This window comes from Ceratotherium simum, chromosome 3, assembly GCF_057802395.1.
Source record: "Ceratotherium simum simum isolate JZ-2026a chromosome 3, ASM5780239v1, whole genome shotgun sequence".
Classification (NCBI taxonomy): Eukaryota; Metazoa; Chordata; class Mammalia; order Perissodactyla; family Rhinocerotidae; genus Ceratotherium; species Ceratotherium simum.
The window spans coordinates 647892-792070 of NC_141902.1; the positions used below are offsets into that span (position 1 = coordinate 647892).

Here is a 144179-nt window from a genome sequence, read left to right on the forward strand (position 1 = left end):
CCCCCAACCCACTGGTTTCCTCACGTGCGCTGCAGATCAGTACTCAGCTGAGACAGAGGACTCCTGCAGGTCTCCAACCCGCCCCCCACGCCGCCCTGTGAACTCAGGAACCTCTGCCTCCCTCAAATCTCCACTCTGCCTTCTCAGCTCAGGGAGACCACTGGGGTCTGGGTGGTTCCTCCTCCCCTGCTGTGGCCTGGAAACCCTCTCCAGGCAGTAAGCGGGGCAATGACAGGCTCATTTTGTGTGTGTCTCTCCTCTAGGGGCTTACTCTACTGCACTGCCTGTTGTTGCATGTCTAAAAGCACTTTTTATACATAGTTTTCTCTTGTTTTTAGTTGTTTAAGATGAGAGGGTAAAATTGGCCCCTATTACTCCATCATGGTTAAACTATTTCATTTGCGATTTTGATTGGAAATGATGGGAAAAATTGACATTTACATTGTTGAGTCTTTCCTTTTAGGAATAAGGTGTATTAATTCCTTTTGGCCATCTTTAATTTCTCCAGTGGATTTTACAGTTGTCCACATTCATATTGATGTTGCATTTAAAGGCCCCAACCCAGACTCCTTAACTGCCTTCTTGTAGCATCTTACTTGTACCTTGTAGCCATTCAGGATAGCGACTAAAGAAGACCCTGAGGCTTCTGCTTCAGGGAGTAGCTCCCAGACCTATCTCCCCCTCCTGCCTCTGTAGGTCAGGAGAAGAGGGTCTGTGCCCGACCTTAGGGTGGGCCTCACTCCAGCTGGCTCTTCATGATGGCAGAGCCGGGTTGAGCGTCTCTGGACAGGGCCTGAGGTGTGGACGAGAAGCACCCTTCATGGAAGCCCAAGGTAGGAACTGGCTCAGAGCAGCTTCATTCTGGCTTGGCTTGCCTGAGCCTTTCTCCACTTTTATTTATAGTTGGGCGTGGATGTGCTCTGAGAAGTAAAACCTGCAGATTGAACTATTGGCCTATTGGGGTGCTATCATCTCTAGCTGGTTGTGGAGTCACTCCATCTACCTTATTTACACTCTGGGCCTCTTCTTTGATAGATAGTTACTAATGCACAAAGACATGTCATCTCTAATAATATCCTGGGATAAACAGGCATTCATGGGCTAGTTAGGAAAGTTGAGGATGTGCTCTAAATATCGAACAACCAGTTTAGAAGCAAACTTGGAACATAACTCCTTCCTACGTTGGAAACTGTCTGTTCTCATGAAATTCTTCTCTTGCCTTAATGACAGTAGTAAAAGAGACCCTAACTGACTGCAGTTGACACCAGATGGGTAAATGCCTGTCCTACGTGGAGGGCTGGTTAATTGTAGCTGGCCATGTGTACAGCCCTCCGAGTAACCTCCTGAGAGTACAACTCCCTCTCCTGCAATGGCTCAGAGCATCTGAGCAGGATTTCTCAGAGGCCAGGCTCCTCCATCACCACAAAATACATGTCTCAAGAATCAGAGGGCTGGGTGGAACTCAGCTTACTTACATTATACCTCTGTGTGGGGATCCACTTGCGTAAAGCATCAGAGGAATGATGAAGCAAATAAAACAGTGACAGGGAGATTCTTAAATATTTTACTGTACTCAAGTAACCCTACCCTCCTACTGAGCCAGTCACATGCACATGACACCCAGGTCTCTAGAACATGGGTGTATTCAGACTTTCTCACTTGAACATTGGTCCACTCTCTGATAGCTATATTGGCAAAAAGAGAACAATATCGCTCTCACAAAACACAATATACCTGGACACTCTGGAGACCCAACCCATCCTAAGAGTGGATCATGCTAATTCAGGAGCAGATAACCTGGTTGGTCTATATTGCTTGGACTCACCTATAGACCAGTGGGTTGCAACCCTGATGCACATCAGCACCACCTGCAGAACTCTTAGTAGTGCCGGGCCCAGCCTGGACCAAATGAATCAGCAGCTCTGGTCTGGGCCCAGGCATGGCTTTTAAAGTTCTCTAAGTCATTCTAATGTGCGGCCAGTGTTGAGAACCACTGCAATAGACTAGAGTGGTTGCGGCCGTTGTGGCAATTTTCAAAGTATTCATGCAGAGTAGATTTAATTCATAATATAAAGCAGTAATTAACTCTTTAGTCCTCCCAAGAATATTGCCAAGTATGGCAAAATTGCCTGTTTCTCCAGTATTTAGCTTAGGAGGTGACAGCCGTGTGTGTGTGTGTGTGTGTGTGTGTGTGTGTGAATAGTCCTGTTGTTTTGCTTCCTGCATAGCTTTGGAATCTTTTCCTTTTCCTCCCTGCTGCACACCCTTACTGCAGGTCCTCATGATCTTTCCAGGCTGACTGCTCCCTCCCCACTTTCTAGCACTGCTCCCATTCTTTCTCTCAAACTCCAAACACGTCTCCTTCTCACAACTCCCTCCAATGGCTCCCTGCTGTCCAGAAGAAAGCTCCGTGTCCTCATCTGGGCACCCAAAGCCTCTCATGACCAGGCTGGAGACTCATTACTCAAGCCAAAAGGTCCCTTCCCGAGCATGGTTGTCTCAGCTTTTAAGCCTTTGCCTGGACGGCTTGCACCTCACTCCATCCCACCAGAAGTCCCAATTCAAGGCTCTTCTTCCCAGTAAAATCTTCTCTGATCTTCCCACCTCCACTCCCACCCACTAGGTCTTCACTGCCTGTGAAGCAATACCTGCATAAGCCTTGTATGTGTCTGGCAGGTAGTGGGTGCTCAAAAAAAAAAAAAAAATAGTGCATGAACCAATTCCTTTTATCACCGTATCAATATTGTGAGTCTGTCTTCCCTATTAGATTCTGAGCTTTCTCTAAGGGCAGTGGTAACGGTGCATGTCGTAGAGAAAGCAAAGCTTTTGGGGACAGGTTTGGGTTTAAAACTCTGCACTATCACTGACTAGCTGTAGGGTCTTGGGCAAGTCAAACTGTTTCCTCAGCTGTGAAGTGAGGGTGACAGGTCCTTGGAGGGCTGTGAGGATTAGACATGGTATGAGTAAGATCAGACGTAGAGTCGTGACCAGATATTTTCTTCCCTTCCCTCCAATTTACTTACAATTTACCAAATGCTCTGCAAACTCATGAGTAACACTCCACCAGAAAGCTTTTGTTTGGATTGCATGCTTCCAAATGACCGAATGGCTCAATTCTTTAAAAGTTAAATGTTTGTTAGAAGATTTGAAAATCCTCCTCTCCCCTTCAAGTCATCAAGGGCATATTATACCTATTACCTTATTTCATCCCCAACAGTCCTCTGAATTATTATTCCTGTTCTATAGCCAAAAAACTTGGAGCAAGGAGAAGGTAATGGATTTTCTTCGGGAGGAGAGCTAGGGGTCTTCAGAATCCTGTCTGTTGACTCTAGCTCTGGGCTCCCTCCTTTACGGCACACTGGCCTCATATTCAGTGTGCTTTTAAATGCAACTACTTATTTTTTTGAAATTAAAACCAACACTCCAATAATAGAATGTTTTCAGGGCAAAAAGTAAAGCAGTTAATTTAAAAAATGAAAAATATTATGTTTTAAGAAGCAGAGCCCTTTCAGCCCCACAATTTGGGATGAACAGTGGCCGACCACCACCTCCTCTCAAGAGCCTCGGTTCCTTCATCTCTAACTTGAGGATAATAAGAGTACCTGCCTTATGGGAATTCAGTCATGGCAGCATAACGACATTTCCATCAATGAGGGACCACATATATGACGGTGGTCCCATAAGATTATAATTGAGGGGGCCGGCCCAGTGGTCCAAGCGGTTAAGTGCGCGCGCACTCCCCTGTGGTGGCCCAGGGTTCGCCGGTTCGGATCCTGGGTGCGCACCGACGCACCGCTTGGCAAGCCATGCTGTGGCGGCGTCCCATATAAAGTGGAGGAAGATGGGCATGGATGTTAGCCCAGGGCCAGTCTTCCTCAGCAAAAAGAAGAGGATTGGCAGATGTTAGCTCAGGGCCGATCTTCCACACACACACACAAAGATTATAATTGAGCCGAAAGATTCCTGTCACCTAGTGACATCACAGCCATCGTGACACATTACTCACCATGTTTTTGGTGATGCTGGTGTAACAAACCTGCCGCTCTACCAGTCGTATAGAAGTACAGCACATACAGTTAGGTCTAGTACATAATACTTAATGATAAACAACTACATTACTGGCTTATGTATTTACTATACACACTTTTATCATTATTTTAGAGTGCACTCTTTCTACTTATAAAAAAGTTCACTGTAAAACAGTATGCCATGTTACACTGGCAGCAGCTTTATACATCTCATGTTCACCTTGTCTCTTGATTGCATCATTTCTCTTTTCCTTGATTTAATCTCGTGTTGTTTTGTTCGTCATGGCCCCTAAGCACACAAAATCCACTGCTAACATTGCCAGTAAGAGGCCACATTGAGTCATTGACCTGGAAATGAAATTAAAAGTCATTGAGGACTGCAAAGTTGGAAAATCAGTGATGATTATTGCTCGCCAGTCAGGCAGGTCCCGTTCCACCATAGCTACGATCTCGAAGAACAAGAAGAGTGATGGAAGTTGTTAAAAGATCTGCTTCACTTAAAGCAACAAGACTAACAAAAATTTGAGAAGAGCCTATTTCAGACATGGAGAAACTTGTAATGAACTGAAGACCCAGCAGCACATCCCTCTCAGCACCATGATGATCATCACCAAAGCAAAAAGTTTGCAATGTTGAAAGAAAAGACTGGACCAACGACAATGTTGAATTTCCTGCCAGCTCTGGGTGGTTTAAACAACTCAAGAATCATTGTTGATTACATCATGTGAAAGTGAGTGGCGAGTCTGCGAGTGCTGATGTGAAGGCAGCTGAAGAATCTTTGGAAACTCTAGATAAGCTGATTATAGAGGTAAATTACTTGCCAGAGCAAACATTCAATATGGATCAAAGCTCCCTGTTCTGGAAACAGATGCCTGAAAAGACTTTCATCCATAAGGAGGCTAATCAACGCCAGATTTCAAGGGTTTTAACGACAACAGTCTTGCTTAGGATCAATGTTGAAATTGAAACCCTTTATGACCTGGCACAGTGAGAACCCCAGGGCCTTCAAGCATATCAGTGAGCACACACTGCCAGTGTACTACAGGAGCAATAAGAAGACATGGACGACCCAGGTCCTCTTCCAAGATGCCCTCCTGAATTGCTGTGCCTGTGAAATGGAAAAGTACTGCTTGGAGAATAACATACCTTTCAAGATTTGGTCATTGTTGATGATGCTCTTGGACATTCTCCTTTTATTGGTGATCTCCACCCCAATATCAAAGCAGTATTTCTCCCTCTAAATGCCACCTCTTTGATCCAACCAGTGGATCAAGGAGTTATAGCAGCTATTAAGACCTACTACCTGAGGAGCACTTGTGACCAGGCTATTGCTGCAACTGAGGAAGACCCTGAGAAGACACTGATGCAGTGCTGGAAGGATTACATCTATGACTGCATCAAGAACCTTGCTTGGGCTCGGGTGATATCATCAAGAAGTATATGAATGGCATCTGAGAGAAGACACTCAAGAGGTTCGCCCATGACTTCAAAGGATTCACCAAGGAGGAAAAGTTGCAAAAATCACCAAGGCTGTGGTTGAGGTGCCAGACAACTTTAACCTGGGTGTGGCTGAGGATGACACCGAGGAGCTCCTAGACACGATCCCTGAGGAACTCACTACTGAGTTGTGGGAACTGGAACAGGAATGCCTGGCTGAAGAACAGGCAGAGAAGAAGGAATTGCAGAAGAAAAAGAATCCCCAAGAAAATTCACAGTAAAAATTCAGTGAACAACATTCACAGTGAAGGGTTTAGCAGAAGCTTTTGCAGACCTCAACAAGCTCCCTAAAAAGTTTGAAAACATGGACCCCCAACACCGAAAGGTTTTCATTAATAGACAGGAATGTTCATGGTACATTATCTGCTTACAAGCAAAGCTATGAGGAAGAAAAGAAACAAACCAAGCAAACCACCATGGACATATTTCTGAAAAAGTGACACGTCCTCAAGAAGAGCCTCAGGCAGGTCCTTCAGGAGGCATTCCAGAAGGCATTGTTATCCTAGGAGATGACAGCTCCATGAGTGTTATTATCCTGGAAGACCTTCCAGTGGGACAGGATGTGGAAGTGGGAGACAGTGACACTGACGATCCTGACGCTGTGTAGGCTTAGGCTGATGTGTGTTTGTCTTAGTTTTTTAACAAAAAAGTTTAAAAAGTAAAAAAAAGCTTATAGAATAAAGATTTAAAGAAAATATTTTTGTACAGTTGTACAATGTTTTAACCTAAGTGTTATTACGAGTCAAAAAGTTAAAAAGAATCAAAAAATTTATAGTCAAAAAGTTACAGTAAGCTAAATTTATTATTGAAGAAAAATATTTTTTATAAATTTAGTGTAGCCTAAGTGTGCAGTGTGTATAAAGTCTACAGCAGTGTACAGTGAGGTCCTAGGCCTTCACATTCACTCCCCACTCACTCACTGACTCACCCAGAGCAGGTTCGTCCTGCAGGCTCCATTCATGCTAAGTGCCCCATACAGGTGTGCCATTCTTTATCTTTTATACCATATTTTTACTGTACCTTTTCTATGTTTAGATATGCAAATACTTACCACTGTGTTATAACTGCCTACAGTATGCAGTACAGTAACATGGTGTACGGGTTTGTAGCCCGGGAGCAATAGGCTACACCATACAGCTCAGGTGTGTAGTAGGGTGTCCCATTTAGGTTAGTCTAAGTACACTCTACGATGTTCACACAATGACAAGATCACCTAACAATGCATTACTGTAGGAGGATTAAGTGAACTGACACATGAACTTCTCACGGGTGGGGAGCGGGGTTCGGCACACAGCAGGGCTCAGCTCAGCTCTTACCATCAACACCACGGGGGCTGTTTTGTGCAGAATTCCATCACCCTGGACCTTTCATGTGCTCTATTATAGGAAAGAAAAACACAGAAAATATCCACTCTTTAATGCTTCTTGCTTCATTGAGGACTCTAATAATAAAAAAAAGGCACTTCCAAGACAAATTAAAAGTAACTTTATTTACTGCTAATCTTACCATGAAATGCCTATAAGAATAATTACAAAATAATGCAGTTTTTTTACACTTTTGGTATCATCCTGACATGATGATCCTTTCACAGAAAGGACTATTTACAGTTTACGTAAATATAAAGCTCATTGGTGCAAATACAAACGAAGACGTGTGGAGGCAATATATCCCACATCGGTCTGCTGAGTAGCAATGGATGTTAACAAATGCAGAATAAATAACAGCTTTACACTTTTCTTTTCCTTTTTTATTTTTTTAAAACCATTTCCAAATACAAAAATGTAGACATTCAAAATGGATTTTCATATACATATATATAATTCTGCTGCAGTGGATCAAAAAGCAAAAATGTCTTTAGCATGTTTCATTTTTGAAAACCCACAAGACTATTTATAAATCCACTTACAAAGAGGGTGTGCCAAACCACACCAACGAGGGCAGAACCGGGAGCCCTGACTCCGGAGGGAACAGAGAAAACGAAGCACAGAGCACTACCTATTCAATTAAACACGTTTTTCCTCGATGTTCGCAGGAATACTAAGAGCTGAGAAAACGCACCACACATCATGATCCAGGCTCTTTAGAGTCAAACTCACCAGGACTTGTCTCTCCAGCATCGATAAGAAACGGTGGATTATTTAATGACTTATCAATAAAAGTCATTAGATGATCCTTTCATACAGAGACAGCCACTTCTATACATTCTGATATCTGAAACTTTGGTTCTTTTAAAACATCTGATAAAAGCAAAATAATTTCATGACTCTGGAACTCCACAGACTTTTTTTGCCTTTTGAAGTGTCAGTTAAACTACTGTGACGAGGCTTGTGTTGACACAGCCCTGTCACATCCACGTGGGGACACGAGGGGCAGCAGAGGTGGAGCGTGTTCACATTCTCCATGTGTTTGTAATACTGACTCTCACCCACGGTAACACTGCAAGTCCACTGTACCCTAAATCTATTTCTTTGTTACCTGAAAACTTAATTTTGTACAAAAATATGACTGTTTCTTTAGAAAATAATATATAATTTTTTTTAATAAAACCTGGTAGATAGAAAAAATGGTATATCAAAGTATGGTAAACAAATGTAAAATACTTAGTCATTAAAAACATCTCGTAGAAAGACCTTGTGCTAAATGAAGCACTCTCCCCAAGTGCGCGGCCCCACTGCTCTCAGTGAGGGTCAAGTGCCTCTCCTGACTTGGTTTCACTATGTACCCTAACAGCAGTAGCAGAAACCATCTTAAAAACGGCCCTTTCTCCAACACTAACATTTTCCGTACACTTCTACTTCAACATTAACAAGAGACACCCTCTAGATCAGTGGTTTTCAACTCTGTTGCATATTGGCTCCATCTGGAGAACTTGAAAAGAAAAGGCAATTCCACCTGGGTCTCACCACAAGAGGCTGATTTAACTCATCTGGGATGCGATCCACAAATTGTTATTTTTTTAAAACCTCCCCAAATAATTCTGTTATGCAACCAGGGTTGAGAATCACGGCAAAAGACACATGAGAAAACAGTTATTCTTAACTCTATACATCAACTGATTGTCTGCGGGTACTATTCATTCAGTGACACATCCTCCATATTAAACAACAAAAACCATGTAGACAAGACAGTCACGGAAACTAAAATAAAAAGTTATTAGTAAGCTTTAAACACATATAAACACACACAGCCTCATGTGTTTATATATGTATAACATATATGTATAGTTAGGGTATTTTGGTTAAGCAGAAACTAGTATTACCATAACTTGTTCTTGATTAAAAAAGAAACACCACCAAGCACAAACATGTTCTAAGACATTTCCACAGCTGTAACAGAAACTGGTTTTGGAAACCCCACAAAATGTGTTATGACATGAACACAACTGATCTGTGACTTGGATGAGGAACTCAGCCGAGCCCTAGAGCTTTCTGGAAGAGCAGGAGGACAGGGCACTGACCAGGCGTGAAGGAGTCACAAGGCATCGTAGCGAGTGCAGTCTCTGGTTATTGCTTAATTCACGTCTTCTTGACCCGGGGCCACGCCTCTGCTATGTACACGTCTTTGGCTTGCTAGAACCATATGATTGTGACGGCTTCGTGAGTGTTCACTCTGGGACAGCCCCAGTGGGCAGTAATGGCTACACACTAGGCAATGGTCTCCCCACTAAAAGAAGAGACTCGTCTTGCCTCTCCCTCAAAACATGAGCATTCTTGAGGGAGTGAAAAAATAATTTACCAGCAAATATCTAACAACATCTTTCACGTGATAAAAAATGTGATGTTACATGTAATTGAACTAAAAAACAAAACAATGATCGAACACACCACAGCTCAATATTCTGAAGGCTTGGTAACCAGCAAAGGCATCTCCTTTCAAAGGACCACGAACTTCCCGGGCACTTGTCTTGTTGTACATTCTCCGTAGTTCCCTTACCTCTGTGTGACACTTAAAGTGCGATTGTCCCAAAGCTTTTATTTCCGTCTCAAATATAAAGAAAAAGAAAGAGCAATGTTTGGGGTGAAGAAAATATGGCACAATAATAAGTCAAGAAGGAGCACATGGCTTTCACCACCTCTAGCAAACAGCAGGCCGCCCGTATAGCTGCATGTAGACACACTTTATACAACAAACTCTGGAACTTCATCGTGAGTGAGATCCAGAGAAAAGTATTTGCTGGTTCTTTTGACCGGAAAAGCATCTTGGATGTTGACACACTGCTGAGCCAAGCAGCCGCTGCAGTAGAGGCCTTCCTCGTCCAGTCCATGGCCACACCCAAAGGTGTAACTCTGAGCCGTGTCTTGACACAGACCTGCAAGGTGCAGGAAGTCTTTCTGGTTAAGTCTGATGTCATCAAGGCTCAAGCTGTGTCGATCGCTGGAGGTCTTTGGTTTTCGACATATAGTCTGCAAAATAAGAGAAGGGTGAAACAACTTTAAAGAATATAGACTAAAGGGAAAGCAATCTTCTCCCTGCAAAGAGAGAGGCTGCAAAATCATAAAAGGCTAAGGAGTCCCTGTATGTTAGGAAGTGGTTTCCAATCCAAGGTTTCTGGGCCCGAGGCCTGTGGGGAAATAGCAGCAGCAGCAGCAGCAGTGAACGCTCATGGAGCCTGCACTACCTGCTGGCCCTGATCTACACCAGCTACACGCACGCACGCACGCACTCCTCCCAGAGCCCCAGGATACGGGTGCTGCTCTTCCCCCATTCTACGGATGAGGAACCCACGGCACACAGGAGGAAACGCAACAAGAATCCAACGTCTGCTGCATCTCAGAAATCAAGCAACTGCCTTAAAATAAGGCTGAATGGGTCAAGATGCCGTCTCTCTGTCTTTTCACTAGGATATGGCAATTCAGTGTGACAACACTCTCACACTGAAGGCTGTTATTATTTGAATAAGAAATGGGAAAATAGACCAATTATTAAGAAACACAGCTTGAAGAACTAGTTTTTAAAAGCCAGAATCTTGGTGTAGAAAAATAATACAAAGTGTTTCTGGTGCAGAAAAGGTTGGGAGGCAAGCCCCAGAACAAGGAGGCAGCTCCTGAACCTGCAGGGGTCATGTTCTGCCACACGCTTCACACGCCAGGAAGCACGCTCGGAACTCACCATCCCAAGAGGTGGCACAGGCTGAAAACAGAACAAGTCGGCAAACGGTTCAAAAACTACATGGAGGGAAGACACTCCATGGTTATTTAGAGAAAGGGGGCATCCTCTCTCTCACTTCTTGCTGCTCAACACCACAAAGGCCTTGTCAAGACAAAGTTTCACTCAGCTGGGGGCAAAACTGACAGAAGAAGAGATCAAGGCCTGAGCATGACAATGTTTCACTAGGGTGTCACACCCGAACACAGCGTTTCACCGGGCTGTCACACCCGAGCAAAGCGTTTCACCGGGCTATCACATCCCAACACTCCCTGAAGACGACGACCCCCTCCCCAGGTGCTGAGGCGATTTCACACGTGGAATTCATTCGGTCATCACCACAAATCCTCCAGGATGCGCACAGATGCTCTCCCCATTTTGCAGGTGTGGAGTCTGCACCCCCGCTGTGCCTACAACATGCATGTACACTAAGAGCTGACACTGAGTGCAGAGCTGGTGTGCAGGCAGTGTGGCCCTGGAGCTCGTTGTCCTAATCCTCACACTAAACACAGTGCTCTGAGAAATTACTCACTGGAATTTTCAGAAAGATACTAATAAGATGTCATGTTCACACTATGGCTGCTTAAACGGAGGTAAAAGAAAGAAGGGAGACACACAGGGGATAAAAAACAAAAAGGACAAAAAGACCGAGAGGCAGTGCTCAGAGAACAGAGGGACCCTGAGTCGTGGGTGACGTCTGAACACTGCAGCCATGAGAGTCGGAGTATTGAGACTCACCTGTATCTTTGACATTTTTATTGTCTAACCAGTGATCACAGGTCATCAGATGCTCTAGCTGAGCAATCTAATGCAACAGTCAGAGTGGGAACACTTCTCCATCACACACCTGACAAAACTCTGCTCCCAGTTGCTGAGGTCAATCAACACACACAGTTAACCTGAAGCCTGAGGCCAGAGGCTTCCCACCCACATAAAGTACGCAACAAAAGACATCATTTACCCAAATAAAGATCAACACAAAGACAAGCAGAACTAGTAAATAAAACGGAAATAAATTCAGAATAAAACTGGAATGTTATCTCTAGTAAGAATCATCTCCTTAGGGCTTTTAATTTTCACTTGTTTGTATAAATATAAACGTTAAGTTCCTATTCCTATTTAACACTGTTTACAACTCCAGTTCCTGATTTAAATTTTTTAGGTCCTTCCGTACCTGTGGAAGAGAATCAGTACTCTGGCCACGAAGTTTGACAACCGTTTCCGAGGAGCTGGAGGTGGAAGAACCGACTTCTTTTACGATCAACCCTGAAGTGAAACAGAAAGGAAAATGAAGCCTGCCCACGGTTCACACCTCACGCCCCGTCTGACACACCAGGACAGAGGGGCACACGTCACCCGTCACTGTGGAGCTCACTGTGACTCGGCTGCAACACTCGCTCTCGCCTGATGATGAAGAGGCAGCAGGGAGATAAACGTGGGGTCAGGGAGTAGGAGTTAGAAACTGAATTTTCCAAAGTAAGCGTCTAAAGTGATGATGTCGGTAATGAAGACAAGGACCGCGGGTATGAGCAGTCTCCTTCCTCTCTCCCGGAGCCTCCCCACTCCCACATCACACCAACTTCGAGTTCACCCTACAGAACAGAGACGCTCCTCCTGGGTCTGTTCCACCCGGACGTGCAGCGGGTAAGCATGGGGCCCCGGCCGCTGGAGTCCCCAGGACTGGGCTGCAGCCGGGCCCAGACAAGGAATTAGCTCATGTCCCGGCCAGTGGCTTCGCCTCCCTGTGGATCAGCGTCCTCCTCTCAGAACACAGGGCTGACAGCAGTGCCTATCCAACAGAGCTTTAACAATGATGAAGGCACAGAGGCACGGGAAGGGCTCAGCGCAGGGTTGCAGACAGGGCACACAGTTCACGAAGCTCTTCCTGGCTGACGGGGACCCTGGGGCACATACCTCCTGGGCAGACCGCACTAGTAAGAGACCAAAATGGGAGGCGACAGTGAAGATTCAGTTATGGATCTCCGAGGTCAATGGAGCCCCTAACCATGCAGCACTCGTATTTTGGAAGCAGGATTCCAGGGCTGACGCCTCCCTATGTGACTGTGGCAGGGGAGTAAAGCTCTCCGAAAGTGTGTTTCAGAAGGTAAAACTGCCAATAAGAACTGGAGAGATGGAGGGGAAGGCCACTAACGTTCTCCTTCCAACAGATGAGGGGAGATCCTTAAGGCCAAACAGCTCCTTAAGTCAAGTACCTTCCCACCTTATGAAGAGCCTTAAGTAAGGGGACTTTATCCAGCCACTGCTGGTGTGCTGTCCCTCAGCTCTTCCAGTCTCTCTGTGATGCAGTGTCTACCAGACTGCCTGATGACCAGTGCAGTCGAGACGTGACATAGGAAGACGTTCCTGTTGTTACGTGCAGACAGTTTAAAAACTCAGGCAGTACTCACGTTTTGGGGGTTGGTACAAACTGCTTTAGTAAAGAGTCCCTCTCTAGAAAGATTCTTATCTTCCAAAAAGCATTAAACTCTTGAACAAATCTTCACAGGAAAATGAGGACTGGTGCATGTCTGGCACTTGGTAAGCTTCCTTCTGGATTTCCTGGTAAATGTACTTTTGGCTGCCAGGCCTGTAAATAATCTGCTCCAGAACACAGACCCAGCCCTAGAAGAGTCAGCACCACGCCTGGTGCTCAGACATGGAACCAGTCCTACCAAACTCCCACAAGAAGGGAGGGGAGGACAAGCAGTGTGCATCACCACTACTCAATCTGATTCTCAATCAGTAAACTCAATATAACGCTGTCCATGCACCTATAACGTGCAAATAATTGTCAATGCATAGCTAATATACACTGGAATGTATTTATAAGGAAAAAATTCAATATAATACAGAAAATGGCACAAAAGGGCCGAGTTTGGCCAAGAGCTCTAAGCACGTGGAGAGCAGCCAGCGCGCGGGGTCTACTGGCCAGGCGGAGTGAGTCTGCAGCTGCCGGCAGGCCTGCTCCTGGAGAGGCTCTGGAGGCCACACTTCTGTTGATCAGCAACGGGAGCTCCGCCATGACAGGCTCCTGGTGCTCTTGCAGACTGAGGGCCAGGGTGATGGGGACTGTGCGCTGGCCCCTGCTCGGCACACAGGGAGGCTCACTGTCAGAGACTGCGGGTCTTGACAGAGCAATGGCAGGCTACCCCAGGTGTAGCAGGGTCTTTCCCTCAAAGCTCCAAGTGGCAGAACAAGCAGCAGCTAGGCCATTTCCACAGTGCTGGTTGCTAAGGCACACTTTTCTCCAGAACAGAGACTAATGCATGACATGTGACAAACGCAGTTAGAAGTGACTGAGGTTTGAAAACAAACCAATACTGCTGCTATTGTTTTTAAGATAACATCTTTCATTTGATAGAAATATACATTATGTATTATATTATATAAACTATATGACCCTATAATAGGGTTGCAGGGAATGCACGTTTTCTGGAAGAATTCATCAAATATGGAACTTACGAGTGTCTCTTTATGTCAACTTTTTTGGACACTTTTTCCTCAGACTCCTGTACCCAATATGATACAGTCAGGAGAAAACAAACCAAGCCAGAGGCCAGACTTCTGTTTCTATCCACCCACAGAGCATCTGCCCTCTCTAATCCGCAGGTTTTCTCATGTGTCAAAAGGAGGAGGCCAGTCTGAAGGGTCTCCAAGAACCCTTCCAGATGTATTACATGATTCTCTGATGATCATTTAAGGTAGCAAAAAAAAGAGACAAAGCCTTATTACACAGCTTTGTCCAAGCGTGGGGCAGAGGATGCTCATGCCCAATCCTGGAGCTTCTCCACCTTCCCCTGCTCCCACAGACGGCACTCGTCTTGTGCTTCATAACACTGACTTGGAAAGGCTCGTCTTCTAGTCCTGGCTCTGATCCAGAGCTCCCGCCGCCCTTTCTATGTCTGAGGCACCTGCTTCTTGGTCCAGGAAAACCTACTTCCTAAGGAGAAGAGCTTCCCACAAGAGCTCACCGGAGTGTCCATTCAGCTGCCGTGACAGGAGCATGTCCTCCGTGATATAGATGCACATGTCTGGGCTGACTTCCAGGGACTCTTCATTCATCCGCTCCAGGTCCCTGGGGTCATCAACCAACATCTCTATTTCTGACACAGAAGAAGGAAAAGACATTGAGTGACATGAAGGGACGTGGCCACCATAATTCACAGCCAAACTTTGAGGAGGCAATGTAATTACTTATGTTTAAAAACAAATTTGCTAATGAGAGTCTACAATGGGAAACTCTAGGGACAATTCTCAACTAGATGCTATGTGCTCTCTTTTTCACAGGACTGCTGTGTTATCTACGTGTCTGCTAATGGCATGATTTGATTGTAGATTACTCTTTACTCCTTAAGAAAGAAGAAAAGCTGTGCTATCATGCTGTGGCGACAAAGGGCAGACAGACTGAGGGGCCGTCAACAGCAGACCGCTGACACAGGTAGAACAACTGGTCCTGAGCTCCCGTTTCCCACAGCTGCCCACTCTCAGGGCATCTGGTGACTCAAACTGAGAGCCATAGGAATTCCTCAGTAACCACACATACGTTATGCAGTTTTCCTTAATGGGGTCAGTATCTTTTCCCCAAACCTGAACGCTAGAGCAATGATCTGAGACAGAAAAGTAATAAAAAAGATGCACACAAATGCTAAGTTTGGCTGATATAGGCTCTAGGTCTCGTCTTATCTCCTTAAGACAGTTAGGTAGGGCCGGCTCCGTGGCTTAGCGGTTAAGTGCGCGCGCTCTGATGCTGGCGGCCCGGGTTCGGATCCCGGGCACGCCCCAAGGCACCACTTCTCCGTCCAACCCGAGGCCGAGTCCCACGTACAGCAACTAGAAGGATGCGAACCTATGACATACAACTATCTACTGGGGCTTTGGGGGGGAAAAAATGAATAAATAAAATCTTTAAAAAAAAAAAAAAAGACAGGTAGCCAGGTGCAATACTCACTAACTAATCAAACGGCCTACGCTCAAATCCTCCTTTTTTGCAGAAGCCTGAGACATTTCTGTCAATATCACTGCATCCACTCTTTTGTCCTAACCAATGCCTACATAATCAGGGAATCAGAAATACAGACGTGAGGACTGCAGGACCAGCCTCTTCTCTGCTTCATATAAACCAACTAGGACTTAGAATCCACAAATCCATCCTGTGGCCACAAAGGATCATGACTAGAGGGAGACTGTTCACAAACACAAGCAATTCCACCAAGCCATTGGGGAAGACGGCAGGACACCTCTCCTTCTCTATACTACTCCTTAGTTGCTCTCCAGACATCAATTCCACAGAACCAATATTTGACAAAAAAAACCCAGTACAGAAACAGAAGAGAGCAGTGACGACGGGTCAGGGTTAGCTCTGGGGGTCTGGGGGAGGTTACCGTCATCCTGCAAATCCTCTTCCAGGCGGTCCTTGCCGCCACTCTCCACTCCTGAGGTGTGGGAGCTGCCATGGCTGGTCATCGAACTGCAGGTTTTCAGCTTGCGGTGGATGGCGCTGCCAGAGTAGCTGTCCTCCGGTCCTGTGTCCCGGGGCTTGGTGTCGGCCTCGATGCCCGAAGTGTGGGAGCTGCTGTGGCTGGTGGTGGAGTGACGCGACAGGCGCTTGTGCTTCATGCTGCCAGCGCTGCTCCCGCTGGCCCGGGACCGCTTCTCCAGCTGGTCCATGTCGAGGTCCAGGTTGTCGCTGATGTACGATTCCCGGTACTGCTTCTTCTCTGTGTGGTGATGAACACAGCTCGTCATTACATCAACCAAGACAGAAGGGAGGGCTGCTTAGGTTACCTGAGTCATCAGGCCAAGAACAAGTGCAGTTTCACACCCAGAACCTAGTGACTAGGAAGTGCTGATAATTCTCATAGGAGCTCAACTTCAGAAGCCTGCAGCGGGGATGAGAACCAGGACAACAGACTCGAGGGGAGTATCGTTTCAAAGCTTCAAACACTAATGACAGTGCTACTCAAAGTATCTGCAAGCTGTTAGTGGTCCACAATGAAATAAGTGCAGCAGCTGAGAATACACATTGAGAAACTCTTAGAGCAACCTGACATTGCCACGACAGCCACTAATATAACTCTGTATTTTGCAAAAGTACCTGTCCACAGTGGATTAGGAATTTTAAAAAATCTGGTCCTTCCCCACAGACAATCTCAGAAGCACTGCTATAGAAGACTGTTTAATAAATACACTTAGGCTAGTTGCCATTCATTTTATTTGTTAATTTGTTCAATCTGGTCCATTGTTAGCTTAGCTCTAACTGCTGAATACCATTTAAAATAAAACTATTCTTCCTAGAATTTCTTTCAAAAAGTTCTAAAATTTGGGTTTTCATTAATGAAGATTGTTTTTCTCCATTTAGGCTGAATGAGTGAGGCTTTATCATCTATTTAGAAAACAAGTTTGAAATCACTACTGGTTTGATGATTTATACCCATGTGGCCTCTGATAGGTGAAACTGTTCTTCGATTTAACATGTCAGTGCTGGTCTTTAATGCAGTCAAAGACACAATATTGCAAAGTCCCTCTTATCAAATGCTAAACTAACCATTACATAAAGGCAGAGTCACAACTAAGCTGCAGGTGTACAACTGACACAAAAATATTATTTTTGTGTTTCAGGTCAGAAATTTAAAACAGAAATAGTTTAGCTTCCTTATATTTTTAATACTTATGAGAAATAACACATTAGAACAACGTTAAGAGTGCAGGGCTGGCTTGGTGGTATAGTGGTTAAGTTCACACACTCTGCTTAGGTAACCTGGGGCTCGCGGGTTTGGATCTCGGGTGCAGATCTACACACCGCTCATCAGGCTATGCTGTGGCGGCATCCCATATATAAAATAGAGGAAGACTGGCACAGTACGTTAGCTCAGGGACAATCTTCCTCAAGCAAAAAGAGAAAGATTGGCAACAAATGTTAGCTCAGGGCCAGTCTTCCTCACCAAAAAAAAAAAAAAAAAAAGAAGAGTGCAGTTCGTGAATGTTAAATTGATATTATTTCAGAAACTGCTAACTAGCAGACTAATTGGGTTCTCATGGGCCTGTTAATAGATGTAATTGTCTTGTTTCTTGATTAAGTGAAAATACTTGCACTCCTCATGTCTGAATCCACCTCTGAAGTATAATCACCATAGGCTCCCCAGAGAGGTAATGAGCATCAGCAGAAAGAGAGATGCTCTCCAGGATGCAAAGCAGAAAAAATGCTGGAGAAGGCCGTGTGTACATTTCTGGGCTCCAGCCCATTCAGGAAAATTCTAAGGAATCGGGCTGAAACACAAAGGTGGTTGTGTGTACCCACACAGAAGGCAGATCAGACAGGACATCAGAGCCAAGCACATACATCGCTGCAACGAAAGTGACCCATCTCCTAGGGCTGCCCCAGGTTCTAACAATTCCTATCTTCTGAAGGCAAAAGGGGTTGAGATGAAGATGGAGAGCTAACGGGGTTTGCAAAATTCTCAATTTCTGTTCACTGTCGTATCATAATAATAGCCATGCAGCCCTTGAAAGGGTAGAAAGAGAAAAAAGTAAAAAAAAGTGCTACAGGGTGTTGGAGTGCTAAGACGATTGGGAAATGTGGGTCTAATAATTCAAAAGCTTTTCTGCCTCTTTACAAATAGCCCTTTCACTCCCAACTTCTGAACAGCTTTGGAGCCAATTTTAGTTATGCTGTATTCACTGGTCCTCTTCCTAGAGGACGAGCACGTGCGGCCTGCTCTCTCCCTGACAGGAGCCTAGTGTCAGTGTGCCGGCGCAGCCGTGGTGCTCCACGTGACTGCTTCTGTTCCCTTATGGTGCTGGATCACTTAGATCCTCTGCAAACATCTAAGAAGCTTCGTACCACTCAGATTCAAACTGAGAGAAACATTTAAGTAATTCTGAAATTTACTCTAAGAAATGCACAATGCAACCTCTCATCCCCAGTAATCACTGGTGTCAACAGCGTAGATGATGGATACACTGGTGTTCTTTTGACTCCCTCTGTTGTAAAAGCCCGGAGGCCACAAAGTTTCTCAGACGTTATTCTGGAATATAACACAGTCAACGTGACCTCCTGATGCACGACTTAAGAATAAGCTCCAGCCACTGAACAGAGTTGCGTTAAAAAAGTTTTTAATGACACAGGCATTTTATCCCCTCTCTTTTAAACTCTACGGAAGCATTCTCGTGGTCATTTTCTACCATAACACGCTGAAACAGTGTTTCAGATAGGGTGATTCTAAATGAAATTTAATTAAGAAAAATATAGACTCTTTTTGTGCTGTTTTTTCACTAAAGTAATGTTGAGAAAAGGGCTTTCTGGTTAAAATGATGCAGCCCTTGAGTGTGGGTGAGATAAATGGACTCAGGCCCAGGGAAGCCCAGAGTCAGTTTCAGGCTTTCTTCAGACCTGGAGGAATCTCTAAGTAGAAGAAACTAAGTATGCAGAAAAAAAACCAAAGCTGTCCCCCTACACTTTCCACATAAAAGATCTAATTTACACCCCATCTCTCCTTCCCTGCCCCCACTCACATAAGCCCCAAATGCACTGGGACCATACCTGATAACAGACAGAGCCCAGCAATCTGGAGAACTCAAAACTCTGCGTGATTTTACCTGAGAGCCTATAAGGAGGCTCACTAACTCCCTCAGGTTCTAGAGGGCTCCCTTAAGGTCATCTAAACAAGAATTCACTAAAATGCTGCTGGCAGAGAGCTTACGGAATCAGTGAACGTCTTGAGGTGCCAAGCTGGCCATTTAGGAATGAGGCTGACTTGGCGAATGATGGGCTCTGCACCTGACTACGTCACCATCCTTACAAGTCTCCTCAGCACTTCTGCCCCGTCTGAATTTCTCTTAATATGCACGTCAGCCTCAGAGAGAAATGTGCTACAGCGACGAGTCATCCTGGGGAAACACTGGCGGTCGGTCAGGCAGCAGAGGAAGCCGATACCCCTGACAGTGACACCAACTCTCTCCGAAGCAGACGAAGTTTGGTGGCAGAGCGTGGGAAAGGATTCATGCTCTCTTTGCTGCTTAAATTACAATGGCATCTCCATACTGGGCCTCATTTAGATTTAGACCGCTTTTGAGAGAAACCAATCAGATGTGCAAACCTCTATAAGGTTTTTCATTTGTGAAGAGAGGACAGGTATTGTCCTTTTTCGGTAGGAAAGGTGAGGTCTGAGAGGTCAAAATTTGTTTCAGACACAGACCTAAGATATGAATCTGCATCCTAATGTTCATGCAAATATCCCAAAAAGAATCTAATAGAATTACCAAGAATTACCACAATGTGAATTTGCAAAACAAATTGAAGACATTAAAAAATAAACAAATATGCAAAGTAGCATTTCTGGGGATAAGAAGTTGGGGTGTTTTAAATGGAGAATCCACAGGGTGCCGCCACTCAAGAGAAGGGTAGATAATGCTGTCAAGCTGAAGCCTGCATGGGAGCCCCTCGCCCTGCCCTCCTCCTTCCTCACAGTGACTTGCCCCCCTTTTCAGGGCCCAGGACTCTGCAGCCCCAAACGTCCTGCTCTGTTCTGTGTCTCAGCAAAGCTCCCACAGAACTGGCTGACAAAATCTTGACATGAATATTCCCTCTCCTCTGTCATTCTTGCTGAGCCAGACTTGGGGGCCCCTCAGCAGTCAATGAGAGAGGCTGTGGCACTTCTGTGACCCGCCTTCACTGCCACTCTAACCTACGGAGTAACGGCTGGAAGGAATCGGCATCCAGCGGACAGCAGCACCAAGGTGGACCCGCGCATGTACAGGGCTCAGAGGAGACAAGCCTGGGCCTGCACCTTCATGTGGTGGCTTTTTGCCAAGGATGTTCAAGCCAAGCGTGGGGAGGGGCGTTAAAGGACAAGAGTAACCTCGGGTGTGGCAGACAGTGACAGGGCAGGTGGGCTCGCGGCTGGCCCTTGCCTTCCGGGATGGAGCTGAGAAGGAAACAGGAGCGCTGCTCTGAATCTGGACAGGCCCAGCCCCAGATCCCACTCTTCAGGAGACTAGTGCCGGGTCGTGGCAGCTGCAGAGCGAGGGGCCAAAGATGGCAAAGGTGCCCAAGACCCCGCCATACCTTCGCTTTCCTCCAGCTTCCGGATGTGGCGCAGGACAGGCTGCAGATTCATGTAGAGGCGGTGGCTGTTGCTCAGGAGTTGCAGGAGGTGTCTGGAGCGCATGGGGCAGCCTGTGTAGTAGATGAGCTTCCTGGCGGAGGGCAAGCCATCTGGCAAAATCTCAAATTTCTTACCCTGTGGAGGGAAAGTGTGAATCAGATTCAGGAAGAAAATCTCTGATTTGCCAAGGTTCTCTCCATTATCCATTTAGTAAGGAAAACTACGGATTCAGAAATACATGCATACACCCCTGTGTTCATTGCAGCGTTATTCACAATAGCCAAGACTTGGAAGCAACCTAAGTGCCCATCAAGGAACGAATGGATAAAGAAGCTGTGGTATATGTACACAATGGAATACTACTCAGCCATAAGAAACGATGAAATCCAGCCATTTGTGACAACATGGATGGACACTGAGGGTATAATGCAAAGTGAAATAAGTCAGAGGGAGAAGGTCAAACACCGTATGATTTCCTTCATTAAGTAGTAGATAATAACAACAATAAACAAACACATAGGGACAGAGATTGGATTGGTGGTTACCAGAGGGGAAGGGGGGAGGGAGGAGGGTGAAAGGGATAATTCAGTACATGTGTGTGGTGATGGGTTGTAATTAGTATTTTGGTGGTGAACATGATGTAATCTATGCAGAAATAGAAGTACAATGATGTACACCTGAAATTTTTACAATGTCATAAACCAATGTTACTGCAATAAACAAAAAATTAAAAAAAAAAAAAGACATGCATAAAGCTCCAATCAAAATTCTCTGAGGAATAAATTACTGTTCTCCTTTTCAAAAATGTCACAGAACAGAGGATTACCAAACATTCAGGGAAGCGTCTAGCCAGAGTCTTTTGGTTCTATCTTTGGTTTATCTGGCTGGGTAGGCCATTCACATCAAGGAGAAGAGAAGGACCCATCGTGAAAGCACCCTCCCACCACTCCCACTGAGCAACAAGACGACAGATTCCAGAAGAGGAAGGCACTCAAACATTTGTGGAACACTTACAACGTACCAACCACTGCGCTAGGCACTGAGAGAATGGCAGTGAATAGAACAGACAAGGACCCTATCTTCACAGAGCCACATTCTGGTGGGAGAGATGGTAAACAAACACATAAAATAATTATAGTTTATGATAAATTCTGGGAAGGAAGCAAATAAGGAGTTGTGATAGTGAACAATACAGGATATCTATTTAGGATTTAAGAAGATGGAAAACTTCTCTGGCTGGACAAAAGAGGGAGCTGGGAGCTGGAGGGATAGTGGAGGGATGAGACAGGAAGGAGAAGGAAGAAATACGAGGAGTATAAGTCTCTCCCTATGAGGAGAGATGTAAGGACTCTCAGGCATTAAGTCTGGGCTCATTAACGTCAAGTTCTAAGTTGAGGGTGAGTTCAGCAAAGTTCCTCAGTTATGGGGTATTATGAACTCCTTTAACTTTCCTAATAATGAATAAGGCAGCAGGACTACAAAAGGGAATATTCCAGACACAATGATTGTCAGCAAAGGGGAAGGTAAAGCAGAGGGAGGCATATTCTAACTACACACTCAAGTCAGTGCAGAGCAACAGGGGTCATGTGACTCCGACAGGGGCAGGATTTTTCACCTCTGGACTTTCCATTTTAAAGGAACTCAATGCTAGAACGGTAACAACTGACACTTAGTGAGCAATCAGCACGTATTAACTCATTTAATGGTCACCACAATTGAACATTAAAATCAGGGTCAATTATCCTTGATTTGGAATAGACACTGAAGCACAGAGAAGTTAAGGGACTTGCCCAAGGTCACACAACCAGGCAGGGCTGGGCTGGCTGCAAGAAGGATCACCTGGGAAGTCTGTCAACATAGATTCCTGTCCTCCACACCTACTTAATCAAAAATCTCCTGAGGGAGGAGGAGGAGGAGGCCCAGAAATCTGTATTTTAAACAAGCTCCTCAGATAAGCCTGATGCATAACTGGAGTCAGGGACCACTGAGTCTAGGACCCTTAGAAAGTTCCCTTTCATAAATGTATTTGATTACTACTTAATCTGGGACATGAAAGGGGCAAGTGGTGTAATAATTTGCTCATTTTCAAACAGCTCAGATCCTTTCACAAAAAGCCTGAAGGAGAGAGCCAGCGAGGAGGCAGCAGGCCAGGCCCCACGGAACGCAAGAGTAAAGTGAGATCAGACTGAACCGTGCCCAAGCACTTCAAGTCCTGTAGAGTCAGAAACAGGTCTCTGACTCACGAGGCAGTGGGAGGCAGTGCCCAAGTGTTGCTTGGCAATACCGCCCTTTGTCCACATGGACACCTTCCTGACGGGAGAGAAGCCCATGGGGACAGAGCCTCATCTTCCTCCTTTCTTTGTGTATTTTTCCAATAATTTCTGAACAAAGCAAAATTCAGGGTTTTAATGACCACTAGATATTCACATTATTAACTGTAATTCTTTGAACCCTACCAAAAAACGGATAAAGCGGGCAAAGTAGAGAAACAGCTGGGAAAAATAAAACATTTGCTCTGACAAAAGGAAGTGTACCATTCTCAGTATTCTAAAAATAAAAGTATTTTTCCTGTTAAGCACTGTAGACCTTTCTTTATAATGACGAGTTTCAGAGTCAGATATGAATAGAAACATCTTTTCATATTACTCTTGATTCTTCGCTCAGAAGAAGCAACTTCCAAAGGAACTGGCCGACCCCACACTAAGAGCCATCTACCCTCTGATTACGGCTTTCTGCTTTCCCACCCCTCAGCCGCACGCTTTTTAACACAACTGCATTTGATGAACTCATCTGTGCTTTCCCACCACATTTCTTCTACAACTAGAATAACGAGGGTCATGAGGTGGGAAGCAGACACACAAACCAAACTTAGTCATTTCTCATGCTGTAAGAGTCTTTGATTTTAGGTTCACTACTGAGTGCCAAGGAGTACAGCACAGGCGTAAGAATGTAAGAGAGCTACTAATTATCTTCATCTTCAATTTTTAAAAAATATCTTTTGTGCCTGGGACAATATTGTTTAAAAAACAAAGAAACAACAGTCCACAAAAACAAACAACCGAGTAATTTATTTTAAACTTACCACAAACACCAACTTTCCAACATTTGTCCAGGGGAAATCGTAAAGTAATTGTTTCTCTTCATCTACATTCTGTGGAAAGAGTTATAATGCACAGTTACTGAGGTAATGGACAGACACTATAAAATGGTCTTACATCTCTCCCAGAAAACGGAAATACAGTAATTAAAATCTAAGAGAGGTCCCCAACTCTCCCTGGAGACGGGCAGACAGTAACTAAAGATGAGTGGCACAATTCTGCAGCTCTGGTTCCTGAGGGGCTGCACTAAGTGGTCTTTTCCCAGCAACCTATTCCCTTCTGGCCTGTCCCTAAATTTAAATAGAGAGTCCAACAGACTCAGGCGTTGCAGAGATGAGATAAGGCACGCTTTCATAAGCGGACATTCTGCCTATATCCAGAGATGAGATAAGGCACGCTGACTCGCACAAGCCGACATTCTGCCTGTATCTGAGATAAGACGTCCTTATTTTCCCCTAAGTCTCACAGAAAGAGGCATTCTCTCTCCCCTGCTGACGCTGTAGGGTAACACCATCCCACTCGCAAAAGGTGACAGTTACTACTTCTTCATGGGACAAGCTGCATCAGCAAAGTGTAACAGAAATTAAAACACCTGGTCAGGCACTGTATTAAAATCTCAGTTTTCTTCCCACAATTATAAACGCACCAGACGATGAAAGAAAATATTTAAAATCAACGACACACAAAGAAAAATGTCTGGATATTAGCAGTCTGTTAGTGATGACCCTGGGCCCATCTTTGGCTCGCCGCTTTCTGTTCTAGAGGACTTATTACTGCCAAGGGTCAGACCGCACCCCTTCATCTATCCCACATCACCCACAACTGTGCTCGACAACCAGGAAGTGACCACCAGTCAATGGCCGGAAACGGACCAGTGAACCTACCGCAGGACCACACAGGCAGGCACAGTGTCAATGTCAGACACAGTGGACATCGTCTGACACTTACTTCTCATTTACTAACCTGAAAAATCTGGATTCCACGCATGGTCAATCCAAGGGTCAGAGAGGCTTCCATTTCCCTTTTATCCTGTAGGAATAAAATTAGAATATATTTTTATTCTACAGTTGACAGTTCAGCACCAAAGAAACAGAAAGAGAAATTTCAGGATTGGAAAGTTTTTGACTTAAAATAACTTTGCTCATCTTATCTTTCTGCATCTCTAGTTTTTTACAAAGTTTAAGAACACCATGAGTGCATATTAAATCAATAATGGTAAATTCTACTTTTTAAATCTCTGAGATTTCAAAGCATTGGTGTTTTTACTATATTACATACATTTTCATATCTGACAATATTCTAAATACTTATGTTATTGAGAACTCCAGTAAACAACTATTTTTGCTGCTTTTGCATTACTTTTTTACCTTCCATCTTATGCTTAACCTTTTCTCAAATGCTAGAATCTTGAATCTAATGTCATAGTTATATTCTGAGATGCAACAGACTTTATATGTTTCAAACTAGGTAAATCCCCCAGCTCTGAAGCCAAAATTAGAGGTAAGCCTAAATATTTATGGCTGTCTCATGAGGACAGACAATAAAGCTGTAAAAGCTCTATATTCAGTTAGTTTGGAAAGAAAATATTTATTTTTAAGCAGTTCAATTATCACTTGCCAATGTGATATACATTCTATTAGCTAAACAATAAATAATAGAAAATAAACTATGAGTATAAAGGAAAAAGTTCTACAATTAAGAATTACTCTGAAATTTGGCTACATCTTTTAAATGCTCATCTGTAATAAGTGGATATAAGCTATGAAGTTCAAAACAGAAGATAAATAAGATTACTAAGTCACAAATATTTTCATTATGAGATTTCTCAACAAAAACAATAAATGAATATGTACAGATCTTTATTACGTTTAGTACTAGGTTTTCTGATGAACATGGGAAGAAACATTTTTAGAAAATGCACCCTCACCTGCAGAGTAAATAAGGGAGAGAGCCTACTTTCACTATTTGGGCCGTTCTAGCCAACTAACATACTTTTACATCAAGACAGTAATTTCTCTTTCAGAGCTGTTCTGATTGCTTCCTGAAATGAGACTGTGCTCATAAAAATGCTGGTCGTGCATGTATGAGGTGTCTGTTACTGGGAAAGCGGTGCAGAGGGTTTTTTCCAGAATATTTCCTATCCTCTGTTCACCTTACTTCCATTTTATAAGCAGGTCTTAAATGAAGCAGCTTTAATGGCTCCCACTAGATTTCTCCAAACTCTGCCCATGAGGTAATATCTACTTCCCCACTTCATTCAGCTACATTATTAATTATCTTGTTTTAGGCAGACAAGAGAATCATTTTCTGTGCCATAGAGATGTAGATTACTTTAAGCAAATTTGAAAGATTAATTTTTATACAAAAGATAAATTGGGGAAATCTACTTCACCAAAGAATTCTTGAGAGGATTCTTTAAAATACTAAACTTCCCTAGCCAATAAGGAGCAATTACTATTTATGTAGCACTCACTAATGTGCCAGGCCCTCCACCTGTTTATTATAGATTCATTATCTCATAGAATCTTCCTAACATTGTGAAATGTTCAATCATTCCCACGTAATAGATGGCCCAGGATTATTCTGCCTAGGATCCCAGTAATAGCAAGTGGTCAGAGAGGGTTTCTAATTCATATATAATTCCAAAGCCACAGTTTTTCCAATCTGTCATTCATACTTCTAATACATTTTAAAATACAGATTGTCAAAAATGTCATTTATTTGCATTTTCTCATATAAACTGAAGTGTCACATATGAAATCTCTTAAGGGGAAAAAAATAATTCAGTCCTTCAGGAATTGAGCCAAAGAGATCTTATGGAACTCAATCATGCTTTTCAAGGATGACAGGGCTTTAACAATGCCTCTCTTGGGGATGGAAGAGAGGAAAAAACACCATCCTCTGGTCCCTTATTGAGTTTTCTGAGCCAGCCAGAAGATCACTCAGCAATACATCCCACCTCCAGTCCAGAGTCCAATGGTCTAGTTGTACCAACCTCACCACAACGGTGGGGCAGAGACACCAAGCACAGAGACAATGATAATGGTAATAGTAGCTGAACATCAGGCTAAGGTGGCATGGCTTTCTCATCCATTTGTTCCTTTAGTCTTCAACAATCCTCAGAGGTAGGCAGGTCACCATCCCCATTTAACCACAGGGAAACTAAAGCACAGAGAGGTTAAGTAACTTGCCTAAGGTCACAGAGTAAGAGGTTGACTCCATCCTATCTGGCAAGAGTTCTTGCCAAAGAAGTGACACTTGTGAAACAGGGAGAGGCATGGAGAGGTGGAGGGGAAGAGAAGATGACAAATAGTGTGAGAGATTAGCCTGGCCCCAGCTATTATTTGGGAGTGTGACCTCTGACCCAGGATGGGAAAATGAGGCTAGAGAGACACAGGACACAAAAGAGGGTCACAAAGTTCAGAGAGCGAGGGGAGCGTGAGGTTCCTGGTTTAAGCACAGGAAGACCTGGGTTGAATTCCGGCTCTGCCACTTACTAGTTTTGTAGTCTTTGCTCGGTTTCCTCTTCTGTAAAATGAAGATTACAGTTCCTATCTTACAGACTTGTGAGAATTTTAAAAAAAAGGATAAATATAAAGTGTGCCCTGTCAACACAGCACTCAACAAACACTGGCTGTTGTGTGACATTCTTGTGATTAATGGATACAATGCAGGCATGGCTTCACTTTGAGAAATATTAAAAATTACTGATCAAACGTTACTGCCCAAGGCAGAAATGCAGATTTCGGAACGCGAAAAATAAGTATTTTGTAATCACTGAAAAGGCAGATTCACAACTTGCAGCCACTTGTTATCTAATATTAGAACCATTAAAAAAGACTCCCCCTGGCTCTGGCCCCAGGAAAAGCATCGCTGACCCCAAGACTGACCCACGACAACAAACAGCAGTTCACGTGAAACTCCTAAAAAAGCCCGCTAAAAAGCGAAACGACAACTGTAAATAAAAGCTGCTTCTGATTGAAGAGGCATTCTTTTCTCCGCAGCTGCAGACTCCCTACAGTTTTGTACCTTATACAGTCTGTAGTAATGAACGGCCACGTCGTCCAGTCGGACGGCCTCTTTGATGTATTTAAGATGAGCCTCGGAAGCTGTCAGTGCAAACTGATCTTTGTGCATGTTTGGGATGTGCTTCAGGATGTAGTCTTTCCCTCTCTTGGCAAGAACCTGTCGGAATAAACGGGTGTGCAATGAGACACTTGCTGGAGGGGTGTAAGGACCACTTTCACCCCCAAAATGGTTCAAGGGTCATGTAAACTGGCTAATTTCCCTAGGAAAGTCCAGCTTCTATTCTGTTTTCACCATCTGTTGTTAGGCTGAATCAGCTCATGCTAGAAGCTACAAAGTCAATTTAGCTGTAGGACTGCGTATCTAAGAAGAAAAGTCACAAGAAATGGGAAAAAATGTTCTCTTGGCTTTAAACTCACCAAGAAAAAAACCATGCAAACTTGCAAAATTTGTTACACATCATGTTTATACTTGCAAACTTATTGGTACCATGAATACATCTGTCAGCACATCTTCAGGTTCTAGAAACTACTTCACTCCTCTAAAATTACAGCCACAGAGCGGGAGTTCCTAAAAGTTACTGCAAAGAAGGTGGGGAGCTGGGAAGAATCCTCTGAAACATGTTTGGTTTTGTGTAAGAGGCGACAGGAGCACTCTGACCGTTTCTGAGGAAATGTCACCCAGATGTTCCCCGCACTGCACCGTGGCTCAGATTCTCACGGGCAGCAGCCTGCACTTTCAGAAGTCAATGGCACACAGCTTCCAGCAGCTGCAGGCTAGGCGAGGTGTCCACTACTTACAGTCTCCACTGATGTCACAAGGACTACAAAATACAGACAGAATTACGCTAAGGGAGCAAAAAGTAGTGTTTAAAATCATCAGTTTTAAAAGTTAGAGAATTTTTAGTTCTAAAATGTTTTTGTAAATATTGACATTTTGTTTCTTCCTATTAAATTAAACATAATAAATTACTGACCAATTATGAAGTTTTGCTGAGAACTCAAGTTACAGATCTTTCTTTCTAGACCACTTTTATACGGAGACCATCTAAGTCAGTATTTGTCAACCTTTTTCAGGTGAAAGAACACAGAGAAAATGGTATTTGTAAGGGCACTGAAGTACATGGATTTGGAGACCCCAAGGGTTGAGGAAACTGGTATTCGACACTTGGGATGCCAGGGCACACGGACCGGGAAGCTCTGATTTAAATGACCGAGATTCAGGGAGTCTCTGATGACAACTAGGGAATGTCAACAAAGCTAATTTTGGTCCAACAGACGGTGACACGTACAAGGTAGACACCTTTTGTGCTTTCTCTTCAACAATGGAAGCACTGTCAGTCAACAAACACTTGTATTGAGTACCTCAATGCGAAGTGCTCAAGAAACAGAAAGGGGGGCCGGCCCAGTGGCACAAGCAGTTGAGTGCGCGCGCTCGGCTGCAGTGGCCCAGGGTTCACTGGTTCGGGTCCCAGGCATGCACTGACGCACCGCTTGTCAAGCCATGCTGTGGCGGTGTTCCATATAAAGTGGAGGAAGATGGGCACGGATGTTAGCCCAGGGCTGGTCTTCCTCAGCAAAAAGAGGAGGATTGGCATGGATGTTAGCTCAGTGCTGGTCCTCCTCACAAAAAAAAAAAAACAAAAAAAGAAACAGAAAAGGTTAAAAGTCTATGCCTGTCCTTTGGTTTACTGGGGGCAAAAGATAAATAGACCCCTTGAAATTAAGATGTAAAATACTGATGTCCAGGGTCTTATTGAGCCCAGTGGAGGGGCACTGGGCAGCTGGACAATCTGCCCAGAGGGAACACGGCTGAGCTGAGTCCTGGAGGATGAACGGGAGTTAGCCAGGTGGACAGAGACAGGGGCTTCACTGGCTACAGGAGCTGCAGCAAGGAAGGCCAGAAGTGTGAACAGCATAAGACTGAGGCGACACAGAAAGTGCTGGACGCTCTGGTGCACAAAAGTCAAGGTGCAGGACAGCCAGGAAGGAAGTGGAGAGCTGGCAGGGACCACATCATCCAAGTTCCCCAGTCATGTCGGGAGCCTGGGCCTCCCTCTGCAGGTGCCAGGGGAGTCCCCGAAGGTTCAGATCAGAAGCAGAATCAAGTGGTCTGCGTGCTGTGGGGCAGAGGTTGCAGCAGGGACAAGCCTCCACAGCAGCAGTGAGTGCTGACGAGAGCTGGGACTGGAGACGGAGGGAGCCATGACTGGGACGCAACAAACATTTAGGAGGTTAACAAGAAGAACATAAGAGAATCGTGCCTCTTCCGCTGGGTGATGCATCATCAAAATCAAGTGTTTATGTCAGAAGCTGTTCTGGCTGGAGGGAGCAGGGAGAAAAAGGGTGACAAGCGGAGTTCTGTGGGGCACTCAAGTTTCTGGGTGACGGTGGACGGCAGCACCACTCGCTGAGATCGGATCACAGAGGCAGGGATACAAAGAACCGAGGTGGGAAGAAGTTTGATTTGGGACATTCTGAGCTCGAGGTACCTCTGGTAAACAGCTATCTCATGGACACGGGGCAGAGCAACAGACGTGGGAGTTGCCAGCACAGAGGTGGTTGTTAAAAGCACTCATTTGAATGAGATCTCCCAGGACGTGAGTGGTTCGATGTCAGATGCAGCCGAGAAATACAGGAAAAGAAGTGAAAAGTATCCACTGGACTTGGCAATTTAAAGGTCGCTGGTGACCTCAGGGATAGCACCACGAGTGGACTGGTGGGGAAAGCAGGCAGACGGAAGTGGGCTGAGGAGTCTGTGTGGGAAGTGAAGAGGCTAAAAAATCAAACAGATGTTACTTTTTCAAGAAGCTTTACTGAGAAGGGAAGGCGAGAGTGGCAGCTCCTCTCTCCCCTCCTCCTTTCTTTCCTGAGAGTGGAGAGGTGCGAACCAAACATGTTCTGTATGTTCTGACTGTAAAGAGTGAGTTTGAATAGAAGCTAAAGAGAAGTCAGAGCAGAGACCTGGAGGAAGGAGGGAGACCGACGTGGACAGGGCGGGCTGGAGAAAGCATGGCTGGGACAGTCTGTGCTGGAACAACCTAGTGCTCTTGTTCCAGTCAGGCTGCTTCCTCTCCCGGAGTGAAGGCAGTCGGAGCAGGGAGTTTACTTGTTTGTTCTCTCAGCACAGGAAAAGCTGTGAATGATCTCACCTTTTCGAGAGTAATGTTCTTCTCCTTTCAAAGGGGAAAAATGCTGCTGGAATTAAGAGTAGATAAGCAGGTCGAGGCCACGTACATGCCAAAAGAAGGCTGGCAAATTCCAAGTCCCACCACACTTTAAAGAGAACAATCCTCTTCCCCGTTAACTACAAGCAGATCAAGAACATCAAGAGATTGTGTGTACCATGGTCTCAAGTGTTATCATGAAGGATTTTACCGGCCATAAAACATCTGGGTTCTCATTTCTTGAAGCAACACGAGTAGCAGCACAATGAACCAAAAATGTGCTAAACAAAACACTTTAGAATCTGAAAATAGTGCCTACCCAAGATGGGAAGTAAGCCTCTGGCTCAAAGTATTTTCCATAGTGTTTATTCCTTTTGAAGTTCCCAAGATCAGCCTGCAGGGCAAAGGCTGCCAGCAGGAAGTAGGCCTCCTCCCGGAGCACACACTGAGAATGAAGAACTTGTTTTCTCAGGTGCCAGTAATAGTAGTATCTTGCTGCTCTGTCACTGGGAAAATAAAAGAAAACAGAACTCACATTCTGACGGAACAATCCAATGGCATGTAAACAGAACCCAAACCCTGCTATCCATCTGGTGACAAGGGCTCTTCCGTTCTGCTCCCTCCTCCCTCCCTCTTGCCCCACTCCCCACTCATTGAAAAGGGGCAGGTCCCAGGGAGCCGGAACTCCACGTCAGGCTCCCCAGACTGCAAAAATAACATTTCCTAAGGCCTATAACATCTGGTTCATTCCGAGAATGGAAAAAGGTCTGCATGGTTCACTCCAATACGTAAATATTGCATTGAACAAGTATCAGAAGAGAAGCCTCGGCATTTGTTGTCTCTATTAAAATAACTTTGCTACAATGCTGCTGCGCACATGACGTAAATAAGGACAAATCTGAGGGGACAATCCTAGTTTTTATGTTTTGCTGTTCTTTTTGTTTCATTTTTCAGCTGAGCACATTACAAGTACTCTTAAGGCCCTTCCAAAAATGTTTGTTTATATGCCCCTCTAGAAAAAACCTCCTTAACTATAAATAGTGGGGGTTTTTTCCCTCTCAGAATGAATGAACTGAAAGCTTTCCTTAAATCTTCTTTTTTCATTAATTTATGGGTGTGTTTTTATAGACACATGACTATCATGATACACCTCACAAATGGAAATACCAGTAGTGTGCTCATTGCAATCTGCTGAGGTCAGAAATAAATATAGTCCCCATTAAATACGCTGGGTAAGAAGTGCTGACTGAGAAAAACATGGTCCACCTCCAAAAAGTGTCACAGGCAAATAGGAGGCCTTTGTGATCAAAGTAAAAATGCAGGAAAAAATGTGTGTGTGTGTGTGTGTGTGTGTGTGTTCAACGAGCTTATCTGCTCCCTATTATTTTCGGTTGAATGTTGACCTGGGATTCATAGCTCGTTAGCTGATGGTGATAAAAACATACGAGTTTATTTTACTCAGGTCATGTCTAAGTATGAAGAGCTAAAATACAGCATTTGTGTAATTTTTCCCCTTGGGAGAGAGTACTTTTCAGAGCGCTTTGTTTATAATGCTGACCACACAGTGTTTGAACTAGTTCATCCCTGGGGAAAAGGGCAGAATTACAGGATGAATTAAACATTCATTACCCCCAGGGGGTTAATTAGTGGCTAAATAATATATTTTCCTTCTTTCCAGTGCATTCCATACTTAGTAGGTCAATTGAGTAAAAATTTTACATAAACTGAGAATAATTTTAAAAGTTTCTCAGCCTTTTAAAAAATTCTTTATGGACTATATTTTTTACCTTTCAATTTGCATACGGCAATGATATAAATATTAAGAGTGAATCTCACATATAACTCACTAGCCAGATATATGTCTCTTGGGGTTTCTCAAAATTTAAAAATAAATAACTAAAACAGAGTTCACATTTCTACTGCTTTCTATCAGCCCACAAAATCCCCTCTGAAAGTCTTCCAGCACTGAACCCTCCTGTACAAATGATGAACTGAGCTTCTGAAATGACGACTTCTGAGTCTGTATCATGGGCATAGCATTATTCCTGCACCCACCTCCAGGAAAAGAATCAATTTCTTGCCCTTGCCAAACTGCGTCTAAGGTTCTCACAGGACAGCTCCACTGGGCGTAATCTTAGCTTTATAGCTACTGCCAAGAACAGAAGCAAGACCACAAAGCTGACAAGAAAACCAGGCGATAGCAACACCCAGGCGTTTGACAGAAGAAAGTTCTTGCTCCTGCTAGCCCACCACCAGAAAGCAGCACGCTCCTGTAACCTAGTTCTCCACTCTTCACAAAGGTGCTAGTTCCCACATGACAGAAGTATCTTTTTGGTGACTGATTTGTTATTGAAAACATGGAGAACAGAAAATGTGAGCCAGCAATACTGTTAATATTTTCATCGACATTCCAACATTATCATTCATTCATTTATTCATTCATTCAACAAATATTTATTGAGTGCCCCTGTACCTCAGTTTTAGGGACTGAGGATACATGAGTGTGCAAATAGATTTTTTTAAAAATCCCTGCTCTTGGGGCCAGCCCGGTGGCGCAAGCGGTTAAGTGCGCGCACTCTGCTGCAGCAGCCCAGGGTTCGCCGGTTCGGATCCCGGGTGTGCACCGACGCACTGCTTGGCAAGCCATGCTGTGGTGGCGTCCCATATAAAGTAGAGGAAGATGGGCATGGATGTTAGCCCAGGGCCAGTCCTCCTCAGCACAAAAAGAGGAAGATTGGCTGATGTTATTAGCACAGGGCTGATCTCCTCACAAAAAAAAAAAATCCCTGCTCTTAGGGAATTTACATTCTAGTAGGTGGAAGAAATAAGCACTTTATCTGGAGCACCAGAAGACGAGCGCTGTGAGGACACAGGGCAGACTCTCCCGTCCTCGTACCTGATCAGCCGGCCATTTTCCACGTAGTACTGCACGCGGAAGTGGATGATCATGGGGGGCCCAAAGTGGTCAATGCCCTAACACAAAGAAACACATAAAAATTAAGCTATGTTTAGTTATTTCAAAAATGGGTTTCAAAAGCAACAAGATACCACTTTTTAAACACTGAGAGGTTTTTCCTACTTCTAATGAATGGGGGCTTGCCGTGGGTAGACAGTGGAAGCATCTGGATACCAGGTTCAGGCAAAACCAGGAAGTTCTAAAGCATCATCCCTGTATCTGATATCATGCCCTGTGATGCCAATGATGACACACGGGGAGATAACAATAAACGCCAGTGGACACTTCTCGCTGCCCCAGCTCCCCTCTTGCTCTGTCCCCTGTTCCCCTGTGGTGACCATCTGCTCCTCATTCCAACGTTCTCTTGTTCCTCTGACATTCCACACACCAAATTCTAATATGCTGTTTGTTTATTTAGACATTCATGTCCCTTACTTTGTAGTTGGCTTTGAAGTATCTTCCAGTTTATTCCAAGAATTCTTAAATACAAATTGGAGGATCTAGGATTAGACACTGAGGATTTACTCCTGGCTTACTAGGGTGATGCTGGAAACACTAGGTAAATTCCCCGTGAATGCTACATGTAAATGGAATTGATGTTTACTAAATAAAGGACCAGTACAACAAAGTAACAAAGTATCATATGTAAGTATAGTAAAAGTAGATTTAAAAATTACTAATAACTTCTAGAATGTAAGTTTTGGCAACTAACATACGCACAGAAGAGGAACAAATACTTTTTCCACACTTTTCACTTCAAAGCATTACCCTAAGATTACTAAAAAGTTATCATCCAACATTATTTTAGCAGATATCTAAAATCTATTGTTATATGCTATATGCTATAAGCTATTAATACTTCATTAATGTGACATTTTAGAACTTATAATTCATTTTCCTTGCCCATTCTCCACTGTATAAAGTATTAAGATATTTTTCTAATGCATAATAGCTGAAATAAACCCTTTAAAAAATCAAAATTTTCCTCACAAATGTAATCTCACCCAAGTGACTTCATATTGGCGTACCTTGCTGGCTTCTTTCTTCCATTCTTTTGGACAATACTTATAAAGCTTTTGTGACAATTCCATATACACATGTTCATTATCTGCACATTTAAAAAAAGGAGACAAGATGACAGAGGATAGATTTTTTAAAAGAATATACGAAGGAACAGGTTTTTTAAAAAAGCCCCAAGATTTGTGAATGTACTCTGCGTTCACATACTACCAGGAAAGCTCAACAAGATACTGAAAGATAAAAGGTTCTGTGGGCTAGACATCAGATTCTTTATGAATTATTTTGCTTTTGTAATACAGAACACATGCTATTAAAAATATGTAATAATTAGAAAAAATATTAGTCTCCAACTCCTGCTTTTACTTAGTTTCTAGGGTCATTATAACTCATAGTTTAACTTCCAACACTGTGCGCATTACTTGGTCTTAGAAAAACATGCTTTTGTTTAGCTCAGAGGACTCTTCTCATAGGTGCAAAATAATGAAATAGGGCAGAAACACCATCCGACCTGCTATGTAAGCAGTTAGAAAACATTCATGATAACAGCCCACTTCCAGAGGAGTGGGACCCATGCTTTCTGAAAAACAGTCTGTAAGACGATTCCTTCTCTGTGTTCGCACATAAAACACAGCATGACAAAATGACACTCCATGACTTGTACTGCCTGCGAGACTGATCTTGTGGGAAGAAGAGGAGAATCTTATGCAAAGCAAGAATGAATGCCAAAATATTTCTTCAAGGGAATGATGCTCTTAAGATGAAAATAAGACTGCTAAAAGCCCAGTAAAAATGATCTAAACATGTGAAAACAAGCTAGTAAAAAATAAAAACATTTTCAGATTTCCCAAAGAGAATCTTTTAGAGGACAGAGATATTTCACAAGAAAAGCCTTCAGCTTTCCTATCTTGTACAAAGTTTTAAATCTTTTTTTGAAAAGCGTCTTCCCCTCTTTTTCTCTAAGCATCACCAAGGGGGCATGCTCCTGGAAAGCTCTGCATGAAGGGTATTCACTCTAGAAGGAAGTGTGTCTCTCTGACTACTAAGGATGACACACGTGACCACACTGTCACTCCTTACTGAATGCAAGGGTTCCAATGAGACAGCACCATAGAGAACAGGAAGGGAGAAGCTACTCTTCACCTGTAAATAGCATATTAAGTCAACCAATTATAAGAAAGGGATAAGGAAGAGGTCCCAGAGACAGAAAAGAGGATGCTACTTAAATCCACTTAGATCAACTAAAACTATCTCCCATCTCTCATGCTACCGATTAAACATGAAATGGACGAGATCAGACAGCCTTCCTGTTCAATCTGATTTGTGTTTGGCTTGAGTTCCTGCCTGAAGAAGCAACAAAACGAACAGAACTGAGACTGTTCACCATAATAACACACATATATTTTTAAATGATCACAATGTCTCTACCATCTGGCAGTCTGACAGAGCTCTATACTTTAAGAATTCTCAAGCACATGTCAATCCTGCAAAGCAGGTGGAGCAGTCATTTCCATGTGACATGTGGGAAAACTGAAACTGAGAGAAGTCAACCACACGCGTAAGGCCACACAGCCAGCTGGCAGCGGAGCTGGAACTGGAACCAGATCATCTGATCCCTGTCCCAACGCTCCTTCACCACACCGCAATCTCGCTTTCACAAAGGACATCTCAAAAACGCTTATTCTGAAACCTAAGGAAGCTGTGAACTGGTTTTATTAGGCTGACTTGTTGAACAACAAACATCAACAGTCTGGCCGTAGGTGTGTATAAAGAATTAACTCTGAGTATAGAATAAAAGTGAAGTTATTTAGAATCCATAGGACATCTTATTTCTCCCTTCCTTGAAAGAATGACTGAGGTTTGTACTAAGACAAGGATGGAGCTGAGCCATTTGTTTCATTGCTTTAACAACCACAGGAAGGGGGTGGCTGCATGGTGTAGCGGTTAAGTGCACGCGCTCCGCTGCTGGCGGTCCGGGTTCGGATCCTGGGTGTGCACCGTCAAGCCGGGCGCGCACTGATGCACCGCTTGTCAAGCCATGCTGTGGCGGCGTCCCATATAAAGTGAAGGAAGATGGGCACGGATGTTAGCTCAGGGCCAGTCTTCCTGAGCAAACAGAGGAGGATTGGCATGAATGTTAACTCAGGGCTGATTTTCCTCACCAAAAAAAACAACCACAGGAAGAACGGAGGAGCGAGTCATTGATTCGTGGGTTCATGATGTGTTACCACTCTACGCTCACTGGCCTGTGCTAGAAAGACAACTGGAAACAGCTCACATTTTGGAGAAGGGTCTTGTTTATTAGGTGATCGTGATATGCTTTCCAACCTAGTAGATCTAAGCATTTTATGGTACTAACCAGATTCTCAAGATACCATAAGCCTTAAATTTAAACCAATTCCAGTAGTAGAAAATAATCTATATCTAAGTAGAAAACATAAAAACACTTCACAGAAAAAGTCTCCTTGAAAAACTGAGCAAAGATAGAAAAGGTTTTTGGCATCTGGAAGACTAAATTAGAGAAACTGAAAACCATGATTTGAAAGAAGAAAGCTCATAAGGAACAGCTGCAGGTAAACCTGGGCCCTCAGCTCCAACTCAGGTGTCGTGGGAGCGCCTACATGAAGCCCTTGTCTTGAAAACCTTCTCCACAGAGACGCAAAAGAAATGCATCCACACCTCCAAGTCACATGTCCTGACTGCAAGGAGAAAGGGCACGGAGGGAAAAACAGAAAATGAGAGTAAATTGACAGGTCCCTTTGTTATACTATATGGCCAATAGCAAGAGGATTTGAATGGAGGAAAGGCAGTGTTATTACGTCTAAATGTCATTTAATGTTTAAAATTTTAAAACAAATTAAATTACAAAAACACCCAAGATAATTTCCTAGCAGCTCCAGCTGCTCCCTGAGTGCAAGAAAACAAAAATCAAGCTTGGTTCATTAACACATAAAAGAGCAAACACATAAAATCCAGACTCCTACAGAGGAAGCTTTCTTTTTTTTGTGAGGATGATCATCCCTGAACTAATACCCAATGCCAATCCTCCTCTTTTTGCTGAGGAAGATGGGCCCTGGGCTAACAACCGTCCCCATCTTTAGAGGAAGCTATTTTTAAGTTCAAACTATAATAAATACATGACCTAAAATTCTAAATCTTATAAGAAATACACAACAGTTAAGTTTAAAAAATGAATACTAGACTAAAAATGATGATTGATTTATGAGTATTTTGACAATCACAATTGTATAACAATATGCCCAATTTAAGTTACGGCTATAAAACGTCATTTCCTCAGGGATAGTTAGCTAAATCCATCAGAGGTGGGACTAAGACTTACTTTGTATAACACTGAGTCCAAAGAGGTGACAGTCCTTTAGCCTGAGCAGGTCACACACCTGGACCAGCAACTGGTGACACAGAATTTTAACCTGCAGGGAAAAAACGCTCACAACTTGAGATAACAATCCAAGCCTACACAATGAACCACAACCAGGCAATCTAATGCAGATAAACACCCTCCTTGAAAGGACCAGCTTACAACAGCAAAACAACTGCTGGGTCATGGAAATCACTTTAACCTGTGGCTGTGTTTCTGTAACGATTATCACGATACAAATGTTTACAACATGGTAATACAGTCCCAATGCAATCTTGTATAAAACTCATAAATCTTGTAATACATGGACAAGGCCACACTCTAAAACCATGACGCATGATAAATGAATATTGCAGAAGGAACCTACAGTACGAATAGCCTACCCAGGTTACCAAGAGTATTAATTTGGCAAGTATCCTTATAAGGAAAGTTTTCCTCTTGATATACTCATATACTGCTCAATGAGAGAATACCTAGCTTTTATTTATCTTAATCACTTTTATTGTCTCATATCTTTTAAGTACTAAACCAGGTTCCTTTTCTGAATCCTAGTATAATTCAAACATAATAAAACCATATTAATTTGGAACACTGGGGATAAGTTATCCTGAAAAATTACATGTGGAATGATAAAAGAGTCTTCAAAGAATACAGTTTTTATGCCTTCTGAAATGTTTAAGGAAGTGTTTTGGGGAACAGTAATTCTGCTGAGTCTGCTTTGTTGAATTTAGAATCACTAAAGCTCATTAGTTGGGACTGACTTCAAGAGACCATACAAGTCAATTTCTTCATTTTATAGAAGTGGAAAATAAAACCCAGAAAGCTTAAAGTCATGTAGCTAGTAGTGGCAAAGGCAGCAACACACAACTTTGCTCATTTGTGTATTATTTTTATATGTGTACATTAAAACAAGTGCAACACGACAGTGTATCACGTTAGCTGTATATATTATGTGTGGCATTTCCCCTCATTTGTACTATTAACTTGCAAATTCTTTCTTCAATGATAATGATGCCAACTACAATTTTAATTATTATAAATTCTAAATTAGTTAACTCTGAATTAATGACTTTTTATCATACCTTTTTTTTGTGTGTGTGAGGAAGATCAGCCCTGAGCTAACATCTATGCCAATCCTCCTCCTTTTTTTTCCCTTTTTTCTCCCCAAAGCCCCAGTAGATAGTTGTATGTCACAGTCGCACGTTCTTCTAGTTGCTGTATGTGGGATGCCGCCTCAGCATGGCTGGACAAGCGGTGCGTCGGTATGCGCCCGGGATCTGAACCTGGGCCGCCAGTAGCGGAGCGCGCACACTTAACCGCTAAGCCATGGGGCCGGCCCTATCATACCTTAATATGTAACTAAGATTTGAAAAATAAAAACATGCTGAGATCCCTTGATAACTGAAAGCAAAACAATTCAGAATGGTGATAATGATACTGGAATAAGAACAACAGGTTTACTGCTCTTTTTCACATTCATATGGCAACTAATCTGAAGCACTGTATCCACTGGGAAGTGCAAAAGGCATTGACGTGAGGCCACAGCAGCACAATTCCACTGCTCAGAAGCACCAGGAAGCAGGGACAGTGTCTTTTTGTGTGTGTGTGTGTGTGAGCAGGACCAGCCCTGAGCTAACATCTGATGCCAATCCTCCCCTTTTTTCCTTGAGGAAGGTTGGCCCTGAGCTAACATCCGTGCCCATCTTCCTCTACTTTATATGGGACGCCACCACAGCATGGCTTAACAAGCGATGCGTCCATGCGCGCCCGGGATCCCAACCTGCGAACCCCGGGCTGCCGCAGCCGAGTCAGCACACTTAACCGCTTGCACCACCAGGCTGGCCCCGACAGTGTCTTATTTTATATCCAGGACATACAGTAGGCACTCAGTAAATGTTTGATGAATAAAAGCCAGGAGTCTGTGTCCCCCGTGGGCTCCTAATTTTCGTTCTGTTCCATGACTACTGACCCCCTGAGCAGATCATTCTATAAATGTGCCATTCAAGAATTTAGGGAAAACGTATCAATGCAAACCCATCAACACCGCTGGGAGAATACATCTGTCAGTAGAAAATCATCATCTTTATGCATTAAAAAGACTTTGAATTTTGAGTTTTATATTACCATAATTCCACTTTACAAATAAGCTTAAATAAACAGATTGATAAAGAAAAAAGTATCAAATGTTATATAAAATTGAACTATAACACTACAAATTTGAGACTTAAAATGTCCTACAGTCTAGGATACCTTTAAGCCTTAGTTTTGACTGTAGTATTTAAAAATGTCACATATAAAGCACTCAGGATAAAATGTGATAAAAAGTTAACAGAAAAATTCCAAACCACAAATGGTATATAAAATAAACTATGTTGTAACTTTGGGTAACTGTTGGTCAAATAATGCTGTACATTTCCTCCATACATCCCATATAATTATTATTGTTCTACTAGTTTAAATCAAGTATTTGGAGCCTACTGATAAAGCTCTTTAACAACTATCAAGTAAGCACAATGTCCTTGTTTAAAACTGTAATCAAGTAAGGCTGTGGCCCTGAAGTCTTACCTGCTGTGAAAACAAGCTTGAGTTTTTTATATTTGCAAATTATGAGTTTTTAAGGCTACATTTTAGCTGACTGTGAAATATTTCAAGTTCTTTAATCTTTAGGAGCAATGGGATCTTTAAAAAGTGCTATAGAATATGAGATATTAAGAAATAAGAATTAAGGCATTATCTAAAAATATACTCTATATGGAACTTTTTAATAAAAATAGCATTTGACCCTAAATGTCAATGGTTTGTTAATGAGCAAGAATATTTAATATGCTCCAGAAAAAAAGAATTGTTCACTCTCATCTTAGTGCAGAAGTAAAGCTCTTGGCCATAATTGATATCACTCAAAAATGTTGTGGCTCTTACATTTACCATGATTTTATTTCCAAAATTTTCCAAGTTTCCATATTTAATATTTATTTGACGATTAAAATAATTTAAAACAGCCCCTTTAGTTCAATGCACAAGAATTCAGAATGACCAAAACATTAAATCTACCCCACATGCAGAAAGATAAAATTCTTTCAACTATACTTTTCAGGGAACAAACTTTCTTTGTTTAAAACATATTTAGAAATGATGAAAAAATGAGACCATTGATGAAAATCTTTTGCCCAGTTAATTTATTATACTTATACTACACCTCTACAAACATCAACTGCTATTTTCTGAATACACACACAACACTTTCTAGAAAAAGACCTTTGGCAGCCTTGAACTGGTTTTCCCGCAGGGAGGCGCCTCTACTCACCCCTTACCACTCCTCTGTCTATCAGCATGCTAGGAAGGGGTCTAAGTATGGCAGGGGAGGCCACGTGTCCTGGAATAACAGGCCCACCCCTTCAGGCCCTCCATCTGAGTCTCATTAATAGAGAGCCCTAATGAAATGCGCAAAGAGCTCAAAGAAGTGAAAACAAGTGCTACTCTACTGTGTGCTCATGCACTGAGCAATCCCCGGGCCGCACTGCAATGAGCACTTCATGCATGTTCTATCTTTAAATCCTTGCAACGTCCCCGTGGGGACTAAGACTAGCTCCACTTTATAGATGAGGACACTGAAGCAAAAAACAAACTCGCCCAAGGCTGCAGAGTGAGTTGGGAAGAAGGGATCTCCACCTCGGTCCCTGTGACTCTAAAGCAGTCCTGAATCATGATATACGGCTTTGCAATCCACGACCACAGTGCTGACCATCCTGCAGGGATTATTATGTTAATTTGCAAAAGAAAGGAATTGAAGAAGCATAAAATTACTCTCTAAAGAATTAAAATAATAGTAGCAGCTACTATCTATGTGTCAGGAATTACGCTATGTGCTAACCCTGAATTCTCACAACCACCCACAGCATAGGGATTATTCCCATTTTATAGGCGAAGATGCTGACGCTGAAGGAGTTTAATGAACTTTCCAAAAGTCACTCAAGACATGGGATCTGAACTCAGGTCTGTGTTTTAAGCACATTCATGTCTTCTCCCTACCAGACTGCCCCTCAATTATTCTTCATAAAGGGAAGGCAGAAAGGGAGCTAATATAAACTGAGTGCCTACTATGTGCTGGATCCTGAGCAAGCTGCTTTGACAAGCGAGGAAGGTGACTGAGTTTATTCAACCTGTCCAAAGGTCACAAAACTAGTAAGTTGTGGAGTCAAAATATGAATGATCTTATAACATTTCTCAACAATAATGATGATTATATTACTATTAACAACGACCAACACTTGCCATGGCTGGAACACTGACACAATGCCAAAAACACAATCCAGTCAACAGAGTTTTGTTGAGTGAAATAAACTAGGTGGTGCTGGTAGACAGGTCTTTGCCTGTCTGGCTTAAGATTTTAAAGTATCGATAGCACCTGTTAACCAGCCCAGGTGGTCTAATGGTCAAGATCCGGTGCTCTCACCGTGTGGCCCGGGTTCGCTTCCGTGTCAGGGACCCACACTACCTGTCTCTTGGTTGTCACACTGTGGCGGCTGTACATTGCTGTGATGCTGAAAGCTATGCCACCAGGATTTCAAATACCAGCAGGGTCACCCATGGTGGACAGGTTTCCAGACTAAGACTAGGTAGAAAGACCTAGCATCCCACTTCTGAAAAAACTGGCCATGATACAGCACCAGAAGGTGGAAGGTGAAAAGATGGGGCAGGGGTCAACTCTGCTGTACACAGGGTCACCAGGAGTCGGAATCGACCTGACGGCATGAAGAAAAACAGTACCTGTTTAGGGGACCCTGTTAAATACAAATTCCTATGTCCTACCCTTGACTTACTACATCAGCATCTCCAAGGAGTGAAGCCCAGTCGTTTGAATGTTTAACAGGCTCCCCAAATAATTCTGATGTACATTCAAGTTTTAAAACCACTATCTATAAGAACAATGGATTGGGTATCTTCCAGTCTGTTCTCCATAATTATCTTCCTCAGCTAAGATCTTAGTACAAATTAATTTCTTAGAAAATTATAGTCAGCTCTTAGCATTCCTCATGATGTCCGAGTAGTTTTTCTTCCACTCACCTGTGGTCAGTAAGGTTTTGTTCCATGTCCTATATGTGTGCACAGACACATGAATACACGCATACATATTCCACCAGATGAAAAGACAGAAATGGAACTGAGAGGTTTCTGAAGTACTTATGCTATATGATTATGTATATTTTTAAAATTTAGTGGACATATTTTTGTGACTGCATAAAAGAACTCAAAGGGCAGAATCACATATATAAGTTAAATTTTAATATATTTTGTCAGTGCCCACACTGAAAAAGAGAGATATGTTACCAATTTTTATTAGGTTTTAAAAACCAAATACTGCAAAAATAATAGTCTATCACTTCACACATGCAAAGACAACTTCAGGTGCCCTGAGTAGGAAGGTAGCTAATCCACAGATATTCTGCCCAGATGATAAGGTTCATTGAATAGGCAGGCTTGATGCTCAATCCCTATGAGCAAAAACGAGGTTATATTAGTAAATCAAGAAACTAGGGTTATGGTCAGAATAAAATCAAAATAATTATGATAACAAGCAGAACTTTTTCTTATCTAAACATTTTTTTATTGAGGTAACATTGGTTTACAACATTAGAGAGATTTCAGGTGTACATCATTATAATTTGCGTTCCGTATTCCCTGCACCATGTTCACCAGCAAGAGTCTAGTTTCCATCTGTCACCGTCACGTGTGCCCCTTTACCCTTTCGCCCTGCCCCACCCGTTGCCCCTCTGCTAACCACCAGTCTGGTCTCTGCATCCATGTGTGTGTTCGTTGTTTTATCTCCCACATATGAGTGATGGAGCCATTTAAATGTCATATATACTCAGTATAACATATCGAAATACTCTTTTATACAGCAACTGAGTTAAAAATATAGTAGCACATAGCAAAGAAAACTAATTCAAGGCAAGCACTAATGGAATTTTTCCCTTAATTCCAACAGAATACAGTAAGTGAAAGAAAGACTATGAAAGTTGATCATAGGGAGAGGGCATGGTCCTGACCACCATAACATAACATGGTGTGGCAGTCTCCCCCAAAGTGAAGCATGCACACCTCACGACTCACAAGTCCACTGTTGGGTACAAGCCCAGAAATGGATACAAATGTGCACACACATGAAATGTTCGTAACAGTTTTATTCATAACAGCCCCAAACTTAAAATAACCCAATATCCATCAACCATAGTTGATAAAGATATTGGGCATATTCATATGATGGAATATTATACAACAATGAAAAAGAATTACTGTTGCATGCAATAGCATGGATGAATTTCGCAGGTGAAACATTGAGTGAAAGAAGCCAGATACAAAGGAGAACACACCACAAACTTTAGACCTGCATAGACTACTTAAACACCCCAATTCTGCCACATTATTAAGTCTCATTCTGTAATGATTTCACCCTTAAACCAAGTCATAATTTGAATATGGTCACTGCTGGAAACACAAGTAGTTAAACGTTTCTAAAGTGGGATCTACTCACATTGATGATGATGTTCAGAGATTCATCATTGGGAAGGAAAATGCACACACTCCGGCGGTCTTGCATGACTCTGTTGTTGTGGAAGCTCAGTTTGTTCATGGTGTTGTGGGCTCTCCAGTGGTCAGGGCTGGGCTCGGAGTCCTCGGCAAGTCTTCCAGTTCCAAGCACGCCAAAGCCAAACTCTGCTCCTCATCACATGCCCTACTGGAGAAGCATGATGTTCCGCTACGTCGGCTTCATTGCTGTAAAACAGTCCAGAAGAAGACAGTGAATAAAGGCGGTGAGCTTGGGAGGAGAGAGATGGGGAGATGAGCAGCACAACCACTCCTGCTGGCACAGGGACAGCACGTCTCAAAGCTACGACTGCCTAGTTGAACACATGAGAACTCACTGAAATTTTTCTGTTTGTGCCCACTATCAACTGTTTTAAAACTGTGATTCACAGTCATGAAGTAAACATAAAGCCATGAGTGCCTCACAGCTTCAAGGCAGCACTATGCATGCAGGGCTTACAAAAGCAAAGGCCTGCCTTGGAGGGGTTTCCAGTCTCACAGTGAGACAACAAAGGGTCCTGAAAAGAAACAAACAAAATGACAAAAGAGCAACAACAAGAAAATTGTCAACCTCTCTCTTTTTTTATTTCCATTACAATCAAACTCAAATAAATGTCTTGGCTCTTACACTCCATTCCTTCTTCCCCCACTGTGGTCTGCCTTACACTGCCTTCCCTTCCCCAACATGGCTCTGCTAAAAGCAGCCAGTGCTCTCCAGACCACCAGGAGGACCCACAGGAGTCCCTGGAACTGACCTCCCCACGACACTAACCAAGGACGTGGGGCCCTCCTTACAACTTTTCTCTCCCAGAGTTTTTACGGTGCTGCTCTCTCTCCTGATTCTCTAACCTGACAATGCAAACTTAATTTTTGTACTTGTTACTTCACCAACCAATTAATACATACAAATAATAAGACTATGTATGCAAAACCATGTTTGTATACAAAAGGGCTGTGAATTTTGGATACCTCTCATACCTAATCAGTTTATTAAACAGATTAATTTTATTTAACTTCCCTCAGATTTTCCAGGTATACTATTTTGTTTGCAAGCCATAAAGATTTTATTTCCAATTTTCAATAATCACACCTTTAAATATGTTTCACGTCTCATTGCATTGGCAAGAACTTGCAAAATAATTTTAAAACAATGGTGGATATTCCCCACTTTTAAAGTGTGTCTAATGTTTCATATATTATTGCTATTATAACACTATTCAACCAACACATGTTAAGACTAGTTGCCTCTCAAACCAACAGTAATGATTTATATTGTTCCTTTCCAGCTATATTTGTAGGATACGTAGGAATTTCCAGGAATACGGAACTGTTTTACCAGAGAGTTTAACTATGCAGTTTTAATTACAAAGCAAAGCTATTATCAGTGCTCACATACATCAAAGCACAAATGAGGTAGGATCTTGGCCTATTTGCTTCAGGTTAAATGTCCATCTGTTATCAGCAGGAGGATGGGAGAGAACACATTCTTAGACAGCACCATGAGTAAATATAAACTAGTACTTCTTTTTAAAGTATAAATAAAATACCATCCACAAGGGAGCTACTCACACTAAGAAAAAACAAACAGTAATCCTATATACAGTATTTCCTTATTAGGAAGGTACCGAAAGGTCCCTTAGGAGTATTCTACTAGGACAGTAGCAATTGTTTCCCATTAGGTTGCAGCCAGCACGTCACCCGATAGGGTCACTGGAGGTCAGGGTTGCTGTTCTCTTCAGGATGGGATGGTTAGCCCACGTGTTCTAGGACCACAAACTAACTGCACCCCAAATCCAACCGCCATCTGGAAAATGCACACTTTCAGTTCAACAGTTCCAAAGCAGCAACTGGAGGGCCAGTGGGTTGTATAAGAATCAGCCGGGTACTTGTAATAAACACAGACTCCTGAGCACAGGGACATTTCTGCTCACTTGAATCTCCAGGATCAGGGTCCAGGAATCTTAACCTTTCAAAAAAGCTCCCCAGGTGTTTCTGACACACAGTCACGCACGGAAACCACACTTCAGTTAACAGCAGGAAGGTGCCGAGCAGAGGGCTGGACAGAATACCTCCATAGAATACGTCGGGAACACATCTTGAGGTATAGGACTGGGGACAAGCAACAGATGTGCAAGATACGACATCATCACTACAACTGAAAAAAACGTCCTCAATGTTTTCAAAGGTATAAATTCCTAAAACAGGTCAAATTTGTGTACTCAGAACATCTTCCTGAAAAATGTTACTAGGTGATCCAGGGATAAATAAGTTGGGGAAGCAGGGTATCCTATATATACCCTCTCTGAGAAATTCAAAAAGTGTTGAAGGCTCTGAGAAGTCCTGTAGGCAATTTCTTAAATTTGTTTAATATTTCTCAAACTCGGGCAGAGAATACTCCCGCCCCCAAGATATATCTATTAAGGTCCTATAGAATAATATTCTTAGGCATACCATCTGAGAAATACAGTTCTAAAACAATTTCCTTGTCAAATATTATATTTCATGGCAGTTTTTCCCCTAGGTATTGATATATTCCAACACTCAGGCCTCCTCTCTGCTGTTAAAACCTTTTCAAGAAGAAATTATAAACTATGATTAAATCCATCTTATTTAAATTCAAACCCTGATATTAATCCCAGTATAATTCTTCTTATTTAAATCTACACTTCAAATTGAGTTACTCCTATAATTTTCCATTTCTAATTAAACTAATTAAAGGGGGTATTTCTACTGACCTATTTTCTAGAATTTAAAAAATAAAATATGGAAAAAATACTTTCTAAGGTTTGGGATGGATGTTTCCAGAGCTTCATTAAAATAATTTTCTAAAATTTCATTTGAGCTCAATTTTTATGTATTTATGATTCAAATAATGCAGCAAAAAAAGACTGCAAGAGGATTATTGAAGAAAATTTAAGAAAAGCAGAGTCTTTAAGAAGCAGTAGGGGATGGCAAACTAGAAAAGCCCTGAAAGAGAGACAGGATTAAGTTTGTACTTTGTACAATGTACCGCGGCTGCATTAAAGTTGGTTAAAAGGTTCCACAGAAATAGCAAAATACCCATCTCTCTACTATGCTTCAGATTACAATTTAATCTTAAATCGGGCAGTCCTGGGGAGAAGTGGACAAAATGTACACCAATTTGAATTGGAGAAATCAGCCTCTGAACCACTGGCTACTTATTCTGTGTCCTAAGGTAAGTCCCACTCCGCCCCAGGAGGGCACATTTCCTGCTCCAGGGCAGCCCTCTTCGGTCCAAGGACCTTAGGACAGACCAACTAGGAAAAACAAACCGTGTTGCAGTATCCTATTTCCCAGGCAACAACAAAACAGCTTTCATAGTGATCAAACCCCATCCTGCCTCTTTTATTAATACCCCACTTACAAACCAAGTATGTTAAGCTATAAGATTCCCTCACTTAAATTTTAAACCCACATTATTGTAAATTCCTTATTTCCCAATAAGCCCCATTGGTTACAAAGTTACATTTCTTTTAAGATTCAGGAAGCTACCACCTGTGGACATTCAATACTGATTTCTATTTTTTAGAAATTATCGAAAATAATCTTTAAAACTGGGTCACCTCGGAATAAAAGCATAGACTTTAGTTCATTATAAGTATCAGTACTGGTTCATCAGTTGTGAGAAATGTACCACAGTCATATAAGACATTAACAACAGGGGAGAGTGGGCACACGTGGGGCATATGGGAACTCTCTGTACCATCTTTGAAACTCTTGTATTTCTAAAAGTATTCTAAAATAAAAAAGTTTATTAAAAAAAAAAAAAAAAACTAGGTCAACAGAAATTTCCGACCCACATAATATAGCCTCACTTTGGAGGATTCTCAATTCTGAGATTGTCACACTAAAAAAACTGAAAAGATGGTAATGTGATTAAGAAGATTACTCTAAGGCAAACCTGGTTAGTAGGCATATTTCAACAGTCAATAAGGTACCTTTATTACCTCACAAAAACAAGGCAAAAAATTATCTTGGAAAACGGGACTACAGAGTGCTATCTTCGAATTGAACCATCACACATTTATGAAGCTCAAGTTATACACAGAGCACTGTAGTATTTATCTGCTGAAAGCAGAATACAAAAGCAATAGAAGATGTGCCCCTACACCCATGAGGTCACGATCCAGTTAGGGACACACCAATGCCAAGAAGCTTAAGACGACGACCTTGTTCCTGCTTCCCAAGAGCACAGTGCTCCAGCGGGCAATGCCCAGGGGAAGATGTAACAGATGGCAGCACCAAGGCTATGAATGCTGTGGCTAGGATCACTGTGGAATAAAGAATATATAGTCTTTCAATGCATGGTGCCCTAAAAGGGATCAAAATGCCTTGGGTACAATCAGTTGGGGTTTTCTTGTTCATTTATCAAACATCTACTACGTGCCAAAAGCTGTTGTAGATGCAGAGTATACAGCACTGGACAAAGCAAAATTCTGCTCTAATGGAGACAGATAATGCATATATAATGTAGACGCTGATATGAGCTATAACTACAAATAAACCCAGATTACGTGAGAAAGGTGATGGAGATAAGGTGGTAGTGTGGATGTTATTTCATATATGGTATCAGAGGAAGCATCTCTGATAAGCTAATATTTGAGCAGATACACGAATTAAGAGAGGGATGTCATTTCCATCCATCTCAGGGAAGAGTTTTTCAAATAGAGGGAAAGTAAATGGCAAGGCTCACCTACTGTTCAGAAAAGGTAAAACAAAAGCACTAATTACAGCTAACATTTACTACATACTTACTATGTACCAGGTGCTGTTAAGTACTTATGGAATATTAAAGAAAACTGTAAACTCTTTGCCATGCTTCCCATTAAGAGGTGGGATCTATTTCCCACCCCCTTGAATCTGGGCTGGCCCTGAGACCAACAGGCTCAGTCAGAAGTTCTGCTCATGGATACCTCATTTGTACAAACACTCTTTGGCTGCTATTTCAAAGCACCATCTCTTCCCTAACACTTAGTTCAGTAGCCTGTGGTTGTTACTGTTCCTGTCTATCTCCTCTACTCAGGCAGGGTCACTAGCTACACATACATATATTTTTTAATCTCCAGTGGCAGGTATATAGGATATGCTCATTAAATGTTGATTGTTTGGCTTACCACTCACGTCCTTGGACAAGGAAGATTCTAGAGCAGGGTTTCTTAACCTCGGCACTATTGACATTATGGGCCAAATATCCTTTGCAGTGGGGGGCCGTCCTGTGCACCACAGGATATTCAGCAGCATCCCTGGCCTCTACCTACCAGATGTCAGGAGTAGCTCCCTACCTCCCAGGTGTGACAACCCAAAACATCTCCAGACACTACCAAATGTCCCCCCAGGGCAAAATCACCCACTGTTGAGAACCAATGCTCGACAGGTTTCCTTGGAGTCACAGGCTACTTTTTAATCACCCAGTTGTTTTTTAAGTAATAGTACAACTCTTACTTAACACACATTTTCCAACTAAAGGTCAGCAATTGCGTTCCAAACTCAGAAATCTTGCTTGAACCTTTAAATCAAGTTTTTTCAACCTCTTGAAAGTCTAACGGCCTCTGGCTTCAGAACAGCTTTGGAGCTAGCCCTGATGGCCTAGCACTTTAAAGTCTGGCACACTCCGCTTCGGCAGCCCAGGTTCGGTTCCCAGGTGTGGAACCACACTACTCGTCTGTTAGTAGCCATGCTGTGGAGGCAGCTCACATAGAAGACTTACAACTATGTACTGGGGCTTTGGGGAGGGGGGAAAAAAATAGCTTTGAAGTCCAGCCTTCTTGAAACTTAAATTTTTAATGCAACGTATTACCAAACTTCTCATATAACAATACATCCATTTTTATCAGGCACTTGCTCCTGGAGGGTCCTATATTTTGATTCTAGTACCTGGAAATATAGAATCTGACCTGGAAACTGACACCTGATTTTCAATTTCTCTGTATGCTCTATATTATGAGGATTTTTTCCCTGAAGTAAGGGTAATTTTTCTCATTCGAAGAACAGGTAAATTGAACACTTGCTACTTCATGGCCTGTTTCGCAGTTACAAAAACAGTAATTGACATCTGTCAACTATCTGGAGCTAACCCCTCTGGAAAGAACATCAGACTCGGCTGCTGTCTCTTTCCCATCCTCCAACCACTGCTCCAGCAGATCAACGAGGGACTGTTGGAAGCTTGATATCACTTCCCAGATGGCTGGACCCCAGGTGTTGAGAGACAATATGGATAGAACACTAAGAAGATAGACTTAACCTCCCCAATCAAACTTGCGTCCTAATCTGGATTCTACAAATACTAGCTTCTAATCTGACCTCTGAGCCCGATTCTTCATCTGTTAAAATCTGTAACATTGGCCTCCCAGGATTATTGGAAAGATTAGATGATATAATGGTTAAAGCACTCGATATCATGTTGTTGAGGGGATGTTCATTAAATAACAGCGAGTCATGAATGAGAAGGCACATCTACAACTGATCTACAACTGATCAACAAGAATCCCTATCACCTAGAGATCTACAATTTAGAGCCAGATGCAGCAACTGTGCTAAACTTTGGGAGGTCTACTTAGGCCTAGGGGAGTTAAGTAAATGGGACAGTTGCATTATATTAGGTGATGACTCCTCTGAAATCTTATGTATTAAAAAAGAGAAAGCACATATAAGTGCAAAGGTTCAAAGTGTGCTGGCTGACCAAAGGATGGAATGCAGAGAACATCTCTTTTCATCTGTTTGGCACCATCTTTCCACTGGGGAGTACCCCCCTCCCATCCCAGATGTTTCCAGTAGGGCCATCAATAACAGTGTGTTTTCTTCTCTGGAATGGTGGAAGATGATGTAGGGTAGTGACCCAGGGCTGGCCAAACAGTATACACCATTCTCGAGTCACAGTAATTGGTCTAAATGGTGAACGTTACATGTAACGCAAGCAAACCCAGAATTCCTCCATGAAATTTGTTATACAAATGCTGGGATGGACAGGGCTGCTTCTGTCTTTGGATTGCTATTTGTGAGAAGGATATGAGCCTGGAGTTGCTGGCAATCATCTTTACATGATAAAAACTTTCCTGAAGAAGGAAGCCACCACAGAGGGAAGCAAAGCTCAGAGAGAATCCTGTGGGGCCGGCCCCGTGGCTTAGCGGTTAAGTGCGCGTGCTCTGCTACTGGCGGCCCAGGGTTCGGATCCTGGGCGCGCACCGACCCACCGTTTGTCCGGCCATGCTGAGGTGGCGTCCCACATACAGCAACTAGAAGGATGTGCAACTATGACATACAACTATCTACTGGGGCTTTGAAGAGAAAAAGGGAAAAAAAAGGAGGAGGATTGGCAATAGATGTTAGCTCAGGGCTGGTCTTCCTCAGCAGAAAGAGGAGGATTGGCATGGATGTCAGCTCAGGGCTGATCTTCCTCAAAAAAAAAAAGAAAGAATCCTGATGACATCATTTGAAATACTGCATCTAGCTGTGTCTGAAGCCAGAAACCATGCCTAGGAATTCCCACACAGTAAGCCAATAAACTATCTTTTCTCTTAAGCTAATACTGCCACTTTAAAACTGAATAAGTCCTCTCTAGTACAGCCCATCAAAACAAGAAACTGATTTACTGTCTGGTGTACTCATTCATTAATTCACTGAGTGTCTACTATCACTGGCTACCAACACCAATATTTACTTGAAAAAAAATTGCTCTAAGTTTTAAGGTTTCTCTCTATTATAAAACAAAATAGAATATTCACTATGACTAATATTCATCAGCAGCAGAGAAGACCTGGAAGATGGAAAAAAAAAAAATGTGAGGCACTGGCAAAGACAATACAAAGAAAGAAAATTACAGGCCAATATCGCTGATGAACATAGATGCAAAAATCCTCAACAAAATATTGGCAAACCGAATACAGCAATACATTAAAAAGATCATACACCATGATCAAGTGGGATTTATACCAGGGACGCAGGGATGGTTCAACATCCGCAAATCAATCAATGTGATACATCAGATCAACAAAACAAAGAAGAAAAACCACATGGTCATATCAATAGACGCAGAGAAGGCATTTGACAACATACAACATCCATTTATGATAAAAACTCTCAACAAAATGGGAATAGAAGGAAAGTACCTCAACATAATAAAGGCTATTTATGACAAACCCACAGCCAACATCAGACTCAATGGGGAAAGACTGAAAGCCATTCCTCTGAGAGCAGGAACGAGGCAGGGCTGCCCACTCTCACCACTCCTGTTCAACATAGTACTGGAGGTTTTGGCCAGAGAAATTAGGCAAGAAAAAGGAATAAAAGGAATCCAAATAGGTAACAAAGAAGTGAAACTCTCACTATTTGCAGATGACATGATTTTATATATGGAAAACCCTAAAGAATCCGTTGGAAAACTATTAGAAATAATCAACAACTACAGCAAAGTTGCAGGGTACAAAATCAATCTACAAAAATCGGTTGCATTTCTGTATGCTAATAATGAACTAACAGAAAGAGAGCTCAAAAAGATAATACCATTTACAAATGCATCAAAAAGAATAAATCTTACCAAGGAGGTGAATGACCTATACAACGAGAACTACAAGACATTATTGAAAGAAATCGATGATGACGTAAAGAAATGGAAAGATATCCCATGCACGTGGATTGGAAGAATAAACATAGTTAAGATGTCTATATTACCTAAAGCAATCTACAGATTCAATGCAATCCCAATCAGAATCCCAATGACATTCTTCAAAGAAATAGAAAAAAGAATACTAAAATTTATATGGGGCAACAAAAGACCCCGAATAGCTAAAGCAATCCTAAGAAAAAAGAACAAAGCAGGAGGCATCACAATCCCTGACTTCAAAACATACTACAAAGCAATAGTAATCAAAACAGCATGGTACTGGTACAAAAACAGACACGCAGATCAGTGGAACAGAATTGAAAGCCCAGAAATAAAACCACACATATACGGACAGCTAATTTTTGACAAAGGTGCTAGGAACATACAATGGAGAAAGGAAAGTCTCTTCAATAAATGGTGTTGGGTAAACTGGACAGCCACATGCAAAAGAATGAAAGTGGACCATCTGCTATCGCCATTCACAAAAATTAACTCAAAATGGATCAAAGACCTGAAGGAGAGACCTGAAACTATAAAACTCATAGAAGAAAATATAGGCAACACACTATTTGACATTGGTCATAAAGGAATCTTTTCGGATGACATGCCTACACAAACTAGGGAAACTAAAGAAAAAATAAACAAGTGAGACTTTATCAGATTAAAGAGCTTCTATAAGACAAACGAAACCAGAATCAAGATGAACAGACAACCCACCAGCTGGGAGAGAATATTTGCAAAACATACATCTGACAAGGGGTTGATCTCCATAATATATAAAGAACTCACACAACTAAACAACAAAAAAACAAACAACCCAATCAAAAAATGGGCAGAGGAAATGAACAGACACTTCTCCAAAGAAGATATACAGATGGCCAATAGGCACATGAAAAGATGTTCAACATCACTAATCATCAGGGAAATGCAAATCAAAACAACATTAAGATATCACCTCACGCCCGTCAGAATGGCTATAATCACCAAGACAAAAAACAACAAGTGTTGGAGAGGATGTGGAGAAACAGGAACCCTCATACACAGCTGGTGGGAATGCAAACTGGTGCAGCCTCTACGGAAAACGGTATGGAGATTCCTCAAAGAATTAGAAATAGAGATGCCCTCTGTCCCAGCCATCTCACTACTGGGAATCTATCCAACAAACCTGAAATCAACAATCTAAAGAGGCTTATGCACCCCTATGTTCATTGCAGCATTATTCACGATAGCCAAGAAGTGGAAGCAACCTAAGTTTCCCTCCACTGATGACTGGATTAAGAAAATGTGGTATATATATACAATGGAATACTACTCAGCCATAAAAAAAAGACAAAATCGTCCCACTTACAACAACATGGATGGGCCTGGAGCATATTATGTTAAGTGAAATAAGCCAGAAAGAGAAAGACAAACACTGTATGATCTCACTCATATGTGGAATATAAACCAACACATGGACAGAGAAAACTGTACTGTGGTTACCAGGGGCAAGGGGGGTGAGGGGTGGGCACAAGGGGTGAAGAGAGTCATATATATGGTGATGGACAAACAAAAATGTACAACCCAAAATTCCACAATGTTAAAAACTATTAAAACATCAATTAAAAACAAAAATGTGAGTCACTGGAAAGTTTAGGTGGTTGAGTTGCTGTTAGGACACTACCACTCTCTAGGAGCATCACAAGAGCAAGTGGTTTATGGGAATAACGCATAAATTCACTGAAGGCCAGCAAAGTATACAGCACAACTAATTCCTAACAGTAATTTTGAGCAAAAAAAGAACACCTCATCTTGAATACTAATCTGTGAGTGAAAAGTCCTATCTTATTAAAGACTACAATGTGGTTTTACAGAATTGTGCTAAATGTGCTTTTATTGTATTATCCATTTGTAATAAATTACAGTAGCTGCAAAAAAATGCTTCTTCTGCAAGCAAAATAACTAGAAAGCATGGTTGATATACAATTTGGGCACTGGTCAGTTTATGTTATAGTTGTAGAAATTTTGGTAAAAATAGCTTAGTTTGGGGCCTATTTTATAAATTTGGTAAGAGGAAATTAAACTAATTACCAAATGCAATCTAATATAGACTATAACCTGACTTGAACACTATTACACTATACGACTATAAGTGGCTGTGTATGTCACTTAAAATGCACTTATTGTAATATGTAGTTATTGTATGTAATATACGTATATATTTTAAATATGTAAATATATGTATTTATATATATGTATGTAAATATATGCATGTGTAAAAATGTACATATAATACAGTAACTACACTTGAAAAGTAGTTATTGAATCAATGGAAAGGTTAAGTTTGGAAGGAGGGAACACAGTGACAGGGTTCAGAGCCTGGACTGGAGCCAGACTTCCTAGACTGGATTCCAGCTCTGACACTCGCCACCTGGGTGCCCCTGGGCAAGTCTCTTTACTTCTTTGTGTCCGTTTTTCTCATCTATGGAATGGGATTGGTATGAAGATTATTAAATGCATTACTCATTTACTACCAAGTAACATTATTGTCTTCATATCATGGAAAGCCAGTGGAAGAAATGTTTTTTGGTAATATTTGGTGGTTATTATCTATTCTGTCATGAATCATATTTTGAGTTCTAAAAGAAATGGTATTTTTCTCCTATTAGCAACTAATGTATTCTTTCATTTCTGTATTTAACCAATGAGATTTGCGATACCTTCAGACTGAGAATGAAAAAGAACCTTCCCATTAAAGTGGACTTGAATTGGTGCCAAGTAATGCTGATCATCCTCTAAGGAATAAAATCCTGTGGCTAATCCTTGGCGATAGAGAAGGGAGAATATAAGAAAGACAGGCCAAGGAGCTTTATCTTGCAACAAAGAGAAAAATTAGTGAAATCACTGTACCCACAAGCTGTGGTTAGCACTGTGAATCACTGCAATCAATATGACTTTGTCCGCAGGAAGAATCATAAAGATGTTCATATCTTTTGACCCAATAATCCAACTTCTGGGGAATGTGTAAGAAGGAAATAATTCAACTAAAACATACCATAGTTTTGAACAAAAGTACTCACTGAACCATTATCCATCAGAGTAAAAACAGGAAAAAAAATCTCAATAGTCTAACAACTGGAATGAATTAGTAAATTACAGTATATCAAAAATAACATCAATAATAAAAAACACCATTTATTGAGCACATTCCCCCCAAATCACAAATACCTACTATAGCCAAAAATGACCATTTCACTATATGTTTTTAGAATAGAACTAGCAGAAATTTAAAAAGCCCCTAAATCAAAGAAGTAATTTTAAAAAGTATAGAAAAGAAACTATAGAAAAAGAAAAGAAAGAAAAAGATCCCAAGCATTCTGTCAGTCAATGAACAAGCATAAGCCGACCGAATTTAAGGCCTCCGGCACCTTGTTAAAGTAGACCATTTTTTGTCTTTCATGTTATTTCTAGATTCTGGTCCTTAGGGAGCTTATGATCTCTTTGAAGAGTCAAAACTGACACAGTGAAACAACAGGAAGTAATACGACTGTATGCTAAATTAAATGCTAAACTGTGTGGTACGAGGAACGCTGTGTATCTGAGAGAAGGCTGAGAACTGAGGGGAGTGCAGCATTCAGGGAAGACTGCATGGAGAGGGGAGGATACGCCTTGGATGCTGGATGCAGTGGGAGAAGAATCACAAGGGTAGAGAGGGTCACAGATCAGGGCCCCCTAGAGGGGGAGCCAGGAGAGGGGCCTGGGCCTGGACAAGTGTCCATGTTGCCACCCCACGGTGCAAACTCAAAGCATGGAGACATGAGAAATCAGGCTTGGGGAGACATGAGAAATCAGGCTTGGAGTGCTCCCCTGAACGCTGAGGTCTTCTGACACCTAGTCTTTCCAATTTTCCCCTTCTTTGGCATTATTTTCTGCTCTGACCACACTCACTTTATTCACTAGATTACAGAGGCAAAGCAAAGGGTGATATAATAGCAGTGCTTGGGGAAATGAAACCACTTTCTTTTACCCTTGAGATTAAAAACATATTTCTATAAAGCACGATTCTAGTATACTCTCTAAACAGAACAGTAATAAGCATAACTCTGTTAACAATTACAATAGCTTCTATCCTGGAGTTCATGAAAGAAGTAATGGGAATCTTTAGAGTTATTTTAAATATTTCTAAAAGCTGATAAAATTGGCATATTTACCCACGATAATATCTCAAGGGAAATTAAAGATCATTCACTTAAGTAACTTTAATATCATTTTTAAGTTCTTATTTTGATAGCACATTTAGTTTTATATGCCAGATTTAAAAAATGAAAACAGGTGACCTACTTTGATAGACAGTCTTTCCAAACACAAGGCCCAAGGAAGGCGAGGGAGAGGAAGATAACAAAAGTGGTCCCTAATGGTTGGAAGGTTGGGATAGATTCAGTTGCTACATATACATTTAAAAATAACCTTAGTAAGAAAAAATCTTTCCTTCTCTCTAGTCCATCATTCTAGCGGCTCTCTCCTCTACCGTACCTCCTCACTGTGTTCTCACCTGGATTTGTAAAGTCTGTCTCGTCTCGTTCTTTAACTCTGCCACCCCACAATGCTGCCAGGACGACCTCATGATACTGTACTCGGACCTTGTATATCACACCCCAGCTCGCATCCTTCAGTGCCACAGCACTTGCCCAGGATGACACCAAAATGCTGAGGCACAGCAATCTTTCCCCATCGGGTCCCTCATCCTCAGTGTGACATTCTCCAACTCACCTTCTACACTGCTGCAAGTGCTTCCTCATGGCTCCCTGAAAGGTCCTGCTCTCATATCTCTATGCTCGGGACCACGCTGTGTCCTCTGCCTACAATATCCTCCCTTGCATATCATCCTGCCACCCACCTCCAAAAGAACAAAAACAAAGTATCTTCTTCTCCCTGGAAAACCGAAGACACTGTCTATGAGGCATGCCTACACGTAGGCAGGTGGCGGAGGGGCGCTCCTCCCTGCACTCTTGTCACCTGTCCTTGTTGGTGAGTCTGTCTCCCCACGAGGACTGGAATCTCCTCAAGGACAGGATCTGCCAGCATCTCTAGGTCTCTAATGCCTGGGATGGTACCGGGTCTCTAACAGGCACCCAGCAAGGCATGTTGAATAAATTATTTAGAAATTCACCAGAAATGTGAATAAATTCCCTAGCAATTAAGATTAAAATTACTTTAAGAAGAACTCTCTCACCCCTACTGCAGCAATGGGAGTCAGTATTGGTCACAGCTTATTGAATATTTTCTGCATGTTAGTTACAAGGGAAAAGTGAACATTTTTTTCTTGTTTTTAAATTTAGTGGATAAATGTAATGGGAGAACACTATTCTCCAACACTGTCAATAAAACACAGTTTTACTGACACAGGAGGAAGGTCTCGGGGTGTATCAGGTTAAACCAGCTTGTGTGAAAGCACAGAAGATACCTTGGTTGGGATGCGGTAAACTGCAAGTACCAAAAATATCCAACTCAAACTTGGACTCCGGAGCCAGACTGTCGGGTTTGGCTCTCAGTCAGCTTTTACTAGCTGTACAACCCTGGACAAGGCCCTTCACCACTCTACATCTCAGCTTCCCCATCTGTAAAATGGAAATAATAACAGTATCCTCTTTACGGGGTGTTGTAAGGCATATGGTTTGCACTATATAAGTGTCAACTATTAGTAAACTAGTTAAATGATACAGGGGGAATTTATAAAAACCAAAGTAACCTGAAGCCTAGAAGTAGAATGGTGAGCTTATGGGTGGTTTGATATGGTAGCTCGCGATGTCACCGAGGACCCAGCTTCGTCCTGCTGCCTTGCAATCACTCTCCTTCAAGGCTGGCACCTTTCAGAGTGCCCACATCAACCAGAACATGGAGGCAAACAAGAGCACTGACACTCACCCTGACTGGATGTCTTAGGTCCCATGCTGCCCTGCACTGGGCAGGGGTATAGAATAGTTACACCAGCTAAGCCCCACAGGGCCCATCTCAAGAGCTAGAGCTAGAGGTGGGATTCACTTCCCCTGAAGTACATGGACATCCAAAAACCCGGGTCCCTTTCAGAAGCTGGGAGAGAGGGGAGATGCAAGATAGGCAGCCCACAAGAAGAGCAGAGGCAATGGTAAAACTCATGAATTTTAAACCACGGAAACTTTATTTCTTCACAGCCATCTGTATTCAAAAGTCATATCAGGTTTAGCAACCAGGGACAAAAATTCCTTTCAACCAAGATGAATTTCTAGCATGATACTGCCAATAAAAAGTGCTGTTCTCAGGGAAAATCCTCCAACTTAGAAGCATCTGCTTCTAATTTCCACAATGAAATTTTCATTCCTTCATTTATGGGACTTGCACTCAATTCCCTCTGACACAGGAACTGCAGGGTTCCAGATAATGATTTTGCTGTGAAATTCTCATTATCTGGTAGTAATATATGGAATCTTAACATTAACTTTACTTATTTTTCCCCTGAAAAGCTTTTTTCCAAAGAGAGTATAAAGCCTTTAAAAAAGATTGAATTGAGCATTTGGAAAGCTGCTAGATTTCTTTTAACACTGCAAAAGGATTTTCCATGTCATTAAATGGTTCTTAACAACAGCAGCGAAATACATGTACAAACTAGAAAGGTAAAAGTCCATCAACAACAGAATAAAATATGGTACATTAAAACAATTCAACGGTAAACATTAACGAATCACAGCTACCATTTAACAAGTATGACTCTCAAAAACACTACTGAGCAAAAAAAGCCAGTTTCAGAAGAATATATACAGTATGCTTCTTTGCTATGAAGAGAAGTTCAGAAACAGGCAACTCAACAATGATTTGCCCAGGAATACACACGTATGTGGTAGGACTGGACCGAAGGTACTGGAAGTATGAACCTCCAAACTGTCATGGTGGAGCTGAGGGGGAGTCGGGGGTGGGGGCAACCTTAGAAAGGACAGGGGCTACAAAGGAGCTAGAGAAATGTTCTTTTTCTTAAGCTTGGTAGTACAATGGTTTTCTTTTATTACTATTATTGTTTAAAATGTACGTGGACATTATAAACACTCTTCTTTGTGTGTATTTCACAATCTAAAAAGTAAAACAAATCAGAAGTATTGATGCTGAAAATGCTGTGAATAACCACATACTGGCAATTAAGTTTCAAAAAGACACATAAGGTAGGACCAGCACAGAATTCTGTTACAACAGCCGGCTACTTTTAACACAGGATGAATCCATCGAGGATCCTGTGCAAAGACTAACTACCACAAACTAAAATAATCCTTATAAAAGATTATGTTGCCTACTACACAATTGTTTCCACAACCCTCAAACTGAAAAAAGCCTTAGATATTTTGGTGCTGTTAATGAATTCTTATAGGAGATTCTACAATTTAGTGGCATGTGTATGTATTAATATCTATCTACTACTAAAAGGAAAAATAATGTAATAGAATACAATCAAATGAAAATGTCACCACTGTATCAGATCTTAGAGAGGATCTGGTTCAACCCCTTATTTTTACAGGTGAAGAACCTGACACTCTGAGAGAATGACCTGACCTGCCAAGTTGATTCCAGTTAATTTTGGGCACCCATGTGCTTTTCCTTCCAGGATTTTTCTTCTCTAAATTCTATTTAAAAACTTCCACGGGTAGGAAACAATTTAGTTTAATTTAGTCTCCTTTCAGAAATTTCATGTTTTATATGTTTAAATAGAAAGTTAAGAAACATGCTAAAATGATTTACTAAAGTAAACATACCCAAATGCTAATAAAACCTGCCCTCCACCCAGAGAGTTGTAGAATTATATGTAAAAAAGTTTATGAAGCCAGAAAAAGACTTTGAGATGCTAGGAATCTAATTTTTACCTTTATATTCATAAACTATGGGCTGAAATTATTTTGTTAAATAGACACACCCAAGCAAGTAGCATCTGGTATGGGACACACCCTCACACTCACACACATACCATGCGTGTGCCAAATGTGCCACACACACAGCCTGGTGTGAGTGAGCTCACTTCCAGGCACTCTCCACAGCGAGAGAAGGTCGAGAGCACAGTCCACAGACCTCAAGGTAAAGATTCCTCTGCACATTCTAACAAGGCCTCCTATTGCTACAAAAGTCCTTATTTAACACCCCTTTGTGGGTTTTGCTGTGAATATATAACTGGGAGACAAAGACGTCACATAAACTTATAAAGACATCTGAAAATAACAGTTAAAGTCAGAGAAAATGTTGTATACCTGAAACTAACATAATATTGTACTTCAACTATACTTCAATAAAGTAAAAAGTCAGAGAAAAATAATGATTATTTTAATCATTTACAGTTTTAAAAGCCCTTAAAAGGACAAAAAATATTTATTTTATATATGGCCTCTTTATTGTAGCTTCACAAAATATTTACTATTATTATTGTCATGTAAGGATTTATCTCCAACACATTAAGACACTTATTCCTAACAAAGTCTTCATTAACCAGAGACCAACAGTTCAGACTTTAAGAACAACCCCCATACCCCTGTTCCTCTGGGACATCATCAAATCATTAGCCAATCTACTCTAAGGAGACGGAGGTGACTTGTGTTATTCTGGAGAAACATGAATCCAAGTCTGCTAAGGTGGCTGTGTGGAACATCATGGGAGCCAGGGTTGCCTCCCTTTTCTCAGGGGAATCTTCAGGCAGAAGCTGGCTCTCTTCTATCTGTCATCCAGTGTTTAATTCCCTTAGCTTACTTCTGGAAGATTACTACCATGAATTTGCCAGTTCCACCAAGTGTGAAATCTCATTTTCAAGTGGAACTTACCTATGGAGTAACAAGCTATTTCCCATATACCAATTCACAGGCCTTATTTCTGGAACTCTTCTCAACTGGGGTTTTGAAATAAGATACAAACCAAGGTCAACTCAATTATTACCCATATATTCCAAAGAGAATAGGAATAAAGGCCACTTACCAGTGAACCTCTGGGCTCCCTAGTGTGTGAAGTCAACAAAATTCAAGAGTGAGTCACTGGACAGCCCAGTCAAGTCGCCTCCATTTGACCTACCTGTTCACTGGAGTTTTTTCTGGTTCTGTGATGTGCATCCCCCCGTATACTCAATGAGTATACTCAAAACAGAGCATTCCTTCTTATAGTAATCACCCTCTAATGCTTTGAGAGAGACTTAAAGTCTGCTTTTTAAAGGGTGTGGAGGAAGGAAATCAGAATTACACCTTACCTTATACTAAACAAGGTTAATCCTCTGTGAAAAATGAAACCACAGCTCAACTTTGAAGGTTAGAGTTAAAAACAAACAACAAACCAATCAAACCAACAAAAAACAGAAACCACTCTACCTCTGCTCAGCACTGCCTTTTTATATATGGCTCTAATCATGCTGGGAAGGCAACCAGTTCTGAGGCTGACCTATAGACTTTTACCTGGAGAAACCAGAGGAGCAGCCTATTCCAAGTTTAGCCATCCCTCACAGCAGGACCACTGCCCAACACAAGTGGTGCATCATTGCCACCTTACTCCCTTAATCCTACCAAGAAAAGGCTATATATTGCCAACAGTTGCCTTAGAATCACATCATCTCAGATCCAGAGGCAAAACTATTCAAGTGTTCAAAAAGTACTCATTGAGAGAGGAGTGCCTATTTTCCTCCATGACCTTCAGATTTGGAAGAGTGGATTAAGAAGAAAACAGGGTGTTGGTCCTAGTCATGGGCTTTCTAGGGAAACCTGGCTAGAATTCTTTTTCAGATAATATTTGGAAAGTTTTAAGTTATCTACCGGCTTTTCATCTTTAATACAGGTCTCACTAACCAGGAGATAAAATCCTGAAATTCCCCCTAAAGAGTCTTTTAAAAACATCTTCCAATTGAATTAATCTGTCTAGAATTTGGAAATTTTTTGCTTTAAGAGTATAAAAAAGTCATGAAAGTTTATAAAAAATCTATAGCTAATATTACACTTAATGGTGAAAGACTGAATGGTTTCCCCTAATATTTATCAAGGCAGAGATGTCTGCTCTCACTCCTCATATTCAAAGTTGGAGGACTCAGTATCTGATTTTCAAACTTACTATAAAGCTACACACAGTAATCAAAACAGTATAACATCGGCCTAAAGACAGATTATAGGTCAACAGAACAGAAATGCAGCTGTACATAAAAAAGTCATTTGACAAAGGTGCCAAGGTAATTCAGTGAGGGAATGAGCTTTCAACAAATGGTGTGGAACAATCAGATATCCATATGGAAAAAACTGACCTCAATTCTAATATAAAAATTAACTTGAAATGAATTATGGAAGCAAAGGTAAAGCTAAAACTATAAAACTTATAGAAAACTTCTAGTAGAAGATCTTTGTGACCTTGGATTTCTAAGAGCACAGAAAACACTAAACATTGGAAAAAAAGATAAATTGGACTTCTTTAAAATTAAAAATTCTGCTCTTTGAAAGTCACTTAAAAATGACAATGCAATTTTCAGGTTGAGAAAAATATTTATCTGATTAAAGACTTAAATCCCAAATACATAAATAGCTTTTCAAACTAAGAGAAGACAACTCTCTCAAAAAGATGGCCAAGGGGCCGGCCCGGTGGTATAGTGGTTAAGTGCACACACTCCGCTTAGGTAGCCCCGGGGTTCACAGGTTTGGATCCTGGGTGTGCACCGATGCACTGTTTGTCAAGCCATGCTGTGACAGCATCCCATATAAAGCAGAGGAAGATGGTCACGGATGTTACCCAGGGCCAGTCTTCCTCAGCAACAAGAGGAGGACTGGCATCGGATGTTAGCTCAGGACTAATCTTCCTCACACACACAAAAAACAAAAAACAACAATGGCCAAAAGATTTAAACAGTCACTTCACCGAAAAAGATATACAAATGGCAAATAAGCACTTGAAATGATGTTCAACATTATTAGCCAGTAGGAAAATGCAAATAAAAGCTATAGTGAGATACCACTGTGCACCCACTACAATGATTAAAATTAAAAAGACTGATAATACCAAGTGCTGGTGAGAATCTGGAGCAACTAGAACTCTCAGACACTGCTGGTTGGAATATTAAAGGGTACAGCCACTATGGAAAACAATTTGACAGTTTTTTATAAAGCCAGACATTCATTTACCATACAACTCAGATACTTCAGTTCATAGGTATTTGCTCAAGAGAAATGAAAAGATGTCCACCAAAGACTTACACATGAATGTTCATAGTAACTTCATTCATTATAGCTCTACACTGGAAACAACCCAAATATCCACTAATAACAGGTGACAACTGATACGACCCAACAATAAAAAGAAACTAATGATAGACGCAACAAAACGCAAGAATCTGAAAAGCACTATGCTAAGCAAGAAACAAAGGCCTGAGCCCTATGATTCGATTTATGTGAAATTCTAGCAAAGGCAAGACTACAGATCAGTGGTTGTCAGGGACAGGGTGAGGGCAGGAGGGAGGGGGACGTGGGGTAGAAAGGGCTGTAGAAAACTTCCTGGTGTGACAAATGTTCTGTGTCTTGGGTATGATACCAGTTACATGACTCTAAACATCTGTCAAATTTTAAGTAGATTATCTCATGAAAAAGCTGATTTTTTAAAAAATTTTAATGACTCTACATGTTCATTAGAGTGTCTTATGTGTTAAGGGATACTCCATTACCTCAAACTCTTTGCCACATGATGCAGGGTATAAACAAGTGATAGAACATCAGCTAAACTGGCTAAATCCACAACTTTGAGAAAGTTTACACCAGACCTTAGAATTAAAATGAGGGAAGTCATGGTGATCTGGAAATAGACTATAATTTTGAAGGTTAGTAAGAAAAACAAAAGTTGGCCTTTTATGTTTACCAAAGGTATCAACTAGCAAGAATTCTGAGGAGATAAAAGAAAACTTCTTGTTAAACAATTGCATAGCAGAGTTTAAATAGGTAGTACTTCACTCACTACCACTCACAGTGGTATAACTGTTCATTTGTCTGTCTCCCCTCATCAACCAGGCTCTAATTTCTAGAAGGTGGGTCCACGCCTTGTTCATCATTGAATTTCCAGTAAAATGCTTGGCACATAAATGACTGTTGAATGAAAGAACCAAGTGCAGATGTTCTCATGCTAAATTTACTTTCATCTGCAAAGTCCACATGTAAGTAAAATGTCCTACGGAAAGGCCTATGGTAGACATGCTTCTGTAAAATACTAGCACTGGGGCTGGCCCAGTGGTGTAGTGGTTAAGTTCGTGCACTCTGCTCTGGGGGCCCCGGGTTCGCAGGTTCAAATCCCCAGGGCAGACCGACGCACCACTCATCAAGCCATGCTGTGGTGGCATCCCACATACAAAATAGGGGAAGATGGGCACAGATGTTAGCTCAGAGCCAATCTTGCTCAGCAAAAAAACAAAAACAAAAAGAACACTAGCACTATTTCCTTCAAGTTGCACAGCCTTCTTTACTCCAATTTAAAGATTACAAAGTTCTAAAGAGAAATCAAGCAGCTGTTTAATGTCTCACCTTTAAATGTATAATGTGCAATCATTTCAAAACACCTTTCACTTCCCTTTACAAACCTACTCTACAAATGAACAGAGATTTTCTCAAGTAACAGCTGCTCTGAACAGGACTGATAGTGTGAAATTTTATGTACATCTTGCTTTCTTCAGACAAAGGCCAATGATCTGGAATTTTGTGCCAAGTTAAATGCATTATCACGGGAAGCAGAATATATTTGAAAACATCACCCTATCTGCTTCAGACTGACACAATTCTCTATCGCATAATCAATGTAAGCTAATTAAGGAACACAGGTTGATTTAGTATCTGGCAGAAACTAAAACTGACTTTAAAAAGTATTAAAAAAAAAAAAAAGAAACCAAAACGTTGCATCATATTTTGCAAATACTCTGGAAAAGTTTGATCAACACAGTGACTGTGACTGGTGGCAAGAAAAATAGCACAGGCCTCAGAGTTAGAAGAGTATATGCTGTGGTTTTGTCACCAACTATCAGTTAGAGGTGTCTAATCATACAAGTCATTTACCTCCTTGTCGTAAAACAGAGAGACCATTACTCTGAGGATCAAATAAAGTAACTAAAGTAAATATTCCTTCTAAAACTACAAAATGTCATATAAATTATGATGATGCTAGAAAATTTAGTGGAAGGAAATAAATGCTCACATTCCTTTAATTTTTAAGAAAGAGATAATATATATGAATCATGGTTTTTAATCTGATGAATACTATGCATTCGTGCCCTACAAATATGTGTGCATGCACACACACAACATCTGTGTTTAGTTTTAGGGTTGCAGAGTCTCCCTTTCATGGCGTGCAGTCTAGGGTAAGCAACCCTGCCGCAGGCTGGCGCATGCGCACTAACAATTTCTCCCCTCCTCTCTCTCCCGCTGACACCTGTCAGCAGTAAATGACCATCCAGACAACTGTGATAAGAACCTTGAGGTGTGTTATACAGGTATCACATTGACAAGGCACTTTCAAATACATTATTTCATCTGAGTAGTATCTTCCATTCTCTAACAATACTGTAAGATCCATGACCTCACTCACATGTCAGATATAATTCAACTTCTGACTTGTGATTTATTATAATACCAAACTCTAAGGACAGTTAGAAATTCTTAATCATGCTGCATGGCTATATTTCAATCTACATTTAGGCAGACAAATCTCATTAATTAAGATGCATATATATTTATGCAAACCTATTTTATTTTACATTTTTTAGCATCTCAGACAACTGAGAGAACCCCATTTGGAATTATTCTTATGATTACAGACAATTATTCTCATAATCAAACATTTTAAAAAATATATATGATTTTTTTAAATTACCATAGGAACCTAATCAATGACATCTTGATTTGTTTCTTTAAGGAAAATGTTCTATTTTATAGCTACATTCTATTGGTAATCTTCAAAATTCAATCTTTATTTATAGTTTTTGAAAATTAAAATGAAATTTATGTTTTACAATGCTACATTAAATCTAACTATAAGACTGCTATGAAAGTTATATTTTACTTATATATCAGATTTGGAAGATACATACATGAGTTTTCATAAACACAGTTTTTAGTTTGTTTTATGGGTCAAACTGCTCCCTGGCTTGTGGAGGGTTTAAATTCATAAAGGTAATAGCAAAGTACCTTTATTCATATGCTCAGGGGGAAAAACACACACACACAACTTTGAGTAAAATAAACTAAGGAGGAGTAGAATTCTCTATACATGATTTTAGTTAATTCTTTACTATTAGCATTTTCGTCCGACTACAGAACATACCATACACCGAGATCTTTTTTCCTGCAATAATAGAGAACACACAGGTGGTCAGATGAAGCAGGAACAGAAAACAGGAGGGCTGAAGAAGTCAGGGGAAGCTAAAACTCATATCTTCAAGGAGGTCAAGGCAACAGCAGAGATGATGGGTGGCATAGCAATATACAAGTTTTATTTAGAAATAACCCCAACTTTTTGGTCTTTTTTTGCCCCTCATCAGAAAGAAAGGTAAGACCAATAGAAACTCTTTTATAAGAAAACGTGTTGTCCATGATCATCTCATTCCTAGGCCACAGGGCCGAGTGTTATCAGCTCAAAAGGTCAGAAGTCAAGACCACTTCCTCATGGACAACCTGATCACAAGAGTGGACACCACCACTTGCCAAGCCAAGGAGACGAAACCGCAGCCTGGGTGAAACTGGCGTTTCCAAAGGAAAAAGCGTGTGCCTTGGTCAACCCCAGGCAAGCAAAGGAAACATGCACTGTACCTGCATTATGCTCACATGGCACGAGGAACAAGAAACCCTGTTCTTAGGCAGCCTGGGAAGAAACCCCAAACTAAGGCATGTCATAAGCGAGACATTGCCTTCTTGCAATGAGAAATCACAGATCATTTCTAATGCTGCATTCTAATGTTAATTATTAAAACCCAATCTTTACTTATGGTCTTTTGAAAGTTTAAGGAACAAAATTTGTATTTTTCATAGCCTTTTGAAAATTTAAGCAACAAAATGTATATTTTTCAATGCCAAGATTAAATGTGAATACATATCACTGTTATGGAAAGAGTTATATTTTATTTGTATGTCAGACTTGGAAAATAGGCATATGGGTTTTCATAAACACATTTCTGTTACTTTTTTTATGGGTCAAATGCCTCCTTGACTTGCTGAAGCTTTAAATCTAGATGACAGTTCCCTCACCTTATAAGGATCTGAAAGAATGAAGCTGTAATACCGTTGGGCTTAAGTCAGGAGCCCTTTTTTTCTAGGAGCTATGGCAGAATTCAAAGGAGGTAGAAACGTAGTATCTTGTCTGCCCTCAAACAGCTTCCTGCCTACCTGGAAGATGTAACTAACCACCTAACACAGACAATAACATCACACCAGGGGAAGATACACAAGCAGGAGTCACCACCACAACACACCTGATCAGGGCTCCAGCACTAGAAAAAGGAATTCAGCTGACCACTAACCACCTACCCAAGACCCAAACAAAACTTCATATCTTTCCAATCCCCTTGGCAATTGAGAATATATTTCAAAGTCTCCTCAACAGAAAATAGATTATACATTAAAAATGGATTAATTTAGATGCTATATACTGATTAGAAATTCCCCGAAAACTTATTGGTCAAAAACACAAATCTAGATCAAGAATCCATAAGCCAATCATTAAAGAAAATTTGTTTTATGTTATAAATTAGATAACTTCCATTAGCTTTCCCTGCTAGGTTTTATGCTACAACTGAAATTCATGAAGATTTCTCCTTCTGTTTCTTAGACACCAGTAAAAGCAAATATTTTAGTAAATTACAAATCATCAGTTCAACCTCCTTTTTGCAGATATAAAATGAATGTGAGCTCAGTTAATGAATATCTGATGTTAAAAAAATTATTTTAAAAAGATTTATTTGGAATTCATTTTAAATTCTACATGACACTTGACATTTCTTAAAAACTATTCTCTGATCTGATTTCCTTAAATTCCCTTAAGGTCACATTTAAAATTTGGGGTTTATTTGAACTAAAACTTCCTTAAATATGTTAAATTTTCTGAATCTCTTTCTATAATTACAAGTAACATGAGTTTCTCAACAGAGATTTCAGAAATGGCACCATCACAGCTGACCTCTTTCTCACTGTGACACCAAGCCATGCAAAAAATTAACTTTACCACTATATTTAGATGGGTTTAGTTAAGTATAGAATTCTATTTTCTTTGGGAAAAAATACTTAAAGCATTTCTGATTGTTGTGATAAAATATATGCAACCACACAAAATTCCACTCTATTTTTTGGCTCACATATGTCATTAACTTCACTGTTGAGGTTTTTTATGACACCATATTACTTCACTCCCAGATCAGGCTGATAAAACATTAATATTTTTCAGCCATGGGCTTGGAAGTATTGAATAAAGGTACTATCCATTACTCTTGAGGGAATAAATCAGTTTATTTTTTTATAATATCCTATCTTGAAAACCATAAGAAAAGTCCTTACTACACTTTTTTTTTTTTGAGGAAGATTGGCCCTGCACTAAAATCTGTTGCCAAATTTCCTCTTTTTTTCCTTTTTTCTTTCCAAAGCCCCAGTACATAGTTGTGTATCAGAGTTGTAGAGCTGTAGCTCTTCTATGTGGGACGCCGCCTCAGCACGGCTTGATGAGCGGTGAGTAGGTCCGCACCAAGGATCCAAACCGGTGAATGCCAGGCCGCCGAAGTGGAGTGTGCAGACTTAACCACTACGCCACCAGGCCAGCCCCTACAAACACTGTTCAGATAATTAGTTTCATAAAATAAAAGTTGTTTTGCAAGATAGCTTTATTTGAAATTTCTAGCCCAATTTCCCGTCTTGTCTTTACTTATTTACACAGTTCAACTTAGATACCAAAAAAAACACAATAAACTCTAGAGCTATAAATTATAATTCTTTATCATCAATGCAATGATTACAGCCAGTGGTAAATTCTTTGGAAGAGTTTTTTTTTTTTTAAACCTTATTTTATTACAGAAATTACCTCTATTTGCTTCTAAGGTTAAATTTTTACATTCAGAATATTTTACAAACTGCTATGGAATTATGAGAACGTCAACGAGTCTGGAATCCAGTCGTGTTACACTCCCCACTACAGTCCCCACCACAGACCAGAGTGCTCTGTTTTAAGGTCTCAGAGCATCTCTACTTCTTAGCAATACTTATCGAAATTGAACAAACCATATACTCCATTATTTAATATCTGCCTTTCCAGCTAAAAGGTAAAAGTTTCAGGAGAGCAGGGACATCATGCCTGTCAAGTTCACACGGTCTCCAGGGCCTTCTGCATGGCATACACACTATTTGTCAAATGAATGAAAAAATAAGACATTTAAAACAGTATTAGCCATTAGAAAGAAGCAAACTAAAACAATGAAATGGTATGTAGTAATGACCTATTTATATGGAAACTTCATTTACATAACAGAATCAGAGAATTGGCAATAAATGAGGTGCTTAGTGAATTAATACTCAGATTACATAAATGCTACTACGAAGCTACAAAGGAATGGACAGTAAATTAAGACAGCCCTCTTTAAGGAAGTAGATTTTATACAAGACTTTGATATTTTCTAATTATTCTACAGCATCATTATAAATCATAGATTACCATCCACTGGAAGCTGAATCTAAATGATAGTTAACTTAGTAAATCTAAAATTTGCTAGGCACTAGTAAATTATAAGATATGCTTGTTGCTCTCAAGAAACTTCCAATACAGTTGGGGAGCTAGAAAACATAAAAAGATGACTATACAAAGCAGCATGTGCCAGGTTCCAGTGAAGTGATACAGGCAATGTGCAGCTCAGCTTGGTGGAAGAAGAGGAGGAACCACGACCCAGACTAAGTGTGTCTATGTTTGAAGGGACAATGAGAACTATTTGGCTAGACTTAAGGAACTCTGAGATGACACTGGAAAATAAGTATCTACAACTCAAGGACAGCCAACTCCCGTGCCCAGAGGGGCAGGTAACAAGGGAGTGAGGCCTGCAGGATGGAAAACGCCAATGGCCACTCAGTCTCAAAGTTGGGGGCAAGAGGATCTCAGCTGGGGGTTACAGGGGACTGCAGAGCGCATATCCCATATAAAAGGGGAAGCTATGTTGCTCCAAAAGATTATTGCCACACCTTCCAGTTTTTCAAAAGAAAGTACAAAGTTCAATTTTTTTTAATGTAAAATTTCTCTATTTTTAAATGCTGACAAATAAATGTTCAATATGTGAAAAAACAAAACATGTCTGCAGCCAATCTTGCTGGTGGGCCACAGGCTTGCTGGTCTGGGTTGGCATGCTGAATTCCATGCTAAGAGATCTGGACTTCATCCTGCAGTCACTGACTTCAGAGACTTAACATTTATTTCAAGCTTTGCTTAGCTTTATACCTCTGCACACTCCAGCGTTTACCATGTACAACACTCAGCACTGCCAAATTATTTCACATTGGCCCTGTGTGAGCATTTCTCTGTTACAAGTCAATTATGTTCATTTAACCACTGCAGAGTGACTTAGAAGTTTTAGCTGAAAAAAGTCACACTGATACTAATAAAACAGTGTTGATATAGCAGTACCTAAGAGAATGCTTACATGATGTGTATATATCACAACCCACCAGAAACACACTTATAATCACTGAAGCTCCATGTCTCAAAAAACATGCTCCATAATCTACTGCAAGTGAAAAGTCTTTGCCCTTTCCAGCATTTTCCCATAATTAGTAACTTTCTAAAGACTATTACTATACTTTATTACCAAACCCTCAAACACATGTAATAAAGTTTTAATTCTATCAATCACTGCAAGCTTTTAACTATCTAAAAACAATATTTACGTATTAAAGGCCTATGCGTTAGCATTTTAATAAGCATAGGGAAAGAAAAGATAATTAGTATCAGAGACTTGTTGATTAGTTTTGATGATAGTGTTACAGAAAGTTAGCATTGTAATTCAAAGGTAATTCCCAGATGAGACCATTCTTGGTGCATAATTATGATATAAAACACAGAACTCTGAAAATTGCTTAATCACATGCTTTGACATAATATTCACAATGAAAGCCTGCAACAAATTATAGAAGAAATATTAAACAAGCCATGTTTCTATTACTTGATTTGCTCTGGCTCTTGGGAACCCCTAACCTGAGCCATCCACTCTGTGAATGAAGGCTGCCAGGCCAGTGGGGCACTACGACGAGTAGACTGGTCAGCTCACATGTCTCACTCGGGCTCTGCTGTATCCTTTCCATATAAAAGGATCAATGGGTTGAATTAAAGAGCATGTCTTTATTAGAAAAGAACAAAAAGGCTTAACACAAAATTACAGTGCTTCCAGGATATAGTTCTTATTCAAAGCGATTCAATTAAAAATAAAAAACTGCATTAGAACTGTGTTTCTATTTCAAAATCAACAGACTACAATCTCACTCTAGAGCCTTACCAATAACAACTAGGGGGAGCTCAAAGACTCCCCACCCGTCAGAGCCTGTTGAAGACGCTCATGGCCCCCAGCATTCCCAAGTCCCACCCCACATTCTATCAGACATATGAAAATGTACTCACATCCAACATTGAATTATTTATAAGAAATGGAACTAAAAATAAGAGCTTTCATAAGCTTTTCACTCCGATCAGGTTTTCATCCCCACTCCTCCACTGACGCAGCTCTTGTCAAGGTCACCAATGACCTCAGAGTTCCTGAATCCAATGAGCAACTCCCAGTGCCTGGCCTATTTGACCTCTCAGCAACACATGACACACTGATTAACTCTCTCCTCCCTCAGAGGCTTTCTTCACTTGACTTCAGGGAAATTCTTCTCATTTCCCTCCTGTACTTCTGGCTGCTCCTCCTCAATCTTCTTTACTGGTTCCTCCTTATCAGCTCAACCTCTGAAGACTAAAGCGCCTCAGGCTCAGCCCAAGTCCCTCATCACAGTTAGAAAAATAACTCATAGTCCCTTCTTCCCATGTTACTTAGGGAAGTTACTTCCCTACTGTTACTTAGGGAGTAGAGACATCGAATTAGGTCCACTATCTTGGAAATATGTGCATAATACCTTTGGCTTAAAATATTTTCTTATGAGATTTCTTCTCTCCTCCACAAACTATAAATACTGATATGACCCAAGGCTTCGTCCATGGACTGCTTTCTCTGTCTACACACATTCCCTAAGTGAGCTCATCCAAATTCTATTGGTACTTCCAAATTTGTATCTCCAGCCTGGACCTCTTCCTTCAACACCAAATTCCTATATCCAACAACCTACTCAACTTCTCCACTTGAAAGCTGAACATAGCATGCTGAAAACAGCTCCTGGTTATCTTTCCCAAACCACTCCTCCATCAGATCCCCATCTCAGCTCACGAAACTCCCTAATTATGTAGAAAGCCTTGGTGTTATCCTCACTCTGATCTCTTTCTCATACTCCTCAAACAGCTGGCCAGGAAATCCTATTGGTTCGACCTACAAAATAAGCCTTGGTCATTTCTCACCACCTCCTCTACTGCTATTGGCACCTCTCAGCTGAATTACTGCCAACTTCTACTAACTTGTACCCCTGCTCCCATCCTTGACCACCTGCTCCATTTTTCCATCTCAACACAGCAGCCAGTGATTCTACGAAAACGCAAGTGAAATCACCTTGCTCCTCTACTCACAACTCGCCAATGATTCCCCATTTCACTCTAAGTAAAAGCCAAAGTTCTTAAAATGATCCACCAGGCAGGCCCTATATGATGTGCTCTTCAGACCTCTTTGACCTCCTCCACTCGCACTCTGTGGCCTTCTCACTGTTCCTTGAACACACTGGGCACACTTCCACCTGAGGCCTTCGCTAGCCTTCCTGCTGGAACACTCTTCCCCCAGGTCCCTCTGCATGGCCAACTTCCTCCCTAAGTCACCTTCTCAGTGAGTCCTACCTCAACCACACTACTTCAAATGGCCAATGTCCCACTTCCCTCCTCTGGCACTCCTAATGTCCCTCACTTTGCTCTGTTTTTTCTCTTTCCAATTACACTTATTACTTCCGAAAATACCATAAAATCTGCTTTGTTATGTTTATTGTCTGTCTCCTAATAGGATATAAGCTCCATGAAGGCAGCGCTTTTTCCTTTATTTTGTTCACTGACACATCTCTGGGACCTAGGACTGTGGCTGGCACACTGTAGGCATACATTATGTTGAATGAATTTAATTAAACATTTAACAATTTCAATTTCATAGTTTTCTTTTAATATTGAGCCTTTTATCAGATCCTGAACATTTCTGTTGCTCCTAGAAAAGCTCCTTTGTAACTGAAGAACAGAAAGATCCCAGCCTGATCTCATGGCCCAACACAAATCCAGCAGCCCAAGGGAAGCTAGGGATGTCTACCTTTGGCCATCACTGATTCTGCTCCCCAGAACCAGGACTCCTAGTTGTACTTACCTGGGAACATCTAATACCCTATCACACACATGTATTTTGTTCCCCCACCTAGACAAGAAACACTTTGGCAGGACTTGCACAAAGTATTCAACAGTCCTGGAAACTTTGTAAAGACATAAACCCTGTTTTTTGATGAGCTTAGGGAACATTTTTAAAGCATTAAGTTTACTAAGTTCGGGCTGGCCCCGTGGCTTAGTGGTTAAGTGCGCGCGCTCTGCTGCTGGCGTCCCGGGGTTCGGATCCCGGGCGTGCACCGACGCACCGCTTCTCCGGCCATGCTGTGGCCGCGTCCCACATACAGCAACTAGAAGGATGTGCAACTATGACGTACAACTATCTACTGGGGCTTTGGGGGAAAAATAAATAAATAAATAAAATTATAAAAAGTTTACTAAGTTCAAGATATTACACAACACATAACAGGGCCCAGGGTTATCGAGGGTAGGTCTCCCTTTTAATGAACAGATCAGAATGATTACATCATGATTATTCTGGTGCATCCTGTGCCCATTTTGACTGGGCTTGTAATTACGCTATTTAGATGTAAATGTGTCTTCTAATGTGCTTAAGTTTGTTTTTCTTAAACACTCCCTTTGAAATTTTCAGACTATTAATTTCCTTTGAATGAATGGTTTAAAATCTTAAGCTTTGGGCCTCATAACAGAAAATCGTAAAGGTCTGACCCACATTCTATAAACTGTGTCAATGGTGGGGGTGGGACTGGAGGAATAAACAGCAACTGCCTTAAACCCTAATAGTGGCTTTCTCTAAAAGGACTCACATGAGTACAAGAGTACGGGTACAAGAGCAAAAGGCATGGGCCACTGGTACTCTTTAAGTTTAAAAGTACTTTGTACATTAACCATCACAAAGAGAATTTCCTAAACCGGTAGACTTAATTTTTGGCACCTTATCTAGCAGGAAGAAGCTGGGGGACCGAGACTGCCAGAAATCAGAAGAGAATTGGGAAAAATAACTCGCTCAGCTAGTGATGAGTGGGACAGGCCAGCTGTTGTTAGTGCAACAATACAGACTGCCCAGTATCTCTAACTGAGAATATTAGGTTTTGTTGCCTGCTTAATGCCATCAAAAAACAAAATATAATAAAATCTTGTCAACTGCTTGTAAACAAAGGCTTAGGAACATAAAAGAAAACTATAAATCCTTCTAAACATCATTTCTTTTTGTGCTAAGTAACAAGAGCTAACATTACTTGATTATGTGTCAGACCACGCCACTTGGCCAGTTGCTTCATAGGTACGATTTCACTTCGCAATCAAAACAACCCTGTGGGGTAGTTACTGTTACTGTGCTCATTTTACAGACGAGGAAAAAGAGGTTGAGAGAGTGAAGTAACGTCCTCAACGTGACACAGTGGAGAATAGGGGAGCCTGGATTTGGACCCCAGAGTACTGATCTCAAAGACCTCATTCCTACCGTTATCCGTCACTGCCTCACTTCCAAGTTGTCTTCCTCTCACGGTTTACTCTTTGCTGCAGCACTTTCAGTGAGCGACTTGTCAGGGTTGTGGCCCTATGTGAGCACATTTTTGACTAAGATCACACATGCTAAGTCTTTACTGCATAAGCAGCATCTCAGTATATCGAGTAGGATATATTTACCACCCATCTGTAAATCTTCTGTTATTTTACCTATTTTTCACCTTCCTAATGAGCCTAAGTCGAAATTCTGAGCCTTTTCTTGAACCATGAAAAATGTCCTTTTTCTCTTTAGGGAAATACAAAAGAAAGATACACCTATACCAATAGTGTCCTTTGCAAGCACTTTATCTATTAGATTTCTCATAATCCTACATTTTACAACCAGTGCTTCCTGGGGACTGCCACAGACTTCAGCATCAGAATTTTACTGTTGTTTTAGGTAGACAGAGAGGGGATGTTTCAGGGATATTTAAGAAAAGATAACTTGGGGGGGCGGGGTGGACAGAGGGGAAAAGTGTGTAGAAGAGGAGGCAAATGGCAAGAAGAGAAAAAAAAAATCTTTTTTGCAACATTTTCTTAAGAATGAACTGTTCTAAAAATACGTAGAAAACAGTTCTTTGAAATTAGGGTCCATCCTAGATCATTTATGGATCAATGAAACGACAAGTTAGGAGGGCCCTCCAGTTATCACCTACTGGGCACTTACAACCCCAAGTCTCACTGGAGAGCCCTGGAAGAGGCGGAGAAGAGACAAGGGGAGCAGAGGAGTCCCAAGGGCTCTCTCTGGGGCGGAAGTGGAGCAGGCTGGAGGAGGTGAAATTTTGCCTCACTCTGCTGCAGCACCTCACCCTGGGCAGGGCCAAGTCTGTCTGAACAGAGCCACAGGACACCTTCGCAAGAATCAGAAAAGGGCACCACACCCTCCAGGCCAGAGAACTCACTGATTGGACCGCAGAGTAGGGGCTGGGTTTCGGCCCTCAGACAGCACTAGTCTAGAGTAGACTCAGGGTCAGAAGCAGCTTCCACTCCTGGCGCTGTCATTAGCTATGAGACTGTATGAGTCACTCAATCTCACAGGGCCTCAGTCCCTCCACCTCTAAGAAATGATGGAGCTAGATGTCGCCTAAGGTCCCCTCCTTCTTCCCAACTCTCAACTGAAATCAGGCAACATCCATTTGGTATCTTTAACTGTGTCCCTGAAATACTAGGATTCCATGGACTGAGTTGAGCCTTCACTGTTTCTGTGATACCGCATTTTTTTCTGTTACATTTCTAAAGTATTTTTTTTTCTTTTAATCTTGAGACTACACTCTCCTTTCTACTCCAAAGGGCTCAATTTTTCTTGAGCCATCAAAAGGTCACACCCCACATATCAGCCCCCAACTACCCAAATGTCCATCAACAGAACAGATAAAGTATATTCATTCACAGAAATAAAAGAAAAAGAACTACTGCTACATGTATCAGTTTGGACATCACACTATGTTGAGCTAACCAAGACACAAAAAAAAGAACTTATATTTGATTGCACTTAAACGCAGTCCAAGAACAGATTAGAACTATAACCTATGTCAATAAAGTCAGAAGAGTGGTTCCCCACGACAGGGCAGGGACTACGACTGGAAAGAGAAGGTTCTGGGGGCTGGGGACGCTGTTTCTTGATTCGGATGCTGGCTGCCCGGATATGAGCCCTTTGTACTATACACTTCTGATCTGTGCATTTTCTGGTTGTATGTAATTACTTAATAACAAGTTGAAAGAAATAAAGTCACAAGAACCACTCCCCCTCCCCCCACCAAAAAAGCCATCTACTGAACCTAGACAGCACAGTGCCACTACCTGTAGGCAGAAAACTAATTACCTTTCATTTAATGTGAACCAGACAAAGAACTGCTAGAAAAGCTAAGTGAGAAACTTCATTAATTTCCTAAAAATCTTCATCCAGAATTTGTTTTATTTTTATAATTTCCTCCTTCACATGAAACTGTGGTGATAAGTTAGTATAAAATACTGCTTTTCTCTCTGTCTTCATATACCAGTAAAACATCACTGCTCAAAGTTCTACCAACTGCCAGAACAGCGACTTCTTCCCCCTTCCCAGCATTCTAGAACGCTCTTTGACCAATATGGGAGACTGCATGATTGCCCCATTTGCTACGTATAAGAAGTGATCCCACACAAACTTGCACCAGAAGTAATTATACCACTCAATCATGTCAGATAGCTGGAAGCACAGAGAGCTTGTTTTTACTCAAAACCTTAGGATAACTTCAGCCATCACTGCTGTAAGGCCTTCTGGTCCCACCCATGGGTGGTGGACATTAGTTCTCCCAAATGCTGGAGGACTAATTAAATATTTGTAGAATCATTAGGCTTAGACAAAAAACGTTTCCAGTCTTTAACATGGAAAGTGGCTTGGGACCAGCGGGGACACAGTAAGAAGCACCCAGTCCCTGAACATTACTGAATACCAAACAAGTGATTCAAAAGGAACGCAGGCAAGGTTTCCAGGGTAAATATCACTTAGCAGCACTATTTCATGCTGTATACAGACCTTAATTCTAATCCTTTTTTTCTCAGCTAAAAAGATCTTATTCTTTAATTTCCACTTTTAGATACAAAGTTCTCCCTACTTCAGCCTTGTTTTAAATACTCATCTTTCTAAGTTTAGGTTTTCCTTGCAATTCAATGCCTAGTATTCCACTTCCTCCTTCCTCTCAAATTATCCCTTTAACTTGTTTCTACTTATTTTTATAGGCCCCCAAAGGTTCTTCCTCAGGGTAACGTGCAATTCAAAAGGCCCTCTCAACTACCCCCATGTCAAAGTCTAACTACAGAAGCCAACAGTACCATTTTTCCCTTGTGGCTTTTAAGAAAGATACATTTTAACCAAAATTTTGCCACTCACAAAATTCCATCACTAAATCTCTCCTATTCCTCCCTGCTACACTCAATTGTTTAATACACAATCACAATGTAATCAAACTCCTAAAATGTGTAATTATACAATCATACAAAGACTTTCTAAAATATATATAATTTTAAGTGTGCAACACACACCCTTTATAACTCAGGTTTTGGGAGTACAGGGTAAAAAAAATACCAGAGTTTTCTTATAAATTGTGTTTGTTGTTTCTTGGTGGGGGAGGAGGGTAAAGGATCATCATACAAGGACCAACTGCTGTTATCAGAAACCACAAACTGTGTTACAAGAGGATTCTAATGAAGACTGTGAACACACACAAAACTTTCTTTTTCATTAAAAGAAGAAAGTTGAAATTGCATAAAGGAAAACCAAAGCTTCTACGGTTTGCCCACGGAATACACAATACTGAATACCACCGGTTTCCCCTCTTCCAAGAAACACAGAGGCTTCATCTACCAAACCAGGGCATTTATGAGGTTCGTATTAATGCATAACAGGAAAAAAGCATCTCTGTATAAATGCAGAAAACTTTCTATCCTTTAGAAGACTTAAAACAATACTAAAATAACTTTAGCAAAGTCTCGTGAAATTTAGTTCTGAACCCAGGAAACCACCTAAAGGATAATTTGTGAAGGGCCATCTGGGAACCAGGCAGCCTCATCAACAAAAGGGAAAACTTGTCGAGATCATCCAAATCTAAAACTCACATACGTTTTTACATCTGGACTGAATTAATCTTTTCTTGGTACTGGCTTTCATGTAATAAAATAATTGTTTGCAGGTTTTTTGGGGTTTTTTTTATCCACAGCCTTAGAAATCAAAATGTGCAACATCCAAGCTGAGAACTACAAAGAAACCCTCTATCAAAAAAGCTAGTTGTGAGACAGGATTCTCCTACACTCAACTCTGAACATGACAGCTCAGTCAAAAACAATTCTGCCTGAAACTTTCATTTCAAGCATCTGCCACAAAAGGCTACACAGTATATTATGTCATAAGTTCTGAAAGCCAAAAGCTTTATAAGCATAGCTAAAAGTGGAAATCAAGTGCAGAAACTAGAAGAGATCTACAAGCCCCCCATCCCCAATTCAGCTAGCCTAGTTGAATGAGTTGTTTAAAAACCTGTAGCTAAAAATTATGACCTAGTACATCGACACTGCTGTGTCCTCATCCTGACCCATATGATTTTTCTGTAGAGATGGGAGCACAGTAAATCTGCAAGTTCAAATTATGCACTTGAAGCTGGCAGCTTACTCCTGCTGCCCCCCAAAAAGGAGAGGTGGAAACAGGAAGAGTTCCTGTCCCCGGACGCACTGCAAGCACTGGAGACCGGTCCACCAGCGTCAGGTCTCGGGCATCCCACCCGCCCCTCAGGGGGGAAGCCGGCTCGCATCACAGCAGCCTTTCTGGAGAGCACATCCTGCAGACTACTCAGAGCAGAGATCCCCGGGGGCCTTCTCACGTAGTAACCCCAAGGGTCCACCCTACTACGGAACAGAAACCCGACGCTACGTTCACACACACACCGAAAAGGCGTTCGGCCGTCCGCGTCCCCATTTCTCAGACCGCGCTTTATGCCCGAAGCCGCCGGACGGAGGACGAGGCGCTGGACGCGGCGCGCTAGAGGACAGCGGCGGCCGCGCTTCCCGGGCCCCCGGCCCGCTGTCCCCCGTCCCCCGCACGACCACCTTCCACGCCCCCGCGCCGGGCCCCCCACCCCGCGGCTGGCTCACGCCCGCCCCAGCGGCCCCACAGCCCGGAGCCTCCTAACGCAGACGCATCACGGAAACGTCCCGCCAAGTTCCGCGGCCGCGCAGCAGCCACCCGAAGGCACGGAGGAAATGACTTACATTCCTGGGGAGCGGAGCCAGAGCGCCTTCTCCGGCGGCGCACGCCGGCCCGCACGGCCGCCCGCAGCACCCGGGGAGCCGGCCCCGCCCGAGACGCTGCGCCCGCGGAGGGCAGCGCCCGGACGCCGCCCGCCCGCCGTCGGCTCCCAGCGCCCCTCGGACGGCCCTCCGAAGACGCCCTCGCCCCGGCGTCCACCCTCTCGGCGCCGCCGCTCCGGACCGCGGCCCCGCCCGGCCCCCGAGCCCGCCCGGCCGGCAAGGGGCTCGCTCGGGGCGGCGGGGACCCGGGCCAGCGCGCCCCCGCCCGGCCCCGCCCCGCCGACGCCCCGCGCCGCCCCCGCCCCGGCCAGGCCGTGCTCGCGGCGTGGGCGAGCCCCGACCTGCGGAGCCCGGCGCCCGCCCGGCCGCCGGCAGGGGGCTCCGCGCGGCGGGCCGGAGCCGGGGCCGGGGCGCCCTCGTACCTCGGAGAGGGTCCGGAGCACAGGCGCGGCTCCCTCAGCTCTCCGTGCCCGCCGGCCCGCCCGCGCGGCTGCCTCAGCGCCGCTCCCCAGCCCGGCTCCTCTCAGCCCCGCGCCGGCCGCCCGAGGAGCGCTCGCGTCCGCCCCGCCCCAGGCCCCGCCCCCTTCCCCGCCCCCCGAGGGCCCGCCCCTTCGTTTCCGCGTCCGTCCCGCCCCTGAGGCTCCGCCCACGCCCCGAGGCTCCGGGCTCGCCCCGCCCCCTAAGCTCCGCCCACGCCTCCGGAGGCTCCACCCCTTCCCGCCTCTGAGGCTCCGCCTGCGCCCCGCCCCTTGAGCTCCGCCCCAGAGGCCCCGCCCCCGCCCCGAGGTGACGGGGAGACGCACGTGGAGCCCCTCCGGCCCCGCCCCGGACTCAACCAAGCGTCGGGCGGAGGGGTCCGCGAGTCGGGGGCGGGAGAAAGCAGAGGGAACCCCCGGGATCCTGGGGAGGCAGGGAGGCTGTCTGCTGCCGCAGCAGGACCAGCGTGGGACGCTGCGACCGGGCCTCCCCGCGGACGGTGACGGCGGCGCGAGGGGACCCTGCAGCCGCGCCTCGACCGCTCCCGGGACCCCCCCCCTACTCCCCCGCCCCCCGGAGGCCGTCTGGCTACCGCGGAGGGTCCCCGCGTCCGGGCGCCCCCGTCCTGTCCCGCCCAGCCCTTGGGCGCCGCCCTGGGCGGGGCCGCAGGAAGCCAAGCCCCCGCCGGGTGGCCGGAGGGGCCGGCGGTGGGAGATCATCTCGTGGCACCGAGAATCGCGTCGGGAGAGGGAGGCTTCTCTGCTCCCTTTACTTGGTGGCCTCCCCGGCCAGCGTGCGCCCCGGGGCCTGCCGCTGGGGATTGGACCCCGGGGGAGAGGCCCAAGACCCACCTGACACAGGTCCACAAGCTCCAGCCCCTGGCCCGGTGACCCTGGCCTAGGTGGCAGTGACGCCCACAGGGCCCCTCACTAAGGGAGCGATGGGGGTAGGTTTCTGGGCATGAGAGCCGGCTGAGGAGACGAGGAAGCCGCGGAGGGCCCGAGGGAGACACTGCCCAGAATCAGATGCGTGCGGACGGAAGCCAACTGTGAAATCGCCCTGCCCTTGCGATCCAAACATGGCTATGTAGAGCCCGTGTTACTGGTGGGGGGGATGCCTGTCTGCGCCTCGTGTGCAGGGCCACGGACAGCCAGTGTTTTGCTCACTACCACTGAAGCTCACGAGACGCGAGAACTGTGTCTCAGTCACAGCTCTACATTTTGGGAACCAGGACATTAGAAATGAATGTAAGAACAGTGATCTTTTGTGTTTTCACAATTGATAATACATTCCGAGCTTATTTCTGATCAAGCAGAGCAGTTTCTAAGGATATTGCACTTACATGACTCCATTATGGAAAGGAGAACAAGAACGGTTTCTAATGACTGCCTTTTAAATTAGTTATGTTTAATAGACTAAATTTAAAAACTGGTTAACAGATTACAATGTAGGCATTTAAAAGGGGAGGGCTGCACTTTTTCTCTCCTTTTAATCTTTTATATGCTTTCAGAATGCATGCATATTGAACACTAGTTGGTAAGGTCTTAAATTGATGTCTAATGGGATAATCCAGCATTTCCTATGTAAAGATAAATGAATAATATATTACTATCTTGGAAAACAGTTCCTAAATCTGATTTCATTTCAGGCTCTGTGCATAAAAATCTAGCAAAGAACAACATATTGTTAGATTGTGAAACATTGCTGCAATATAAAATAATTAGGTAACCCAATGAACAAAATATTTAAACAGCTTTGTCTTTAACATGTAAGATTGGGTTTATTGTCTAGAATTAGATTGTAGCAAAATTTACTATATGGATATTTTTTGATTCATAATGATCATATTAACAGTGTGAATACCACAATAAACATAAACTCTTACATAATACATTTTGTAAATCAATTACTTTAAAACTGTTAAAATCAGTTTTATAAACCCCTGAAACATAATAAAATCCTGAAAGGATTGCTTTGGAAAACAACACATAATCCACTTAAGATGGAAGTGGAGCTGAGAAAGGGTGGGTTGTTTTAGATATTTCTTATCACAGGGAATGTTTTCCTATGCTTATTACAGTAAAGAATGTGATTTTGTAGATATTCAAAGTTATATTTTATGATTCTTTTTGATGCTGAGATACAGTTTTATTTTCACTGGTATAAGGAGATGTTTTCCTAAATACAGAACATTGCCCATTAGTGAAACATCATCCTAAACGCCTCTTAACCCATCACTTTTTCCATGGCGTGTAAATATTAACATAACTCTATAATTTTGCTTTTGTGTTTCTTAGGAAGAAGTTATTCATTCCATGAATTTATTGCGTACTCCCATACACCAGGCCCAGGCTTAGACTCTGGGATTCAAAGGTGAAGTATTCCTGAATCTTCTAGGAGTTTGAGGGAACAGGCATGCGAGGAAACAGCTGCAGTCTCCCTTAATGCTGGAGACTTGCTAAGCCAGAGATTTATGCAGGAGGAACAGTGGGAAGGCCTGGAACCTTCAGGGAGGGCATCAGACATCCCGTGTCAACTGAGATGGCAAGGATGAACAGAAGTCTGCCCAGGCACAAGTTGGTTGAGGTTCTCAAACTTGGCAGCACATTGGAATCACCTGGGGACTTTCAAAAACTGTTGATGCCTGTGTCCCAGGCACTGATTTAATTGGTGTGGGATGCAGCCTGGGCTTGGGAATGTTTTAAAGATCCCCAGATTACTCAAAGTGGAGACACATGTGGGAACCATGGGTGACAGTGTGCCAGGCAGAGGGCACAGAGTGAGCAAGTGCATAGAGGTGTGCTTTTAAAGCACAATGCCCATAGCCTTACTTTGTAATCGAAGAGGCTTCAGCGTTGGTGGGTGATAGTTACACATTTTGGCGTAAGGAACACAATTATACAGAAAGCAAAGAGATGTGAATGCTATAATTCACATTCCTTTACAAGTCTTTCCAAACACTGGAATCGTATGTTGAGAATTAAGATCAGTTCAGTATATTAGAAGAAAAAATTTAGTTCTTTTTCATCTTTTATTCATAATTCAAGTTTATTTGGAACTCAGAGTATGTTTTAATGCTGAAACATAAGTTCTAGTCAGAGAGAGAAGTCAGTTATTTGACATATTAGCTTTTAAAGGATACTTTCCCCAAATTAAATACTGTTCATCATTCTGGCTGAAGGGCACAATGAAGAAATTAGGTTCATTTTTCTTTTTGGTAATTACTGAAGTTCATTGAAAGAGCAAAACAAAATGCATTTTAAAGCAATCACAATAAATGTAAATTCGTCCTACTCCTAGGTCTTAAATGCCCATTTGCTAATGTATATTTGAAGACAAACTAAGCACAAGTAGATGCTTAATAGAGCAGGAATGGAGTCCTGGTTTTCACTGCCTAACATTTAAAAATGCCCTTTTTATTATTCTCAGCTGGCGTATTACTGTGTTCTGTAAAATAAAAACACCACAAGAGATTTTAATGCTCAAGAAGTCAGGAGAATTGATTATCAGTCATTTAATCCAGCTGTCTCATTATTATGCACCAGGAGCCCCTAACCAGGAATACAAATAACAATTTTGCAGAGGCTGCATGCACAGAGGTTAATATTCTGTAGCAGTCTGACTCAGGAAGATCTACCTTGACCCAACTGAGAGACACAGAGTTGAAAAAATTAAATTCCACTCTCTTGGCCATCAAATTTTGAGAAAATATTAAAAATAGGATGACTTGGTTATCCTGGGACAAAGTTTGGTTTTCATACAGCATGTTAAAGTTCACAGGAGACGTACTTCTTTGTACTTCTTTCCATTCTATTATGGTTTTAGTTTCGCCACAAACATCACATTCCAGTTCCTTGAGGCTTGAATACTGGAATACTGCAGGCAAAAGGTCTGATGAGACTGGGAGGGCCAGGCCCTTCACTCTTGAAGAGAGGCAGTCCTAAGTGTGCACGAGAGGATAGCCCACACAGAGAACTGCCCTGAGGTCTTGGAGTGGAAAGGCCTCGGGCAGAGGCAGTGCTGGGTTGAGGACGCTCTGCTAACTGAGATACAGGGAGGAATTCAGTGTGAACACAGCACTGCGGCCTGATGTGTGGGGCTTCCATCACAGAGAGGACTGGGGACAGGTGGAGGGGCCTTCCAGTAGAAGGGACGAGACGAGGGTGAACCCCGACAGAATAAAACTTCCTGATGTACTGTGCCATTTGTACATTTACACAACAGGCCCTAAAGGTCCTAGAGCAGTTTTTCAGCTCTGATTCCTTGATGACTCTGAAAAGCTGAAAGCAAACATTCCTCCCCAGAGAAGGGAGGCAGGTCCCTGCACTCCCCATTGTGGGGGACAGAAGAGACAGGGAGGAAGAAGGGCTGATGGCCTGGTGCTCTGAGTTGTGCCTCAGACACCTTCTGATTGTCTGTATCTGAGACCATGTTCCAGGAGGAGTTGCTGTCAAACACAGATGATAACATTATGGCTGCCACTGACATTCTCTTCAGTAGTTTATGAGGTCTCATCAGTCTGTGCCTGAGACACACTGAACTAGAACAAGGGAGATGCCAACATCCATCTTCCAGAACACAGGCCTTCCTGAGAATACCAACAGAAGTTCCTTCCATGAAATCTGTCCCTTCTGTTTTCACGTGTTACCTTGAGTAGATTGTAAGCATAACAAACATGCCCGTAAGCGTGTTTTCAGTTGCTTAAAAAAGAATGATGAGGGCCGGCCCTCTGGCTTAGCGGTTAAGTGCACGCGCTCCGCTACAGGTGGCCCGGGTTCGGATCCCAGGCGTGCACCGATGCACCGCTTCTCCGGCCATGCTGAGGCCGCATCCCACATACAGCAACTAGAAGCATGTGCAACTATGACATACAACTATCTACTGGGGCTTTGGGGACAAAAAGGAGGAGGATTGGCAATAGGTGTTAGCTCAGAGCCAGTCTTCCTCAGCAAAAAGAGGAGGATTAGCATGGATGTTAGCTCAGGGCTGATCTCCCTCACAAAAAAAAAAAAAAAAAAAAAGAATGATGAAAAAAGTGCGAATCAGATGTTCTAGCTCTGGAATGTCACAGGGAGTTCACGGAGGCTTAAGGGTCCCTCCAGGGGACGGCCTCCCCGTCTGGGGCTTGGGCTAGGCTATAACACCGGGTCCTGACGTGCTGGTTACAGTAACTGGCTGGATACGAGGGAAGACATTTATGAACACCCACCTTAGATCTCCTCTCACCTGACCTCTCACCTGATCCTCCGTGAGAAACCAAGTCTACTTTCACTCGTTTGGCTTGGCTGTGGAACCAAATGCCAAAAAACATTAAGAAATTCTTCTACGGGCAAGGCAGTGGTTACATTTTTCTTTTTCAAGGGTAGCCTAATTATTAGCCCATTATTATTAGCCTGTTAGCCTAAACAGAATTCTTACGTTCTAGTAAAGAGCGCTGGCAATTAGACCGTGGGGTTTGAGTCAGAAATCAAGGATTGTGAGACTGTTCTCAGAGGAACTGGGGCCCCAGATGTTCAGTCTTCACGGCCTGGGGAAGGAGCGCCGGGTGACAGCCTCCTCACTAGATCTAGCTTTAAAGGTAAGACTCGGGGGGCGGGGTGTGGGGGTTGGTTCTTAAACATGCTTTCTTTTAAAAACTTTATTATGTATTCGTAATTCTTATGTGATTAAGCCAAACATTCTATGTGATTTCTTGGGCAGAAAAACAGAATCAGCAAATTAGTGATTTTTTTTGTTCTGCCAATAGTTCTATATTGGATAATAATTTTTGTCACTTATACTCCAATTTCTTAAAAAATAATGGGATATATACCTAATCTATGATAATTTTTATGTATACATTGACTTAATATAATGTACAAATCAATATAAAATATTTTATGATCACATCACCTATTTTTTCATAGCACTTTTACTATCTGAAATTCTCTATGCACGTTCTCTTGTTTGTCAGCTGTCCCTCTCATCTGAGCTGGTGCTTTGTGTGAGCACAGACCTGATCCCGCTAACTGCTGTGGCCACAGTGTCCAGAACAGCATCTGGTACATGGGAATGATGACTCCCATAAATTCTGTGTGGGGAAGGTGTGTGCGTGTGTGAGTGTGTGCCTGCTTGAGGGTGCATGGAGGAGAGGGAGAAGGCACTGAGGTCAGGATGGAAAAGGGTTAACACTTTTGGAGATGCTTCTTGGACACATGTCTCAGGTAATGATGGAAAGGGTCTATCCCTCCAAGACGACTTTTGGTTAATTTGAATGGGACACCATATATCAGCCAGTTCACATGATGTTTATATTTAAAGTATAAATATATAATTATCAATATTTTGTATCTATTGATGTTCCTTAAGGTATAATTTATTTTTATTTGCAGCCTTCCTCCTACCTTTAACTACTCACCCCACAGCCTTTTGAGATATGAAGAAGAATGTTAGAGGGATTTTACTGGAACAATTAATCAATTATTGAACTCCTTGCCAACAAAACGTTTTGCTGAGTCCTCCTGGGAACAGCTGGTCTGAGTTGAACAAGGGGAGAATCAGCGGCTCCCACCAGCTTAGCGCCCACCTCCATGTGAAGTCACCTGGGCCTGTGTCACCTGCAGCTGCCCCACCTCTGAAAGCTGGGACTGGACACTGTGCTGTCCACCACACCCTGCCCTTGTACCTCTCCCACCAGGGCTGTTGTTTGACCTTGAGATTTTCAGTCACCAGCCCCTCCCGGTGCTTTCAATTTATTAGCTGTTTTTGGCTTCACTTCTTTCCTTTTGAGTTTTATGCCTTGGCTCACCATTTTGAATATATTCTTCCCTATAATCTCATGTCCTGTGTCTCCTTGGCCTTCTAAAACAGCTTTCTTAACAATCCCAAAATTCAGGTGCACTCACTCATCATTTTCTTGCATTTTGCTTTAAAGTCACTAAGGGGGGCTGGCCCGGTGGCGTAGTGGTTAAGTTGGCGTGCTCTGCTTCCGCCGCCTGGGGTTCGTGGGTTTGGATCCCGGGCACCGGCCTACATGCCGCTCCTCAAGCCATGCTGTGGCAGTGTCCCACATACAAAATAGAGGAGGATGGGCATGATGTTAGCTCAGGGCTAATCTTCCTTAAGTAAAAAGAGGAAGATTGGCACAGATGTTAGTTTGCTCAGGGCTAATCTTCCTCAAGCAAAAAGAGGAAGAGTGACAACAAATATTAGCTCAGGGCCAATCTGCCTCACCAAAATAAATAAAGTCACCAAGGAAGGCCAAAGAAAATGGAATAAGCGAGTTGCTCAGTCCCATCCCCAGGAAACCGCTGCAGCAGTGGAGTGCTCACAGATGCTTGGTCAACTTTTTATTCCCTCCGGGTTGGCTCCTTTTCCCTCTCGCCACAGTGATGTTCAGATGTTATAGCTCTCTTCAAGTCCCTCATCCCACTCTGAGACCCTGCCTGGCTCTTTGCTGTCCACTGGTCTGAAACGTTTGTAAGTATTACCTCTTAGAATTCTCACAACAGCCCTTGAAGGGCGGTACTCTCTTGATCCCTGGTTTACAGATGCTCAAGATCTTAAAAGAAGTGGAGGTGCCTAGATTTGAACCCAGGAATCTGACTCTGAGCTCAGGCTGTTCCTCCCTGGACTGTCTTGCTCCGGTGCAGAGCTGAGCAGGCATTTTCTCACCTCCACCTCCAAGCTCTGTGCACCCTCCTTTTAGGCCACGCTTTCCTGACTCTCCTCAGTCAGTCTCCTCCCACCAGAGCTGTGTGCTGAGCCCCCCTCGCTGTGAGAGGGCCTTTTCCATCATGATTTACTCATTTAGCAGACATTCATTAAGTACCTACTGTGTACCAGGTGTTGGGGACAGAGAGGTAAAGGAGACCTGACCTCCCGTCCTCGAGCTTAGGTTCTAATCATCCACTTTCCTTCTTACGTGGTCTTGTCTGCCCATCTCCTAGACCCTTCTTTCCATCTGCAAAATGCTGAAGTCACTGCACATGTCACACTACATCTAGCACCGACCTCACAAGGCACCAGGTACGTGTTTGGTAGATGGACAAATGGTTCCAGGTAAAATGAGTGAGGTTGGAATTTGTCTTGAGTCCTCTGAAGAGTGGCCTCCTGCTCTTGCTCCTTTGAGCAGACCTAGGAAGGTTCTGAAAACCAACCCTGGGCCATTACTGACTGAGCAGCTGCACTTGAGCTGAAATGTACTCCCACCAAAGAGACCTCAAACTGGTACCTATAGATTAAGCCTGGTGATCTACAATTGTGCAAAGAAAGACCATGGCTTAGGAAAAGAATTTCAGCATTTTTCAGGAGGGAGCTATTTGTGAGACAAGGTACTTTTCAGACTTCTAATCTAGTGGCTCTCAGCCGGAGGGAATTTTGCCCCCAGAAGAACAGTTGGCGGTGTCTGGAGACAGGTCTGGTTGTCACAACTCGGGGTGGGTGGGGGGAGCGGGAAATGGTGATGCTGCTGGTGTCTAGTAGGCAGAGGCTGGGATGCTGCTACACACTCTACAACGAAGGGAGGTTCACTGCAAGGAATTATCAGCCCTGGTTGAAGACCACTGATCTAAAGGGGACCTGGCTTGGAAGAGGGGGGTCTCATCTGGGGTGCTGGCTGAGCTCCCTGAAGGCCTATTGAGGACTGCAGAGGTGAGGGGTCATGTGGGGCCCCCAGAGGAGGTTCAGTGTCTCCGTCTGGCCTTCCCCTTGCTCTACCTGCACTTTCTCAGCCCCAGACACTGATTCACAGGATGCCTTCCTGGGTCACCTTTTCAGTATATGGTGATTGTGAGGGGAAAAGTAGATAGGATAATCCCTTTATCTGACAAAAGCATTTTTTGCATTGGTTTAACTTCTGCCTCTGGCTATAAAATTTCTAATGTGGTAGAACACATCCTCTTGTCAACAGAGGTATGGCAAAATCTATCACAATCCAGATTAAAGCATAGTGAAGTCAAAGAGGAAAAAAGTTGGAAACACTAAAGATTTTCACTTACATCAGTGAAGAACCAACCTATTGAACTAAAATTAGTCTTAAAGAAGAAGAGTTACATTAATAAAGTATAAACTTTATAATTTAACCAGGCCCAACTAGTTATTAGCTCTTATAATGAATAATAATTGTAATTACTTAAATAATTTGCTAAATTGTATTTTAAAGTAGTGTAGTAGAAATGTATTTAATAGATTAAACAATATGTATTTTGAACAAATAGCTACTGCCAAATATATAGAAATAAACTTTGAAAGGACCATTAGGGCTATCAAAAATTATTTGCATAACTCATATTGATTACGTTCATAGTGACTAAAGCCTTCTGCTTCTCTCTGTACTTCCATCATTCATGTCACTGACATTTATAATAAAGAATGTACATGGGCCGGCCCCGTGGCTTAGCGGTTAAGTGCGCGCGCTCCGCTGCTGGCGGCCGGGGTTCGGATCCCGGGAACGCGCCACTTCTCCGGCCATGCTGAGGCCGCGTCCCACATACAGCAACTAGAAGGATGTGCAACTATGACGTACAACTATCTACTGGGGCTTTGGGGGAAAAAATAAATAAAATTATAAAAAAAAAAAGAATGTACATGTATGTATTCAAATATATTCAAGTTCTCATGAAAGCAAAACCCAAGAAGAATAGCTATAAAGAGGACATCACTAAGCACCTTTTCCACATAGTGCCTGATTTCTGCTTAGACTTATCAGCTGATTTCTTTTCAGTAGTGGTTTCCAAACCTATAAATATATCAGACCCATTTAGGAACTGGTGGCAGGGCTGGGAATCTCAAAGTAACAGCAACAAACTCACCAGATGATTCTGACACCCATTTGTGACCATATGGGTCGTCGCTCTGTTAATGCTTATGCTGAAGTGAGACTTGAAGATGCCAGATTAGATACTTTTGGAATGTCTGAGGCTCCAAAGTGCTTTAGCTACTGTGACTCTACCATCCTCTTCCAAGGAATAAACACGGAGTGGGGGCAGGCGGAGAGAGGCATTGAGATGTGACTAGTAATCTTTTCCTCACAATAAGGACATTGATGTCAGTGCATCCAGCTCAAATTCAGGAATGGTTGCCTATTTTTAATTTTCTGTGATATGAATGGATATGAATGGATAAAACTGTGATTATTAACTTGGCCAATGAGAAGCCACCCAACTAAAGATAAAGCAATGGAACCTACCCGTCTTAGTGAGTAACATAATCGCATCCAGTCCCCAGAACTTCACATCAATCTAACAGTGTGTGAGTGAGTCACAGTCTTAATTAGCATTTCCCTAAATATGCTGAGGGCAGCTCTGAGGAAACGGAGTACAGCCTGAACAGGACATGGACGCATCCCTGTCTACTTCTTCCCATCCGTAGCTTTGCTCTTTGATGCTGCCTCAGAAACATCTGCACAGTTCATCCCCACTCCACTGGCCCACTCAGGGTTGGGAGGTGACCTCAAGGTAAATACGAGGTTGCATGGATAGATCCTATTTTGTTCTATGAAGGACAAGTGACTTCAAAGAGTGATTTCCTGGAATGCAATGCATTTAAAACAATAATAACCATTGATTGTTTATTGATCATTTATTGTGTTTTAGGTACTGTGCCAAGTATTGTGAGTTTATTACCTTTTTTAATCATAACAGCCACACTATGAGATAGGTACCATCATGATTCCTATTTTTTTTTTTTTTTGGTGAGGAAGATCAGCCCTGAGCTAACATCTGTGCCAATCTTCCCCTATTTTGTATGTGGGTCACTGCCACAGCATGGCTGATGAATGGAGTAGGTCTGTGCCCAGGATCCGAACCCGAGAACCCAGGCCACCAAAACAGATCGTGCAGAACTTTAACCACTTGGCCACGGGGCCAGCCCCAGATTCCTATTTTACAAATAAGGAAACCAGAGCACAGATAACTTACCCAAATTTAAATAACCCAGTAGTACTGGAGTTTCTAAATAATGTTTTTAAAAAACAAAACAGAAAAAGTCATGTGAAAATAATGGAAACACCTAGATTTAATAAAATAAAAAGAAATCTGACACTAGTGTCCACCTTTTGAGCAGAGTGTCTGATTTTCAGACAGCAAGTTGTGGTATCAGAAAATCTGGAGAAGAACCCATGGTACATGCCCACTCAACCCGATTCATGCCCAGATGGATATGTAGACGGGACAGGAAGGACTGGGCCCCGCTTCCAGCGGATAGATCTATTTAAAAATAATTATAAAGGATTTTGTGAGGTCATCTGGCAAGAAGGTGTTAACAGGGCAGAAGTTGGTGACAGCCCTTCCACTCCAAGGGATCAAGTAGGCCTGCACCTTATATCATCCGACCCAAGGAAGAACGGCCAACGCTCTCAGCAAAGTGGCTACACCCATCTGCATTCCACCTGCAGCTCAGCATCTTCCCTCAAGTTTCCAGTTAGTTCATCTGAGCCACACACAGCATAAAGGACACAGGTGGACAGTTGAGGTCACAGAAGGGAGACTGACTAGTGTTCCTGCAATCCCCTTTGCCTTTAGTCTCTGTGGTTTTTTTTATCATTGCCAGAGCCAGGCTGTGGAGTCTAGCATGCAACAAGAGCCTCTGTGTCAGCTGTGGCTCCCAGAGCAGTGGCTGTCAGCCCGGGGCTCCAGGAGGAATGTGAACGATGCAGAACCACCCACAGCTGGAGGCTCCCAGTCTGAATGGGCGGGTGGGGACCCAGTCACCGTGTCCACTGGCATTGAGGATTGGGCACCGTGCTATCCTGGGTTACTCAGCTCATGACCCACGGAAAGAATCTGGCAAACTTTTTATTTCTTGAACCGAAATTTCCCTATTACTGTTTACAACTTGGAGAACTCTTAAATAAATGTCCTTGAGTTTAAGAAAAGCCAGCCATTAAAATCTTTTGGGAGATTTGGGGAGAAATGAGTTAAATTGGAATGATTTTTAAAAACTGCTTTAGATGGATTTATGGATTACATTCATGAAGGCATAAAGATACTGACTTGTGAATTTAATCTCTATCCTCACTTTTCAGGATTGCCTCCACTATTTGTAATTCCTGCTTCTAAACAAAATCCCTTTAGATTTGTGACTTGTTATGCTAACTAACAGGAGAAAAGTGTTTTTGTTTTCTCCATTCCCTTTCAGTTTGTTTTTAGATACACAGGAGTGCACGTGTGCAGGTAAATGTTGATGCTGGTGGGAGTGCTGTACGTGCTGATAACATGCCCTTCACTTCATGTCAGTTTCCTCCCCCAGCAACTATTTCTAGCCGGTGGTATGACTTCCAAAAAGAAAAAAAATTGCAAAAGTCTGTTTCTAAAATAAAGGTATGACACGTATATTTAACATCATTCATTTACATAATAAATGGGGACACATCAATTATGGAGTAAAGTTGATTTTTAAAGGCTTTTGATTTAATGGCTGTTGTTTAAAATGTTCATTCTTTCTCTTAAATAGCAGGCATTCATACAAATAAAATTTCTTGCCAATTATTTTAAAGAAAAACAAAAAATTATTTGTTAAGTGTGAAATACAATTACTATTTACTTAAAATGTTTACGAAGGTGAGGAGAGCTCAGAATGACTCTGGCCCTCTCCTTCCAACAGGTGCCTCGGTCTTTCCTTCTCTGCCCTCTTGGGGAAGGGGCTCTCTCCTCCTGCGAAGGCCGTGCCTCTCCTGGCGCCGAGTTGGGACATGTGAACAACTCCGTGACCACGGGCAATGCACACAGTGCCTTGGGACAATGGGAGCCCTTCCAGAGGCCACATCCCACATTCTGGCCTTTTCCGCCAGAGTTTATCTTCAGATTGGACCTTACAGACAGTAAGTGGCATTTGAAGAGCATTTTGCAGTTTTTAAACCACAGGCTTTATCTCATTTGCCTCACAAAAACAGCGCAGGGACCTCCTGAACCATCTTCCACACACACCAGCATTTCCCATGGTGACTTTTCTGTAGCTGCCAGAACGTGCCAGTAACACATGACCAGACAGAAAAATGGTCCACTTCAGGCAAATTTGATGAGTTGACCAAAGCGATGTAGTTGGTGGCAGAGAGGAACAGAACTCTCAGGTAGGACTCCGCCTGCCTTCCTCATCTCCTCTGCAGACGTGAACATCAAGAGGTCAGAGTGAAGAGGCAGGTACACACCAAAAGAACTTTTCTATGCTGTCTTGAGTAGGAAAACCGTGCTTTCTGAGATAAAGGATCTTTGGAAAGACTGATTGCAGCTGCTTTATTGAGTGATTCCTACATGCCAGGCACCCTGCTAAGTTCTTCGCAAGTGTTTTTTGCATTTAATTCTTATGCCTCCCACAAACCTGCAAAGTAGGTAGCATTATTTATTTATTTTTTTTGTAATTAGTTAAAAAAGATGAGGTAACGGAGTCATGGAGAAATCCCTTGTCCTAAGATCTATTTTTTCCAGTTTTATTGAGATGTAATTGACATATACCATTGCATACGTGTAAGGTGTGCAGTGTGATGGTCTGACACACTATATATGTGTCAGATTATATACGTATATATGTGGTAAATGATTACCACAATAAGATTAGTTAACAATTCTATCCTTGTCTAAGTTCTAAAGCCAGAATTCAAACGCAATCTGAGTGCAGAACAGCTAAATACTCTGCCTTGTGATAAAATTTACTTAAAATATTAAAAGAAATGAGAGCATTTTAAATTGTTTTCTAAGTGTAAATATAGATTTAAATGTAAATAAAAATATAAAATTTTAAACAAGAGCCTTTACTTATATGCCAAAGATTTTGCTTGCCAGTACCTGGGCTCACGTAATTCAGAATGGCACTGGGTCCACGCCCAGGCCATGCCAGACTCTGCCTCCCTGACAGTGGAGAAGACTGAAGCTTAACGCCCAGCACCGGTCAGGAGGCTCCGGGAGAAGAATAACTGCAAAAGAGAATTTTGGAGCTGGAAGGAGCCTTATAGATAATTTAATCTCACATTTTCATTTTATAAATGAGAAAACTGAAGCTTGGAGAGACTAAGTGACTTTACCAGGTTACACAAGGCTAACTAGCAGCAGAGCCAAGACTCAAGCCCAGGCTTTCTGTCTGCTTTCTTTCAGTTACACCAAGCTGCCTCCAAATTCATGAGAGGGAATTTTCCATCTCCTTTTCCAGTGTTTTAAGAAATGTCAAAAGCTAATATCCATGTATTTAAGTAAATTTATCTAAATTTATTTTTGCCTTTTAATATACATTAATAAATGGAAATGTGTTTGGATTTCCCAAGAGTACTTGAATCTCTTGAGTTTTATATTTCCTACAAAGGGGCCAGGCTCACCAATTTAATTTTCATGGCCTAAGAGCTCTGATTAAAGCCCTCACCTGGGCAGATAACTGGTTCTGAGAACAGGGCTGGAGATGATTCAGAGATATGGCAAGCACTCCCTCACTCAGACAGACGTGCACTGCAGGTCTGCGGTGTCTCAGGCTCTGTGCTGGGCACAGGTCACACGTCACACAAAGGCAGCTATGACTTCCTCTTCGTTCCCTCTCTTTCCTGCCAGCAAAGGATCTGATATATTCTTGCTGCTCTTAAATTAGTGTGATATTTCCCAAGGTGTATTAAGAGAACTACTTGTGCTATACCACGTGATTTTAGATGGTGCTAGATAAGCATTTTTTAAAAATAGTATGTGTTCATTTCAATATATTTTAGAAAAACGAAAACAGCTCCCAAACCCATGTTTAGTGGATGTTATGGCTTAGGACACAGCTCATCATGCTGGTGATCCACTTTATGACCATATGAACTATAGGCATGATGCTCAGGCATGTTCTGGAAACCTTCAGCATAACATTTAGAAAGTATGATGATACGGATTTTCAAAAGTACAGATGATATGGATTAATAGCATGGATTCTGCATGTATTGAATTTCTGTGTTAATCACTGCATTCTTTTAAAAGATATATCAAAATGTGACTTCTGAAGGTTGACAGTCATTCAGTATGTGAAATATAATACATAACTTTATTAAAAGTGCTTAGCACGGGGCTGGCCCGGTGGTGAAGCGGTTAAGTTCACGCATGCCGCTTGGGTGGCCTGGGGTTCGCTGGTTTGGATCCTGGGCGAGGACCTACTCACCGCTCATCAAGCCATACTGAGGTGGCATCCCATATAGAAGAGCTACAACTCTACAACTATGATACATAACTATGTACTGAGGCTCTGGGGAGAAAAAAGAAAAAAAAAAAAAAAGAGGAAGATTGGCAACAGATGTTGGCACAGGGCCAATCTTCCTCAAAAAAGAAAAAGTGCTTAGCATGCGTAGTGCATGCATTCTCTCTAAGGAACTTACTTTTCCATGCACATGTTAGAAATTGATTAGGGTTATTAATATTTATATTGTCTACTTTAAAATGTTTTATTCATAAAATATAACGTTACTTTTTATTATGATTTTATGGTTATCTTCTAATTACGGCAAATAATTATTCACTTTTTCATTTTTAATTCAAAGATGTGCAACTGTGTTTGTCTTACAAACAGTGAACCTCAAAACTAGTCATAAAACAAGCTGTGGTAAACTCACTTGTTTGATGAGATGGTTGAGCTTTTAGCTATCAGCATCTGCAGCCTCAACCTGCCTATCTGGGCAACAGGCTTTCTGCTATATGGAAACCCCCTCACATGCCTCCATACTGCTTTGTAAGCACTCAAAAGACCACGTTCCGGGCTGTGAAGGACTGGGCCAGGTGTCAAGGCTGCAGCAGTCCAGAGGAAGCTAGCACCTCAGCTTTCCCAGCTAAAACCCAATAGCACGAACAATTAAAAAAGAGAGAGTGAGAGACAGGAGGAGAGAAACAGCAGCAGACTCCCGGGCCCCGTCTCCAGTTTGATTTAGTAGATCTGGGGCTGATACATCTGCTTTTAAAAAAACTTTTCATCATCAAAAAATTCAAACCTACCAAAAAATATTGGAAAAAATCTCCGTATATCCCATTACTTAGGTTGGGCAGTTATTAATATTTTGCCATGTTTGCTTCATCTATTTTTTGAAAGTATTTTAAAGCAAATCCTAAACATCGTACTTCACACTAAACACTTGAGGATGCATCCTTATATAACCAGATCCTATTATCATACCAACAAAACCAGTAATAACTCTTTAGCCTTCAGACTTTCCACTATGCCCAACATGTCTTCTTACAGTTGGTTTGCTGGAACCCAGGTCCAAACAGGTCCCATGCGTTGCATTTAGTTATTACACAAGCTAGTTTTACTTTTTAATGAAGAATTTCCCTTTCACGTGAAACTGCCGTGAACGGGTGCCTCAGTCAGGCGGGCCGTCTCGGCTTCGAGAAGGCGCTCCAGGTTTAGAAGGTCCTGGGTCACTGCTCTCTCAGTGTGTCTCTCTGATCTGTGGGCTCCCAGGCGGGGTCATCTGTGAGCTAGTAGACGGAAGGGGGTAAAATGGGGAGAGCTGCCTGGACACCTGCACTCTGGACAGACGGGAAAAGACAGTGCTAAAGCAACTGCCAATTTCCTGGGCCACCTTTCCCCAAAATGTTGCACAAAATGTTCCTGAGATTGAAAGTTTTTCTTTTCTTTCTTTCTTCATGTTTTTTGTGAGGAGATCAGCCCTGTGCTAACATCTGCCAATCCTCCTCTTTTTTTTTTTTTTTGCTGAGGAAGACTGGCCCTGGTCTAACATCCGTGCCCATCTTCCTCCACTCTATATGGGATGCTGCCACAGCATGGCCTGACAAGCAGTGCGTTGGTGCGCACCGGGGATCAGAAGCAGCGAACCCCGGGCCGCCACAGCAGAGCGTGCGCACTCAACTGCCTGCGCCACCGGGCCGGCCCCTGAAAGTTTTTCTTTTCAAGCAGCTCAGGAAACACCCCATGCAGCAGCCCTTGTGGAGGCTCGAGCACCCTGAGTATATTGGAGCTCTTTGGTGTTGCACAGATTTCCCTCAGTGTTTCCCAAACTTACTGGATGATGGACTGGGTTTTTCCCACCACAGATCACCTATTAACATCTTCTGGAACACAGTTCTGGAAGTGTATTGATCTGTGCTACTGTTACGACTGCTTTTATTAGGTCCACCAATGAGCATTTGTACTGGCAAAGCACGCTTAATCCCGTTTGCCAGGTTTTCCTCTCACTCTTACGTCCTGTGGTGTGAACATGTATTTTTATTCCCACTCAAAGATAAGTGCTGTTAGCTACACGGTAGGAGAAGCCTAATAAGCTGCTGCCAGAGTCAGGATTTAATTTAAAGCCCTCACATTTGAAGACTTAGTTGGTAAAAATCCAAATAATCCCCAATTAGCAGATTTGTGTTAGTTGCTGTTAGAGAAAAAGTCATTTCGCAGTGTATTACTGACGTTCTCCTCTCCCATCCCCGACCCTCTTGCCACATTCCAACCTGAGCATGAACGACTCCACCTTGATGCTCCGAGGCGTGGAGGAACTCAAGGAATCACTGCCACTACCCTTGGAACTAGACATCCTAAAGACGAGTGATCACTTTTTCTCTCACGGTGACCATACGAACATTTATGAAGAAAAATGGAGTAAGAGACACATCAATCCAACATTCCTGCAGGCAGAGAGGAAGGCGGCCTCTGCTGTGGAATCTGTGTTTCTTTGGGAGCCCCTTCAGGTGCTGTAACTTCTAGTGCTCCACCGCCTGTGCACCGCAGTGACCACCAGCGCACAGAGACGCCAGGTGGTGGTGGGTGGCAGTGACATCAGGGAAGACTCCGCTTACCCGAGGAAGCAGAACTATTACTCAGAAATGCACCAGTTTAGTCCTGGACTTCCCACCTCCTCACCCTGCGTGGTGAAGATGTCTCTGTGGATTTTCTCTGCACTATCTGGGCAAGTGCTCAGAATGAACACTCTTTTCTCAGCTGAGAGGAAATCAAAATGCCTTCTCAACAAGCAGAAAGAGCACTCTTCCCGCACCTCCTGAAGCTGTGAGTTTGAGTCTTAGTCCGGGGTTTGAACGTTGTACATGCAGATGGTCCCACGTGTGGAAGTGGCAGAAGATAACTGTTGGCTGTGTAATTGAGGTTTAGCGATTGACCATTGTAAACCTCAAGGATATATTTTCTCACTAGTTAACATTTACATTCACTGGTTTCCCCCATTCCTTAGAATTTTCCTTTTTTGATTACTTCTGCTTTGTTGGCATAGTGAAATAAAATGGGCTTGGAACTAGGTGACCTGGGCTTGAATCCCAGCTTCACTTACTATCTGTGTGACCTTATTCAATTTACCTAACCTCTCTGAGCTTTCACTTTTTCACCTGTGAAATGGTGATTATAAAACTATCAAGGATTATGAGAATTTCATGATATGAGAAACATGAAAATGCTTATCTCATATCCAGTATGTGGGCAGTTGACAAATGTTGGGTTCTTTGCTTTCTTCTCTTCTCTGCTTGCATCACTTATCACCCGATTCCATCATTTTGGGAAGAAAATCAAGAATAGATGACTTCCTTGAATTTATTTTCTTTGAAATAACACCATGCGCTATGAGAAGCTTATCCCAAAGGGATCTGCTGCAGTTTGCTAGCAGAGCAGGATCTGCACAGGAGAACCAGCTGGCCCATTGGCTGGAGGAAGAAGACAGCCAGCACAGAGCCTCCACCCCTGCCCACATCAAGTGCTAGGTTTGTTGTTGTTGTTGTTTTTAACTTATTCTAATTGTTTGGCCAAAACAAGAAACAGCAACTAAGCATTCCTTTTCTGTTTGTACAGACATCAAAGGGCTTGTTTCAAGTTGTTAAGTGGACTCTGGTCACTGCAGAAAGCTTATGATCCTACTGAATGGGTATAATTAAAAAGACAGAGAAGAGTAGGTGCTGGCAAGGATGTGGAGAAACTGGAACCTCTTCCATTGCTGGTGGGAATGTAAAATATATTTTTCACTTTGAAAAGTAATTTGGCAGTTTCTTAAGAAGTTAAACCTATCAGCAATTTTGCTCTTAGGAATCTACCTAAAAGAAAAAAAAACATATATCCACACAAAGCCATGTATGTGAATGTTCATAGCAGCATTATTTATAATAGCAAAAGACTGGAAACAATTCAAATTATCAATTGGTGCACAGACAGTGGAATACTATTCAGCAATAAAAGGAAACAAACTACTGATACGTGCTATAAACAAGGATGAAACTCAAATACATTATGCTAAGTGAGAGAAGCCAGACTCAAAAACATAGTGGATGATTCCACTTAAATGTCTAGAAAAGGCAAATCTACAGAGACGGAAAGCATATTGGTGGTTGCCTAGTGCTGCCTCAGAATAGGAATTAACTGAAAACAGACATAAGAGATCTCTTTGGCATGTTGGAAATGTTCTCGAACTGGATTGTGGTGATAATTACACAACTCTATAAATATATTAAAAAGTCATTAAATTGTGCACTTAAAATAGATTTTATGATGTGAATTATACCTCACTGAAGTTGTTTTAACAGAATGCTTATTACTACACAATTCATGAAATGATCTCCATATCAAAAGTAGCATTCAGAGGTTGTGGAGAATATCATAAAGAGGCTGTGTTCTTGGTAATAGGCACAGATCTGTCTCGCAGCGCCAATATTCATTATTCTGTGACTCTGATGGTAAACAACCCCCGTGCTCCAGCTTTCCAGCTGGGGAAGGCACGGAGCAGTGAGTGAAGGAGAGAAGCAGGCTTGGGTGACGTCAGCCACAGAGAGAAGAAGCGCCGGCCGGGGCTGCTTCTGCTCATCAGTGTCAGGAATGGAGACTGCAGGACACCTGCATGGCCAGATCTTTTGAGAACCAGGACCCAATATGCTCACCTGCCATCTCCTGTCTTGGCCAGCAGTCTCTCTTTGCCCCACCCTCTCCCAGTGCTGCTTTTTCTTGATTTCTAGCCTCCTCTGGGCTGTGCTTCTCCATCTATTGGTCCCTCAGCCATCTGTGTACCCGGTGTCCTAACTGGCTAGACATTCTTCTGAAGGGTCTTAACCCCCGTATGTAACAGTTCAAACCAAGGAAAACCCTATCTTTCAATGATTATTTTTCAGTTACTTAAAAAACTTCTTTCTAGGTCTCATTTACCAACATATGCCTAAGAAGCTAGGGTTATTCATTTGCAATTTACATTACTGAAGAAAATGAATGCGGGTGAGAATCTCAGAGAAGAGTGAAGTTGGATCAGTTCAGGACTTGATAATTCAGTAGGTCTCCCTCTCGCTTTACCCAGTCCCAGCATTTCAGAGTAAAATTAGCAGGAGACAGGCAGGGCTGTCATCCTGCAGATACGTGTGATATGCTCCTAATACTGAGGGCTGCAGTCGCACAGCATACAGAAAACAATCAGCAATTGTGTGAATCAGCTAAATAGCAGATAATGGAGCATACAGTGCTTATTTGAAGGGAAAGCCTATATAAAATCCACTTAAAACTGAAAATGCCCTCCCAAACCTATCTGCCGGTTGAATAACTTGGATTTTTGAATTATATGGTTTTTTTTCTATAACAAGCTTATAGTACTTTACAAATAATAGCTCGTCATTATTGAGTTATTATGATGTTCCAGGCACCTTATGGATCTTCACCATGACCCCAGGAGATAGGAGCAATAATTACCCCATCTTACAAACGAGGAAAGTAAGACATAAGAAGCTCTCTGCTAGGAGTGACCACTGACAAGCAGGACAAGCAGCACAACCAGACGCTGACTCCAAAGCCGGCGTCCCAATCCCTACACTGCTCATCTAAACAGACCTCAGGATGGCATCTTGTAAAAACTGTCCCCTCATTTTTACAAAGAGGACAAGGGCGTAGGACTCACTCAAGAACAGGCACCAAGTCAGTTCTTTGTGGATTTCTGTCTTTGAAATGGGCCTCCTCTTCAGCATTTTATAACTTGCCGACCAAGTTATAAGACTTTCTTGAACAGGACTCTCTTCTTTCATAGGGTACTCACCTGTTCTAGCCGTAGGTTCTCCAGAAGACAGCCAGAACACTTCAGACTCTTTGCATGCTGGAAATCACTGGCATAGCTGCAAATAAAAGGTCCATTTGTGTTTAGATAACCAGGTCACTAGAGCTAACAAGTAGTACCGTTGTTTGGTTTACATTTAATGCAAAGATTCTGGCATCAGTTCTACCAAGGACAAGACAGAGGAGGTTATGGATTGAGAACATTATCACATGGTGGATATATGCATATATTTTAAGTAACTAAAACTAGTCATTTGACTCACCGTAAATCATTATATATCAAATTCCTTTAAAATCTCTCTTTGGTATGTTTCAGAACTGTTTATCTTCTTAATGTGACATCAAGGAAGAGCAGCAGAGAAGACTGACAAATCCTGAGAACGGAATGAGTGATTTGCAGAGGAATATGCTTTAAAACTCTTCATTACGAAGATGTGGCTACTGCTAAATTCACTGTGCAGAAACCCCAGTCCTGACCCTGACGGCGATGAGCAAATAAGCCACCCAGGCGAGCCTGTGACATACGGCCACCTTTCCCACCTCCCTCTAGAGTTCTCTGACCACGAGTTCAAATAATGTGACTCCATAATTTTTGTTTTCCCTCAATAAGAGAAATCTCAAAACGCTTTAACCTGTTTGGCCAATGAATACAAAATAGAATCATATTTTCTAGGTCTTGGTACATAACCAGTAAGAACTTCCATTTACTGAGAGCCTACTATAAAGGAGGCACTGTACTTAGCGTTTCATGCTTATTATTTCTAATCCTGATAATTGGCTAGTTAGGTCTTCTTATTCCTATTTACAGAAAAAAAAAGAAAAACAAAACTGGGGCCAAAGGAGATTAGAAAATTCTGTCTGACTTCAAATCCACATGCTTTCCATCACGCTGTCTTGCTCTTCATCAAACCCTGGAGTACCACCAAGGATTAGATGATTTTTTTTGGCCGCTTGAACAAACATTTATCAGTTGCCTATTTAACGCCTAACATGAACCCAGGATATGACAACCCCCCCAAATAAGACATAGACCTTGTTCTTCAGGAGCTCATAGTTCAGTATAGACAAACGGAGAACATAACTGAGTTCTAAGAAGAATGACTCTGACAGTAAGTGCGAGAGGAGGTGAGGGAAGGGCCCAGTGGTGAGCTGACAGAAGGGCGTAGCCCCCTCAGATGAAGTGGGGCAGGCAGACCTGAGACAAGGCTCTGTTTGGACCAGCAGAGAAGAGAGCGAAGAGCACGCTGCAGAGACCTGGGCCTCGGGTTAGCATGCCACGTGCAAGCACAGTGAGGACACCCTCCCAGCGGGTGGGATGTGTCTGTGCTGGGAGCAAAAGGCCTTGAACGCTACAGTGACTCATCCTGTGGCAGCTCATCGTGACACTAAAGAAGCCACGTTCCAGTCAGGTCCTGGGAAGAGTTATCCAGGTTCTGCTTCCTGTCATGGTTAGAAGTATGTCCATTTTTTGCTGTCATTAAGAAAAAAAAGTAAGGGGAACCCAGAAGGGTCCTGGGACACATGCAGGCCCAGGAATCAGAATTTCCGGATCCTGAGTTCAGTTCAGTCCTTTACTCTCTGAAACACAACAGCAAAAATTATCGAACCTCCTCTGAAGTAGCTTCTGCTAAATGGGAAAAATAGATAACCACCTTCTGCCCTGTGACCGCATCCCATCCTAAGTATGCAGATTGTTGGAAGCAAGACATCAAGTGTTCAAAATACTGATTTTGCTAATGAAGCTGCCCTCAAACTGCCCTGTCTCACGCCCTCATACTATGCTGGAGACAGGGGGGACAGTAAGTGGCATTGTTTTAAAATGATGATAGTGTTGGCATCTTTTAATTTAAGGAGAAGTAGTGTTAACTGCATTTATAGTTTTCAAGCATAGTTTCTAGATACGATGTAATTTTTTATTATCATTACAATTTTTCTGCTACTTGGACAACTTGTAATTTTTCTAACATGTTTAATTACACAGTTTTTAACTTGTGCAAGGTTGGGGAGAGCAATTATTCTAGTGAGTTTTAAGAAGGCACATTAGGGCCAGCCCCATGGCTTAGCGGTTAAGTGCGCACGCTCCGCTGCTGGCGGCCCGGCGTTCAGATCCCGGGCGCGCACCAACGCACCACTTCTCTGGCCATGCTGAGGCCGCGTCCCACATACAGCAACAGAAGGACGTGCAGCTGTGACATACAACTATCTACTGGGTCTTTGGGGGAAAAATAAATAAAATTATAAAAAAAAAAAAAGAAGGCACATTAGCCTTCCAGACAAATTTTCCCAAGCTCCCTCAGCTCTAATTTGTACTTAAAAAATTCATTTTACTAACTTGCTGAGCATAAAAACTTTGGTGCTGATGTTTAGCCATCTCAGCACTGCAGTGCAGAAGGCCAAGCGAACACCGCCCCCCAGGGCTGCACTGTGGCAGCTCTGCAATGTCGCACCCCCAGGCTGAGCAGTGCCTAGCAGAAGTGGTCTCGTAAAAGAACAACAGGATAGATATGTGTATTCCACAATGAGACGACACACCCAGACACACTTATCCTACAAATTCATCTTGCTTTTAGGAAGGCGGCAATATTAAAAGCCAGGAATGAAAGAGTCTAATTTACCCTTTTATATATCACTCAGAGTCTCCCAGATCCTTGAAATTTTCTCTTATCTGAACCTGTGAATAATATTGCCCATATGGTGTTCCCAATAAGGGCTACAGTTTCTAAGTTGGGAAACACCAGAATAAGTTCATAGGAAGTTCTTTGAATCTATTTCCAGAGCCACTAAACCACCGTTCCTGCCTTATCAGTGCTCTAGAAGCCTTGCTCTCATGCATTTGGTCGTTTATCCCACATTTACTGAAGGTCTTTTACAATGACAGTGAGCACACTCAGACGGCTCCTGGTCCAGTAGCGGAGACATTATATCTGATAATACGGTGTGGCTGTGGCGTGCTGTTACGTGACCACGAGCCAGGTGCTAATGGTGGCGGGCAGACGGCAGCAATTGTCAGGAAGGCTTCTGGGAAACCGAGGCAGCTGGGAACTTCGAAGGACGATGAGGAGTCCAGGTGGGAAAGACGTAAAGAGGCGTTCTAAGTGGAGAAACAGCACACTAGAGGCATAGGAAAATGTGCATGATCTTTGCAAAAATGTGAAGGTGACAGGGCTGGAAGAGGGCTGAGTAATTTGCAGAATTATAGCTTTCAGAGTCACCAGCCCAGGCTCTAGTTTTCACAGCCTAATGAATTTGAGCGTTTGGGCCTGAGGAATTCTGGAGCCCATTTAGAAGGACATTTCCTTGATTGGCAGTCAGGAAACAGGATGGCAGATTAGTTCAAAATGATAACTCCTTGAGGCAGAGATTCTGCAGCGTATCCAGTTGGTGATAAAACAAGAGGATCTCATTTCATTTCTTGAAGTATGGTCAGGAATTCCACCAAGATCACTTTTGCGTTGTTTGTTTTAACAATCTCTTTTCCTTTCTCACATTCCATACACCTAAGGTGTTGCTTTAACATGTGTGTAAAGGTCAGCTGATTTTAAAATTTGATCTCTTATTTAACTTCATTGTACATCCAAGAAGACTGAGGATCTTACGACAAATGACAAAGCCACAAAATGAGTCAGTGCAGAGAAAGAATTAGATTGAAGGACACCCAAAGCTTGGTTTGGGGTCAGTCTTTAGGGTACTGTCCTGTGAATAGGAGCAAATACCCTGGACGGAGCGACTGTGGGTGGGGGCTGGGCGGCAGCAGAAGCTGGCTGAGAGGCTCCAGGCAGGAGCTAACTCTACTGCTGGGTACCGGGAAGCATCCAATGAGCCACTTCCTCCCGTGCATCTTCTGTAACCAAAGACCAGGAGTCAGGACTACTGCTGCCCCTGCTCTGTCATCATGGCCCTCAGCTCCAGCTGGGAGACTGCTGTTCTTCTCTAGAGCCGTCCTCGGTCATCCTTTTATCCCCCTTCAGTGGCACAGCTGTGGAGAGGGTAAGAAAGGGCCTGGTGTGCACCCTGCTGGGTGATGCTGATCCCTACCCCTCCCCCGACTGCCCACAAGGCAGGAGCCCTCAGCACAGGTGGAACCTGAGGGGTCAGGAGGGGGATGCTCTTTCAGAAAACAAATAAACGTTATGTATGCAAAGTTACATACAAAAATGAATAAATTTTTAGGAAAGAAATCACCACAAGTAACTGAAGGCTTAGAGACTTAGGACTCTGCCTAAAATATCTTTAGGGGAGTTACCAGCGATGCTTACAGGGAAGTGCTTCCTGATTGCAATCTGGCCTTCCCTCTACCTACAACACTCTGCAAGTCGCGCCACTCCCACCCTCCCAGGGCCCTGCAAGTGAGGGACTGAAGCTCACGCTTCCTTGGCTTCATGGTCCACGCACACATGGTACCACTGATGGAGAATGAGTTGGATACACGCCCTGGTTTCCCAGAAAGTCCCAAGCTACGCCTGTTATTCTTGTTTAAATTTTAATAATTCTCCTTTCATTCTGAAAAGGCAGTCTTGGTTTGCACGCTAAATCATATGGTCACCCTATTTATGTCGGTCAGCTCGGTGACCACACAAGCGGGGCCCAGATGAGAGGCTTCCAGTTCTAACTTGAGCATCTTCATGGCCGTTCGGTCCCAGCTGGGCCTGGTAGAATCTCTGTTTCCCAATCTTTAAGTGAAATTAATCACATTGACCTACTTACTGTGGGTTGCAAGGAAGGTTCCTGTTACATGTTTTTCTGTCTTCCTAGAAGTCATTGTTTTGGTATTATATAAATTAAGACTTTTTAAAAACAATTAACCATTGGTATGTAAGGCTTCTTTCATTTAGAGAGCCAGGAATCTGTACGTAATACTATCTAATCCAGTAGCTTTGGTCCTCCCTGTAATGCCCTCATGAAGACCACCCACCCTCCTGAAAACCCTGCAGGGTGGAGCAGCGGGACATTCAGGCCTGGTTAGGAAGATCCCCGGGTGCCGGTCCTTTGGGTGAAACATTGCATCTGAATGTTGGAGCTGTTGGAGCTAAGGAGGTGCCATCCAGGCAATGGCGTGGCCTTGGTGGTCCCAGTGTCGGTCAGCACTATTAGAGAAAGACAGGCGGGAGAGCTCCACCCCCATGTGAAGCTGGCTTGCATGTGGGACCAGTGAGTACGACACCACAGCTCCGCTGTGGGCAGGCTACCGGGTCTCACACACCACTCGGAGCCTCTGAGTCTACATCAGCTGCAAATGACCAGGCTTATTTCCCTGCCACAGTCACCTGCGGGTCGAGGTCACATCCAATGAGTTAAGGTTAGAAGGTGGCTGCTTCTGAGTGCTGATTTGGGCACATAAACAGTGGTGTGGCTAAATGCCACTCTGTGTTTGAAGCAATTATACTCCAGCCCTGGAATGTGGTGTGTCAAAGCCCTTTGCAGCAAACAAAGTTGATTCTATCAGTGAACTCTGGCAAGTTGGCTGCCCAACAGGGCTTCTTCTTGAATTTACTCCTTCCTACTTGGGAACCATCTCCGGAAAGTCAGAACTTGGGGACAAGTGTGGGTGCACTGCCCAGCCCTCCCAGGCTGGTGCCAGCTTGAAGCCAACACTCTGTCTGGAGCATGGTTGGGGGACCTTGGCTCATAGCAGCTGTGGTCACTCACATTCAGTGGGAGCCCTTGGAAAACAGCAGAGGCCCATAGGAGTGGCAGTGGCCTTGGTCTGTGCGTTACTGGGTCCTGCCAGATCCTGCTGGAGCTGGACAGCCGCTGCTCAGCAAGCCAGAGAAATCCAGCCAGAGAAATGCTGGTGGCATAGGCCAGGCCTCCTGGGAGGGCGACGTCCCCAGGAGTGACGAGGCGATGGCTCTCTGCTGCTGCTCCAGAAGCCCTCCCTTCACGGCCCAGACAAACGTCTGACTGGTGCAGTCTAACTTCGTCCTAAATAGAAGGACACGGGCTTTTTTATCCATTTCTACTTTGGAATCGTACCTTTCTCAGGGAAAAAGACCTCATAATCACCCCTCTGCCCCATGTCCTGGCCCCCAATCCCCAACCATGTGCCAACTCAGTGGAACTTTTCTTGTGTCTGGGGAGAATCACTTCCCTTCATCCCTACAGAACTTCCTTCATGAGTTACTGCTGGCAACTATGTTTGTGCTAATTAGCTGCCCTTGATGGATTTATTTCATCCACTTGTAAATTTCAGATTAAAAGTTCCCAGGCCAACTTAAAACTAGAATTTGCAGAACAAGCTGAGTGGAAACCAGGTTTGGATGACCTCCACAGAGCGAGTCAAGCCAGTTCCCATGGGGTTTGAACACAGCGTTCCCAGGGAGCCCCGTCCAAGTCGAGGGACAGACCTGGAAGAAATCCCTCGGAGACCATTTAGTTTAGTCTCTTCATTTCACAACGAGGAACCTGGGCTACGAAAGGGGAATCAACTTGCCCATCACGCCGCTCTTTACTGGTCACCTCTGGAAGTGGAAAGGGTACGGGCGACATTGCTGACCACAGGGGAGCTTCCTGCGTGTTTTCTGGGACAACTAGAATACGGTGGTCAGGAGCAAAGTCCTTGTCTATTTGTCTCAAGTTCATCTTCCTTTTCACTTTCTAACTTTTCTTATGAAGTAATGTTACATCCCTAAAGAAAAACACATGGAATCCAGCTGATGAGGTATTTCACATATTCCAAAAAGTACACAAAGTAGCTTCGTCATTTTGGTAGGGACCATGGACCAGCTGGCGGAAAGCACGAAGCTCCTCAAAGATCTGGACTGATCTGCGTCCTAACTTCAGTCATAAGCTGTCCATTGGCTATAAACCTTTATGCTCTGAGTCTGGAATATTCTGATTCCCCATCTGTCTCTGGTACTTTAAGAGCAGTTAGGGAAGGTGGGGATGGAGGAGGTTTGTTTTATGCGGTATTTGGGAAGAAATCTTCTCATATTTATGACAACTCTTCCAAATGGTGTTTTTTCTTATGCATTGGCCTCAGATTTACTGGAAGTGAAAGTCAGGGTTTTCTTTTTTCTATCTCCTCCCTCCCTCCCTCCCTCCCTCTCTCTCCTCCCTCCCTCTCTCTCCTCCCTCCCTCTCTCTCCTCCCTCCCTCTCTCTCCTCCCCTCCCCCTCTCCTTTGTCCTTCTTGTCCTCCTCATTCTTTTCTTTCTTCTCCTCCTCCTCCTTCTTCAAACCTCAAAGCCCAGCTGTGCTGTTTAATAAACAGCCACCAGCGTACATGCTGTGGGAGGGATACTATATCAGCTGGTCACTATTGAGCCCTGACCTCCCATAAATTTATTAAAAATAAGTGCTCCTTCATATTGCTCAGCTGTCAAATAGATACTATGAATATTCATGTTTTAATATAAATACAAGAAGACTCTTCATTTTACAGAATCAAGACCAGGAAGTTTTAGTATGGAAATTCTGTCATGAGAAATTCCTGTTTTGTGCACAGAGCTGTAATCTCTATGGTTAAGTTTAAATGATGCCAAAATAACAGACAAGGGGGTTACTAAACCACCAGACGACTGAAGATAGTTTTGCCTTATAACCAATTATTTGAAATTCTTTAAACATAGAGACTCCAAGGATCATCTGGACTTCCTTAATATTACAACTTTATATATATCTGTATCAGATGAAACTTTGTCAGTTCCTCATAAAATATTCATTTATAATTAATTGTACTGTAATAATTATTTACCTGATTGCAATGGATTAAAATAATTTGCACTTCAATTAAATGATTCTGAAAACAAATCACAAGTGATCATCTTCCCCACCAAACCTGTTCCTCCTAGACTTCCTCATTCCCCACAGTGGCTGCACCCTCTACCCAACATCTCAGGCTAGAGACCTGGGGGTCATTCCTGACACCCCTCAGCCCTTGCCCTCCACATTCAATCCACCACCAAGTCCTGTCGATTTCACTTCCACCATTTATTTTGACTCTGCCTGTTTTGCTTCCCATCTCCATTTACTCCAGTCTTCCCCAGCCACACTCACTTCTTTGCTGGACTCATCAACAGCCTCCCACCGGGTGTCTCTCTGATCTGTTCTGCTCACAATAACCAGAGCAACCTTCTAAAGAACGGAACGCGAGCAAGTCATGCTCTTCATCCAAACGCCTTGACTTCGGTCTGCATCTCCTCCCGCTTTTCCCTTGGCTCCCTAAACTCTAGCTGCCTTTGGCCTTCTTTTGGTCTGTAAAATGATCTGGAACATTCCTTCCTTTTGACCCCCCCCCCCCCACACACACACACACTGACTAGTTTCTTTTCATCCTCAGGCAGGTCTTAAATAAATGTCAATGCTCGGAAGAGTCTTGCACCCAGACTAATGTAGTTCCCACTGTTATTCTCAATCATGACAACTGTTTCTTCTCCTTCAAAACCCTCACCACAACTGTGAATTTGTATATTTATTATATTATATAATAATAATAATACATTATTCCTGTATTATAAGCTCTATGAGGGCAGACACCATGTGTGTCCTGGCTTGTGTGGGCGTACAATACATGTTCAATAAATACTTGTGAAAAAATGGATCATCACTGTAATGATTTTGCATCACATGTTTTATTTTAAAGTGCATGAGTGTTCTAATTCCTTTAAATTTATGTACCTGTTGACCAGATGATTTTATCCCCCTTTTACAGATACCAAAACAGGCTTAAAGAAGGAAAATAAGTTAGGAAAGGTGGGTTAAGGTCCTCAAGTTCAGAGCTGCCTAATATCTATAAAAATAATAACAATGATTAGCAATTATTGCTATTTTATGATGTACCAGGAGTGTTCCAATTGTATTAACTCATTTAATCCCTAGGACAACCCTGTGAGGTAGGTAATATTTACCCTCCTTTTGTTAAGGACATGGAGGTTAGGTAACTTGCCCAAGGTCTCAAACATATGCACACATCCTATTAAATGTTTTTACGTAACAGGTACACATTCATGTTGGTTTTCTCACTGAACACAGTTCTAATATGCGAGCTTTACCCACTTGGGGTCCCATGTTGAGGAAAACTGCAGGTAGAAGAAGATTCCTGCTTCCTGCTGGTCACTGTCCTCCTCCTTCTCCAGAGACCCCTCCACTGCTCCCCTACCTTCCTTCATCCCCTCCCTTGTCCTGGTCCCCGCGTCCCGCCACCATCCAGTCGTCAAGCCTCTGACAGAGCCACTGTTCTGCCAGGCTATCATATACAAGGTCAGTGTTTCTACATTCCAAAGGCAGGTGAAAATGTGTGTGGAGAGCAGGGAAGGCCACCAGAACAATGATTCACTGTGTGCATGCAGAACGGTTCAATAACAGGTCACTGCCTCAGCAAGCTCAACGCTGCCCCTCCCCTGGAAAGGAAGGGGCCAGCACACAGGCCCCCTGGGATTTGGGAGGAGCCTTCTCTGACAAATGGGAAAGAAAGGGATGGGCAGGAATGAGGTGTTGACATGCAATGCCACATTTGCATTTATACTGAGCACGCAGTCTCTCCAGGTTACCAGCAGTGAGTGACAGAAGCGGGGCAGTGTCTGGTCCCCTCGCTTCTCCCACTGGTTTGTTTACTTGTTTGTTTTGGTCCATATTCCTGTTGGTAAGAACTCCCACTAGCAGAAATACAGGATTATGGTGGAAGTGGCTGCTCCCTGCCTTGCTTTCTTCCCATGAAATGAATGACCTGGCCCCTTCTCACGCCTCACATCCTGGAGCCCGCATGCACCCCACCTTGGGGCCAGTCCACAGCCTCCCTTGCTGGTGGTGTGACACTGCTGCTGGGGAGAAAATCAGCCCTTGCACTTTAGGGCTGTCATAAATTCACAACCTCTAGACTCACCTGGTCTCTAAAATTGCCTCACAGTTACTTAGCCCTCCTCAGCTCCCTCAGCATTCCCCTCAGCATCCGTTCCAAACCTCCTCACGACTTTCCTCAATCCCTCACTCTAGTCTAAGCCAGTGGTTCTCAACCTTGGCAACCCACTAACATCGCCCAGGACCTTTTAAAAATCCCAGGCCAAGCACGTTAGATGCTCTGGCAGTGGATCCAAGCATCAGTGTTTTTAAAGCTCTCCAGATGATTCCAGGGTACAGCCAGGGACGAGGGCCATTGCTTTTAAGCAGATAGCTTCCCCTCCTCCTCCGTCAGAAAGGGAGGGGCGCTAGAGAACAAACATCTCGAATTGCTGTCTGCTCATAAGCGTGTCCACCCGCACCCTCACCCTGCAGTCCTCCCTCCAGTCTGAGAGGCTGAGATGTCCCTCTTTCAATTTCACAAACTATGTCCTTTATACCCATAACTTCCAAGATCTTCCAAGACTGGCTCGTATCTCTAATATCTTCCTCTCCGCTGGATCTTTCCCTTCAGATCATAAGCAAGATTAAGTCTTCCCCATCTTTGAAGAGGTTTCCTTGGAGCTGTCTTCTGTGTCTCTGGCCTCTCACCCATCCGCTCTCCACTTAGTTCTTTGTATTCCAGTCATATTCTCCCTGAGTACAAGCTCTCCTAGCTGGACTGACTCTTGATCATCTTCCATCACTGGGCTCAGGTGTGCAGCTCTGACAGGTTCCCAGATTCACTGGTTGGATCTGGACTCTTCCACAGCAGGTAGTACATTCAACTGATATTCTCTCTTTGTTTTTCTCTCCTTTCCTCTCAAACTGAAGCTCTTTGAGGACAGGAATCATGTCTTTTCATCTTTGTTAACATCAGCCCCAGGCTTTTTGTAGGCATTCACCTATGCTAGTTGAACTGAATTGCAAAACCATTTTCCACCAAGCTTCTTGGGCAGAATGTTGTGATCTAATTGGCTGTGGGTGAATTTCATTTAACCAGGCCCCCTGCTTTTATTCCCATGAATAACTGCCATAGAGATTACCTGGGAAATTACTGGGACACGCTTTTGGATTTTATGTTATGCCAATAATGTCCTATTTACTTGTTTAGGATGACTTTCTAAGAAAATCTATTATAGGATTCCTCTCATCAGCATTTCCATCTTTTCAAGGTCATTGCCCCAACAACAATAAGAAATAAGAATCAATAGCGCGGCTTGCACTTTACATACAGTAGAAATTAAAATTCAAACCCCAACGCAGTCTGCTTTATTTCAGAATCTAGCACCATTTCTTTGCAGAGGGAGAGCTGACCTCGCTCTGCAAAGCAGCCAGAAATGGGTGGGCCACTACACTGAGCTTTCCATGGCAGCAGCTTACTAAAGGTTTTCTCTGTTTCCTTTTGTTTTCCTCTTAAACCCTCCTTCCACAGTACAGGTTACTTTTCAGTCACACTGAATGCATAGCTCCTCAGCAGAGTAGCCATATCCCTACCCTGCCTGATTAATTAGCTGAGTAAATCTAAGCGTCTCCTCAGCCGTATGGCCCTTCCTTCTGCCAAGTTTCGTAAAATTCATAGACTGCATGTATTCATAAGCACAAGAAAACACCTGTGAGCAATTAACCAAATACCCTTGATTTAGAGGCCTTGGAAATATGCTGATGGCCCTCAGATGGTTGGCACAGGTCTCTAATTCCATGAGACCAGAACCCAATCATCCCAACAGGCCATTACAGGAATGGTCATTTTTTCCAATACAGTATAATGCTGCCTCTAAAGATAAGTCTGCCTGAGACTCAGAAAGAAACGTCCTCTATAAGGTGCTGCTTTAAAGCCACCACACCCTGGAGTTTGGAAGGGAGTAGAGCCTCAGGCCATTGCTCCGAAATTTGTATACAGCCACAACCAGGGAAAGGGAACCACCAAAACCAATTTTAAAAATTCATTGAATTAAAAATCGTGTCTAAAGTTACCCACCTGGAAAGTGTTGCATATAACTGTTTCTGTCTGGCCTAGAAAAAATACCCACGGAATTGATAAACCAAGTGTGCATCAACAACGTGTCCTGTGAAAATGTAAAATCCGTCTTTTAGGGTAGACAGTCCACTGTACAATTACAAGACAAAAAGATTTTTTAATCCTTTCTTTCATTCACAAGAATGAATTATCACTCTGCTGTGTACATTACTTTATATTCTATGTGACTAGATTATTTAAAATGAAACCTCACAATACTGCAGCAAGCCATCTATTTCCAGAATCAGTCTCAAACAACCCAAAGATCCTAACAACTTGAGTTCTTAACCAAGCATGGATATGCTTCAGGAGCTGCGAGAATCCCCAGAGATTCCAGGACAATTCTGTGTACGTGTGTATTTTCAGGGCAGGGTGGTAGCAGGTCTCTGCGGCTACACAGGTACATGCAGTAACCACCCCCATAGGCGGCTCGTGAGTGCCTGGCGTAGCGCAGCCTCCACTGCCAGCGCTGTAAGCGTGCAGTTCCCACTGGATTCCGAAGACTGAGCGATGAAAAGAATGCAAACTATCTCAATAATTATTCTACTGATTAATGTTGAAATTATAATATTTTGTATGCATTGGACTAAATAAAATATATTATTACAATTAATCTTACCTGTTTCTTTTTACTTTTTAAAATATGGCTACTAGAAAAACTAAAACCACATTTGTAGCTCACTTTATACTTCTATTGAATGGTACTGTGTCCACAGCTTTCGCCATTTTCCCAAAGGGCCCTCTTCCTGAGAGCACAGAGGGGCCTGAGATGTACATTCTTGTCTCCCATCTGCAGATCTGGTCTCCATCTCAGGGAGAGCCCGGCACCGGCGGCTCTGATGCAGGCAAGGCCATCCTTGGCCCACACTTGGAGATACTCTGCCTTGGAAACCTCTAACACTGCTGCTGTTTTCAAAGACAAACACTGGCCCCCACCCTTCCCCAATGGCACAAGAATTCTGTAATCTCTCTCCCTCCAGTCTTCGAGGGGCACATATCACAGCTCTGTGCTGTTTGTCTTCCTGGACACTACATCTACACACCGAATGTGCTTGCACTTTGCACACAATCATCTGGGTCGTCACATCTTTGAACCCCTCCTCTCCTCTTTCCCTGCCATCCCAGCATGCGCACACACTCATTAAGGCCCATCAGTCTTTCTAATACACCTTTTTGTGTTTTTTTTCTCACCACTGCCTGGATTATTGTCATAACCTCCCACCTCGCCTCCCTTCCCCCAGATCATCTTCCTCCCCGCTGTCAGAGTTCATTTTAAAATCACAAATCTGAATACATTCCTCCCTGGTTCAAAGATTATATCATAAACTCCTCATTGTAGCCAAAAAGGTCCTCCATAAATTGTCTGAATCCTGGTTTCAACTCAACTATCTCCCAATACGCTCCAGCCACGCGTCTGTGCCTCCAGCCTTTGCACACAGGCTCCCCTCTGCCTGAACTCCTTTCCCCTCCAAGACCCAGCATCACCATCTCTGCTACATCCACCTTGGGACTCCCAAAGCACTGTGTGTGTATCTCCATTATGGCACATATCACACTGTATTAAATTATTTGACTGTGAGATCCTCTGAGTTATTCACTTTTTGTCCTTGCTGCCTAGTACAGTGCTAAGAACTACAGAAACTTATTTGATATCCAGAGAAATTCCAAGTAATCTTGTTTATATAGATCTTCCAAAAGTACAGTTCTCCAACCTCACAAGCTGGAGTTTGAAGGATCCTTCGAGATCTTGTTGTCTACCCTCTCATTCGTTGAAGAGCAAATCAAGACCTTCAGAGGTTACACGAGGCATCACTTATCGAGTGCCTGCTGTCTCATTTCGTCTTCATGATGACCTAGGAAATAGGCATCGCTATTAATATCCATTTTACAAAAGAGGAAAATGAGGCCTCAGTGAATTTAAGCAATGTATCCTGGCAAGATTTGACAAGAATTCAGGTCTCCTTATACTTTGCCTAGACATCTTTCCCTTGTCTCACACAACTACTTACAATTTGGGTCACTCCCTGACTTATTCAAGATATTCTGTACAGGGAGACGGGATGTTTTAGTGGAAAGAACCACATTATGACAATGAGACTAGTTTTAGCCTCAGCTCTGTCTCTTCCAGAGTTTTCTTATCTGTTAAATGAAAAGATTTACACTAGCTGTACTTATTATTAATATAAAATATTATGGAAACAACCTAAGTGTCCATCAGTTGTGGAATGGACAAAGAAAATGTGATATATACAATGGAATATTATTCAGTCTTAAAAAAGAAGGAAATCCTGCCATTTGCAACAACATGGATGGACCTTGAGGGCATTATGCTAAGTGAAATAAGTCAGACAGAGAAAGACAAATACTGTATGATCTCACTTAATGTGTGGGATCTAAGAAAGCTGAACTAATAGAAACAGAGAGTAGAATGGTGGTTGCCAGTAGCTAGGTGGCGGGGGAAATGGGGAGATGTTGGTCAAAGGGTACAAATTTCTAGTTATAAGATGAATAAGTTCTGAGGATCTAATGTACAGCATGGTGACTACAGTCAACAAGACTGTATTGTATACTTGAAAATTGCTGAGACGAGATCTTAAATGTTCTCACCACACATACAAAAAAAGGGTAATCATATGAGATGATGGAAATGTTAGAACTAACTTTATTGTGGTAATCATTTTGCAATATATTCATGTATCAAATCATCATGTTGTACACCTTAAACTTCACAATGTCATACATATTTCAATAAAGCTGGAAAACTGAAAGAAAGGCAGATATAAACAAATTTAGATATATGAAAGTGTTTAATGAACTATATCATTTCAACTTGCAGGTATTTAAACATTTCTTTTGAAACAATTTTGTTCATTATGAAAGTAGTTGGTGTTTATATGGAATACTCGAAAACTATAAAAAACAAACAGAAGAAAAATATCACCAAGATCACTATTAACATTGGATATAATTCTTCCCAGTTTTTTCTACGCATTTTTTATTTGTTTGATATATTTGTGATCATATAACATTTTATTTGCCACTGTTTTTTTCATTTTCCATCATGACATAAACATTCATTCACTATTACTATCCAATTTTCATAAGCAGAACTTTTCGTGGCTGCATAATAGTCCACCAACTACTCATACCATATAGTGCGCACAGTTGTTTGAATCCTAATAGAGTGACATCTAAAGGCATGAAACCTAGCAAGTTGGTAGAATGATAGCTTAACAGCTCAAAAGGACCTCAGAGATCTCTAATCTGTTGTTTCTCGAAGTGTGGTCCTCAGACCAGCAGCATCTGTATCACACGGGAGCCTGTTAGCAATGCAGACTCTTGGAGTCTACCCCAGACACACTGAATTCAGACCTGCGTTTTCACTGGACCCCCAGGGGATTCCCGTGCACATTAACATACGAGGTTGTGACTGAAACCACTGATGCTCAGCCTTGGCTGCACGCTAGAATCACTGGGAAGATCTTCAATATCCTGACATCCAGGCCACACTGGAGACTAAGTCAGAACCTCTGGGAGGGGCACCTAACTGTCCGTCTCTTTCCTGCTGCCCTGGTGACTGCAAGGGGCTCCGAAGCTGTGGAGGGAGGAGCTGAGACTACCACACCCTGAGGAGGGGTGTAAGCAGCCACCTTCCTTTCACAAGGCCATTCCACACATTTCTGTGGGGAATTCTGGTTAAAAGAAAAAAAAAAGCAAAGCAGAACAGCAACAATGAAAACAAGACCCCACAATGCTTCTAAGAAAATTTAAATATAAAGATCTCTTAAAATTTCCCGTTTGTGTTTTCTTTCCTGCCCCCCTCACCCCCACCCCGTCTCCGCCGCCCTCTGCCCCCTCCCAGGAGATTCCTGGCAGGGAGATTCTCTGAAGATCATGCTCAGAGACCACAAAGTGGGTTTCCTGTATCACAGAGCCAAGAAGCAACAGAAAGACTACTTGATTTGTTCTCAATAATTTTATTTGTCCTGGCACATTCTCCTACCTTCAAGCCCCAAATCCAATTTATCCTATATCCCTGTATTTAAGCAAGCCAGAGGATTTTGAAACTTTGAATTTGTCTACACAATGTCACAACAACAGGTTGACAGAAAAGTCAAGGTCTTAGCCATGAACCAATTTTCCTAATTTTCTTTTCACTGAATTGCCCACTTGAAAAACAAATACCTGAATTAACCTGGAGGCCCAGGTCTCCTGGTCCTGCAGAGCACAGTGTTAACCATTTTTAGCCCTGGGACCAGGAGTAGTACACACTTTTTCAAACTAGCACTCGGCATTGTTCCTCTTTTTTACATAAACTAGGATCACAGCACATGCTCTGAGTATTTCAACTTTCGCAAAGAGTGTTATAATGGAACACTGGGCACATGGCATTGCACTTGGTCAATTAAAAGTGATTTTTAAATTCTTTTGTCCTTAAACCCAATTTTAGGGACTTAGCCATTCTGGTTCTAATTTCTTTCAGTGTTTAACTCAACTTAATATTCATTCTAAATTTTAAAATTTATTTTAAAAGTTTATATTTTAAACTCTTTAAGTAGTACAAAAAAATTTAAGCAGATATCTCATTAATAATTGCCAACTGAGCACGAGCGCTTATCTCTTTCTCTTCTTGACAGCCTCTACACACTAATTTTTTTAAAAAAGATAAAAAGAGAATGGGATGGGGGCTATCAGCTTATGAGAGATTTTGGAACTTTCTGGAAGATGGAAAATGGTTGGAGGAACCGTGACCTGGAAAAGGGAGGCTGGAGCATTTCTGCACTGACATCCTGCCCCCAGGTCCCAGGGTCCAGGGCTGCCCTAGGCTTGAGCCTGTGTGTACGTCACAGGAGGCATGACGGCCAAGGTGGGGACATGTCACGGGAGGTGTGACTGCCAAGGTGGGGACACGGCAGAGCATGCACAAAACTGCCCACCTCCCTGCAGCTGAAATCCGAGGTGGGCTGTGGGGATGTGAAGTTGGTACCAGAGGTGACACTACAGCTACACACACCTGGAAGAGGAAGGGCCAGGACTCGGACCTCCTTCTGGACGCGACATTCCGTCAGGGCTCCTCCGCTGCCTAACTCGAGGAACAGAATGGGCTTCAGATCCTTTAAGCCCTGACACGGCGTGTATGAGCATTTTGGGGGGTGGGAAGGTCCACAATTTTCGTGTTTTCAAAAGTGTCCATGTTAAGTGTTTAAGAGTCACAAACAGAAAGCCCTCATCTTTCACACAACAGTGAGGCACTGCCCGGACCAGACTAGCCGACCTCCTGGAGCCGCCCCTCCTATCCTCCCCGCCCCGCAGCACCGAGTCTTGGTCACAGGTCTTCTCACGTCTCAAACAGGACTTCCGCCCTTTAACGCCTCTGATTTAACACGCACCTTCCTCCCAGCCAGGAACCCGACACCCCCCGTGCCACTGCCTCGGCCCCTCTCTGCTGGTGAGTTACCTCCTGTCCTTTAAGACTCGGCCATAAAGTCACCTCCTCTGCCGTGCCCTCCCTGTCCTCCTCCACAGTTTCCCGATCAGTCCACACCCCGACGCGTGAGGAGCTTGCCCCTTGGTGTCGTCCCCGAGCGTGTGCTGGTCTCTTCTGCTTGTCAGTGAGATCTTCAGAGTGCAGCCCACGCCCCTCACCGCCCAAACCGTCCCTGCGTCAGCAGACAACACTGCAGATGCAGCGAGTGAGGGGAGGAACGGCTTCCCGTCAGCTTGGCCAACCGCCCCTTGGATCTTACAGAGAACCTGACTCTGAGAGGCTGGGATATTCACATCCAGTCTCCTGCTCATGTTGTTAGACTCTGTCCTGATCCAAATGTACATTCCTGGCTGATTCCCACTCACCTTTTAAGAACCACCATGAAAAAAGAAGAATCAGAACAAGGAAGAAGACTTGGAAATTAAAAGTGTAATTGACAACATAAAAAATTCGATAGGAGGTGGAAGAGTGAGAGAAACCTCCTAGAAAGTACAGAAGCCACTGCCAGGCTGGTGCACGTCCCTCCTTGAGGCATCCAGGACAGGGCTTCTCACAGATACGCATTTGTCACCGTGCCCTGTAATAGCCAGACGACGGCCTCTGACCCCCGAGACGGGACTTCCTCCAGAACTGGGCCGTGTCTCCTCCACCCTCTCACCTGTCCAGTGTGGCACACAGCAGGTGCTTGCACCCCCCTGCACTGAAGAACGAAGGAGCGGCGTCAGCTCTGTGGGTGCTGCTCTGCAGTCTGTGGAGAAGGTGAGGGAGGCGAGCCCCAGGGGCACCCTAGGGAGGGCCAGGTTGGGGCAGCGGGCCGCTTCCAGCCACTGCAAGCTTGCTGGACAGCAGAGGGTGACTCTGGGCAGGCAAGGGCGGAGCCACCAAGGATTCCAAGAGAAGGAGGAGAGGGGAAAGCTCACTCAGCAGTTAATATTTCCTGAGGAATCACTGCATGCCGAGCACTGTGCCAAGGACTTCTCATGCATTCTCTCACTTAAGCTTCACAAAAACCCCATCAAATAGCTATAATTTTTACTATATCCATTTTCTAGATGAGAAGGGTAAGGCGTGCACATACTAAGTATCCGACACAAGAGCTGGTAAGCGATGGAACCAGGATTTGAGAAAAGAGTCTGATGGCGTCCGTGTGGTTTCAGCCGCTGGGCTGCTGTCCCTGCACACGTTCCCACATGCCTGCCAGGCCGTGGGAGCCCAGGACTCTGCACAGCACGGCCCTCGGGCCTGTATGAGAACTGTGGCCGATCCCTTCCCAGAAAATGCTGTGTGGGAGAATAAACAGCTGGGTTTGGGGCATAATGGTTTTCTTCTGGTTTGTGTTACTGGATTTGATGCACAGAAAACTGCCCGGAACCTCAAATAATTACAATAAGATGACGCTGCTTTCTTCACGTGGCCTCAGCAGACAGGCGGGAGGCCAGAGACTGCAGCGTGAGTGAGCAGCTGTAAGATGAGGAAAGGCCACAGCCAGGACCAGGGATTTCCGACAGAGCCACAAGCAACGCGTGGCACCTGGAGAAATGGGGAAGGGCCCCTTTGAAGGCCTTGTTCCATACAAAAAGTCCTTTAATAAAACGGCTTTTAAGACATGTGATGAGGTGGGAAAGCAGCTGTGAGCCAATGCGTGCAGTGGGCACCATCTGCTCCAGGAGAAAGCCCACCGGACAGTCTGCAGTCTGGAAGACATTATACCGCCTGCTGCAGTGTTCTCTGAGGAGGAGGTGATCTTGGCTTTATCTATATTTTCCATAATACTATGATAATCACGTATTACTGGGTAATGAAAAATAGTAAAGTAAATGGGTTTAAAAAAGAAAAAAAAAATAGAGTGAAAGATGAACTCTGTTTCTTCACCAGTCCGGATTAGAACCAGTGCTTCAGTGCTGGAACAAATTCCTTCTTTGATCATCATGACCACACGTCGGTGCTTCCCCCAATTTTAAACTGGATGCATAACATACCTTGCATCACACAGTGCCTACCAAACATGGATAGTTTCATAGTTTGTTTTGAGCCAGAAGAGACTGAGGAGATCATCTGGTCAAACATTTTTGCAGATGAAGAAAGCAAAGTCATTCCCTTCCTCTGCCTTCCCCACTTCCCCCAATTCAGCCTTTCCACTTTCCAGCATTCGTCTCAGAGGCTCAATCCTGGAGCTGTGCAGACAGGAACAATTCATGGACCAAGCCCAGGAGAGCCAGGGTCACCTAGACATTAGCTCAAGGCCAGCGTACCATTAGGGCAGAGGTGGTGGGAGAGGGCTGGAGGCTAGGAACATTCTCTGGAAAGGGCCTGCCCCATGCCCAGCGGGTGTGTGCATGTGCATGTAAGTGTGTGTGTGCTCGAGTGTTTATATGTGCGTCTGTATGTGACTGCATGTCTGCGTGTTTATATATGTCTGCATGCGCATTGTGAATGTTTATACGTGTGTATTACTGAATGTGTGTGAGTCTGAGTGTGCATATGTGAGTGTGAGTATGTGTGTGGAATGGGAGGATCTCTCTTTCCCCAAGCCAGGAGCCCAAGGAGTTACTGTAAGGTGCTTGAAGACCTAGTGCCACATTCTTGAGTCTTGCACAGAGGACTTCCAGGCACCTCACTGTGATGCAAGGGTGTGGCCGAGGATGGTCCTTACCTTACCCTGGAGGGAACAAGCTTTCCCTAGCCTCTGGAAACTGACCCATCTCGCTTCTGGCTGTATTGTCAATTTTCAATGAAGACACCAACTTCTCTGGCCCTCTGGAGACAATAGCATGGAAAGTGGGTAATTAACAGTCACCCTGGAGGGGCTGGAACACCCAGCTTCAGCAGTGGGAAGGACACAAGTTCTGGGACTCAGAGTTTCTAGCTTCTCCTGATGTACCCACTTCAATTCCCTCTTCAGATGAATCAACTATTTTGTGATTCTACCAGCCCTCCTCTTCAACATGTCTCAAAATGTATAGCATAACGCACATTACATTACCAATCTTTGCAAGGTCCACAACGACCTCCAATTATAGAGGGGCCCAGCTACAGAGAGAGCCCTCTCTCAGATCCTGTAGAAAGTAAACCCCGTGCAGTCTTGGTCTACTGGATGCCTTTCCTGAGATGGGGTATGGCACCTCACTAGAGCACCTTTGATCGCAAGATATATATTCTCTCTCTGCATCCTCAAGAGAGAGAATATATATTTAAGTAGAACATATATCTTTTGGGGTAAGACATGAGCAGTAATTATACAGACTCTAAATACTTTAGGCATGAACACATTGAGAGAGAATGATTAATTGCTTGTTTGATGTAGCAAAGCCCCACCCGTGCAAACCCATCCTAAAATTGGGATAAATAACATAATACAAACATATGTAAAGAGACCTGCAGAGAAGCAAACAGCAGAGATAAGGCCATGATTGGCATTAGCTGGGTGGCAGGGCAGGGTGGAGACAGGTGAACTTTATGAAGAGACCGTTGTGGTTGGGGTTGCTTTTTGTTCTGTGTTACCCCTTGTGGATCTTGAGACTGCAGCTCATACAGGCGATTGACGCTCAAGGACATAACCTCAGTGGACAATATCCTCACGTTGACAGTAAGCACCTAAGAGGTTGGGAATGTATGGATACCGAGAGGGCTTGGGAGAGTGTAAAGGTGGAAAATGATCCTTCAGAGTAGTACTCCCTGGAAAACAGGAAGGACAAGGAGGATGAGAAGAATGTGGCACATGCAGTTTCCAATTGGCACATCCTACCCAAGGGTGGCTCCTTGGTGTTTGTGAAAGACATACAATGGCCATAGAATCTTCTCTTCACTCTTCCCATTCTCTTAAGCTCTTAGTGTCTAGTCCCTAACTTATCATTAGATTTTTTTAGTGACTCTTTTTATTCCTGGCCCCAAGTGTGCAAGCATTCCTTGGAATGCTAGTTACTTGAACTGGAAAGTGTGCTGGACACACAAGTGAGTGACGCCCATTGCCTCCCTGCAGTCATCTCTCCAACCCCACGAAAGAGCGGAGCCGCTCTGGAGCCGCGCTTTACACATCTTGGGATGCCCGGCGCTTTTCACATAACAGACACTCAAAACTGCTGAACTAAACTGTGAGCTGTCAGAACCATTTTCCTCCAAGACCCGAACCATCACACACATACACATGCACGCCCATGCCCACTCTCCCTCCCCCAGTAATCCAGCTGTCCCTAACTCAAGTGGGTGGTAATGGAAGCTCCTTGACCAAATGACCAAACCAACACACTACTGAACCACTTTGTGTCCCTTGTCCTTAGGAGACTTGGCATTCTCCTTCCTCGCTGCCCTCCTTCGCTCACTCACCTTCCCCTGCTCCTCGCTCTGCACATTTCCCTTTAGCGACTTTTTCCACGAGAGAAATTGCTGCAGAAGGCAGGACATCTTTTTAGTAAATATTCTCCATAAAACATGCTGGAAAGTGGCAGATTTTTAACGCGTATGTGCCTGTCACTACAGGGGTTGTTAGTTGTTTTGAATGCATTATCTTGTTTAATGCTGGAAAAAACCCTAAGAGGATGTTGTTTTCCTCACTGGAGAACAGAGCCTCCAAGAGAATGAGCAGTTCCCTCCAGAGGACAGAACAACGTCTGGTAGACTTGGTTTCTGAGCCCTGTGAGAGGCTTGATGCCGAGGCCCTTGTTCCACCACCTCCTAGGAAAACTCCCCTTTTCCCTTAGGGAAGGATGAAAAATACCTAATGTACTATAATTGTGTTCCATTTTTCTATCCATTAGAGGAAAAAGTTGTTCATTAGATATTTTTCTTTTTTGTAAAAGTCATATTGGTTCACTGAAAACCATTTAGAAACTACTGAGTAGCAAAAAGAAGAAAAAAATCCCTTGTAACCCACCCTTCAGGTACAACCTGTCTACATTTGGGATGGATCTTTGATCCCACCACTCAGGTACAACACGTCTACATTTGGGGTGGATCTGTGATCTCACTGCTCAGGTACAACACGTCTACATTTGGGGTGGATCTTTGATCCCACCGCTCAGGTACAACACAACACGTCTACATTTGGGGTGGATCTTTGATCCCACCGCTCAGGTACAACACGTCTACATTTGGGGTGGATCTTTGATCCCACCGCTCAGGTACAACACGTCTACATTTGGGGTGGATCTTTGATCTCACCGCTCAGGTAGAACACGTCTACATTTGGGGTGGATCTTTGATCTCACCGCTCAGGTACAACACGTCTACATTTGGGGTGGATCTTTGATCTCACCGCTCAGGTACAACACGTCTACATTTGGGGTGGATCTTTGATCCCACCGCTCAGGTACAACACGTCTACATTTGGGGTGGATCTTTGATCCCACCGCTCAGGTACAACACGTCTACATTGGGGGTGGATCTTTGATCCCACCGCTCAGGTACAACACGTCTACATTGGGGGTGGATCTTTGATCCCACCGCTCAGGTACAACACGTCTACATTTGGGGTGGATCTTTGATCCCACTGCTCAGGTACAACACGTCTACATTTGGGGTGCATCTTTGATCCTATCACTCAGACACAACCGGTCTACTTTTGGGGTACATCTTTGATCCTGTCACTCAGGTACAACACATCTACATTTGGAATGGATCTTTGATCCCACTACTCAGGTACAACCTGTCTACATTTAGGGTGGGTCTTTGAAGATATTTTTGATTGGAATATTTTTTATGGGTTCATGCTGGACACAAGAGTCTCTGCAATAAATGGTTCCACAGCACTGGACTGTGCAGATGTACATACTTTCACCATTATGAATGGTTAGGCATGAAAGGAAGAAATACTGTAGCTCATTTCATGAATGGTAAAGTCTATCCACCCCAAGTTTAAAGCTAAAGAGAAATAAACCAGAAAACTTTATCTAGATCAGGGTTTGACAGTCTTTGCTTGTAAAGGGGCAGGCAGTAAACATTTTAGCTTTGTGGCCACATGGTCTCTGTTGCAACAGTCAACTCTGCCCTCACAGCACAAAAGCAGCCACAGATGATCATCAATGAATCAGCGCGGCTGTGTGTTAACCAAACTATTCACAGACACTGAAATTCAAATTCTGTGTAATTTTCATGTGTCATAAAACAGTATTCTTCTTTCCATTTTTTTAAACCATTTAAACATGTAAAAACTACCCTTAGCCTGTGAGCCATACCAAAACAGGTGACAGGTGGTAGTCTGCCTACCCTTGTTCCAATTATCCATTCATACCTAGAGCACATCACAGAGCCACAGACCAGGTCACAGAATCAGTGAGAATTCTCTCCAACCCTTCCTTCTCCTGGATTCACACACACACACACTCACACACATACACTCACATCTGGTTGCCCCCAACTCCTTCCTTCATAGGCTGGCCACTCTCTCCCAGAGTTCCATAGGTTCAAAAATTAATTCTATTTTCCTCAGTCAATCTCTTTCTGGGAGCATCTGATTATCTGACCAAAGTAATTCACAGTAAGGAGTGATTGGCAGGGACCATCCTCCCTCCAGGAATTTCCATTTAAAAGAGCATGTACAGATGTAGCTAAGTGGATGCTGGGGAGACGTTTTTGAGCAGCGGGATATTCAGTTCCTCCTTCAGGAAGTCAACTCCAGTGTTGTGAGGCCAAGAAGGCTAGATGACACGTCTACTGGAAGCTTACAATCCAACTGGGGAAGCAGGGCAAAAAAGACGGAAAATTCATATCAGAGGCTATTAACTGTTGAGACACTGGTGCATAAATGGCTGCGCTGGGGTCAGCCTGGCAGCGTAGTCAAGTTCGCACACTCGGCTTCAGCGGCCCGAGGTTCGCAGGTTCAGATCCTGGGCTCGGACCTACACACCACTCATCAAGCCATGCTGTGGCAGTGTCCCACATATAAAATAGAGGAAGATGGGCACAGATGTTAGCTCAGGGCTAAGCTTCTTCACCCAAAAAAAAAAAAAGGCTACACTATGACGGAGACTATGATGACTGCCCCATGGTGTCAAGCCAGGCATTTAGGGGCGTTCCTCTGAATATTGGTGAATACTGGCTCACAACATCCTCAGGAGCTCAAGAATCTACCCAGAGTCCCTGCTTTCTGGTTGTACTTTTGCTATTGTACGCACAAACAATTAAAGAAAAAGAGTTTTTATTAAGCAGCAACCCAAGCTTGGAGGCAGTTCTGGAGCCTTTCATCAAATTTCTGGAGATCTGTACAGCTCCAAACAAGACGCCCTCCTGAGTCCTTGGTGACTGAGCCTGGTGGTTTCAGCACCAACTCTGCAGCAGCCTGGGGCACGCAACGCGTATAGGGCAACGCGCTGAGAACACCTCCTGTAAAGGTCTCCTCTCCCAGGGAGGAGAGAGGCAGGTCACCCAGACTGAAGCCACAAGAGTCTTCCTTCCTCAAAGATGTATGGCAGAGATATGTGACAAAAAGGTGGCCTTTTCAATGACAACAAGCTGGACCCGGGGCTCTGAGCCAGCAGGCTCTCCCCGGCAGCCACGTTTGCTCGCCATCCACCCGGCCGGCCCCGCCAGAGCCTCCAACACCAGAACTCAGCTCCACTCAGAGCACAGGGAGGCTGGGAGGGGTCTGCCAGGAGAAACCAGAAGCCCAGGGCTAGAGAGGCAGGTGGAGATCAACACCTAGCCATCAGACTGCTTCAGAAAATAAATGGTGAAAAATATACCTTCCCTCTATGTTCTAAAAATTGCTGCCCAGATATCCTTTTTTTTAAATCACCCAATTTTCATTTCAATGACAAGTGCTAATAGGTCATTAAAATAATACAGATGTTACCGACTCAGGCTATTGGCTACTGCTGCTCTCCCTTGACGCTGCCTTCCTGTGTCTAACCACATTCACTCCCTCTGGCTCTCTGCCTTGGCAATGGCCAGGGTTCGATGGTTCAGAGAAAGCTAAATTGCCTAGCTAATTAAAATCTGTACTTCTAAAAACATTTTTCTCTCATACTGTCAGGCGAAGTTAAATGGGTACAACTTTCTTTGAGAAAGCCAAAAATAAATTCTGGGCTTAGACGTTGTAGATAAACTGCTTCTTAAATTCTAAATTCCAGAGAAATTGTTATTTAGCTGTAACTGTGGGGCTGTGGGGCTGATGCCATCATTAACCTCCTTCCAGAGTGGGTGCATCAGGAGCTGAGAAGGAGGACGGAGTTTGGTGGCCCTGTGCCAGCGTGTTAACCCTGACGCTGCACCCCTCCCGTTGGTGACAGCACTCCTGTGTCTGTTCCCAGCTGCTCTCACTCTGGCTCTAGACTCTGCAAGAGTCAAATGGATTTCAGAAATCCACTACAGAGGAGTGGTCTGGACCCCTGTGGGCAAATAAATCACGTTCCCATCACTGGTGCTCTAGTGTGATACGTCACTGAAGGAAGAAAAACACAGCCCCAAGCTTTAGCATGGCTTATTTTGCCATCCACCATAATAACTCTGCGTCTGTGTCCAGTAACTCATGCCCTTCAGCAATTCAAAGGAGAGCTTGAGGCAAGAAAGGGGAAAAATACAACCCAAACTGTCTTCTTCTTTATACCTTTTCTGGAGAAAAGTGAGAGTGCCGTAATTTTTAAAAATTAGAACAGTAACAACATCACCTAGAATTGATAAAGTGCAGGGGATTTCAGATTTGTGGTTTCAAGTCTTCTGACACTTTTTCTTAGGTGAGAACAGTGGAGAATCTGTGATGGTTGGAGCCCAGGCCACCACGGGAGCTGACCAGGAGACCAGAGTCTCATTCCTCTCCACCAGGGGAATGGGCGTCCCTCAGAGAGAAGACTGGACCCCAGGAAGCAGCTCGGGGATGGAGGAGGTCTGCAGGGGTCTGTCTCAGCATCTAACAAGAGAACTGTACCGGAAGGTCACTGTCACTCAGAACCTGACGACCAGGCCTGAGGAGAACCGCCAAGTGACTGAGGAAGCTCCCACCTGCCCTGTAAGGCGATGGGACGGACAACAGGCCCGGAGACTCCTTCCACCGCATCCAGATGGCCTGTCCCTCAGTCCTCAGACTCTGCATGCCTCTTCGAGGGGCAGCTCTGGGGGCCACTTTCTGTGTCTCACTACAGATTACAATGCTGAATTCTGTTTGTTTTGTATTTTGTTTGGGTTTGGTTGTTTTTCTTTTACTTTTTTATCTTCTCCACAGCAAAGCTATTTTTCTCTCTCTTTCTTTTTTTAGTCCTTTATTTGCCAAAGAAGACACAAAAGAAGAGCTGAAGGAAATTCCAAACAGGGAATTGTCCACTGGGAGAGAAGGGATGAGTAACACACTCCACACTCATATTGACAGCAAAAGTTAGAGGCGCAGCCCCTGTTCTCAGAGCCACCTTTGTTTCCAGGCCTCTGCTTCTTCCCACACTGTTCTCGAACCGGCCCCGGGCTTAGCGGCGCAGTGGCCTTGGGACGCTGGCCTCCTCCCTCAGAGACCGCTAGCTCTCCGTGGGTCTGCATGCTGGGTCCTCGGAGCTAGAAGGATCTCGGAGCCCATCTGGTCTTGGAATCACTGCACCCCTTCCGTTACTAACAATTCAGATCTAGCCTTTATAGAACACTTCCTGTTGACCAAGGAATGGTCTAAGGGTGTCACGTTTTACCTCATTTGTCTCTCACAGAGCCGAGGGAGGCAGGCACTCTTATTATCCCCATTTTACAGACGGGGAAACTGGGGCACAGGGTTCAGTAAGTCACCGGAATGGCCCTCTAAGAGTCAGAGCCCTTCCTCTCCACACTTTACACTGGCCAGCCCAATCTGCGGACCCGCCCTCAGTCTTCTGTCTCCTGCCTCTGCTGGGCCCTCCCCTTTGCCTGGAAAGCCGCCCCACCTGGCCCTCCCCCAGGCCCGATCTGTCCAGACCCTGCCTGACCCTCACGGTCCAGGGCACACGCTGTCTCCTCCCGAGAGCCTCTCCTCATTGCCTTCAGCTGCAGTCACTCTGCTCATCCTGAAATAGCAAAGAACCTCCACGTCTGCGTGGCGTGCGCCGGCTCCGTCCCGGGTCCCCACGACACACATGCACCTTTGTCCTTGAGAGCAGGAGGTAAGCGCTGTAAGGGGCGGCGCCCGCCCGGCTCGTCTCTGCCCGCAGCACCAGCGCACGCCTGGCACACGCAGACAGGCTCTGCTGGAGCGTCCATCGCACGACGCCTGAGCGAATACACGCCCTCCGGGTCACGTGACTGCACGAGCACTCTGCAGGCGGGCTCACCGGACACACTCAGTGCACATTTACGTGTCATCAAACGCTGTGCGGTGTGCGAACCTGCGCTCCGAGACCCGGGTCTACACGCAGGGCGCCGTCTCCCCAGGAACCGGGCGTTGCACTGCTTCTCCGCATCGTCTTGCCTGAAAGAGCATTTCCGTCCGGCCTCTATGCTTCCACTGACCTTTCTGGGCCCATGAACTTCTGAACCGGGCAGTGCGGCTCTGCTCAGGGCGACTCTCTCATCCCCCGGTGAGCCCACACGGCGCCGTGTTCACAGGCCACAGGAGCATCACTGCTGAACCGGAGCCTTGGGGCTCAGCCGCGGCTCAGGCCACCACCTCAGGGAGCAAAGCAATCCTACCCTGCGCAGAGCAGTGCATTTAAAAAGTCACAATTGATGACCTCCAGCCACATGGGCAACTTACGAAGGAGTCTGCGTCTCCCTCCAATTGTCAGGTCAGCCCCAGGAGGAACGCTCAAGCAGAGAGGAGCACACACTAAAGTGATCTGACAAGCTGGCAGGATCTGACAGAGTGCGGGTCAGTTTAATACAAGTTCGGACACCTCCCGACCCCATACTTAACCTGTCTGCAAATATTCCCTGAAGTCAGCAGAATGGGGGTTCCTGATTCTGACCACGCATCAGATTCCCTGTGGAATTTCACACAGACACACGCGCGCGCACACACACACACAGCAGGCTGTCCCCCTGGAACTTCCACAATTTTAAAATGCTGCCGAGTTCAGCCTGACGTGCAGTCTGGGCTGAGAGTTACTGTGACGAGAGGAGACAGAACGATCAAGGCAGCTCTCAGTCCAGGGCCTTGTCTTTCACTGTGGCTGCTTTTTCATCAAAAGGGCGAGAGGATCAGTAAGAACATTTGTTCTACAAGCAGCAAGACTTAGAACATTTCAGAGCTACAGAAAACAGCGGGGCTGTGATTTCAACACCAGCAGAAGTAAAACGTTTTTCACAAGGACAAACCAAAATACATAAAACCCCGCAAACTCTGAAAAAGAGTTGAATTCCACAATTCAAGATTGTGGAACTTATATTCCATTTACATTCAAATACTATTAATTAATTATTGGCAATATTTTAGTATTAAAACAAAATCAGAATGGTGAAGACCCATTATTGCCTGAGACTCTAAGGAAAGCAAGCTGTTTACTGAAAAATTTTAATGACCTATAGTCTGAACAAATGGAAGGGTTAGAGCTTTCTCTTCTGCAGCAGGTAACTGACCCACAAAATTGTCCTCCACTCGCCCTGACTAACTGCCTCTCCTCTTGTCTTCCTTGATCACCAGACGCAGCAGGATTTGTGCAGTCAGGGTCCACCCTGTGCCCTTCTCTCTAAATATTCCTTTTCCTTCTGACATTCCCCTCCACGGGCGAATCTTCACACTTTTGAAGATACTTTCATATTTCTGCTCACTCTGGAAGCAGGCTTTGTTCTCATCCTTTCTAACAGGATCAAGATTTACCAGCCTCACGCTCCACATCCCACAGTATCCCATTCCCAGTCTCTGTTAAGGGCTAGTCAGAGTGTTTTATAAACTAATCTGGAGAAATGGGAGCTAATAATAATATACATTAAATTTCCAGGGAACAAATTTGAGTTCAAAAGGATCTTCTGGTAATAATGCCACAGCCTAAAGCCAGAGCTCTAAAGGTGGGGTTCCAGCACCCTGGAGTGGGGGGCTGATGCGGCTTTGGGAAGACGTCTTCCAGAAACTCTCCCATCACATTTACAAGCCTCACCTGTTGGCCTCACCGAGCACCCCGTTCACTGGTGCATGTGGACTGCAGGGGATGAAGTGGGGATGGGATACTGAGGCCACAAGAATGCCCACCAGCGCCCTCTTCCAGTTCCCAGCACAGGACAGGCCCCTCCTATGGAGGCTGGACTACCAAAGGTAACCCCACAGCGTGTCCCCCGCTCTGTCTCTTCTACACACGTTCTGGCAGTTTCCCTCACAGCACCTTCTCCAGAGGAAGGAAAGAACATCCAAAGCAGTCAATTTTGCTTTTGCTTAACAGCTCTGACCAAAGTCCTGCCACTTATAAATAGCAGGGACTCTTCCCGCCCCATTTCCCACTTCCAAGTGTTATGGGGAGAGGGATTCCTGCTGTGGAAGAGGCCAAAACATGGACTCACTTCTGCTCTTAGGAAGTCTCTGGAAGAGGTACAAGAAATGCTCTAAGTTCATCTAGGTTCCACTGATAATTCACTCTGGCGTTTCCATTTCACACACCCTATTTTGCTGTCCCAAAAGTACACATGCATACGCCAGGCGATTTGGCCCTATCTTTGGTTCAAAAAGTATGAGTCTATTCTTCGGAAGGAGGAATGGAAATTTCATAGAGGTGGAGAGGTGGGTTTCATAAACTTACATTGAACATATTTCACAATTGCCATCTTCAGTTTTGTACTTAAAATATCAAACAAGTATTCTGGTATCCAGAAATGGGAGTCGGGGTTTACCCAGATCACTCTCTTTGGGAACGAAGCCCACAAGCTCCAGTAGGGCAGACAGAATCAAGACAACGGGAGTTGCCACGAGAAAGCAGGAGTTCTCCCGTCTGGCACATTTGTGTGCTGTCCTCTCCCGAGCCAGAGGGCAGGGGACATGAAGAAAGACCGTTGAGAGGGACATGAATGTAGGTGCAGCAGCCTGCTGTCAGCTGGCACTGCACAACTCTGCAAACAGGCATTTCCCAATTGTGAAGGGAAAACTCAGTGAGCCTGCAAGGAGCAGGATGCTTATTAAAAAGGCTAGGAGTGGGGCTGGGGTTAAAAATTCTAGATATATTTTGAAATGAGAATTTATTTGTCTTTGCTTTCACTTGCTCACATTCTTCAGGAAAACGTGGATGATCAAGTCTCAGAAGCAGACAGAGGCTGGATTAGAGACAGCACCACAAAAACCTTCTCTTCGTCAGAAGGGAAATCGGGAGCTGTGTGCTGGCAGCACGAAGACCCCTCTGCTGCTCTCCTCGGCCCGGGTCTCCCCCGCTGCAGGCGGAGGTGTGGGGACACAGGCCTGTTATGTCCCACTAAGCTGAGGGCGGTGCAATGAAAAGCAATTCATCAAGATACCGTGAAAAATAAGAAGGTGGTTTAGGGAAAACCCACAAAATGCTGTGTGCTAAACTGAGTGACAAGAGTGACATCCCACACCTGCCGTCTCTGCCTGCACCCTCGGCCCCGCCGAGCCGGAGCGCCCTGCAGAGGGATCCATAAGTGACGTCATGGCACAGTGAGCAAGGCACAGATGTTGTCTCCCACTGCACTTCACATATTTTTAACAAAGGACATACATAGAAAATCAGCTGTGAGATATTTTGTTAATTTTTAATGAACAACATTTAAGAAATAGAAATTGTGGTTTCCGAGGCAATCATAACTCTGCTTTTATATGTACACATAGATAAAAAAATTTAACCCCACTTGTTGTAATCCAAAGAAATGAGTCAGGACTTTGAGGCTGAATTATAGTCACTATGGAAACCAAAAATGTAACCATCATGATTTAGGGGCCTCTACATTCTCAACTGTTGTGTTGTCTGAAGAAGAAAAATTTAATTTTGTGTGTGTGTGTGTGAGAAAGATCAGGCCTGAGCTAATGTCCATGCCAATCCTCCTCTTTTTTTTGCTGAGGAAGACTGGCCCTGAGCTAACATCTGTGCCGATCTTCCTCCACTTTATGTGGGACGCCACCACAGCATGGCGTGACAAGTGGTGCATCCGTGCGTGCCCAGGATCCCCTCCCAGGCCGTCAGCAGCGGAGTGCACTCACTTAACTGCTACGCCACGGGGCAGGCCCCAGAAAAATTTAATTTTTAATTAAGTGAGTAGAACACCTAAATAATTTTATATGAAGTTTTAAAAAATGTGTTCAAATATCATCTAATGTGTTATTTGCTACTTTTAGGGTCATTTTCCCCAGCAACTGTAGGCTTTTGCGAGATGGGTTAGAAACATTTATCAAGCATCTGTACATATATACAACACTGCACAGGACTCCAGGGGATGCGAGGGATAGTACTTTAAACACACGGTCCCTATGCAAGAAGTTTCAATCTAGTTCAGATCACTTAAAAAAATCACAGACAATAACTCAATTCCTTTATAGAACCATATGTCAGCAATAAGGCTTCTTAACTATATCCTGGTGGCGGGGCCCTGAGCCAAGAACAGAAAGGGCCAATCAATGGTCTCTTACACTCCCAATGGAGCTGAATTTTAAAACAAATTTTTTATAAATAACAATTTCTTCTCTGATTATAAAAGTAATAGGTACTAATTACAGAACAATTCAAAAGTATAGAAAATTTCAGAAGAGAAAATTAAAACCAGCTGTAATTCTAATATTAACTCCTTGGTGTATTTTCATGGAGTTGTTTTTTCCTGTGGGGACATAGGGACAGGCAGTTGTCACTCTGCATGATGCTGTGTGATGGTAAAAATGACCACGCAGGGTGAAACCACACAGTCACTTGAATAATCAATGGGGAAAATCCAATTGTTCCGAGACCTTTAAAATTTTTTGTCAAAATGATAAAAACTCTCTTAATTGGTTATAAATGTATAGGGAAATAGAAAATAGTAAAAGAAATATTTAATACTCTGTAATTTAAAACATTAGAAACACTGAGAATTAAAGTGTTCTATATCTTTGTAGAAAGCTGAACAGAAGTAGCTCCAATAGTGCCTGTTTTTCGCTATATAAGTTATAACGAGAGCGGGCACTTGTACCAGGCTGTGGCAAAGTGTCACACTCCTTCCCAAATCTGGATCAGCCCCAACTTCCTCCTTCGCACCGTCAATGAGACACCCCTCTGATGTCAAGTCTGCTTTTCACCAGCGTCTCTTCCTCTGGACTCCTCTGCCCTGCGGTCGCCACCCCGTCTGTGTCTGCTCCGCCCCCCTCAGCCCCTGGCTCCACCAGCGCAGGGCGACAGCCGCGGTCAGCGGTCTTCTCCAAGTCCCTTCACACTGGTTCAGATTTCACTCCACTGTCACCACTGTTCATTTCTTGGCTGCATTTTCGTCACGGTTGATAAATTCCCTCTTTCAATTACCCATTTTTTTAAAATGCCACGTGGGTTTATCACTGGAGACAAGGAGACGACACAGCCACACACTTTGCTGCCCGAAGGTGAACTGAAGAAAGGAGGGCAGTGACCAAGGTTGGACAGACACGGAAGGAGCGGTGTACCTGTGACTGACCAGGACCTGGCCCAGTCATCAGTGGTGACCTGCGGACGGGACTGGCAGCGAAGTTTACTTTATGCAATTGTAGTCAGTATATTGGGTTAACTGAACCTCGAACTGTGTTGTTGAGAGACTGCCGTTATCTAACTAACTCACGGTAACTGAAATCCGTGTGTGTCAAGCTTATGCAAAGCGTGGACTGCCTGTGTGTAGATATTTTTTTAATTATTTTTTTGCAAAATTGAGGTCATGAATACACAATTTAGTACCTTGCTTTTATTTTTTTCACTTAGCATTATATCATAAGGTACTAACTAGTCTCCAGTAACTAGCCTCCAGCAACACTGCAGGGTGATGTCTGTGTGGGAAGGAACCAGGGAATGGTAAATGAGAGCTGCTGGCAAAGGGCGACTTGCTTCCTGGTGAGAAGCAGCATCGGGGAGGCACAGAGACTGGCCAGGGCACGTTGTTATGTCGAGAAGAAGGAGAGGATTAATTTGGCTAGAGCATAGGATCTATGTTAGAATAAAAATGACAATAATGTCAAAAAGTCCATTTCTCCATGCTTTAAAAATAATAATATAACAGCTAACATTTATTGAGCGTTTCCTCTACTCTGGGTACTTTTCAGGCGTTATCTCCCTTAATCTTCAAGTCTTAGTCACCGTCATCCCCATCTCACACATGAGGACACGGGAGCTCAGAGAGGTCACTGAGTTTGCCCAGGTCACACAGCTGTTGTGACAGAGCCAGTGACAAGCCCAGACGCACATGGGCCACCCCTGACTGCTCCACGACACGGCCTGGAGAAAGCATGTCCCATTCCCATAGACCTCGTGCATCTCCTGACACCAGTGTGCAGTGGGCAGGCCAAGGCAGCCTGCCAGGGTGCACAGGGCTGAAATCCAGCCGGAAGGCTGCGTACTGCCAGGGGGGGTGCCTCCGTCTAGTCTGTACAAAGGGGCAGTATGGGCTAGTCTCGGTCCTGGCCAACATGATCGACTCGTACCACAACCCTCAGAAATGACAGAGCAGTTAGGTTTACTCCAATTTTATCCTAACAATAAAACCCCAAGGCTGACATGGGGTGAGTGATTTATCCAAGGTGAGAATGAACTGGTGAGATAAAGACACAGCTGAGGAAGGGGTTAGATCCAGGCTGAGCAGGTTTCATCTGAGGCAGAAGGCAACAAGGGACGGTGACAGGTTCATAAATCAGGCTACATGTCTGCCTTCAAGAGAGTAAACGGAAGTCGTTGCTGTCCAACCAGAAGAGACCGCCCTGGGCAGCTTGATGCCTTCCTCCAGCTAAATCATTTCTTCTCCGGAGTTTTGATCAGACCTTTGGAGACACCTCCAATTCTCTTGAGGGGTAAATACATAGTCACCAGGACTTGAAAAGAGTAAGTCTGAAAGCAAATTTCCCTTCACCTCACTGCCTTTCATGATTGAATTTCACAGACCTCTTTTAATTAGAGAATTGTAATTAATATTGTACTATCTTGAGAACATCCAGGCCTAGGATTTTTCTGAGTGCTTCTGAGCCACCCTGTCTATACCCTTACCTTACAGAGAAATGCTGCTGCATAGACCAGATCCTTCAGACATAAGGGACCCATAGGGGTCTACCTTTCCTGGGCAAATTTAGCATTTCTTCTGGGATTTACAAGCTTTACAAGAATCCTTGTAAGAAAAATGACTGGGTAAGAACAATTCCTCCTGCTTCCAAGAATAGCCAAATGGTCAGTAGGCATTTGAAGACAAAACAAATTAAGAAATACAGGAGGCCAGCCCTAGAAATGCAACATGAAAAATACGTCTCTGGTCAAGTGTTTGGAAAGTTCTAGACACTACACCTATTCTGTGGTATGTCACAATACTCTCTGAAAATCCTTCCTTATGGGTAAGAAAAGTTTTTAATTTTTATAAACCTATTGTTTTCCATATATTTAGCTAAGGTGAGAAATTCAAAATTAACCAAGGCTTTTTTATTTTCTCATTGATCACTTATTAACATCCTGATGAACTAATGTTCTATGAAACACGTTTTGAGAAATGCTAGACCACAGCCATGGAAGAATTTGGGTATGAATGGTTAATTCTCTATTTAAACTCAGAGTTATTTCCTGTCCCTGAGCCTGGGCTAGCGGGGTAGTGATGGGAAATGGATGGGACAGCTGAGCTCTCTCACTGGGACAGCAGAGGAGTTCTCAAAGCTGAGTGGCGGTCTCTGTGTTTGAAATAAGGAGAGAGAGGCAGAGCAAATGGGACTCTGTTCTCCTTTCCTCTTCAACCCCATCAGCCCTGCTTCTACCTGCCTTAGATATTGAGAATTCTTTGGAATATTTCATTAGAAAAATAAAAACGGTTCCACTGGCAAAAAAACAAAAAAAGTAAAAACCAACAATAAAAAAACAAAACGGGCAGTAGTACTTTAAAATGCATAATGGAGCAAAAATCTAGAAGTCACAAATACTTTCTATGACCTTCTACAGTCACCTAACCTCTCTGAGCCTTGGCGCTAGGACTGAACGTTTATGTCCCCCATAAACAAAAAAACACAGGAAGCTCTAACCCCCAGTGTGCTGGCATCTGCAGGTGGGGCCTCTGGGAGGTGATTAGGGTCAGATGAGGTCCCAAGGGTGGAGCCCCCGTGATGGGATTAGTGCCCTCAGAAGAGGAAGAGATCAGAGTTCACTGATCTCTCTGCCACGTGAGGACCCACAAGAAGGTGTCTCTGCGGTCTGCAAACCAGAAGGCAGGCCTCATTGAACACCAGATCTGCCGGCACCTTCATCTTGGACTTCCAGCCTCCAGAAACTGTGAGAAATAAATGCTCATTGTTTAAGCCATCCAGTTAACGGCATTTTGTTATAGCAGCCCAGACTGACTAAGACACTTGGTTTTCCCATTTGTGAAGTGGGAATAATAATATTATAAGGATTAAAAAAGATTTTTGGAGAAAAAAACAGAAGCTTTACATTAAATTTAAGGTAGAACGGGAGCAGGCATAGGAGGATGGAAGGGAAAGTGGACGTACGTCAGTCTTTGGCTGCCCATCACCTGAATGCCCTCTCGTGTCTGGGCATATCCCCACCGTGTGTTCGGTAGGAGGCCAGCTGGGTATTCCCACTGGGGCTTCAATACCAGAACGAATGACCTAGAGAGGCCTGGACAGTTTAGGGCTCATTTTGGCGGTGGTGGCGTCCACTGCTCAGTGGCAATGGTACCAGCCATGGCACGTAGTTCCCAGAGATGGCAGTCCCAGAGCCAATCTGTTCACGTGGCAGGAAGGTCTGGCTGTGAGCTTCCTCTGCTCCCATCTGGGTTCTGAGTCTGGTTCTCTGACCCTCCCATAGAGTCTGTGAGCTTCTCTATTCCTTCCATTTAGTTACGTACAGCTCACATTAGTCAGAACTCGCAGGCGAGAGCTGTGACAGGCAGAGACAGTGGCATATCTGAGTGTGGACAGGGCGGGCTGGGGTGGGGGAAGACTGCCATCCCCTTTTGGGTCCCACATCGGCAGATCTGAGCAGAAACTTCAGCAGAGGACAGCTTTTCTGCCCCTGTATTTATAATTTATGATTTTTGTTACACAATCAGAGTCCTAAACAACATTTTTTTTATTTTAAACTTCTCTGTGCTTAGTTTTGTTAGGATCTAATGAAAATTCATCTTTTAAAATGTCTAAAACCAAATTAAAAGAGAAAACACGAAATAGCAGAGTAATCTAGAAAACAGCAATGCCAGAGAACATAATAAGAAAGAACAAAAAATGTGTGACAAATAGCCTGCTAGAATTCTAACCCAAACAGCCCTAGACTGCTGGGGACCGGGGGAACAGGTTGCTGTCCATCTGGCTGCAAACCCGAGCCTTGGCTTTTCTGCTGAATGCAGAGGAGGACAAGAACGTCCCTGCAGCTAACATCTGTGGGAGGACCCTCGGGGTGCCTTCATGGACAGGGGCAGGCACGAGTCTCGGGTCACTTGCACAGGGCCCTCTAGGGATTGGGGGTGTCACTGCCACCCCATCTGTATTTCTAGAGAAGTCACCTCACTCTACTGTTAAATTTTAGCCTCAGATGAAACCAACAACTGGAAATTTTCACGCCTGGCTTATTCGTGTGCTTCAGGGAGCTATAAAAAAAGCCTAAAGCCGCTAAATGGCCAACGACATCTTTATGAAGATGATGAAGCCTGGATTTGAATCTAGGTCCAGCTGCCTCTCAAGTCTTTGCTTTTAATCCCTTCCCAGCGCTGCTTCAGAAGCACACTTTTGAGTCTGTAGCTAGACAGACTCCAGAACAGGGGGATCTGCTCAATCTGAGAGCTCTTGGGTAGAAGCTGGGCGCCTCATCACAATTTTATGTTGTGAGATTGCACAAAAGTGGAGAAAGGGGTTGTGTGTGTACAGGCGTAAAGGTGAAAGGCAGTCTCCTGGGGATGGACTCAGAGGTAGTGAGGAGCCCGGGGCCCAGGATGACCTCTGCTGGAGCAGGTGAACGAGACACGCAGCCACAGGGATGGGCACCTGGTGGGAAGGAGGAGCTCCCCTCTCCATTTCTCTGGAACTGTAATGGAGCAGAGTGGAATCAGGGACTAGCGAGAGTCATGGGCCCTGTTTATCGAGTGTGTGCTGCACGGGAGCACTATTCTAAGTGCTTTACATGCACTAATTCATTCAATACACACACTACTGCTGGAAGGTAAGTACTGATCACAGTGTGATCTTATGGAGGAGGAAACTGAGTCACAAAGAAGTGAAGCAATTTGCCCAAATCACACAGGGAAGGAGTTACAGGGCAGGATTCACATTCAGGCCATTTGCCTTCAGAGCTCACACCCTTTACCACTATCCTGCTTAGCCACTAAGGGCAATGAACACGTGTGAGGCTCATTGGCAGTAGAAGAAACCAGCAAATGAGACCAGAGTACAGTAGAAAATGGACATCAGAGCAAATTGGGTTGAATGTCATCTCAGTCTTGGCAAGGACTGGCTCACACACTGAGGACGATGGCACCTGCTTAGTGGAAACATTGCAAAGGGCCTGATCATCATGTTGCGGAAGGCACCGTGTGGACTGAGGACAACAAGTCCCCGCCTGCTCACAGGCGCTAAGCCTGAACTGAGCAACACATGCCCACGTGGTCCCTTTGTCGGATTTGCCTGTTTCTGTCAAAGCTGTGTAACTGGATGCACCCTGCCTCCTCCCTTTCCTGTTTTACTGACATCCAATCAAGCTCTCTCAATCCTTCCTTGGAAAGTTTACCATCTCCACTGGGCCCGGGTCTCTTGTGCTTCACCTAGAGTTTACAGTAACGCCTCACAGGTCACCCTGCCTCTCTCTCCCTTCCAAGCTGAACCAAATGCCTCTGCCAAGTGAATCTTCCAGAGTGGGCTGAAACACTGGAAATGGTGTTAAATGATGAATCGGGAGAGCCATGCTCTGTTCAAGCTCTGCCACTAGGTAAGTGACACTAGGAGTCATTCCAACCCTCTGGACCTTTCTGTGATTATAAAAGGAGCCGGAATTGATGCTCTCTAAGGTTCCTTCGGTGCTGTGATTATAAGAATGAGTCAATTCTTTGCTTATACACTTGCCCATGGATTTCTGTTTAACTTGTAAACCTGAGGCTCAAGGCTCTATATAAAAATGTTTTCAAACCATTTTGCAAGACAGTCATTCCTCCTATCACGCCATATTCATTACCAAATCTCAGCTTTTTTCCCTGCTATTCTGGCTTCCCAGAAAGTCCAGTTCCACCCTCTTCACAGCCTAAATCTTTGACCATCTTTAAGATTCTTCTCAAAAACCGTATCTTCCACTGACAGCTTCCCTGACTGACCTCAGGCTGCACTGTTTTAATTCTACATAAAATGTCTGTACAGGTAGGCAGCGGACAAAGAGCCTGGACTCCAGAGCCAGACCACCTGGATTCAAATCCTTGCTCTGCTATTTACTAGCTGCTAGTTGGTTAACCTCTCCTTGCCTCAGTTTCACCGAGTGTAAGATGGGATCGTAATAGCGGCTACTCAGTAAGACTGTTGTGAAGATTGACACGTGTTAATATATGTAAAACACATGGAAGAGTAAATGCTATGTAACTGTCTTCTATTATTATTATTACAACTAAATTTCACACACTTGAAGTAAATTTTAGATTTACATTGTTTCATGCATGTAGATACTGTCTCCCCAAGTAAATACAAGGATCTTCACTATTTTCTACTTTTTTCATGTCCTGGCAAACAACTGGTTCTTAATAAATGCTTTGAATGAATGTATAAACTAAGTAAATGAGTAAATAAATGAATGAGTTACCATTCAGCCTCAACAGGAGAGAGAAGGGGTAAAAAGACCAATTTTATATAACTCTGGAGGAAAGAGCACAAATACACCTCACTCCTTTCCTGCACCACAACAGTTCACTCAGCTTCCAAGGGTAGCTATCATACTGTAACTTGTTTAGCAGGAGGATACTAGATCAGAAAAAAACAAAATGAGAACAAAAATCAACCCAATATCGACTTGATGTGTAGGGGCATTTTTGACTTTTAGGAAGAACTGGTTCACAGGAGTCTCTGACCATGACTTTCGGAATGGACAGTATATTTCTTCAGCTCTTCAAGAAGAAGAACCATATTGTTCATTGTGATGGAGCAAAAGATAGGAAAAAAACAACCATGCACAAGCAGGAGTTAAAAACTACAGCTCCTGAGTATCTTACACACTTCTTTAACAACATACTTCTTTAACAAAAAAAAGCTTTCCTTTACCACCAAATGCCTAATTTTAAACCCTAGGAGTCTGGGGCCAGCCCCGTGGCCTACTGGTTAAGTTTGGCCCACTCCACTTTGGCGGCCTGGGTTTGGTTTCCGGACACAGAGCTGCACTACTGTACTGTCAGCGGCCATGCTGCGGTGGTGGCTCACATACAAAATGAGGAAGACTGGCAACAGGTGTTAGCTCAGGGCAACTCTTCCTCAGCAAAAGACCCCAAAAGATCTAGGAGTCTCTTTCAGCTCAGTAAGGGCCCCCGTGTCACTAAGTCACGGAAGAGCCCTGATGCAGAGCTGACACAGCAGCTCCACCTGCACCAGGGATGGGGGACACGCAGAGGACTCGGTGCTGGCTGTGGAAGGAGAAACTCAGAGCATCCCCACCACAGCTCTCCTTCCAAGGACATCTGAAGACAGTTGGGCCCTGCGAGATGCTGGCAACTTGAAACCATCGTGGTTTGGCAAACAGAGAAGTTGATGAGGTAAACAAATATAATAAATACCCTGCAGCTGTAGCCACTGCATCTCCTTAACATCTTGGTTTCTGTCTGAATCATTACAGCTAAACTGTAAGAGTTGGGAATGAGAATTTCTAGTGGATTTACTGACAGTATATAATTCAACAGATGATAAAATGAAAATCCTCTGAAAAGTGTATATTCATGTCATTACGTTGAGAAGTTATTACAGGAAAGGGGAGAGAGTAAAAAATATGTGCGGAATATTATTTCATCAACTATCTTTTTAATCCTTTTTATTGTGAGTTCTAAATATGGTCAAGATGAAATGTGTTTATTTTGCCTTGAACCTTCTCACTAATGTACTGAAGGAGCATTTCATGAATGTCAAGCAACACAAATGTCCTGTAAAGCAACCAAGCTCCCTTAAGAAGTGCTCTGGAAGGAAAATTTCTCATAGTTTTGTTGCATTTCTCACCTCCAATGCAAACCAAATGCCAACGCCAAGTTGGACAGGAAGAGGGTGGTGCCATCATTGTCACTGAAGGCGAGATGATATACATATTGTGTTTTCAGACCGGGCATGGCTTCATAAACCACTTCCTGTTTGTAATTTGACCTCATAGTTGATCCCAACCAAGGTTTTTATACAGCCTTTGGAAGAGATGTGAGAGATGTGAGGTCTGGAGCCACAGAATGGTCTCGTTACCATTCCTGAGGTGAAAACACAGCAAAACTTCAAGTAATAAACGTACTAAAGCTGGGAATACAACTATTTTCTTAAGTGCCGATCACAGGGAAGATAAGACCATCTAATGCCTCTACTCATCAATATCTAAGCTTTCCTGATGGACAAGGTCTTTGATTTCATCCTAGTCTCTACTGGATTATGATGTATCTCAAAAGTAAAGCAAAACAATTTCCCTTCTGCATATGGACCCCCCTAAAAAAAAACCCAAACAGAAACAAACTCTAATGGCTCAGTCTCCAGCGCGTGAGCGAGTGTGACAAGCCATTAGAGAAGGACACAGACCTCCACTTTGATCAGTACGTGTAATGTATTCACAAGTACTGAGCCCGACGCTGGGTGCCTGGGTTAGACAAATAAACAAGACACAGCTTCTGCTCTAAAGGAGCTCCTGGTCTACTAAGAGAAGTCTTCATGCTTCAAAATGGAACACGCGTGGCCAGCTGGGACTTCACATTCACAACAGAGGGTTTTTTAAAGTCTTTCACCTGCTGTGGTTGCCATAAGATAATTTGCTACTCTTTGTCTTTGCGGATGAAATTCTTTTCTCTCTATCTATAGCTGTCTGGTTCAAGCCTCACACATTTAATAGAAAAAACGAAATCACTTCCAGGCTAGAAAGAAATATGTTTCTTTTCCTCAACTGAACTTCTCACGAGCACTGCACAGACTCT

The 144179-nt window shown here is 43.4% G+C and overlaps 1 protein-coding gene across 6 annotated transcripts; it reads right to left on the reverse strand.

The window, feature by feature from the left end:
• Positions 1-6993: 6993 nt before the first annotated feature.
• Positions 6994-81869, reverse strand: FRMD6 (FERM domain containing 6). 6 transcript variants are annotated; one of them, XM_087421630.1, is made up of 14 exons: positions 81769-81869; positions 44948-45189; positions 38377-38467; positions 35048-35127; positions 33960-34036; positions 31383-31569; positions 27901-28056; positions 24835-24900; positions 23856-23924; positions 20734-20908; positions 16052-16387; positions 14642-14773; positions 11845-11936; positions 6994-9928 (listed from the first exon to the last, which is right to left on the reverse strand). In XM_087421630.1, the coding sequence occupies exons 2-14, from the start codon at positions 45044-45046 to the stop codon at positions 9644-9646; spliced, it is 1845 nt and encodes a 614-aa protein (XP_087277756.1). In that variant the 5' UTR covers positions 45047-45189; positions 81769-81869; the 3' UTR covers positions 6994-9643. The 6 variants fall into 6 exon arrangements, with proteins under 6 accessions (XP_087277756.1, XP_087277734.1, XP_087277741.1 ...); XM_087421608.1 differs by having other exon boundaries at positions 35024-35127; XM_087421615.1 differs by lacking the exon at positions 81769-81869 and adding an exon at positions 81308-81456 and having other exon boundaries at positions 35024-35127.
• Between the last annotated feature and the right edge of the window lie 62310 nt (positions 81870-144179).

Excerpts from the sequence above, each read along its gene's own strand:
- FRMD6 (XM_087421608.1), bottom strand. The coding sequence starts at position 45,046 with ATGAACAAACTGAGCTTCCACAACAACAGAGTCATGCAAGACCGCCGG. Across the intron at positions 34,037-35,023 it reads GCCAATATGAAGTCACTTGG|GGCATTGACCACTTTGGGCC; the intron begins GTGAGATTACAT and ends TCTTTGTGTTAG. Across the intron at positions 14,774-16,051 it reads AGAGGATTTGCAGGATGACG|AAATAGAGATGTTGGTTGAT; the intron begins GTAACCTCCCCC and ends CTTCTGTGTCAG.